At 35.6% G+C, this 121796-nt stretch overlaps 4 protein-coding genes and 1 non-coding gene across 8 annotated transcripts; 3 read left to right on the top strand and 2 right to left on the bottom strand.

Moving 5' to 3' along the window:
- The first annotated feature begins 7465 nt into the window (after window positions 1-7465).
- LOC104908874 (uncharacterized) lies at window positions 7466-13267 on the top strand. The gene is made up of 2 exons (XR_008967778.1): window positions 7466-8131; window positions 10943-13267. It is a non-coding gene; the product is annotated as an uncharacterized LOC104908874 (transcript).
- A 10180-nt stretch (window positions 13268-23447) lies between these two features.
- On the top strand, window positions 23448-111352 carry LOC130590111 (uncharacterized). The gene is made up of 2 exons (XM_057392068.1): window positions 23448-25759; window positions 110791-111352. Exon 1 carries the CDS (start codon window positions 23868-23870, stop codon window positions 25710-25712), a length of 1845 nt encoding a protein of 614 aa, XP_057248051.1. The 5' UTR covers window positions 23448-23867; the 3' UTR covers window positions 25713-25759; window positions 110791-111352.
- Window positions 48090-57303, top strand: LOC104903022 (riboflavin synthase). Its single transcript, XM_010690988.4, has 2 exons — window positions 48090-48706; window positions 56744-57303. The coding sequence occupies exons 1-2, from the start codon at window positions 48197-48199 to the stop codon at window positions 57074-57076; spliced, it is 843 nt and encodes a 280-aa protein (XP_010689290.1). The 5' UTR covers window positions 48090-48196; the 3' UTR covers window positions 57077-57303.
- Window positions 57795-66688, bottom strand: LOC104903023 (GPI-anchored protein LLG1). The gene is made up of 3 exons (XM_010690989.3): window positions 66305-66688; window positions 65968-66024; window positions 57795-58466 (listed from the first exon to the last, which is right to left on the bottom strand). The coding sequence occupies exons 1-3, from the start codon at window positions 66378-66380 to the stop codon at window positions 58099-58101; spliced, it is 501 nt and encodes a 166-aa protein (XP_010689291.1). The 5' UTR covers window positions 66381-66688; the 3' UTR covers window positions 57795-58098.
- Window positions 98467-119730, bottom strand: LOC104903024 (uncharacterized). Of its 4 annotated transcripts, none has more exons than XM_057392069.1 (10): window positions 119240-119722; window positions 118622-118762; window positions 112474-112566; window positions 112248-112374; window positions 107927-108036; window positions 105754-105834; window positions 100096-100178; window positions 99651-99928; window positions 98886-99018; window positions 98467-98791 (listed from the first exon to the last, which is right to left on the bottom strand). In XM_057392069.1, exons 1-8 carry the CDS (start codon window positions 119603-119605, stop codon window positions 99709-99711), a joined length of 1221 nt encoding a protein of 406 aa, XP_057248052.1. In that variant the 5' UTR covers window positions 119606-119722; the 3' UTR covers window positions 98467-98791; window positions 98886-99018; window positions 99651-99708. The 4 variants fall into 4 exon arrangements, with proteins under 4 accessions (XP_057248052.1, XP_057248053.1, XP_010689292.1 ...); XM_057392070.1 differs by having other exon boundaries at window positions 98467-98741; XM_010690990.4 differs by having other exon boundaries at window positions 98467-99018.
- Between the last annotated feature and the right edge of the window lie 2066 nt (window positions 119731-121796).

The following is a 121796-nucleotide window of genomic DNA, read 5'->3' as shown; positions in this document are numbered from 1 at the left end:
ATATAAAAAAGGGATAAATGGTTTGAAAAAGAATCAAACTCTTACAAAGGGAGAGAAGGAACTAAGATGGTGTTTGGTTTGTAGTATTAAGGAAGGATAAGGGCATCAAGTAAGTTGATTCGCTTTATCCCATGGTTACCCTTAAAGTCCTTTACATTTGATTCCCCACCCTACCCCAAGGTTTTACTTACCCTTTCTCTCTTCTACTCCATAATTATCTTAACCACCACCATACATCTACCAGAACCACCGCCTCTCTACTGAAACCATTATCCCTTCACCCAAAACCCTAGTTCACCCATCCAAAACACTAGCCATCCACCTAAGACTGTCGGACGACCACCTTAAATTTAAACCACCGTAAGACCTAGCCAAAACACCACCACCCCATGCGCAATTACCACCCGACCCCCCAACACCAGCACAACCACCCAAACGACCACCTGAAACTATCGCAAGACGCACCGAAAGGACCATGACAACACGTAAAATCACCACCCCACCCCAAAACACCATAGCAACCACCTAAACAACCACCTTAGGACCCAAAAGCACCACCCATCCCACCAAAATCCCAACCCAACCGAAGAAACGACTACCCTTCACCCATAACCACCAGATCTAAAAGAAAAGCGAAAATGGAGGTGCCGACGAAGGAAATGGGAGGGGGCGGGGGCGACGGTGGAGGAGAGGAGTGAGTGGCGCCGCAGGAAATAAAATTCAAGAGAGCATGGGCGGTGGTGCTGGTGGTTAAAGAGTGAATGTTTTGGTGGTGGAATTATAGGGTTTTTATTTGATGTATTCAAACAACAACCTTCAAAATCTAAGGGTAACCCTTTCCCTTATACATGTAATTCTTTCTCAAACCTTTTCAGTTTTATCTTGACTAGCGGTTGCCCCGTGCGCTACTATAATTTCTTGTTATTATAAAAATTGTCGAATATATGTCACGAGAAGCACATTTTTTTCTTCGAATAACTTCTTTTTCTTTATCTATAGTAATATATATTGCTACTTTTAGTTTCATCAAAGAAAATTTCATATCCCACTCACATTTTTCACTCCATATAGCCATATCCCCCCATGTTATTCCTCTATTTTGCTAGTGAATCTTCTTTAGACTATCAAGGTGAAAATTTATTTTATTTAGAATCCCTTTATATATAATAAAAAAATTTAAAAAATTTGCTTTTTTAAATGGGACATGCCAAACAACCCCCACGTAAGTACACATATTATACAAAAATGCTTTGACAAGGCTAAATTTGTATGCTTGAATATTTCAATTTAATACTCAGAAACATTATTTACATAAGAAGACGTGCGCCTTACTACAAAATGTTGTATTGGTTACAATACAAGGTCAAAGTTTACTCTTGCTATTTTTGTGAGATTTATGCGTTCTATAACAGTAAGAATTGTAAGGATTTTTTTTCAGTTTAGCATATCGATTCCTTTTACTTGTGGATTGTTGTTGTATATGTGTACGTTTGCATACAAGTAATTGTAGCTCTACCGTTTGTAATATCCCAAATTTTTATAACTATTTTATAAAATTTATTTTGTTATAATAAGATTTTCTAAATATAAAATTCTTAAAAATAAAGTCAAATCATAATAAATTAGATTTTTATGAAACTGTTTTTATTTATTAAATCAGATTTTTTATCTTTTAAAAAAATAATTTTCGAAATCAGAATTTTTTTTTAAATCAGATTTTTCGTTCAAAAAGAAAGATAGAGAGAAAAAAAAATTCTGAAATTATAACTTGAGTTGGTTTTGGTATAGGATTTTTTTTTTAAAAATACTTATCTTTTGGTGAAAACCATAAGATTTATACGAATATATATACCCTAAACACCCAAAAATCTCCACGTAATACACTTTCTTCATCTTTTAGGTAAGTTCTAAATTTCAGATCTAGAATCACCATTGTTGTATTTCAAACGTTTCAACCAGGAACAAAAAAAAAATTTAAAACCCGACACCGCGACTCCGACGACTTGGCCGGAGTCTGGTGCCGATCTTCTTCTTCTTCTTTTCTTCTTTCTTCTTCTTTCCTTGTTTTCCCTCTGGTTTCTCGCATGCGTTTACAGGAACTTAAAGTTCCTATTCTTCTTCATCGATCAAGTTTGCTAACAAAAGAAAATAATATTTTATTTTAAAAAAAAAACAAAAGGAAAAGGTTGATTTGTCTCGTACAGCAAGTTGGATTGTGATTTTATGAGGTATTTTTAATTTATTTATTTTTTTAAAAAAAGACAATTAAAGGAAAAAAGATTGAAAAGGCTATTCATCATAACTTGTGCCTGCAAGTTTAGTTTTCCTATTTGCTTTAGTTAAAAAAAAAATAAAGAGACATCAAACACATATGCCATGATTTTGATTATTTATGTTAAAGTTTTAAACTTTAGTCTTATTTTTTTGGGATATTATATCAAGTGACTGACTTTAGGCAATATTATTTGTTGTAGACGGAAACTTCGTAGAAGGCAACTTTTAGTTGATATTGCGATACTTGGGAAGTGTTCGAGGTAATTCACAATGTCCATCAACAACTTAGAATCCCGTTAGGAATTGTAAGTGTTATGTGTAATACATGTGGTTTATGTGATTCTTTATTTATGTTAGATGTATATTATGTGACATAAATAGTATTAGTACTTGTTATGACTAAAATTATTATTATTAATAAATTTTGGTACTACTATCTCCGCGTATAATACTTATGTATCTACTAGTATTTTAATACTACATTTGGATTTATAATGTACATATGTAATCACCATATTAAAAATTATATTAATGTTGGTAATGTAACTTAACGGGTACAACTAGTGAGTTATTGATGTTTCGAACAGCTCTATAAGTTGGTATTGTGACTTTATGAGGTTCTAATGATGGACGTATTGGTTGTTATGAACTCTGGACGAGGAGTATTTTAAATTCTATAAGGTGGTTAAGTTGTGGGAAAAAATATTTATTGAACTGTAAACGTACATGTTAATGTTACTGTGATATTTGATGTGTCATAACTATTAAAATATATTAATCACGTAAAGTGGAAATATTATTGAGGGAATTATCTTGCTGTGGACTTGGATCCTCCATAGGTGATGAACAATATTTGATTTTATTCTGTTACAACTCTTTATTGTCTTCCTCCTAATACTATTGGTGCGCATTGCGGATACCCATTAGATTAGTGAGGGGTGTGCACACTAGGGACGTTCTCAAAATGAATTGTACCATTATTCTTAATTTCTCTAGGTGACGACCCATGTTGAAGTAGGTGGTTACTGGATTAGTCCCGGCCTACTGACGTTCAATCCCTTCAATAATTAAATTTGTGTTTGTATGACTCATATAAACTTGAAATAATTGAAATGGTTAATCATATTATATACTTGTCTATATTATGTTATACTTGTCTGTACTCGTTATATTGTCTATATTATGCTATAAAAATTATTTTCAAAATTTAACTATTATTATTATTATTATTTTACGGGATGGAGTTGTAATTACTTATCTTTCGTTAATTTTGTGTATTTGTTTTCCTTTGTTCTCTTCCTATTTATATTGTGCAGGTTGGTAAAGGGACTACGTTGCAGGAATGAGTGAATTTATAGTTTTTAAGTTCACCTAGTTTAATAAACTTATAGTACTGTATTTGAATTGTTTAGTTTTATTGGTTTAAATTAGACAACTTAGTTTGGTTTATTTTGATACTTTGGTTTGTGTAGTTAATTTTATTTTAATAATTAGCCTTGCATTTATTTTAACAATAGATGCGGCGGTAACACCCTAAAGGTTTGGTCAGTATTTTAATGAAAAGTGAATATTTTAAAAGTTTAAACCAAAGTTTTGGGGTGTTACAAATTGGTATCAGAGCTTAGGTTATAATAAATAATATAAATTAGGAGTTAATAAAATGTTTAAATAATTACGAGTCTAAGGTTAAAATAATATAGGTTAATAAATTAATATAAACATTAAAATAAATTGTGAGAGTGGTCGAAAATGGGTTTATGTGCTTAATGTGAAAGCACTTATTTCAGGTGCTTATTAATTGTTTCTTTTCGTTCGTATATGTTTAGATGTTGTAACTACAAGAAATATTGTGCTAGTGGACCGTTTCACCGTAGGATTTAGAAATTTATATTTATAATAAGGTCTATAGACTAAGTTCTTTAGTAGTATTGGAAATTCTCTAAGTTCCTATTTATATGTTTTTATTAGGAATCTTATTACTTGCCTATTTGAGTTGAATAGAGTTTGAGTTCTGGTTATAATTTTTGTTTACTTATCAAATTTGATGGAAGCATGCAAAGATTGTCTTGCAATGTTATGATGAATTATATTTTGTTGAGGCATGTAATTTTCTTATGATGAAAGTTTGTATTGAGTAAATAAAACGATGTGCAAGACCATGTATGGGTGAATAGATGTAGTAATCCAATGCTAATGTGCAGGAATTGTATGCAAACCTATCAAGTATACACTAGATCTCGTAGGAGGACTTTTAACAAATGGCTGAAACCCTGAACAACTGCTTGAAGAATGAGATCTCTTGAACAACTTCCAACGTATGGGTTTAGTGTTTGCAAAACCAATTAGGGAATAATGGTGGAGAGGACCACAAGCTGCTATGGCAAAGAATTAGCAACCCTTAAACCTCCAATTTTGTAGGAAAGGAAGACCCCTTACTCTTAGTGAACTGGCTAAGAAACTTTTGATAAGTTATTCACTGCTACTGGGACACCTGAAGCTCAAAAAGTAGACCAAGCTACCTTTTATTTTGAGGGAGGATGCAGACACTTGGTGGGAGAGTCAAGGACCTATTGTTAGAGCTCAGGAAAACTTTAATTGGAAGCTTTTAAGGTTGCTATTAAGATAGATTTTTCCCTGAACATATTAGGAGGCAGAAATACAATGAGTTCACTAGATTTAACCGGGAGGTACTATGTCTGTGCAAGAGTATGCCCAAAAGTTCAATGAGTTAGCTAGATTTTGCCCTAATGTTGTGCCAGATGAGAGAGCCAAGGCTCAAAAGTTTGAGGATGGGTTAGCATTTAGAATTCAGACCAGACTTGGGGAGCAACTTCTGCAACTTTTCAGGAGGCTTATGCTAAGGCTTCTAATATTGAGAGGATTTTGAGGCGTGAAGAGGAAGTTATGGGGAGGAATAAGAGAAAAGACCCACCTAACAACCAAAATGACCATGGAAATGACAAGAAACCTCGATATGGGGGTAACAATAGTAATGGGGGAATAATCACATAATGGTGGTGATAATTACCAAGGGAATCGTAGCAACTACCAAGGTCAGGGAGATCAAACCAACAGGGAACCCGTACCCAGAACCCTACTTGTAGGAAGTGTAATAAAAGCCACCCAGGATTTACCCGTCAAGGAGACCCAATAACTAGTTATGCTTGTGGAGAGAAAGGACATAAGGCTAATCAGTGTCCCAATCGTCAGAATAATGGACAAAATGGGAACAAAGGGGGGAATAGGAATGGTCATGGGCCTAATCAGAACCAGAACAACAATCGTCCCTATAACAACAACAACTCCCAGGGTCAGACTTCGAATGCTCAAGGAGGGAACACTACTCAGCATAATGGTCAGAATAACAATCGAGCAAATGGAGGAAACAACAATGGCATGGAAATGGCGCTCGAGGCAACAATGGAAGAATCTATGTTATGAACTAGAATGAAGCAGACACCAACGCCAATGTTGTGACGGCTACTTTCCTCGTAAACTCTAACCCTGCTTACTTGCTTTTTGATTCTGGGGCGTTTCATTCTTTCATAGCTAGTTCATTTGTTGAAAAGTTAGGTCTAAAACCCTCAATCTTGTGTCAAACTTTCATAGGAATACCTTCAGGAGAAGTAGTTCCTTATAGTTCCATATACCAAGACATACCCATTACCATATTAGGATCTGATTTGCCTGCTGATCTTATTTAGTTTGACTTACCCGACTTTGATGTAATATTGGGGATGGATTGGCTTGCTAAGTATAAAGCTAGCACTAGTAGAATAAATGCTATTTGCTGCGGTGATATTGCTGCGGTTTTACCCATACGCAGCAATACATCACGGAAAAAAAATAGTTAAATATAAAATAAAGATATTGCTGCGGTTTCGGCCGAAAACCGCAGCAATATGATGTCATCGAGAAAATTTCTAAAAAAATTGACTATTTGACCAAATATGTTGCTGCCGCAGCAATATATTAAAATAAAATTTAAAAAAAATATTTTAATATATTGCTGCGGTTTTTAAAGAAAACCGCAGCAATATTATTAAAAAAATATATAAAAGGGTGAATTAGCTCGCTTAGGGTTTTATTTCTCTTTTCCCTGCAAATCCTACGCCTCTTCTCTCAACTCCTCTCACTCCACGCCTCTCTCAACTCCTTCTCTCACTCCACGCCTCTCTCAACTCCTTCTCTTCCTCTCACCCTTTAGATCTCACGCCTCTTTCCTCTCACTCCTCTCATCATCCCCTCAAAAATCGTCGGCTCGTTCGTTGCTTCTCATCCTCTCACCCTTTCGCCGGCTCGTTCGTTGTTCTTCGAGATCTTCGTTGTTTCTTCGAGATCTTCGTTGTTTCTTCGAGATCTTCGTTGTTTCTTCGAGATCTTTGTTCTTCGCGCACTTTTCGCCGGCTGGAGCGTCGCCTCTCATCAAGACCGCCGGCTCGTTCTATGTTCTTCGCCATTTTCGGTGATTTCATTTCTTCGCGCAAACTCTTCACTCTCTTTGTTCGTTGTCGTAGATCAGATTCTCTCTAAGATAATCGCAAGTCGAAGAAGGCCACAAGTTGAAGCAGCGTCGGTCAGTCCTAGACTCGGCGGCAGTGGCCTTCAACAGATCGCTTTTAGGATTTTTTTAATTTTTTTTTCTTTTTTTCAGATTTGTATGTTTGTAGATTATTTTGTTTTATGATTTTTCATTATTTTTAATATATTTTTTGTTTGTAGATCTGTTAGTAAACTGTTTGTTTTCCTTTTTTTTTTTGTTTGGTGAGATTTGTTCATCTGTTCCTAAATTTTTTATTGTTGGATTTTTTTTATATTATTTTCTTTTTTAGATCTGTTGATTTATTTTTTAATATATTTTTTGTTTTTATAATAATTTTTTTAATTAGTCATTAAGTTGTAATTAGTTTTCTTATGTTTATATATTAATGAGATTTTATGTCATTTTATTTTTAGTTTGTCTTTAGTGGATATGTTAGTTGCATGGTTTTCATTTTTCAAATATATTTGCGAAATGACAAAAAAAAAAAAAAAATTTGTACCAGGTCATATTGCTGCGGTTTTGGCTAAAAATCGCAGCAATATACTGAATCTTTCCTGATAAAAAATTATAATATTGCTGCGGTTTTGCCTAAAAAACCGCAACAATAGTGGTATATATTGCTGTGGTTTAAAACCGCATCAATATAATTAATACCTATTGCTGCACTGATAAGCGCATACATATCTATATTTTTGTCCCCTAAAATTAGTCTTATGGTTGTCTTCTATGTGTTATTTTATAATATTTATTGACTTTTATTAATAAGTGACTTATTTATGTCCATATTATATTTTATTGAATAATTAGCTTAAATAGTGTGCTATTTTATTATAGGTATTTTACAAGTTTACTTTGCTAAAGGAAGACAACAAGACTAAAAGAAAGAAGAGAAGAAAAGAAAAAAAAATAATAATAAAAGTGAGCCCCCAACTCACGTGGGCTTTGTCACATGATGGAAACAACAAAGGCTTCTTCTTATATGTTGACTCAGCAAAACTAAAGAAACAAGAAGTTGTTTCTATAGTCCTCATTCCACGCAAGAGATAACAAAAGGAGATATGTATCTCCTCAAATCTTCACGCTATAATTTGTTTAGCGGATTTTCAGTTTGGAGATTTTATCTTTTTGATTCTATCTTCTACACAACTAGATATAAATTCACCATCTTTTGGAAGGAAAAAAACACGCACACATACAAGAGAGTTCGTGAGAGTGAAGAAAAAAATCGGGTTCGTCCAAGATCGACAAGTTGATAGGAATTGAAGAATTATTGCGTTCGGAGGCGAATTGAGGGTAGCGGCTATATCCATTCGGGTCTACAGTCATGAGTTTTCTCTCTCTTCTATTTTCAATTAGTTGTTCTTGTGATTGAACTGGATTTTATCTGAATTTATTCATATTTTCAGTTTCTTATATTTTATTATTTGAGTCTAATTGGTTAACGCTGAGTTGATTGAATTTAATTACTTAATTTAGTATTTATACAATTCATACTATTGTTGGTTGGTTATGAAATTTGATATCTTTACTTGTAATTGGACGCAATTAGTTGTTTAGATACTCAAATTGTGCTATATGACTATTAGGGCTGCGTTTAATAGTTGGATAGGGAGGACGACTTGAGATTAATAAGAGTGAGCGGCTCATCTTAATATTCTTAAGTGTGTGAATTGTGCTAATAAAACAAGTTTATTAGGGTTGGATTTGTCTTAGCAAGATTCTAGATTTTTAGTGAGTAAGACAAGAATTGATCGCGGCGATAATTACCAATCTAATGCTAAGTTAACTATTAAAGTGGTCTCAATTATAAAGGTTAAGAACTAAATTATGACTAAACATTCTATGATCGAATCGGGAATTAATAGAGTTGTGTGTCGTCATTGTAATTATTAGTTAGTAGTAGTTTTAATTTTAATTATCTAAGTATTGGTTACAACCGAAACCCCCCTAATCGTATATATGTGAATAGTGTAAATAGTGTAAATTCGTATATAATACTATATTTTTGTCACTTAGTTGAATATTTGAGTTTAGGAATTATAATAATCTTCTCGTGGGATCGATCCTTTCTTACCCTTTTACTAATTATAAATATTTTTGAAGGTTTAAGTTAGGTTTTTAATTTTATACGGTAAACGACACGTATCAAATTTTGGCGTCGTTGCCGGGGAGATTATTCTTTTTAGTTCCTAACTTGTTAAAGTTTAACTTGGTGTTATTTGCATTTTTTATTTATAATCTGTACATAACTTGATATTTTTATATGAAGTTTCTTGTGTTTATATTTTGGTTTTACTGTATGACGTGCTCTGCTTTATGTGAATGCTTTAGCTTGTGCATATTGAGAGTACTCTTAATGAGTTGTACGCTTAGTGATATGTTGGTAATAAGTCTTTCAGCTTATACAAGTTTGTTCTTCTTTAATCTGCTTAAATTGATAATAGTGGAATATGTTAAGTTATTTGTTATGATTAATAAGGGTATAGATGAGGATCTAAGGCATTCTCCTGAAGCATGCACATGCCGTGATCTAGAGTAACTTGGTTGACTAGTTTTGTCATATAACCCATATACAAATCTAAAGGTGCATTAATCATTTCATACTTGACAAATGTTATCTAGATTATGCATATAATCCAGTATAAGTCAAAAGTCACATTTATGATACACTTAACTTTTAAACTAATCACTTGTTTGGTGGAGCAGCGCAATTAACCTGATAAGATACTAATAGGCTGGATTTGTCAAAGTTGGGATAAGAGTGTTGTTTATTTGCTTTGCAGCTCTAGCTCTGATATATATGTAATTGCTACTCTTTTTCTTATGGAATTTGAATAAGACTTACATGATTTATTTACCTCGGATATATTTCAATTAAAATTATTACAACTTTGGGAAATTTCATTAGCTAAAATTTAGTCGATTAAGTTTATCTCTTGCCAACTTGCTATCGCTTTAGTTAGAGTAGTATTATAAGTTTATTGCTTGTTTCTTGGCCAAATTTTTGCAAGCTATAGTCTTGTATTATCTCCTCTTACTAATAAGCATAAACACAAGCATATCACATGTTTCGTATGAAATTTTTTGCATGATGTATGCTTGTGGTTTGACATTGTACTTTGAACAAGTTGGTTAATGGAAAAGAAAAGACTAATCTTAACAGCGAATGTGTGTTTCTAGCTTTAATCTCAGTGAGCACAAGAGAATTAATGTCGATTTATAAGTTCAGTTTTGAATGCACAACTATAGGAATGAATTGCTTAATTATTTTGTTAAATGGTTTCCCAGAATTGCTCTGAACTTTTAATTGAATTGCTCTAGAACTTTCTGACTTATGTTGCTCATACTGGATGCACTAAACGTGTACGCTAGGATCATCATTAATACTGCAGAAAAAAAATATATATTCGAACCTTACTGTCATTTTCCAGATTCAATCAAATTTGCTACTTTTAACCTTTGCTATTTGCTTTGCTGTAGTGCCCTGCTTTGCCTTATATTGAGTATATAGTTTGGGTATTTTTTGGTGTTTGTTTTGTCCAGATAATATAGTCATATTCTTTGCCAGCTATAATTTTCAATGATGTATTCTAACTGGTGATCAATATAAGCAACTAATTATATGACATGATTACATAAAGTTTCTACAAGACAGAAACTTGAATTTCTTATGAACTCAATGAAATTTGAATCATAACTTGCTACACTTACTGAGTATTCAAGTATATATAAAAAGATTGGCTTAGTTGGTATAAAAATGAGAATAAGTGATTACCCTTACTTAAATCAATAGTCTAGCGAAAGTTAACTTTTAAGTAATAAAGATAGCTTAAAATTATAATGTTAGTAATATTAGTAGTTAACTTCTAAAAGTAGTTTATTAAAGAAATGTTAAATGTAGTAGTTATAGAGTGCAGATTATGCAATTGTAGTTAAATGATAGGCCAATCTATCTAATAGCAAGCATCTATTCTTTATTTTCCAATTATCACGCTGCACTATGCCTTTTGCTCATACTCGTCGGTAGCGTCACTTGTAGTACACTAGTAGCAATAAAAAAAAATAAAGAGTTCAAGTGCATGTTTATTTCTTTATTTGGTATACTAATTTAGAATACTATTTCAGGTGCATGAGTTTGGATACTACCACAAAACTTCAGCGGATAAACCTGTTTATTGAAACTCTAAACGAAGCTAGCCCAGAGAAATTACTTTACATCTTTCAAGACAGACCACGTGAAGACTCAGAGATGGGTGATGAAAGAACCTTGAAGGAATTAGGAGCTCCTAAGCTAGATGATGAACCTCTCTGCATTGTTTTTCCAACCTTGGAAAGACCTTTGAAGCTGAACTCAGGTTTTCTTAATCTCCTTCCCAAATTTTATGGGAACGCAGGTGAAGATCCTCATAGACATTTAAAAGAATTTATAGTTGTTTGTTCAACCATGAAACCTGAAGGAATTGAACAAAATCAAGTAAGATTGCATGCTTTCCCATTTTCCCTACATGATTTAGCTAAAGATTGGTTATATACTATGTCTTCTGGTTCCATTACGACTTGGGACGCCTTACAAAAAGCTTTTCTGGAAAAATTCTTTCCCGCCAGTCGTATTGGATCCATAAGAAAGGAAATATGTGGAATTAGACAACATAATTCGGAAACACTTTATGAATATTGGGAATGTTTTAAAAAATTATGTGCTTCCTGTCCACAACATCAAATAACTGATCAACTGTTAATTCAATATTTTTATGAAGGATTGTTGCCTAACGATAGGGGTATGATTGATGTTGCTAGTGGTGGCGCATTAGTAGACAAGACACCAACTCAGGCTAGGAATTTAATTGCTAACATGGCCCAAAACACTCAACAACATAGCACTAGAAATGATGTTAAAAGGGTAAATGAAATTGACTTAAGTGGTGTTAAATCTCAATTGCAAGAAAATGCTCAACAAATTGCTACTTTGACCACTTTAGTGTCTAAAATTGTTGTTGGTAATGAGTCTAAAGCTAGAGTATGTGGTATATGTTCTGAGTTTTCTCATGCAACTGATGCTTGTCCTACTTTAAAAACTGAAGATGTTAATGCTTTAGGAGGCTTTTCCAATCAAATAAAATATGATCCTTATTCACAGACTTATAATGAAGGTTGGAAAGATCACCCAAATCTTAGGTATGGAACTAGACCACAGTTTTCACAAACTAATCAACCTAGGCAATTTGGTGTACAAAACCCTTCACCCCAATCTTCAGGCCCATCATTAGAAGACTTAGTGAAGCAATTAACTACTCAAATAGGTCAAGTACACAACCATGGAGTCGAGTATCAAAAGAAAACTGATAATCACCTTCACCACATAGATACTCAAATAGGACAAATTTGTACTTCACTAAGTAACTTAGAAACTCAACTTTCAGGTAAACTACCATCTCAGCCACTACCTAACCCAAAAGAGAATGCCAAAGCCGTGACCCTTAGGAGTGGGAAAGAGTTGAGTGAACCTAAGGCAAAGAGTCGCGAGATTGAAAGAGAGATAGAGGTTAAACCTGACGATGAACTTAATATAGGGGGAAATGGAGAGATTGAGAGTAGAAAAGACAATGAAGGAAAGGGTAAGCTTAATCCAGAAATTGATGTTTCTCATTTTAAAGATGTGCCTCCTTTCCCTTCCAGATTTGCTAAAGCTAAGAAAGCTACTCTTGACAATGAAATTCTTGAGACTTTTAGGAAAGTTGAAGTCAATATTCCTTTACTTGATGCTATTAAACAGGTTCCCCGTTATGCAAAGTTTCTTAAGGAACTTTGTACTAACAAAAGACAATTTCATCCTTCTGAAAAGGTAAGTATGGGAGAGAATATTTCAGCTGTAATTCAAAAGAAGCTTCCCCCTAAATGTAAAGATCCTGGCATGTTTTCTATTCCTTGCAAAATTGGTAATTCTAAATTTGAAAGATGCATGCTAGATTTAGGAGCTTCGATTAATGTGATGCCCAAATCTGTCTATGATACTTTAAATGTGGGATATTTGTCTAAAACTGATGTGGTTATTCAGTTAGCTGATAGGTCAAATGCATTTCCCATTGGAGTGTTAGAAGATGTACTGGTTCAAGTAAATGAATTAGTTTTTCCGGCTGATTTTTATGTTCTTGATATGGGTGATAGAACCGATAATGTTCCTTTATTGTTGGGAAGACCTTTCTTGAAAATTCTAAGACTAAAATTGATGTTCATCAGGGTAATTTGACATGGAATTTGATGGTGAAATAATTAAGTTCAATATATTCGATGCTATGAGATACCCAAATGATGTCAATAATGTTAGTTCTATTGATTCCTTTGATGCTTTTGTTGGATGGCTCAAGAAATTTTTGATCTGTGGTGTGAAAAATTGTTTGAGACTGATAATTTTACTGATAGCAAGGACACTGAAATGCCTGTTTCTTTAGTAGATATGTCTGATGTAGCAAGTCTTGATTCGCAAAATGATAAAAAAGATAATTTTGATCTTTCTATGCCAGTGTCTATACCTAAACTAATCCCTTCTATTGTTCAAGCACCTCAATTAGAATTGAAACCACTACCCTCGCATCTAAAATATGTTTATTTAGGTGAAAATGAAACTCTACCTGTGATTATCTCCAATGCTCTAAATCAATTTCAAGAAGATAAATTGGTAAATGTGCTAAAAGACCACAAGGAGGCTATCGGATGGACCTTAGCTGACATAAAAGGAATTAGTCCCACCTTATGCATGCATAGAATTTTTCTTGAAAAAGATGCTAAACCCACGAGAGAACTCAACGTAGGTTAAACCCCTCCATGATGGAGGTAGTTAAAAAGGAAATCCTTAAGTGGTTAGATGCCGACGTGATTTATCCTATTTCTGATTCTTAGTGGGTGAGTCCTGTTCATGTGGTCCCTAAAAAAATGGAATAACTGTTGTTGAAAATACTAAAGGAGAGCTTGTTCCAACTAGAGTGTCAAATGGATGGAGGGTCTGCATTGACTATAGGAAGCTTAATCAAGCTACTAGAAAAGATCATTTCCCTTTGCCCTTTATTGATCAAATGTTAGAAAAACTTGCTGGTCAATCATTCTTCTGCTTTCTTGATGGTTATTCTGGTTATACTCAAGTACCCATCGCTCCGGAAGATCACGATAAAACCACATTTACCTGCCCTTTTGGTACATTTGCATTCAGGAGAATGCCTTTCGGACTATGCAATGCCCCTGGAACTTTTCAGCGTTGTATGATGAGTATTTTCTCTGATTTGATTGAACAAGATATGGAAGTGTTTATGGACGATTTTACTGTTTTTGGTGATTCCTTTGATAGATGCCTCCAGGGTTTAGCTCGTGTTTTGCAAAGATGTGTTGAAACTCACCTTGTATTGAATTTTGAAAAATGTCATTTTATGGTAGAACAAGGTGTAGTACTTGGACATATTGTAAGTGCTAAAGGTTTAGAAGTTGATAAAGCTAAAATAGATGTTATTAGTTCATTGCCATATCCTACATGTGTTCGTGAAGTTAGATCATTTTTAGGGCATGCTGGCTTCTATAGACGCTTTATTAAGAATTTTTCAAAAATTGCATCTCCCTTGTGTGTTTTGCTTGCTAAAGATGCCACTTTTGATTTTACAAGGAATGTAAAAAGGCTTTTGATGAGTTAAAAGAAAGATTAACTAGTGCACCCGTGCTTCGACCACCTGATTGGACCTTACCCTTTGAAATCATGTGTGACGCTAGTGATAAGACTATCGGTGCCGTTTTAGGTCAAAAGAAAGATAAAGAATCCTATGTGATCCATTATGCTTCTAAATCACTTGATTCTGCTCAATGCAACTATACTGTAACTGAAAAAGAGATGTATGCTGTGATTTTTGCTTTAGGAAGTTTAGACCTTATTTACTAGGCACACATGTTATTGTGTATTTGACCATTCTGCTCTAAAATATCTCTTGAAAAAGAAAGAATCCAAACCTCGCTTACTTAGGTGGATGCTTTTGTTACAAGAATTTGACTTAGAAATTAGAGATAAGAAGGGTGTTGAAAATCTAGTTGCTGACCACCTTAGTAGAATTGTTCCTAGAGATGATTGGCCTTTAATGACTGAATTCTTTCCTGATGAACAACTTCTTTCAATGTATCATGTTGAAACTCCTTGGTATGCTGATATGGTTAACTATTTGGTCACTAGCACATTCCCCCCGACTCTATCTAAAGCTCAAAAAGAAAAGATTAAATCTGAGTCAAAGTATTACTTTTGGGATGACCCTTATTTGTGGAAATCATGCTCTGACCAAGTAATTAGGAGATGTGTAGACCAATCTGAATATGCTTCGATTCTTACATTCTGTCATAGTCTTGAAAGTGGAGGACATTTTGGTCCTCAAAGGACTGCTCATAAGGTTCTGGAATGTGGTTTATATTGGCCTACACTTTATAAAGATGCTTATGTGTTCTGTAAGTCTTGTGAACGTTGCCAAAAGACTGGAAATGTATCTAAAAGGAACGAAATGCCCCAACATGGAATCATAGTATGTGAAATCTTTGATGTGTGGGGAATTGATTTTATGGGTCCCTTCCCCTCATCTTTTGGTAATCTTTATATTATTCTTGCTGTCGATTACGTTTCTAAATGGGTGGAAGCTCAAGCTACCATAACTGATGATGCTAAGACAGTTGTTAAGTTTGTTAAGAGTCACATATTTAACAGATTTGGTATGCCAAAGGCCATAATTAGTGATAGGGGTACCCATTTTTGTAACAAAACATTTGGGACTCTCCTTGAAAGATATCATGTGACACATAGAGTAGCAACAGCCTATCATCCTCAGACGAACGGACAAGCTGAAGTGTCCAATAGGGAAATCAAATCAATTCTAGAAAAGATGGTAAACCCTAACAGGAAGGACTGGAGCCTTAGATTAGATGACGCATTGTGGGCATATAGGACAGCTTATAAGACACCTCTAAGAATGTCCCCTTACAGACTTGTTTACGGAAAAGGATGCCATCTACCTGTCGAAATCGAGCATAAGTCTTACTGGGCTGTAAAGCAATGTAATATGGACTACGAACAAGCTGGACAGAGAGGAAACTTAGTTTGCAAGAACTAGAAGAACTTAGATTAGCAGCTTACGAAAACACTCAGATTTATAAAGATAAGACTAAAGCCTTTCATGACAAGCGGATTATTCAAACTGATTTCTCAGTGGGACAAAAAGTCCTTTTATATAATGCTCGCTTAAAGTTGTTCCCTGGTAAGCTTAGGTCCAGATGGTTAGGTCCTTTTGTTATTACTGATATTTTCCCTCATGGTGCAGTGGAGATTAAAAGCTTGGAATCTGGAAAATTGTTTAAAGTAAATGGCCACAGATTAAAACCATTTTATGAGTTTGAGCATGCAGGTTTAATTGAAGAGATCGAGCTTCATCGAGAATGATGCTTGCATAATGTCGAGCCAACGACATAAACTAAGGGCGCTACTTGGGAGGCAACCCAATCCTGCTACTATCACTTCCTCTTGTTATTTCATTTTATTTTCTTACTGTTCTCTCAGTTTTACACTCATCATTCATGCTTTATGTTTATCATAGCTAGGAAATTTAGTCATATTCTAACTTGTTTTTGCTCCTTGTCCCCCAGCACCATGCCACCTTCACATCTCATGAGTGATACTCTAGAAGTGGGGAAGCAATCAGAGGTTCCAAACTAGCTTTCTATTAGGAAGGCAACACATTACAACAACATATATGAACAAGGCAGCCCGTTATGATCTCCATTATTATTTCTCTTTGTGAAGAAAGGTACACATAACCAGCTAAGTTCTCTCATTCTTTAATTCAATTCTTTTTCATTGAGGACAATGCACATTCTAAGTGTGGGGGGGAGATAAATGGTGAACAGTTTCACTTTGGAGCTGAAAAAAAAAAAACAAAAAAAAGAAAAACAAAATTGGGATATGTCCTGTTTTAAGGGAAGTGCTGCAAAATTTTCTGTAGAATTTTTATTTTATTAAGTACTATAAAAAAAAATAATTGTGCTTTTGCTTGCATTAGTTATAGAACTTTAGTTGCATTTAATTTAGGATTTCCACCTCTTAACTTCCTAAGGAATGGCGATTAGTAAGTTGATAAGAAACTCTAATCTAACTTGTTTTTGAAATAAAATAATTTTTTTGAAATAAAAGATTTTGGGAATGTTATATAATTGGAAACGGATAATCGAACTTGAGAGATTTATAATACAATTGAAAAAAAAATTATCTTGCTTCTCTTAAATAAGCTGGCTAGATAAATAGACCAAACCTTGTGAGCTTCTGAGCCTATTAGACTGACACATCTGCATCAGTCTCATTATTTACTTTCTTGTGTGATAGTTCCTCCATGAAGTGTGGCTCTTGAACTTGACTTGGTACTCTTTGAGACTTTTGTGACAAATGCTATGAAGAAATGATTGAGGCGTTCTTTTCATTTTTTTTTTTTAGCCTCAGAGATTTTATTTCATATAATATTTCCTTTTTTTTAGCCCTTCTGAGCCTTAAAATCTCGTTTTTACTTGCTAACCATACATTACAAACTTGCGGCCTCCTACAGATTATACCCATGCTTGGCTAAGGGGAGTTATTATATATTGAGTTTGTATTGTAAGATTGTGATATATTGTTGAAAAAAAAAGAAAGAGAAAACAAGGGTTATGAAAACTTTATTATTATTGAAAAATGTCAAAGAAAATATATGTTTGAAAGTCATAGAACGATGAAAATGCTATGAAATATCCATATAAGTATTATAATGGCATTACATGTGAAGGATATGGTGAATAATATGAAAAGAAAAAAAAAAGTGGAGTTTGTTGTGAGTGGAACATCATAAGTCATGTATTTTTGCTCCCTTTAGCTCGGCTTATAATTAACTCCACATTCCTAAATATTATTCCTACCCTTTAGCCCTGGCCACGTTACAACCTTATGAAAGACCTTTTGATCTTTATGCATTATGTCACTTCAAAGTGGAGAATTGAGACGATAGTCAAGTTTAAAGAAATATACTTCATTTTGATTGACTCGGTTATAGGTTTGAGTGATATATTTAACCCTAGACACATGAGCGTTGAGTGTTTTATTCTACCTGTGAGGGTCTATTTATTGAACTTGATACGCATACATTTGTGGATTCATGCTGGAAATTTTTGAGTTGCAAAAGATAACAATTAGTTCATGAAGTATTATGAGATTTGATAGTTCGATTGTTTAAACACTAAGAGTATGACATCTCCATTAACATTTTCTAAACGTTTTTCTGACTAACATTGAAATGTTTTAGTTTCTTGTAGTGTGCTTATCTAATATCGTTATTTCCGACAAAGAAAAATGAGGTGGAATATTAGGTCTTGCATTTAGTTTTTGTCATTATAATATCCATGTTTTCTAGTTGGTTGGGAAACTATGTTAATAAGGCTTTGTGGGTATGCCATCTGAAAATCCTCACGAGACCTTACTCGTCCACTAGGGTAGCCTAGGGGTTTAAAGGGCTTGTTGCACATGCTAAGTGCAATCGTGATTCCTACGACAGTGAGTTAGGTTTATTGCTTTCCTAGTCTAGTTTTACTTTTATTTTAGTAGTATTTTGATCGAGGGCGATCAAAAGCTAAGTATGGGGGAATTTGATACGCGCATATATATCTATATTTTTGTCCCCTAAAATTAGTCTTATGGTTGTCTTCTATGTGTTATTTTATAATATTTATTGACTTTTATTAATAAGTGACTTATTTATGTCCATATTATATTTTATTGAATAATTAGCTTAAATAGTGTGCTATTTTATTATAGGTATTTTACAAGTTACTTTGCTAAAGGAAGACAACAAGACTAAAGAAAGAAGAGAAGAAAAGAAAAGAAAAAAAAAATAATAAAAGTGAGCCCCCAACTCACGTGGGCTTTGTCACATGATGGAAACAACAAAGGCTTCTTCTTATATGTAGACTCAGCAAAACTAAAGAAACAAGAAGTTGTTTCTATAGTCCTCATTCCACGCAAGAGATAACAAAAGGAGATATGTATCTCCTCAAATCTTCACGCTATAATTTGTTTAGCGGATTTTCAGTTTGGAGATTTTATCTTTTTGATTCTATCTTCTACACAACTAGATTAAAATTCACCATCTTTTGGAAGGAAAAAAACACGCACACATACAAGAGAGTTCGTGAGAGTGAAGAAAAAAATCGGGTTCGTCCAAGATCGACAAGTTGATAGGAATTGAAGAATTATTGCGTTCGGAGGCGAATTGAGGGTAGCGGCTACATCAATTCGGGTTACAGTCATGAGTTTTCTCTCTCTTCTATTTTCAATTAGTTGTTCTTGTGATTGAACTGGATTTTATCTGATTATTCATATTTTCAGTTTCTTATATTTCTATTATTTGAGTCTAATTGGTTAACGCTGAGTTGATTGAATTTAATTACTTAATTTAGTATTTATACAATTCATACTATTGTTGGTTGGTTATGAAATTTGATATCTTTACTTGTAATTGGACGCAATTAGTTGTTTAGATACTCAAATTGTGCTATATGACTATTAGGTGTTGCGTTTAATAGTTGGATAGGGAGGACGACTTGAGATTAATAAGAGTGAGCGGCTCATCTTAATATTCTTAAGTGTGTGAATTGTGCTAATAAAACAAGTTTATTAGGGTTGGATTTGTCTTAGCAAGATTCTAGATTTTTAGTGAGTAAGACAAGAATTGATCGCGGCGATAATTCACCAATCTAAATGCTAAGTTAACTATTAAAGTGGTCTCAATTATAAAGGTTAAGAATCTAAATTATGACTAAACATTCTATGATCGAATCGGGAATTAATAGAGTTTGTGTGTCGTCATTTGTAATTATTAGTCTAGTAGTAGTTTTAGTTTTAATTAATCTAAGTATTTGGTTACAACCGAAACCCCCCCTAATCGTATATATGTGAATAGTGTAAATAGTGTAAATTCGTATATAAACTATATTTTTGTCACTTAGTTGAATATTTGAGTTTAGGAATTATAATAATCTTCTCGTGGGATCGATCCTTTCTTACCCTTTTACTAATTATAAATATTTTTGAAGGTTTAAGTTAGGTTTTTAATTTTATACGGTAAACGACACGTATCATGCACCCTTAATTGCTGCGCGCCCCAATCCGCAGCAATAGGGCACTTTTTAACCGCAGCAAGTAGCATTTATTCTACTAGTGTAGGATAGAGTGTCATACTCAAAAGGTGTCTCTTAGGGGGCCAAAGGGAAATAGAATATCCTATCAAGGAATTGTTTCTAAACCTGAAGTCAGTATTGTGTCAGCCATGTCATTCAAAACCTATATTAGGAAGGGTTACCCCATATATTTGTGCCATGTGAAAGATGTGAGTGTGGAGGATGAAGAGATATCTCAAATACCTGTGGTGAGTGAGTTCCAAGATGTTTTTCCAGAAGATATTCCAGGGATGCCGCCAGTGAGAGAAATGGATTTTAAAATTGACCTAGTGCCTGGAACTGAAGCTATTTCTAAGGCACCATATAGGATGGCACCTGCAGAGATGCAAGAATTGAAAGTGCAATTGGAGGAATTGTTGGAGAAAGGGTACGTTAGGCCAAGCATTTCACCTTGGGGAGCACCAGTGTTATTTGTTCGAAAGAAGGAAGGAACCTTGAGGTTGTGTATTGATTACAGAGAGTTGAATAATGTCACAATAAAGAATAAGTACCCATTGCCTAGGATTGAGGATTCATTTGATCAACTTAAGGGTGCTGGAATTTTCTCTAAGATTGATTTGAGGTCTGGGTATCACCGATTGAGAATTGCGGAGGAAGATATATACCAGAGACAGCATTTCGTACGAGGTATGGGCATTATGAGTTCACAGTGATGCCATTTGGACTTACTAATGCACCTGCAGCATTTATGTATCTTATGAATAGGACTTTTCAGCCGTATTAAGATAGATTTGTGGTGGTGTTCATAGATGATATATTGGTGTATTTGAAGGACAAAGAAGAGCATGCAAGTCACTTAAGGAAAGTTTTGGAGATACTTCGAGAGAAAAAGTTGTATTCTAAGTTATCAAAATGTGAGTTTTGGCTTGAGAAAGTTGCATATTTAGGTCATGTGATTTCGAAGGAAGGTGTTGTTGTAGATCCCTCAAAGATACAAGCAGTAACAGAATGGGTGAGACCTAGTAATGTGACTGAGATTAGAAATTTCCTAGGACTTGCTGGCTACTATAGGAGGTTTGTGTGAGATTTATCAAAAGTAGCTCAACCTTTGACAAATTTGATGAAGAAAACAACTCGATTCCAGTGGGATGAGAAGTGTGTGAAAGCTTTTTAGGAATTGAAGCAAAGACTTACTTCAGCACAAGTTTTGACGTTACCATCTGGATTAGAAGGTTTTGAGGTGTATAGTGACGCTTCTAAGAATGGGTTAGGATGTGTATTAATGCAACATGGTAAGGTGGTAGCATATGCTTCGAGACAACTTAAGCCTTATGAACAGAATTACCCTACTCATGATTTAGAGTTAGCTGTTGTAGTATTCGCATTGAAGATTTGGAGACATTATTTGTATGGTGTGTCATGTAAGATTTTCTCTAATCATAAAAGTCTGAAGTACATATTTACTCAGAACGAGTTGAACATGAGACAGAGGAGATGGCTTGAACTCATTAAGGATTATGATTTAGAGATATTGTATCATGAGGGTAAAGCGAATAAAGTTGTTGATGCGTTGAGTAGGAAGACTAGTCATACGATGAACATGATGGTATTATCTGAGAGATTGTGTGAAGAATTCAGGAGAATGAGTCTAGAGGTCATGGAGCAAGGGCAAGTGGAAGCTCAATTGAATGCACTATGTGTGCAACCCACCTTATTCGATGAGATTCGAGTGAAGCAAAGTAGTAATGAGTGGATGGTGAAGATTAAGAAAATGAAAGAAGATAGAGTTACCATCGAGTTTGACATCGATGAGAATGGCATTGTGAAGTACAAGGGAAGATGGTGTATTCCTAAGGATGAGGAGTTAAAAAGAAAGATTTTGGAAGAAGCTCATAATACGCCATATTCTATGCATCCTGGAGGACATAAGCTCTATAAAGATTTGAAGCAGCATTTTTGGTGGAAAAACATGAAACGTGAAGTGGCAGAGTTTGTTGCAAAGTGTTTGATATGTCAGAAAGCGAAGATTCAGCATATGAGACCTGGTGGAATGATGCAACCTCTAGAAGTGCCGAGTTGGAAATAGGAGTCTATTTCAATGGATTTTGTGATGGGATTACCACTTACTAAGTCAGCTAAGAATGCCATATGGGTTATGGTGGATCGTTTGACAAAGTCGACCAGGTTTATGGCAATGAAGGATACTTGGAGTATGCAACAGTTAGCTAGTGCATATGTCCGAGAGGTTGTGAGATTGCATGGAGTACCAAAAGATATCGTTTCAGATAGAGACTCGAGATTCTTATCCACGTTCTGGGAGAGGTTACAACAAGCATTTGGGACATTGCTCAAATCTAGTACAGCTTTCCACCCTGCGACAGATGGACAAACAGAGAGAACAATTCAAACTTTGGAGGATATGTTGAGAGCATGCGTGATAGACTTTGGAGGATCTTGGGATGATTATTTGCCAACTATAGAGTTTTCGTATAACAACAGTTATCACTCAAGCATAAAGATGGCACCGTATGAAGCACTATATGGGGGAAAATGTAGGAATCCTTTGTGTTGGAGTGACATAAGTGAGACGATGACTTTAGGGCCTGAGATGATTGAAGAAACAACGAAACAAGTTAGGCTTATTCAGGAGCACATGAGGGCAGCTCAAGATCGACAAAAAGCCTATGCAGATCAGAATAGAAGAGAGATGGAATTTGAGGTTAAGGAGAAGGCTTTGCTAAAAGTGTCACCAACAAAGGGGTCATGAGATTTGGTAGGAAAGGAAAGTTGAGTCCGCGTTACATTGGACCATATGAGTTCTTGGAGTGAATTGGGGAAGTAGCCTATAGATTAGCCTTACCAATGGAGTTAGCCAATGTCCATAACGTCTTTCATGTGTCTCAACTTCGAAAATATATCCATGATCCTACCCATATCATTCAACCTGAAACCATTGAACTAGATGAGACCTTATCCTTTGAGCAACGCCCAATTAGGATCCTTGATACCAAAACGAGAAGTACCCGGAACAAGGCGGTAAAATTAGTCAAGGTGTTATGGTCAAGTCAAACTTGTGAAGAGGCTACTTGGGAAGCCGGAGATGATATGAAAAACCGATATCCCGAACTTTTTCAGCAGGTACGCTTCAGTTTCGGGGACGAAACTCTTTAAGGGGGTATGATATAATAGAGTAATAATTATATAGAATTCTAGTTCTGTTAGGATTCTATGTAAATTAGGGTTTTATTTTCAGTTTATTTTAATTAAATGTTTAAGTGATAAAGGAATCCTATTATATTTAGGAGTCTAATTCCTTATCATTTGAGTCAAAGTAGGAGTTTTTGTTTTCCTAATTATATTCTGATTAGGCGTGTGAAGTAGTATAGATAAAGATAGGATAATTATTTAGTATAGATAAAGATAGGATAATTATTTATCTTGATCCTTAAGATAAAGATAAATAAGTTTATTTGTTTTACTAATTCAATTAGGTTTAGGAAAACTTGTACTATATATATGAGTTTTCGAGCATAATAATAATAGAGTTGAAGTTTTTGAGTTTAACCTATTCCTTGTGGAATTAAAGTTTTAGGAGTGAATCCAAGTTTAAGCAGTGAATGCAAACCCTAGTTATTATCACCCTTGGTTAGGAGTTGATAATTTCATATCATTGAAATTCTTGTGCGTGAGGCATAGGTTTTTCTAATCAAATTCATTAAAGAAAACATAAAAAAACTAATCTTTCTAATCAAGAACAAAGTATAGCCTTCAATTTCACATCAATTGGTGTGGCTGCTGGGATCTCAAAGGTGCTTCATTGGAATTGGAAGGTTATAGATTGCGCAAGATGACTGAACCTACGATCACTCTTGCGTCCCTAGCTAAGCAGATTGCGGACCTTATGGAGATGAATGTCATGGTGCACGCAGATATGGCTGAGGTAAGGCGTGATGTGGTAGATTTAAGGAGTAATAGAAGGGATACCTCTCCACCTAGTATAGGAAATCGAAGGAGGGAGGATGAGCTCAAACTTTCGGACTTGCCTTCCTTTGATGGTGATGAAGATGCCGAGGCTTATTTGGATTGGGAAAGGAGATTGGAACGTCTCTTCAACCACAAACAATTGGAGGAACACTCTCGTTTCTCATATGCCACGTTAAAGCTTACAAAGTATGCATCACTATGGTTTGATTCACTTCAAGCTAGGCGTGAATCTGAAGGAAAGGAACCACTTGACTCATGGGCCGAATTGAAGAACAAGATGAAGAAAAGGTTTGTGCCACGAAACCACAAACAAGATTTGATCTTAAGGCTAAATTCACTCATACAAGGAGCCATGACTGTCGAAAAATACATCAAAGAATTTGAGCGTCTTTACATAGCTTGTGATTGTAGGGATCAAGAAGAACAAAAAATCGCCAAATTTGTGCTTGGATTGAATAGGAACTTACGCAACTATGTGGAGTTGCAACCACTCACAACGTTTGATGAAGTATGTTCCTTGGCATGTAAGCTTGAGAGACAACATAAAGGCTCGGCCTTTGGGATGTTCAAGCAAGGTAAAGGTGAGATGGAGATGAGTAGTGCAGCTAAGGAGGCCGTGAGTGCCAAGATAACAACACAAGAGGTTGTGGAGGCTATGAAGGGAACTCTTCCTCTTGGTGCATCTAAGGAGTCGGCTGTGAAGAAGATGGTGTGCTTTAAGTGCCAAGGGTTGGGACATGTAGCTAGAAACTGCCCTAATCGAACCATGGTAACAAGGGAGGATTACTATAGTTTCCTTATCCAAAGTAGGATGGAAGAAAGTGAGCCACAACATGAGGAACCACACGACATAGGGGACATGACTAGTGAAGAGTTTTGGACCAAGCAAGCCAAGTGTAGTCCAGAAGAGGCGCATGAAGTGTTGGTAGTAAGGAGATCTTTGTTGGTTGAATTGCAAGATGAACAAGAAGATGAGCAAAGACAAAGTCTTTTCCTTTCGACATGCTTAATAAAGGATCAAGCTTGCTCTTTTATCATTGATAGTGGATCATGTACTAATGCTTGTTCTCTAACTATGGTGGAAAAGCTACAATTACTTACAAGAAAACACCCTAACTCTTATAAACTTAGCTGGTTGAATGATGAAGGTGGTGTGTGGGTAAGAAAACAAGCATTGGTTAGCTTCAAGGTAGGGGAGTATCATGATGAGTTATGGTGTGATGCTATTCCTATGACAGCTTGTTCATTGTTGCTTGGTAGGCCATGGCAAAGTGATAGGTTTGTTCTTCACAATGGCAAAACAAATGAGTATTCGGTTCTTATGGGTAATAGGCGCTTACTACTTGAGCCTTTGCCTCCAAAGAAGCATGCTGCCACGCAAGGAAAGGAGAAAGGGAAGCAAGAGGGAGCTCATATGTGCGTGAGTTTGTGCCATAAAGAAGTCTTGAAAACCGCAAGCAATAAGAAGGAAAAACGGCAACAAGTGCTACAATTACGTCAAGGCTCTAAGTTGGAGTTAGGAGATAAGGTGTGGTTGTCCCTTGCAGCTCAAAGACTCCATATGAATCACAAAAATGACGAGCCTATGGATGAAGGTCCATTTGAAATTGTTGAAAAAGTTGGCTATGAAACTTTCAAGGTGTTGCTAGGAGGTGGCATATGTGCAACATTGCCTTCATGTGACTTGGTACCATGCTTTCCAGATTAAAACTTGAGACAAGTTTTTTTTCTACAGGGGGAGTATGATATAATAGAGTAATAATTATATAGAATTCTAGTTCTGTTAGGATTCTATGTAAATTAGGGTTTTATTTTCAGTTTATTTTAATTAAATGTTTAAGTGATAAAGGAATCCTATTATATTTAGGAGTCTAATTCCTTATCATTTGAGTCAAAGTAGGAGTTTTTGTTTTCCTAATTATATTCTGATTAGGCGTGTGAAGTAGTATAGATAAAGATAGGATAATTATTTAGTATAGATAAAGATAGGATAATTATTTATCTTGATCCTTAAGATAAAGATAAATAAGTTTATTTGTTTTACTAATTCAATTAGGTTTAGGAAAACTTGTACTATATATATGAGTTTTCGAGCATAATAATAATAGAGTTGAAGTTTTTGAGTTTAACCTATTCCTTGTGGAATTAAAGTTTTAGGAGTGAATCCAAGTTTAAGCAGTGAATGCAAACCCTAGTTATTATCACCCTTGGTTAGGAGTTGATAATTTCATATCATTGAAATTCTTGTGCGTGAGGCATAGGTTTTTCTAATCAAATTCATTAAAGAAAACATAAAAAAACTAATCTTTCTAATCAAGAACAAAGTATAGCCTTCAATTTCACATCAGGGTAGAATGTGATACTAACTTTTTGTTTGCATATTAGTAACAAGCGATAACGTTAAAGTTCGAGGACGAACTTTCTTTTAAGGGGGAGTAGATGTAATATCCCAAATTTTTATAACTATTTTATAAAATTTATTTTGTTATAATAAGATTTTATAAATATAAAATTCTTAAAAATAAAGAAAAATCATAATAAATCAGATTTTTATGAAACCATTTTTATTTATTAAATCATATTTTTTATCTTTCAAAAAAATAATTTTCGAAATCAGAATTTTTTTTTTAAAATCAGATTTTTCGTTCAAAAAGAAAGATAGAGAGAAAAGAAAATTCTGAAATTATAACTTGAGTTGGTTTTGGGATAGGATTAATTTTTTTTAAAATACTTATCTTTTGGTGAAAACCATAAGATTTAGGTGTTGTTTGGTTGACATCCAATTATCTAGGAATTGCAAGTTCCTAGGAAGTGCAAATATAAGAAGTTGTTTGTTTAACCAAAGCATAGGAAGTTCTACTTCCCACACAATGAGGGAAGTTGCTTACCTAGTCCCCCCTAGGTAAGTGCCACTTCCCATAGCCTACCAAACAATTTTGCTTACTTCCTAGGAAGTGAAATATCATGGGAAGTAAAATTTCATGGGAAGATCAACTTCCCAAATGCAACCAAACGATACCTTATACATATATATATACCCTAAACACCCAAAAATCTCCACGTAATACACTTTCTTCATCTTTTGGTAAGTTCTAAATTTCAGATCTAGAATCACCATTGTTGTATTTCGAAGGTTTCAACCAGAAAAAATAATATATTTTTTAAAACCCGACACCGCGACTCCGACGACTTGGCCGGAGTCTAGTGTCGATCTTCTTCTTGTTTTCTTCTTTCTTAGCTTCTTCTTTCCTTGTTTTCCCTCTGGTTTCTCGCGTGCGTTTACAGGAACTTAAAGTTCCTATTCTTCTTTATCGATCAAGTTTGCTAACAAAAGAAAATAGTATTCTATTTTTTTAAAAAAAAAACAAAAGGAAAAGGTTGACTTGTCTTGTACGGCAAGTTGGATTGTGACTTGCTATCACAATCAATGAGTATTTTAAATTTATTTATTTTTTTAAAAAAAAACACAATTAAAGGAAAAAAGAATTGAAAAGGTTGTTCATCATAACTTGTGCCTGCAAGTTTAGTTTTCCTATTTTCTTTAGTTAAGAAAAAAATAAAAAGAGACATCAAACACATATGCCGTGATTTTGATTATTTATGTTAAAATTTTAAACTTTAGTCTTATTTTTTTGGGATATTATATCAAGTGACTGACTTTAGGCAATATTATTTGTTGTAGACGGAAACTTCGTAGAAGGCGACTTTTAGTTGATATTGCGATACTTGGGAAGCGTTCGAGGTAATTCACAATGTCCATCAACAACTAGAATCCCGTTAGGAATTGTATGTGCTATGTGTAATACATGTGGTTTATGTGATTCTTTGTTTATGTTAGATGTATATTATGTGACATAAATAGTATTGGTACTTGTTATGACTAAAATTATTATCATTAATAAATTTTGGTACTACTATCTCCGCGTATAATACATATGTATCTACTAGTTTTATTACTACCTTCGGATTTATAATGTACATATGTAACCACCATATTAAAAATTATATTAATGTTGGTAATGTAACTTAACGGATACAACTAGTAGTTATTGATGTTTCGAACGGTTCTATAAGTTGATATTGTGACTTTATGAGATTCTAATGATGGACGTATTGGTTACTATGAATTATGGACGTTGAGTATTTTAAATTCTATAAGGTGGTTAAGTTGTGGGAAAAAATATTTATTGAACTGTAGACGTTCATGTTAATGTTACTGTGATATTTGATGTGTCATAACTATTAAAATATATTAATCACGTAAAGTGGAAATATTATTGAGGGAATTATCCTGTGGACTTGGATCCTCCATAGGTGATGAACATTATTTGATTTTATTCAGTTACAACTCTTTATTGTTTCCCTCCTAATACTATTTGTGCGCATTGCGGATACCCATTAGATTAGTGAGGGGTGTGCACACTAGGGACGTTATGCAAAACGATATTGGCCATTATTCTTAATTTATCTGGGTTACGACCCATGTTGAAGTAGGTGGTTAGTGGGATTAGTCCCGGCCTACTGACGTTCAATTCCATTCAAATAATTAAATTTGTTGTTGTATGACTCATATAAACTTGAAATAATTGAAATGGTTAATCATATTATATACTTGTCTGTATTATGTTATACTTGTCTGTACTATATTATCATTATTATTATTTTACGGGATGGAGTTGTAACTACTTAGCTTTCGCTAATTTTTGTGTTTTTGCTTTTCTTTGTTCTTTTCCCTATTTATATTGTGCAGGTTGGTGAAAAGGGACTACGTTGCAGGAATGAATGAATTTATAGTTTTTAAGTTCACCTAGTTTAATAAACATTATAGTACTGTTATTTGAAATTGTTTAGTTTTTAATTGGTTTAAATTAGACAACTTAGTTTGGTTTATTTTGATACTTTGGTTTGTGAGTTAAATTTTATTTATAATAATTAGCCTTGCATTTATTTTTAACAATAGATGCGGCGGTAACACCCTAAAGGTTTTGTCAGATATTTTTGTTATTTCCCTAGGAACACTACAAAAGGGGGGGTGAATTGTATGTGTAGAAATAAACGTAACTTTTTCCGAAAATTTAAACTTAAACAAATAAACAAGCTAGAGGAACACAAGGGATTTTTACGAGGAAAAACTTCTTGGGCCCAACAAGAAGAAACAATCTCGAGCACGAGGGATTTTAAACTTAACTCTTTCACTAATTAGGCCAAACAACTTTGTTACAACCTAATTCTATTCTCGAGCTACAACTAGAGTTCCTAAACTCAAGTTCATGAGCCACTGTTCCCTTAACAGCAGTTCCTCTCAACTTCACTCGAAGTTTTCTCACTCTTACTAGCTTTAGTCAAAGCTTCTCTCTTACAGAACTTCACTCAAAGTCCCCTTACCCCAAAAACCAAAATACAATTGATCGAAATAAGCTTAGTGAAATTAGAGTAAGTAAGCAAAGAACAAAAGGCTATTACGAGAGAATGAAGGCACTGACACTTAATTAGTTAAACTTACTAAATCACTTAGTCAGACACACTTTGGAACTTACATAGACTTCAATATTTATAGTGACAGTAATTTAGAATGTGGGAATTAAAATCGTGTTCATGATAAAAACCATTATCCCATGATGTTCCTTCCCTTAAGGAACACGTTCCTTAACACATCCCATGATCCCATGATCTCTGCTTGGACGTGGACATGTTTTAGTTACTGCTCCTAGTTTATAGGATTTACTTGAGCATTATCCGAAAATCAGTTTTAATTTAAAACAGATTTAATATTAAAACTGAAATTAAATCCTTAAGAAAATATTATCTTTTAAATAAAAATCCTTTAAAAACCTAATAATATTTTCCTTATCTTTTTCGAAAAACAAAATCTTTTCCTTAAAAAGATTTTTCCATAAAAATGGATTTTTCTCTTGGATTAAAAAACGGTTACCTATTATTTAGGCATGATTTACTCAACTTCAATTAGTGAACCATTATAATGCTTCGAGCCTAAGTCTAGTTCCTTTTAATTGATAAGTTCCCTCAACTGAGTTGTTTAGTGTCAATTCGTCTGTTCCTTATAAAGGAACAAACTATCATTCTCAAATAAAACTGCCAATGTTTCTTACCAACATTACTTGTTCCTTTACAATGGAACTAGAAAACAAAAACGCCTTGCTTTATTCTTCTTGCTCCAATGTTGCTCCAGTATCAGACAAAGAAACATCTTCACTTAGTCTTCAAAATCCTCACTTGATTTCTCTCTGACTTAGTATTCTCTTTGTTCCTTTCAATGATACCTTAAAAATCATACACTTAAATAACTCATTAGTTTACTACTTAGTTTGCATCTTTGTTCTTTTGTCATCATCAAAACTAGGGTTCAACAATTTCCCTCTTTCTGATGATGACAACGAAGGCACAAACTAAGAAAATAACAAATAATATAAGTAAATGAAAAAGATAAAACAATAAAGCAGAAAATGAAAAATGCAACAAAATTAAGTAACCCACTTAATGTTTGATTTTGATTTTTCATTTACCTTTACCTATTTTTGATTTTTCATTTACCTTACCTATTTTTGATTTTTCATTTACCTTTTTTTTATTATTTTTTTTATGTACAGTTTGTTCCTTAAATCTTTTCCCCCTTTGTCATCTTCAGAAAGAGCAAACTCTGCGTGATTTCAAGATTTGATTTCAAGACCTTGAGACCATAATCAAGCACCAATCATGGTTAAGTTAGAATAGTCAAATGTTATACTAGCTCAAACAGCAATCACAGATAACTAGCCATTCCAAGGAATAAATTATGCACACAAATCACAAACAAAGATAAAGTAGCAAAAGTTAGAATTATATAGCACTTGTTTCTTTAACTACAAAAAGAGACAAAGAAAGAAAAAGAAAAAAGAAAATGAAATAAAGCTAACAGTCTTGTTCCTCGAAAGACAACCAGGAACAAAGAACTAAGAAAGGGAATGGGAATGGTGTTCCTCAACAACTTCTTTTTCTACCACATCCTCCAGTTTCTTCATCACTTCACCATGATTTTCACCAACCTTCTTCTTCAAACTCTTAAGGGTCAGGGCCATTGTCTCCATCTTCTTCTGTTGCTCAATCACCGTATCACTTAGAACTTTCATGAGACCCAGTATTTTGTCAGTTTTATCATCTAAGGTCCAGTGAAGATGATTATAGAATTTTATCATATGTTGTGTAGGAAGACAAACATCATTTACCCAGCCACAATCATCCGAAGGAACTTATTCCTCACCCTTAGAACCAGAGGCAGTAGGAGGTTTTGGTGGAGGAACTAGGGTAGGGTTGTTTGAAGGACCGTCAGTTCCTGGAGTAGAAACAGATGGGGAGGTGGTGGTATATATGTGAGGAAGAAAAGGTGGTGGTGGTGAAAGATTTGTAGAGGTGGTGGAGAAGGGATTAGGGTCAGTCAACTCATCCTTAATCTGTTCAAAGCTGGAAGGAACAGAAAAAGAATAAGGGAGATATGGAAGAGAGGTTAGGGAGAGGAACATAGAGGTTAGGGAGAGGAACATGGAGTTTTGGTGAGGATGGAGGAGTTGGTTCCTTAAGAGAGTGTTATTCCTGTTCCTCCACATCAGAAAGGACCAATGGAGAGTCCTTGTTATAAGGAACAGGGGTAGAGAGAGCAATTTTCAATCTAGAGCTCTGCCTAACTCTTGTAGGAACAGGAGGGTAGGCTTTTGGGCAACTTGTTTGCGCCTCTTTGGTTTAGGTTCCTTAGGTTCCATGGGTACAGGAACTGGTTCCTCCAAAATCACATCTGCCAGTTACTCTTCAACTACCCTGGGCAGTTTCCTCATGTTTGAGGAATTGGGAGTTGTTCTCCCTTGAGTTAGTACTCCCTCTTGCACAGAGAGATCCAAACCACTTAGAGTTTTCTCATTTAAAATATTTCCCTGCTTAATTCCTAGAGTGGGCCAACCAGTTATCTTGACCTTAAAGTGATGAAGGAGATATGTAATATAAGCGTCATAACCAACGACACAATTATTTTCTATACAGTGAGTAAGATGTTGGATGAAAAGAGAAGGAAAGTTGATTTGTATGTGATGATCTAGGCAGAACATATAACACATGTCCAAGAGACCCACTTCATTCCTCTTTTCAGTGCGAGGAATGAGTGCTCTCTAAACAAAATTAAACAAGACTTTGTGGACTGGAGAGAGTAGGTTATTATTTATTTTGTTCTGACCAGCAGTTCCCCCAAAGGTTTCAACAATCTTGTCTTGGGGAAAGTTAGGGAAGGAAACAGTTCCTTTCCTTTTAAAATACAAATATCACTAGGGGAAAAAAAAGGAAGGGCTGCGCAGGAAGGGCTGCGCTTTTTCTAAACGAACAGCCCTACCACTGAAGGGCTGCGCTTTTCATCAAAAGCGCGGCCCTACAAAACAGAAGGGCTGCGCTTTTTAAAAAAAGCGCAGCCCTTCACTTAGTAGGGCTGCGCTTTTAGAAAAAGCGCAGCCCTTCTGAATGTGAGAAGGGCTGTGTTTTTTCAAAAAGCGCAGCCCTACTAAGTGAAGGGCTGCGCTTTTAAAAAAAGCGCAGCCCTTTAATTATGTAGGGCTGCGCTTTTTTAAAAAAAACGCAGCCCTTTTATTATGTAATTGAAACGCGGTATAATGCTGGGCTTAAAATCTGGGCTTAAAATCTCATATTCTTTCAACCGCTAGGGTACGCGGTATTCTCGCAACCTCCCTCATTCTCTCATTCTCTCATTCTCTCTCTTCTCTCACAATCTCATTCTCTCTCTCCTCTCTCATTCTCTCACAATCTTAAAAATATACTCAGCACCGAATATAATCTTATATGTATGACTTGTTCCATACTTCTATACTCCACCACTTCAAGAACTTCGAAATTGTCACTGAAATTCGTTGTTTCAGTTTGTAATGCGCAACGAATATAACGGCGTTCATATTTGTGTCACTGAAATTCGTTGTCACTGAAATTCGAAGAAACGGCGTTCGAGTCTGAGCCGTTTGAAGAATATGATAAAAGGGAGTTGCCGTTCGAGTCTAAGGCGTATTGTTCGTCGTCATTATTTCGTCGCCTCCGACGAGTTTAGCTTTTGTTAGTGTTTTGATTTCAACTTCAGATCTAAAATTTTAGGGGGTTTTTTTCGTTTTCGTTTATTTTTTTCATTTTTTGTTCATTTTCAGATTAGTTTATTTTTGTAGGGTTATTTTTTTCATTTTTTCGTCATTATTTCGTATTTTTCATTTTTGTATTTTTCAGATCTATAATTTTAGGGTTTTGTTCATTCGTATTATCCTATGTTCTGTGTAGATATCTTTTATTTTCTGAGTCTTAAACCAAATTATGGTATTGTCTGATCACTTGAAGCATGACTACCAACTTTTGTTCACCTGCAATTTACCCAATTATCATATTGTTTTTAAGAGTGCCACAAATATGATTTTTATCTTCTACCACAGTAGATTCCTTCTTTTTTTCATTTTGATTTTTGACCACTGCTAATAACAGTCCTTCGAATAATGCATATATTCTAGGATGCAAAGTTTTGATACATTAATTGAACATTACACATACAGTAGTGCATGAAGAATATGGTATAATTTCATTACAAGTTTAAGTCCAATTTCCAGTCTTTTTTTCTATTAAAAAAAATGTAAAAAAAAAAAATTATTTTTTTTGTTAGGAAGGGTTGCGCTTTTACCTAAAAAGCGCAGCCCTTTAAACTTAGAAGGGCTGCGCTTTTACCTAAAAAGCGCAGCCCTTCTAAGCTTAAAGGGTTGCGCTTTTTAGGTAAAAGCGCAACCCTTCTTAAAAAGTGAAGGGCTGCTATTAAAAGGGCTGTTGTCAAAAAGCGCAGCCCTAAGGGCGTTTTTTAGTGCAGCCCTTCCTTATTTTTCCACTAGTGTATGTTCCTTTGTAAGGAACTTCCCAAATCTTGGCCAACGTTTCTTGAGTAAATTTTATTTTCTTCCCCCTTACTTCAGTTGTGCAAATACCATCAGTGTTAGTGAAATTTGCACAGAATTCATCCATTGCTAAAGGAACTAGCGCATTGTTAAATGCATATTCAAATAGGTATTCCATACCTTGTTCCTTTAGAATATCGGTCAATTCATTAAATTGAACTTCTTTTTCCCATTCTAAATCAACACAAAAACCTAACACATACCTTGACTCACTTCGTTCAACTCGTTTCTTGGATGAAGAAGGAGCAGTTCCTTTGGAGGAACAGGAGTTACTTCTTCTTCCCCCTGAGTTTGTTCCGGGGATTCTTCTTCATCATCCTCTCCTATCAATTTCCTTCTTCTAACACTTCTTCTTGGAGATTCTAATTTTTGTTCTTCAATGGGTGTTTCTTGAATTTGTTCGGTTTCTAGGGTTTTGGTAGGAGAAGGGGTGTTTTCCATTTTAGAGGTTTTGGGAGATTTTGAGATTCGAAAAGGTGAATTGCGTGAGGTTTTTGCCATTTTGTGAAGTAAGATTGGGGTTCTATGGTTTGTGAAGAGGTGTGAGGAGGTTTTTCAATGGCGAAGATGAAGAGTCTAAGGAACACAGCTTAGAAAGATGAAATAAAGAGGGAGATGAGATGCATGTAACAATAGTTGAATTGTTACACGCGTAAAGAAAAAATTAAAAATGAAAATAAGAAAAATGCGAAAAGCAGATAAATGAGAATCAAGATTTAATTAAATCTGATTCCTATATGTTTGGGATTTTTCGAATTTTTTGATTTTTATGAATTTTTAATTTTTGAAAAGAAAATAAAAGCTAAGGAACTTGTGCTATAGGAACAACTAATGCTACATATCAACATTCTTCATATTATGCATATTTCTTTACCTTAGGAACAGTAAGGGGAGTATTATGTGACATTTGTGAGTTGTTTTATCCCTTTGAATTCACGTTTATGTTTTTAACATTCTATTTTGCAATGGTCTTAGGCAATCAAACACAAACACTACATATCACATAGAGTCACTCAAATTAATTCAAACATGGGGGGAATGGAATATGAACACTTACTTATGTTTTATTAAATCTAACTCAAGCCTTAACTTTTCATATCTATCTCTTTTTAGAGGCTTAGTTAGTATATCAGCAATCTGATTTTCAGTTTGACAAAAGTCAAGTTTAATCAAACCTTTTTCAACATTTTCTTTTAGAAAGTGATGTCTGATGTGTATGTGCTTAACTCTTGAATGATGTACTGTATCCTTTGAAATACTAATGGCACTAGTATTATCACAATAAATAGGAACACAATTAAAGTTTATTCCATAGTCACAAAGCTGTTGCTTTATCCAAAGCATTTGAGAGCAACATGCAGCAACAGCTACATATTCTACTTCAGCAGTGGATAAAGCGATTGTGTTTTGTTTCTTTGTACTCCAAGAAACTAAACTATGACTAAGAAAACCATACCTGAGGTGCTTTTCCTATTTACAAGATCTCCTGCATAATCTGCATCTGCATATCCTCTTAGCTCAAATGTGTCACTTCTTGGATAGTAGAGTCCAAGTCATCTGTTCCTTTAAGATATCTAAGAATTCTCTTCACACAGTTAGATGAGACTCTTTGGATTTGCTTGAAATCTAGCACACAAACCAACACTGAAAGCTATGTCTGGACGACTAGCAGTTAGATACAAAAGTGAACCAATCATTCCTCTATATTTTGTTTGATCAACACTTGTTCCTATGGAGTCTTCATCTAATCTAGTTGAAGTTCCCATAGGAGTGTGATTTATCTTTGAATTTTCGAGGCCATATTTCTTAATAGTTCCTTTATGTATTTTTGTTGGTGAACAATTATTCCTTTTCAGTTTGTTTGATTTGTACCAAGAAAGAAATTTAACTCACCCATCATACTCATTTCAAATTCATTCTCATGAGACTTGAGAATTCTTTGCAAATGTTTCATTAGTAGCTCTGAATATGATGTCATCAACATATATTTGAACAAGAAAATGTCAGTTCCTTTAGATTTTAGGAACAAGGTTTTATCAACCTTTCCTCTTTTAAAATTGTTTTCTAAAAGGAACTTTGATAATCTCTCATACCATGATCTAGGTGCTTGTTTTAACCCATAAAGAGCTTTATCAAGCTTGTAGACATGATTTGGGAGATTATTATTTTCAAAGCCATACATCTTCGTTTAGATAGCCATTTAAAAATGCACACTTAACATCCATTTGATATAATTTAAATCCCATGTAAGCAGCAAATGCAATTAAATTCTAATGGCTTCTAATCTAGCTACAGGAGCAAAGGTTTCTTCTATACTATTCCTTCTTGTTGATTATAACCTTTTACTACAAGTCTATCTTTGTTTCTTCAATGGTTCCATATTCATCTAGTTTGTTTCTAAACACCCATTTTAAGCCAATTACTTTTTGTTGTTTAGAAGAGGGAACTAGATGCCATACCTTGTTTCTTTCAAACTCATTTAATTCAGCTTGCATTGCAGTAATCCAATCAGAGTCAGTTAAGGCTTCTTCATGATTTCTTGGTTCCATCATTGATAGGAACGCATGAAATGCACAAAAGTTCCTTAACTGAGATCTAGTTTGCGTACCTTTGGATATGTCGCTGATTATGAGTTCCAATGGATGTGACTTTTGTTTCTCCAAGGTTTTGGTTGAAACTCTCTTATAGGAACATGTTGTTCCTCATGAGTTCCTTGAGTAGATGAGGAACTCTGATCAGTTGTTCCTCTATTAGCCTCGGTGGACTCAGTTCCTTCATCTTTGAGGAACAGGAACATCTTCTCCTCCTTGAGGAACAGGAAATCATTGTTGTATTATTTCATTTCGTTCCTTCTTCCTCTTTCACTTCTTCTTCTTCTGTGAATCTGCTTTTTCTACTTGGTTGTTAACCAACCTCATCATAGTCATCAACCTGTATGCTTGGATTATGTTTGTCAGATTCATCAAAGATTACTGTGAATACTTTCTTCAACACACATAGTTCTCTTTGTTATATACTCTATAAGCTTTACTATGTGAGAGTATCCTAAATGATATTGCTTCATCACTCCTTGCATCAAATTTTCCAAGATTATCTTTTCCATTATTATGCACATAACATTTGCACCAAATGTTCTAAAATAGGTGAATTGTGGTTTCTTTCCAAAGTAAAGTTCATAAGGAGTTTTTTAATGATAGGTCTCATCATGGCACGATTAATTATGTGACAAGCAGTATTAACAGCTTCAGCCCAAAAGTTCCTTGGAAGTTCACTAGCAATTAACATGGTTCTAGACATTTCCTCCAAAGTTCTATTTTTCCTTTCTACACACCATTTTGTTGTGGTGTTCTAGGGGCAGAAAAATTATGATCTAGGCCATTATCTCTGCTTAATCATCAAATTTATAATTTTCGAATTCTTTGCCATGATCTGATCTAATGTGCATTATTTTATGACCACTTAAGTTTTGAACTCTTTTAGCAAAGACAAGGAACTCATCATAAGTTTCATCTTTACTAGAGAGAAAAATAACCCAAGTGTATCTAGAGTAGTCATCTACAATACAAGTACATACCTCTTTCCACTTCTGCTTTGAATTCTCATGGTCCACATAAGTCCATATGAATTAATTCTAATGGTTTAGTGGTACTTACAATCGTTTTAGATTTGAAAGAGGATCTTACTTGCTTACCTCGTGCACATGCATCACAAACTTGATCAATATGAAATTTTATGGATGGTAATCCTAAAACAAGATCTTTTGATCTAAGTTTCTCAAGTAATGAAAAGCTAGCATGTCCTAGACGCTTGTGCCAAAAGTGAATCATCTTCAATAACACTAAGACAAGTTAAATTGATTTGAGGAACAAGGTCTAGATCCACAATGTATGTGTTCCCTTTCCTTGTTCCTTCCAAGATAACCTTCTTAGTTTTAATGTTGATGATCAAGCATTTTTCTTATCAAATTTTACAGTATTTCCTTTGTCACAGAATTGAGAAATCTTAATAGATTATGTTTTAGACCTTCAACTAAAAATACATTTTCAATGGAGTGTAGTGGTGACTTACCACCTTACCCATGCAACTATGTTACCTTTCTTATTATCACCAAATGTTACACTTCCACCTTCATAGGTTGTGAGTGAGAGAAACTTCGTTTTGTCTCCTGTCATGTGCTTGGAACAACCACTATCGAGATACCATGTGTTGTTCCCCCTCACTCCAACCTGCAAAAATCAACTAGTTGTTAGTTGTAGGAACCCCATCTTTCGTGGGTTCCTGTTCTTGACTAGGATTGTTTTGACAACCCATTTTTTTTACTTATTTCACATTTTTCCAATCATCTGATTTTATTGACATTGATTTATGTAATGACCTACCTTGCCACAATACATACAGAATTTATCACTAGGTAGATCAACATATTTCTTTTTGCTTTTCCTTTTCTTGTAGTTTTCAAAACCAAGACCTTCCTTTCTTTTGGTCTGTGGTTTCTCAATCCACTTAGGAACTTCATGATTTTGCCTCTGTTCCTTGCGACAACCAGTTCCTTTTTAAGATTCAGATCTGTTCCTTTAAAAATTTTTCTTTATTCATTTTTTCAATCTCAGATCTGTATCCTTTCAAAGGGGTTGATCTTATATCAAAGGAACTCAGAACAGGGACAAACTCCTTCAAGTGTGAAATCTCTAAATTAATTAGATAATTTTCATTTTTCAAACTTTCATAATATTCTTTGATTTTTAAGTTTTTTCAAACAAATCAAAGAATCTAGTTTCAACATCTGTTCTCATTTTCTTAAGCCATTCTATGTGTTCCTTGCAAACCTTTAAGGCTTGTTCCGTTTGTTCACGTTTTTCACGTTCATCTCTACATTCAAGAATTGCATCATAAAGAAGATCATATATTTCAGGCCTAGTTTTACATCTAAGTTGACTCAAGCCATGTTGACTTACCTCAACTTTTTCTTCATCTTCTTTTTCGTCATGTTTGCCATGAGGCAAAGGTTTGCTGTTTCTTCAGTTTGTTGTTCCTCTTCTTCTTCCGTCTCTGAATCTCCCCAAGCAGCTATCATAGCTTTGCGCAATTTGCCTTAGAGAAAGGTGCTTTGATTCTTTGTTCCTTTCAGCAAAGCGTTCCTTGTTCCTTTCTTTGGTTTTCATTTTCCCAAAGAGGACATTCCTTGATGAAGTGATCTGTACTTCCACATTTATGACAAGCAGCTTTGTTAGAAAATTTCTTAGTTTTACCTTTGAAGTTTCCATTCTTCATGTTCCTGTACATCTTTCGAAATTTTGAACCATGAGGGTGCTTCTTCTTCTTCTGAGTCCGAATCATCTTCATCATCTGCTTTGAGAGCAATTGATTTTGATTTGGAGCTTTCACCATATTCAGTATCAAGGTGAAGCTCATGAGTCATAAGTGACCCTGCCAGCTGTTCTAAGTTGAACTTAGTGAAGTCTTTTGTTTCTTGAAGAGCAGTGACTTTAGCCATCCATCTGTCCTTAGGAAGACTCCTAAGAACCTTTCGAACCTGTTCCTCAGATGAAATAAACTTTCCAAGAGAAGCCAACTCATTAATAATGTTAGTAAAACGAGTAAACATGTCTCGGATGCTTTCTTAGTTTCATGCAGAACAGTTCATATTGATTCATAAGTAAATCAATTTTGATCTTTTAACTTCATTAGTTCCTTCGTGGGTTACTTCTAGTAAATCCCATATTTGCTTTGCGGATTTGCATCCCATGATCCTATTATGTTCATGGGGTCCAAGTCCACAATGCAACAGTTTAATAGCCATGGCATTTACTTCCATTTTTTCAAAATCAGATTTGTCATAATCAGAGAGGGGTTTTAGAGTTACCTCATTTTTGTCATTTGTAGTTGTGACTTCGAAATCACCAACTTCAATGACTCTCCATACCTGATAGTTTTCAGCTTTGATGAATATCTCCATGCGGTTCTTCCAATAGTTGTAGTACTTCCCATTGAACATAGGAGGCCTTTGAGTGGAATAACCTTCCAAGTTTCTCGGTGGTATTCATTGTTCCTTGGATCTTTTTCTCAATAGGGTTTCCTATCTTACGTGAGTTCTGCTCTGATACCAATTGTTATTTCCCTAGGAACACTACAAGAGGGGGGTGAATTGTAGGTGTAGAAATAAACGTAACTTTTTGCGGAAATTAAAACTTAAACAATAAACAAGCTAGAGGAACACAAGGGATTTTTACGAGGAAACAATTCTTGGGCCCAACAAGAAGAAACAACCTCGACCACTAGGGATTTTAAACTCAACTCTTTCACTAATTAGGCCAAACAACTTTGTTACAACCTAATTCTAACTCGAGCCACACCTTGAGTTCCTAAACTCAAGTTCCTGAGCCATGTTCCCTTAACAGCAGTTCCTCTCAACTTCACTCGAAGTTTTCTCACTCTACAAGCTTTACTCAAAGCTTCTCTCTTACAGAACTTCACTCAAAGTTCCCTTACCCCAAAAACCAAAATACAATTGATCGAAATAAGCTTAGTGGAATTAGAGTAAGAAGCAAAGAACAAATGGCTATTATGAGAGAATGAAGGCACTGACACTTAATTAGTTAAACTCACTTAATTACTTAGTCAGACACACTTTGGAACTTACTAGACTTCAATATTTATAGTGACATAATTAGAACGTGGGAATTAAAATCGTGTTCATGATAAACCATTACCCATGATGTTCCTTCCCTAAGGAACACGTTCTTACACATCCCATGATCCCATGATCTCTGCTTGACGTGGAACATGTTTTAGTTACTGCTCCTAGTTATAGATTTCTTGAGCATTTATTCGAAAATCAGTTTTAATTTAAAACAGATTTAATATTAAAACTGAATTTTAATCTTTAAGAAAATATTATCTTTTAAATAAAATCTTTAAAAACCTAATAATATTTTCTTATCTTTTCGAAAAAAAAATCTTTTCCTTAAAAAGATTTTTCCATTAAAAACGATTTTTCTTTGATTAAAAAAGGTTACCTATTATTTAGGCATGATTTACTCAACTTCCATTAGTGAACCGTTATAATGCTTCGAGCCTAAGTCTAGTTCCTTTTAATTGATAAATTCCTTCAACTGAGTTGTTTAGTGCCAATTCGTATGTTCCTTATAAAGGAACAAACTATCATTCTCAAATAAAACTGCCAATGTTCCTTACCAACATTACTTGTTCCTTTACAATGGAACTAGAAAACAAAAACGCCTTGCTTTATTCTTCTTGCTCCAATGTTGCTCCAGTATCAGACAAAGAAACATCTTCACTTTAGTCTTCAAAATCCTCACTTGATTTCTTTCTAGACTTAGTATTCTCTTTGTTCCTTTCAATGATATCTTAAAAATCATACACTTAAATAACTCATTAGTTTACTACTTAGTTTGCATCTTTGTTCTTTTGTCATCATCTAAACTAGGGTTCAACGATTTTAATGAAAAGTGAATATTTTATAAAGTTTTAAACCAAGGTTTTGGGGTGTTACACCTTTTCTTCATTGTCTGTGCCTTCCGTTTCTCCAACTTTTGGAAGTTGAAAGTTTGGGTACCGACTTTGGTGCAGTATAGAATTTAGGTTAATCTTCATAATTCTATGATTGAAAAAGGTGTGTGCAGAAAAATTATTATCATCATTTAGCTCTAAGTACTGACAACCTTCAATACACACTTGTAATAGAAACGGAAAAGGTTTTTATATCATCGCTTTTTGTATTTTGGATAGAAACATATTGCTCATAACATCTAAAAAAACATGACAACTTACAAATGTTAAGGAGATGGATTTCGAATCTATATGATTACTTAATAACTCCATTAATATACAAGAGTAAGTCAAAAAGAATGTGCGAAATGTTGACTTAATAAGCTTAGTTGTCTATCTCCTTCATTGGCTTTACATGCACCAAGTCTCTCAAATGACTTCTTTTGCTTGGTACCTCTAGCAGAGAATGCTCCCTCGCTCAATTATGACTTCCATGTTTTCGTGATGCCTCAACAATTTTCTAGCTGAAAAGAAGGTCATCAAAAGGACACTGCTGATACATGAATTCCACAATAACTGTGAGTTTGCAAGCTCGAGTAGAACCAACACTATTAAGAACAAACATGTATAAGAATCTAGTCAGTTGCATCATTTTCAGCAAGCAAAGGGTGATAAACTGACACATTTCAAGGAAGTTTATAACAAATGATATTCTCCAACACTTATAAGGAAATCACCAATATACTCTCTATAAATAAAATTGTGTCATCCTCATTTATCCTGCACATATATTAAGAATTGACAAGCATAAAAGACCAGAGTTTTCCTTAAAGCTCCCATTCCTTATATTAGAATTGACTCATAGTTTGATATTATAACACAATTTTGAAAAGTAGTGTTACAACAAAATAAAGTAACTCATAGTTAGAATTTGATATTATACTTTCATCTCATCACTAATGTATCTCGTTAACTTATAAGTCAAATCAAAATAAACCCAAAAACCTATACGCTTTAATTACAAGTTTATAGACATTGTCCTAATTTCCAGAGAACAATATACAAGGGGGAAAATAGCCATTAAGAAAGACATAATTTGCACGGCCTGAGCAAGAAAACAAGGTGATCGTCTTCTCCCATGAGCATCTCTCTCTAACGCAAAACAACAAAAATCCAAAAACTAAAATAAACAGGTGTGTGTGTGTGTGTGTGTGTGTGTGTGTGTGTGTGTGTGTGTGTGTGTGTGTGTGTGTGTGTGTGTGTGTGTGTGTGCGTGTGTGTGTGTGTGTGTGTGTGTGTGTGTGTGTGTGTGTGTGTGTGTGTGTGTGTGCGTGTGTGTGTGTGTGTGTGTGTGTGTGTGTGTGTGGTGTGTGTGTGTGTGTGTGTGTGTGTGTGTGTGTGTGTGTGTGTGTGTGTGTGTGTGTTTGTGTGTGTGAAGAGAGACCAATGGAAGTCAAAGGGAGTGTGAAAGATGAAAACTAAAAGAGACATAAATGAACACAAGTGTGGTTATGAGGGAAGGAATTGACCTGCTTATTCCTATTCCGACCGGGGAGCAAAGGCCATTCAACAGGGAGATTCTAAAATTGCGGAGGCTTGGTTCAATCAAGCCATTGAGTATTGGAAATGGGCTACAACGCTTACTCTTGGGAATTAATGATAAAACATAAGCTGGTATTCATTAATAGACTGCATCACAATTGTATCGTTAGCAAGCACTTACTTTATGCTGCCAACAAGGGGGCAGTGACTGGTACTCAGAGGCCAACGACAAGGAAGTAACAACTTGAAGAGCAGAGTAAATTAGAGAGATGAGCATCATAGGTAAAACATATGACTTAGGTTATATCTACTTTCATTTATCTCATAATATGTAAGTTTGTGAAAAAATAAATATATAATCTGACAAAATTCGCACATATTAAACAAAGCAGCAAGCCTACTAGAACATGCTGAACTCCGACTTAAGATCCTGTTTTCATTTCTTTACAAATTACAATATGTTAGATATATTTAATTAAACTAAACTCTTACATTATTTTGTTCATGATTATGTAAGGAAAAACATACTTCCTTCGTTTTTTTTAGATGTTACACTTTCTATTTTGAAAGTTTAAAATTAGATGTTACACTTTTATTTTGGGTAATAACTTCTCTATATCTCTCTCCTATCACATGTTCAGGGCACACTTTCGATGGCCCCGCTGGATCCCCGCGGGCATTGGTACGAGGGAAAGGTGGTTCTCCCTCCGACTTGCCATGGGACCCTTTTGTTTTTCATTCTCTCTATCTCTCTCCTCTCCAAAAATTACCTAGGAGTCCGTGATTTGAAAAGTGTAACATCTAAAAAAACGGAGGAAGTATTTGAGTTTATTAAACTGAACTTTACATTATTTTGTTCATTTCTTACTTCACCAAATTACCTAGATACAATATAATTGGCAGATAATTAAAGCTTGCCAAACTCATTTTTCCAAGAAAGAGATCTTTGTAATGTCTATTGCATTTGAAGGATAGAGAATATCACTATATGCCATTTTCTAAGGAATAATTAAAGATTGGACAAACTAAAATAGTGAAACCCATGCTTGTAATTAGTCACCTGAAAATGCTGAACAAATCGATGTGGAAAGAAATTAAAGAAAAATATTTTATCATATTTAAGGCGTAATAATCATGACTGACAAGTACAATTCCATTAAACAATTACAAAAATTTAACTTATGAATGCCAAAGAAATCAAGTTGCCAACCGACGACTTAAGTTCTGTATTAGATTTATTTGAGATTATTTCTTTAAGAAAACCATCAACAAATATAACCCATATATTTTTTTTGACGGCAACATAACCCATATATTTTTTTGACGGCAACATAACCCATATCTTTGATCGCAACTAAAATAAAAGAGAAAAAAGGGGACAATTTTTATCATAAAAGACCGTCAAAAAATGCAAGAATATCAATCTCAACTAAGAATAGTAGACTAATACCCACACATAAACATAATCTGAAAATATTTGATCTCCAAAATACTTAATCTTTCTAATGTAGATTAAATCCTAATCGTCGATGGACCAAAGGTACTTAAATCCACACCATGTTGATTTATCTCTTAATCTTTAAAATCACTATGATGAGTCAATGGAAAAATTTGATCTCCAAAATGTGCAAGTGATATTATGCAACTACCAACTTGTTATCAAGCAACATACATTGGTTGTAGTGATTTTTTTTAAGATTTTTACTATCACCAACGTCTCTTAGTATCTTATTGTAAGCAGCATTTAGAGCAGCTCAAACAAACAAGCAATACACGATTTTATAGAAAATGCCGCATCATTATGAGCTCTCTTATCCTGAAAATTTACGGATCCTCCATACTTGCTTTTTAATCTCCAAAAACTAACCCTACAAACAGTAAAATAGATTTTAAAAACCACGAATTGGAAAAAATAAATCAAAGAGAAATTAACGAAATAAAACCTAGAAATCAATTAGAGGAAAGAAAAGGGATTTTACCAACTTCTTACTTGCTAAAAACTTCTTGTAAATTTTTTTGTACCATTCAAGATTTGGAAATTCCATTTGGTACCCAAAAAAAGTTTTCTTCCACATAGTACCACTAAACATTTGTCAAGGTCCACACTATGACACTTTGTTAACTTAAAACGTTAAGGGATTTGATGATTCGGTTTAATGTTGATTTTAACCTTAATTCATACCTAACTAAGCAACATTTTAGATTTCCTGCCTTTTTTATATAGCTTTCCCTCCTTTCTTATTTACTACAACATCCACATCATTCCCTAAATACTAAGGTGTTGTTTGGTTGGAAGCTATTTCCCTTGGAAATACAAATTCCTAGGAAATACATTATGGGTGTTGTGTTTGGTTGGAGGGAAATGAGAGAAGCATAGGGAATACAAATTCCAAGGGAAATAGAATTTCCCATGAAACATGGGAAATCACTCACCAAGCCCCCCTTGGTGAGTAATTTCCTAGGAAATGCAATTTCCTATGGTGTCAACCAAACAATTTTGTCTAATTCCTAGGAAATTAACAAGGGAAAGAATTTCCCATGTAATATAAATTCCAATGGGAAATTACTTCCCATGTGAACCAAACGAGGCCTAAAATCGTAAAGTCCTTTGATCATCATCACCCATATTCTGCAACAATGCATTTAAAAATAAACTGAGCAAATCCTAATTCAGTTATATGCATTCCCAAATAAATTGTGAAATTCAGGAAGAATAAATCTTTCACATTTCAACAACAACTAAGTAATGTACAATTCACAGACATTTAGATGCGTGTAACTTTTCGACACAACTAACTATATTCAAATGCAATTACACACACAATTTTCAACCCTAATCTAATGAAAATTAGTAGAAATAAATGGCTAATTAAGAGTGAAACCCAAAGCTAAACATGAATTCAGTTCGAATTATTGCAGTAAATAACATCAAAGCAAGGAAAAAAGAAGCTCACCTCAACCAACAAAGTGATGCGACCTGAAGAAGAGATTACAGCTCCAGAATGACACAATTTGCGGAAGTGATTATCGCTTAAAAATTCCAGAAGAATTACGGCAGAAAAATGAGTGAATAAGGTATAAAAAGCAAAAAGGAGGAAGTTTGATCGTTTTTCGTAGTTTCTGTGAAAGTATGATGAACACTTGGTGGGTGGAGAAGCTTTCTTTCAATTCTCCTCTGCTTTGGACTTTTCTAAGCTAAAAGTTAGGAAAGCTAAAACTACTTAATTTGATTTAATGTTTTCAGTGGTACTGTTTGGAAAGAACTTTTTTTGGGTAACAAATGGAATTTTCAAATCTTGGATGGTATCAAATCGAATTTTCCTAGAAAAAAACCTAGCCATCTCCTCTAGTTGCTAGCAACTTGCTGTAAAAAAATTACATTAGATTATACCACTTAGATCTCAGCTTGCTTCACAAGCTCAAACACACAAAAAAAGGAAATCAAGACCCTAACCCATAAATCGCGTTGTTTAGAAGAAGAACCCTAACCCAAAAATCAAAAAAACTTACTTCCTCCATTTTTTTTTATACATGCTACATAGAGAAAGTGGGGGGTTTTTAAGAAAGGTAGAGAGAGAAAGTAGGGGACCACCACTTTTTCAATAAAAAAACATTTATTAAGGAAAAAGTACTGAGTATTTTAAAAGAGAAGGTGGGGGACCACCAACTTTTTAATAGTATTTTAAGATTTTTGTGGTGAAAAGAAATTCATTTATGATATGTAGCATCTATTATGACATTTCCATTTAAGGAAAATGTAGCATCTATAAAAAAAACGGAGGAAGTATATAAAAAACAGAAATCTATCAAAACCGTGGTCTATTCCTTCGATTTAAATATATTAAAGACTCCAAAGTGTAATAATACAACAATCAGAAATGATAATCAAGAACCCTTGCTGAAAATATGAAATATATTAATGCAAGAACCGAATTAGACATTACCTTTAGCGATGGCATTAATGTTTCTAATGCATGATTTCAATTCCCTATCAATGGCACAAAAAAAAAACACAGAAAGAGGAGAGAGATATCAAAAGAGGCGAGGAAGAGAGAGAGAGGAGAGACGTGAAGAGGAGAAAAAGGAAAGAATATATGACTGAGATGAAAGAAGATGAAGGATTGTGATTCGGTTAGCCTTATCTACAATACTAGTGGATTATGCCCGTGCATACTGCACGAGGTCATTATGTGTGGTGTTATTTGTGAACATAATGTTGTAAGTATATGAAAATAGAAAATGTTGGGAAGTAAAGTTATGTGTAGGCGAACATACAACTTAGCCATGTCATTTCAGTGTCTATATATCATCAAATAGGAATATACTTTTATTTTATTCTCTTTCTCTCCTATATTCCCTCATAATATCCTGAAAATCATCCACGCAACAAAGAAGATGAGCAACTATAATAGTGATTATAGTTCATATTACTCCACAATTGATGAAGAATATTACTATAACAACTCAACTTTTAGAAACTCAAAAATCATGTAAACCTTCTTCTAATAAAACAGGGAGACCATGAGACGGATATCAGACAGAACTAAAATAATAACTTTTAGGAACTTCATTAATATGCAGCAACAAAAAAGTGGGCATATTTGCTTAGATCGAAGTTTTACTGGAGGTTCTAGGCAAGCCATAAGTGGGAATTTGAGTAGGCAAAATTTCTTCTACTGCAGCATCAAGGAAGCTTTTGGTCTAATTATGACATATCTCTACTTGTCCCACTCAGACACATTTTTTGTGCAAAGTTGCCACAATCAGCAAATTTCAAACTCTCAATTTAAGCATCCAATGTTCCAAAAATAAGCAAGCTATGTGGATGACTTTTGGTTTGGAAGTAAAGCAAGCAAAAGAACCAAGTATTTGGGCCTAACCAAACAAAACAAGCTCTCTCACAAAGCAGAGAGTTTTGTTTGGTTAGGAAAACTCTCTCTTTTATTATTGTTAGGATATTGCGAGTGTTTTTAAATTCAGATCACTGTTCCTTTGAACAGTACGACACTTTGAATTTTTAAAAGGTTATTAAGGACTACGGATAAACCAAACCCCCCTACATGTTCTTGCAAGAATTGGACCGTCCTTTTGAGTCCAAAATAGTCGGCCATATTACGAAGCACCCGAACTGCCAAATATACATATTTTTCAATCCCGATTTCTTCATCAAAACATGGCAATTGAAGTGGCGCTTTCCTTGTTTTCTCCCAAAATCTCCCAACCAAAGCTTTCAATCCACAACTTCTACAATCTCCCCTCAAATGGGCGACTCAAATTAAATTCAGAGTTCAACAACCCACTTCCTAAAATCTTCCTTACAACCCGAAAAACCCACCAAACCCTTAAATTTCAACCCCACAAAAACCAAATCAACTGCCTCTTTACTGGCATAGTTGAAGAGATGGGCAAAGTTAAGCACCTGGGTTACGCCGAAAATGGCGGATTTGACCTGAAAATTGGGGCAAAAACCGTTCTTGAAGATGTTAAACTTGGTGATAGCATTGCTGTTAATGGGACTTGCCTTACTGTGACTGAATTCAATACTGAATTGTCGGAATTCACAGTTGGGTTAGCTCCAGAGACACTTAGGAAGACGTCGTTGATCGAGCTCGAACCTGGGTCTGCTGTGAATTTGGAGAGAGCCCTTCAACCTTCTACCCGTATGGGTGGCCATTTTGTTCAAGTGAGTTCTTTCACCTTTTTTTCTTTACGTTTATTCTGGTTAATTGTCCTATAAATTTGAGTTATATATGTGACATTTTTTAGTAGATATGCTTGGGATTTGGTTCTGTTTTGGGGAAATCTTATGCTAACTTTCATGCTGATAATAGGCTGGATTTAGACAAGATTACATGAATTTTGGATAATTTTTTGTCAATGGTGGTAACTTGTGAGGCAACTGTTTAGTTAATCTTTCCGCATTGTCATGTCAAAATGAGTTAAGTGATAAATGACTTAATAAGAGAATGTTGGAGATCAGCCAGCCAAAGTGTTGCTGTAACAAACTGCCAATTAAAGAACTAGCGCAAGAACTTAATTCTGCCCAATAAGGAAGAGTCGTACAGCGTAAATCTTATACCACCCAGAGGCTTAATGAAGAAGCTTGAAATAAATTGATTACCCTGATTTGCATCTACAACATCCTCCCCTTTTAAGGAGAAGATTCAACCTCTAACCTGGAACCAATTCATACCAAGAGCAGCACCTTGAACCTACTTGCCTCACCATCTAAGTCAAGGAAACTTCAAGGTTCTTTGCATTATCATTTATCACCGCTCTCATTAAGAAAGAACCCGTCTTGATGCCTTTTACCCTCACGAAAAGCTAGAATTTCATATCTGGTCTCGTATTGTTTACACCCAAATGCTCAATTCTATGTTTGGGCGAAGTTGGCTGCTGTGATGCAGACAAAAATCTCCCTTCAAAGCCCTTGTCTTTGAGAGGTTGCCACCATTTCTTCCACGATCCTTCTAGGCTACTCAAGAAATCCCTTTCTTCTAGGCTTCTTGCCATTGTGCTTCAAAAACCTCTGTCCAAAGGCTACAATGTCGCCACATTGTCTTGATGCTGCAAGCTATTGGTATATCTCCACAATGCATGACCCTACGGTCAAACTTCCATTGCTTACCAATTAGTGCCATAGGGGTGCATTATAAAGCACCGCGTCCTCAACTCCTCATAAGGTTCCACACCAAGATCAACTAAAGCTTGCCTACTCACCTCGACCTCACTTTCTCCATCTAGACATTAAAGCTTGTAAGGTCTAGGAATAGGCATTGTTGTCAAATTCGAGCTATCCACCAAGGTTTTTGAAATTACTCCTTGTATCCCTAAATAGAGTGCCCTTTTATTTTGGGCACAAGTATTGAAAAGAAATCATGTGTAGGACTTTAGTGTATTAAATTATAATTAAATATAGAAGTTGGTACACTTTTTAGGAATTGTTTATTAAGGAAAGAGAATGTGGGCCATATGAGAAAGTGGGTGATATTATAAAAGTTGAAATATTTTAATTGGTGGACCCATACGAATAAGGAAACGGGAACCCTATTTGGGAAAAAACATAAATGGAAAAATGGGCACTCTATTTAGGGACGGAGGGAGTACAACTTTACAGCTCCTAGTGTCTGACATGGTTATTTATCTTCCTTCTAGATTACGCTTTAAATGGAAAAGATGCTTTCTTTGGTTATCTAAAGAATAAAGTTTGTTAGCTTGTAAAAGACGTCTAAGAATTAGATTTATTGCACTAGGACAGAGTGATATACTTCTTCACTAATGTCACTCTTCTTCCTATTTGGTTCTTTTAGCTCTCATTCCTAGTTTAATAAATCATCCTTCATCATGGGTCTCTTGTTAAGAGTATGTACAATGGGTCTCTCCAACTAGTTCTCTCCAACTAGCTCTCCAACTAGCTCTCCAAGGAGAGAGAAAATAGAGAGCCACCTCTTACCCAACAATGGGGCTCTTGGTAGTGTCTTGGGTGTCTCTCCATGGAGACACTTTGCAAAGTGGCTCTTGAGGGAGATACCTTTGGGGTTGAAGGAGATATAGCTCTCGAATGTTTGGGGCCCACATGCTATTGCAATTACTTAAGTTTTCTTTTCTTCTTACAACCATTTAATGATCTTTTTTATAAAAATAAAAAAAAAACATGGTAACAATTACTATCCCAACAACTATAATTTTTCTTTATTTATAAAATGAGCCTAATATTGGATATATTTCATACACAAAATCTACTATCCTTATTTAATTTATGTAATTAAATATTAGCATTCAAAATTAATATTTTTTTTAAAAAAATCCACATTGCATAAATTATGAAAAAGATAATTTTTTTTGTAATTATATTTAATTTACATGAATAACATTATTTATAAAACTTTAATCATAATATAAAATGAGGTTCATTTATTGATATGGGGGCCACAAAACAATGAAAAGTTGAATGGAGAGCTTTTTAAAGAGTTTTATTGTTGTTGGGTGTTTTTAGACATAGTTCTTGAGAGTAGCTTGAAGAGAGAGAATAGATGAGAGAGAGTGGAGAGCTAGTTGGAGAGCCATGTACCATTGTACATGCTCTAAGGTAGTTATTTTGAATATGATGGCACTATCACTCAACGATACTCTTGGGATCTCCATTGGTTCTAGCTTGAATTTTGAATTTTGTTGCTCTTGCTTCCTTTACTTTGACCCGCTTGGCTCTTTAAAGAACAAGCAACATCTTTACTTTACTCGACCTCAAAAAACATATTGTCTTGGCTTCGTTTGGATCAACATTTGCTAAGACCTGGTGGTCGACTCGTGGTGAGATTTAAATGAGTTAGCAACATTCAAATTCAAACGCTGAAGAAACCATAACACCTTTTCATCTTCCTTCAATTCAAACAAAGTAGTCAATTTCTCCAATTCAATCGCATAATCCCATATACTTATAACCAAGGAATCGGTATATTTGTAACTTCTCATTTGCATTATGCATCTTCCTTTAAAAACGTTTGTTGCCTCGTGAATTCCATCATTATGCATCTATATACAAGATAACTATGAAATAACAAATTATTATACACGTGGAACAAGCTCCAACTTGGGCACCAAGTAATACGCCTACCATTACCTAATCATAATGTGCTTAAAGTAAGAAAAACCTTTTCTAAGTAAAATAGTAAAAACTTACAAGCAAAAAACTCATATTACTACTATAATTCTACTCCAATCAGGAAACTTACAAGCAAAATAGTAACTAGGTTTTAGATTTCTAATTCAACTAGAATTAGGAAAAATAAAATTTTATACTCCTAATAGAACTAGAAGTTCTAATCCTAATAGAATTAGGATTTCAAGACTCTTATTTCCTATGTTACTCCGACACTCTCTTCTACCTCGACTATCGCGTATCGACTCGACACGACATGCGGCACGACGCGCGACACGCCTGGAAATGGGTGTCGATATGCATATCGGAAAAGTGTCCCCTTTCGGACACCCATTTAGCAAAAGTGAGAAAGAAACGAAGGGAGAAAAGGGGGAACAATTACCTAATTCATTGCACTTCCATTCAAAATTTGAAATTTAGGGTTTATATGTAAACCCTAGATCTGCTAATTGATGTACAAAATCTCTTGATACTATGTTGGGGTTTTTGCTTTGGAGATTGAGCCGTACCAAATGTTGTGAGCCGCACCCAATGATGTGAGCCGCACCCAATGATGTGATTTCCTCCATTAGACACAGGCACACAGCCATGGATTACCTTCAGTTTCTTCACCGGCAATGGTGGAGAGATGAAAACTCTTTGTAGCTTTGTCAACTACTACGTACACTACTATGTTTAATGATGTCAAATTATTTGGTATAGCTGTACAACTGTCAAATAAAATCATTTAATAATGTTCTAAAGGTGTGAGGTTAATGTGTTGTGGTGTACAGCTAAGAAGAGTCATGTGACTGTTGGGAAGAATCCCAAGAGTTGTACTTTTTGTATAACTTAACTTTTTTGATTTCTTCTAAAATATAATACTGAATATAATATAATACTTAACTTTTTGTACAACTAATAGTACTATTATTAATTTTATCTTCTTTTTTTTTACTAACTTATTATTATTTTTTAGTTTTTTTCCAACACTTTCAATGATAGACGTGTCTAGAAAATTGGTCAAGACACCGTGTTGATCGTGTCGGAGTATCGGCTAAATTTTTGGAGTAGGGTGTCGGATCCTTCGATCCCTACTTGGATATGACACCCATATCCGTGTCGGAGTAACATAGCTTATTTCTACTAGAATTAGGATTACAACACAAATCGTACAAGAATTAGGATTTGTAGGAAATGAGCCATTTCTCATATGGATAAGTCCTAAAGGGTAGTCATATAGATGAGGTTTGATCAGTGATACAAGGAACGCGGGACGAAGCCACGTTTTTCGATCTGGGTAGTTCATTCCCCATCGCGGAACAAACGTGACCCAAAGTGAGAAGAGAAAGAAGAACGAAGGGTGGAAGTGGAAGAAGAGATTGAAAATTGAAATAAAATACTCACATCTACTCTACTTTCCCTTTTCTCAAAACATGGTGAGAGACTAAAGAGTAATGGGCAAATTTAACACCACGTGGATTGTTGTTGCCTACAACTATACCACTCTTTCTTTTTCTTTTTCTTTTTTTTTTTCTTTTTTGCTGCCTTTACTAACTCACATGGATAGACACTATTGCTTTTTGACTTTTCAACTTCTAATATATTTTTTTCTTTTTTCAAATCAAAGACGAAGTAAGCACAGTATAATACCGTTGTTCTTTTCTTTTTTATAATAAATTTTATGTATATATTTTGTTTCCATCGTACCCGATTCACTCAACGTAGCGTTCCGCGTAGCCGTTTCCGTACCACGTTTCGCATCGACTCTCGTTCCTTGTATCATTGGGTTTGATTCCCGATCTTGGTGACCACCCTCAAGATTCAACCAAGCTATTGTAGTGGTAGTGTAGTATAGGCTTAGGTACTTATTGGGGGAATGGGTGTTTTCGACATTATCTTGAGAAGTTAGTTATAGGTAGCTTGTTAGGAGAAAATCAATATATATATATATATATATATATATATATATATATATATATATATATATATATATATATATATATATATATATATATATATATAGTGATAGTTAGAGAAAGAGAGAGAGAGATAAAGCATGATGAAAAATGATGAGAGTATTGGTCAGCTTTTAAGAGTTCATTGGGAGAGTAAAAGCCTCTCAAAAGCTTGTAGTTATCATCATGGAATAACAACTCACGCATTTTGTAACTTCACGCCTGTTCTCTAACCTCTTTTGAACTTGTCATACGAAATGCCGCTATGTAACGCCACAATGAAATTTAGAGCCTTCTCGCTGCGATGTCCGTTATGTGACGCTGACTCACTGTGTTAGAATGTTTATCTCCTCCTGTTACATTCATTACTTGTTAGAATTGGCCAAAAAAGAGAAATCAAAAACATGCATTACAAACAAAGAAGGGAAAAGAACATGACATGGGATTTTAAGTTGGGTAATGTATAAGAATTAGCATTTGTTTAAATGTATAATAGGATAAAGCACTCATTTTTTAATTAACTATTCATTCACCATATATATAATCCTAAAATACGATAGTTTTGGTCAGATTATGTTGAAGTGCTATAAATCTCTAGTATATGAACGAAGGGGAGCTATGGTGTCTCCCCTATGAAAAGACTTATATACCCTTAATGTCACAAAAAATAATAAAGAAAAGATCTTAATTATTTCCTTATTTACAAATACAGGTACTAAGGAAAGTTCTACATTACTAAAAAGAAATACTTAAAATGTGTAAAAAGAGAAACCTCGCAATTGATAATGTGAACGGATGAGTAAATCAATTTTCAAACAATTATAAAAGTAAAGATTTATAGAGATTCTTATTATCTAAACTCTCAGTTGCATTAACAATTTTAAATAACATGCATTAACCAACCATAAAAAAATTAAGAAACTTAGAGAATATTCATTTTTTGATTTTTTGGGACTCACAATCATATGGGATAATAGATAATTAAAGAGATAAACATATATTATCAGATAATATCAATTTATAATATATTTTTTTGTTAAAGCATTTGTCACCATAGTATGCCTAAATTATCTAGTGAAATTAAATTGAACTACAATTCATAAAATACGCCTATAACAAATATGTGTTTTTGAATAAATAAAAAACATAACCTTGATCATTGTTTAAAAGGAGAGTTGTTACAAGATAACATATCATACCTTGACATAATCTTTTATGGAAAACATTACTCTTTACACTTGAGCAATACAAATAAAAAATCATAACGCTCATCAATATTCACCATAAATATTACACTCTTAAATTTCTTTAATACTTTTTGAGGTATATAGTGCTAGTTAACATAGCTTGGACACCATTAATGGCAGAGATTGAGGAAGAAAGAAAAGATTTGATACATAAACTGAAATTACAGCAATACTAAGGATTATTACAAGCTTTCGAGAGGCTTGTTCTCTCCCATTCAACTCTTAAAAGCTTACCCAATATTCTTGTATATATTTCAACATCTTTTCTTCTTTCTCCTCACCTCTATACATAGACTTTTTCCCTTATTAACTACCTAATATACCCTTCCCCTAAAATATCGGTGCATAGCATTACCAGGCCCCCAAACTTCAACCTTGTCCTCAAGGTGGGTAGTACTTGGCACTTGCTTCTTGACCTTGATAAAGCTTGTCAATGTCATCTTCATAGCAGTGCTGCAATAGACGTTTAATCTCTGCTTTACTAAGTCTTGCAAGCAAACTGATGTGGCTGTGATAGGAAAGTAGAAGGCTATCATCTGGTGAGATGATGGCTGATTATATGGTTTTAAGGTGGGGATACCAGAAACGAAATGGAGTTTTAAAATAAAGGGTTGGGTCAGTTTAATGAAAGTTAGGTTGGGTAAGAAACAGCGCACAGTGAAGGAGAAGGAGAAACATGCCTGCATATTGTGGGCGGAGTGAAGAAATAATTGCGAGCACAGTAAGAAGACTGCGGGCGCAGTTGAGGCGGAGGAAAATCTTAAACCACTGTTGTATGGTAGACTGCGCGCACAGTCTATGCGAGCACAGTAAACCATGGAAAGTTCCTGTCTAGGTTTGCTACGGGCTGCTCAAAAAGCTGTGGGCGGCTCCATCTTCATGCGGGCGCAGTGTGTTAGGGCCTCTTCCTGGATTCCTTGCCTCCTTGGCTCTTCAAACAATGAATCGAGTTCCTGAGACCTACACAACGAAGGAAAGATTGAAAAAGCATTAGATTAATCAAAACAAAAGGAAGAACAATTAAAACTACCTAAACAACTGGAGACTCAATACTAGAGTACAAAAGGTGCACAATGACAAAAAAATAAACTAAAACCAACCGAAACAAACAGAAAACTGAATACACGCTACCATTAATCCTAGCCTAAGAGAACTATCAATGACACTCATCATATGTCAGTTCATTGCATTAAACTAGCTATAATGGTTTTTAATTCTGTTTGAATGGTTGTGGAGGTGCAAAATACTGTAGCTTTTTCAGAACCACCTGTATTTCTAATGACGGAATATCCTATAAAAGGACAAATTGTCCATCTCTTGAAAATTTAAAGTCAATTATGTGCATGCAACAAAAATTTAGGTTTCAAATACTTCGTCTCTCCCATATCATATGTACATTTTTCTTTTTTTTCTATTATCTTTTATGTCTTTGTGCCTGTGCCTCCTTTGGTCCTTCCCTACTCTTCCCACATAATTGAAAAAAGGTGGTGACTAAGCTTATTTTGGCTAATAGAGCACATAGATTTTTTGTATTATGCAAGACATAATGTGTAATGAGCATAATTTGGACTTAGGAAGTAGTTTGGACTTTGGAGTAATGCCAATCAACATGTGTTATGTTCTTGCTTGAAGCTGCCAGTCCCAGATTTTGTTGATGAAATGCAGTTTCTTGTGGAATGCAATGCCTTTTTCTGTTTATGTGTTTCGATTTTTAATCTGGTATTTCTTGCTGATCATGTAGACAATAATAAAAAAAATATTAATTATGATTTTTGTTGGAAAACTGGGCTGTGGAGTTGCACTAATTTGACCATAAAGTGGTATGTTGAACTGCTCTGTTATTGTTGAACTGACTCCGACTTTGCTTTCAAATTAAGGGACACGTTGACGGGACAGGAGAAATTGTATCACTTGATCCAGAGGGTGATTCTTTATGGGTGAAGGTAAAGACTAGCCGGGAGTTACTGAAGTATATTGTTCCAAAAGGGTTTATAGCTATTGATGGCACGAGTTTGACTGTGGTGGACGTGTTTGATGATGAACTATGCTTCAACTTCATGTTGATTGCTTACAGTCAGCAGAATGTAGTGATACCATTGAAAAAGGTTGGTCAGAAGTTAAATTTGGAGGTGGATATTCTGGGGAAGTATGTGGAGAGACTCCTTAGTAGTGGGTTTCTTGATTCTGTCAAATCGCCTAAAGATGTATAATCCTATAGTCGGTAACACATCACTCAATCCATCGTTGCAAGTTTTCCCTTGGGAGTGATTGAAGTGTTTAGATGCTGTAGTAGTTATATTGCTTGTTAAGTGACTGGTGTTGAGAAATGCCTTCGTTTTGCGAATGTGGTTGTAATGCAAGAGGCATATGGTGGTGGTGGCTAAACTACATTTCACCTGTCGGATGCAATTCAACGACTTGCGCCGAGATTACTTTACATTTTGAAGTCGCTTATAGTGATGACAATTTTCACTTATCGTGAGAGATCACAAGTTATTCGAGAAAATTGGGGTACGGGTTAGAATAACAAAGCCTTGTGAGTCTTACAATAAATTATTGAAAATCCACTTCGTACAAAATTAACATTATTTCACAGCGATGTTCAACGAGTGCCTACTAGCTAATGGCTTGCTAAAATAAATTCACTTATTCGCTTAAACATCAATAACTAAGTGGAAAATGTGGCATTTTCTCCTACCATTCCCAACTTTTATTTTTTAAAATTAACTTAAAAGAAAACCTCTTTTCCATCTAAGAGTGATTATATGATTTATATCTTCACCTCCCTTCTCCTAAGTTCCAACTCCGTCTTTTCAAAGTCACATATCATTCCCCAGATCTCCTGTTCAAACCATAAATGGCTAGCCCACCCTCTACATAAACCTTCCCGAACCATGATTTTATTTTGATGTTCGAGAACAAAATGTATTGACAAGAAAAAGGACAGCACTTACACAGCTCATTCCAGTAAATTCCGTAATGCAGTCTTATACAATATGATGATTCAGTTAGAACGAACCAAACAATTTGCAGTATACAGAAAATTGTACATCTAAGCCATATATTTGTCCAAGCAGCTGTCTCAATCAAATAAAACTTCTCTAGCACAAATTGGCAGAGAAACCAACAAATCCAAGCGCTTGAACCATAAAAGAGGACGTGTGTTCTCAGGAAGGTTATCAGAAAGAATGAACAAAATATAAGACGAACAGTGGAGCCAGCATCTTGACCTTCAGAGCAAGCAGAACAAGGAAAAGAATGAAGTAGCCAGTATCACCACCATGGCTGTCATATCATTTGCTCTGTGACCGCTGCTTTTGGAATTTTTTGAGACTGCATGTGCTTGGCTGTCATCGCATTCAAGGCCGTGTTTACCCTCTTTGCACTCATTAGCAAAAATGCCTGGTGGGTATTTACCATAAAGATTTATGTAGCTAAACATGGTGCTTGCACAGTTATTGGACATGTCATTGAGTTCATCTGCGAAAGGGCAAGCAAATTCCTTGAAAGCCTTACAACAGGTATCCGCTGAATACTTTGGTCCTTTGCATTGGCTTGTTATGATGGTGTAGTTTTGATTTTCAAAATTTATCGGGCAATCTGCAGGTCACATGAAACGGATTAAGAAAAGCTGCAACCAACAACTCATGCAAGTAGTCCATTCTCGAACAACATAGCATTTTCATACACTCCTACATGTTTCATTTTGCCATCACTTCACAAGTAGTGCACTCCGACCTCAAAGGGGGGAAACTAAAAGATTGCAAACTTGAGCACATCCAAATGACTTGAGATGAGAGGACTTCACAAAAAACACCCTAGGATATGACAATTTCTGGAGATATGGTTATTATTATGGTCTCTTTAATCCAAAAAAGCTTCTCAAAGAGGATCAAACGCAGAGTTTAAGTAAAAGCATTCATCAAGATCACAAAAATAAGTATGTCGATAGCATAGAACAGTTTTATCAATTTTCTCTACATCATACATGACAAAAATGAAGTATAATATCATAATTATCGGGAAAAAAAGCTCCATAGCCATATATCACTTGTGTTAGGACATTATAAAAGTCACATCCAAAAACCAAGCGGAGTACCCTATAAGCATACCTTTGCGTTCTCTCGTTTGAATTCTCTAAAGTCAAACCTCAAATACCTCTCACAAATACTCAATAAGATCAGTCGAATCGTCCCCCCCCCCCCCACCCAATGGGAAGAAGAGCTAGCTCAGATGCCAGTTAGCTTCGGCTTATCAATGCCTATCCCAAAAGCTAAACACAAGAATGCATAATCAAAAGCTAGCAATTTTTAGTCAAGGACTAAGCATGGTTTTACGCAACAAAATTTTGAAAATGAATTGTTGATGACATAATGCGCTTGTCTAACAATTTTCAGTCAGCATTATCAATGAATCCCCTTACCCCAATCACATGTGATATCTAACATATAAATTTGCAACGATTTACAAGTTGCTTTATCATCTCAAATTACTAGCTGAATTCACTAAACATAATTATTTTCCTTCGAAACACCTTCTACATGGCCACCAGTGGGATGCCTTGAATATGATGCTTTGAACTACCCAGCATGAGGATTTTTGCCTCTATGGTATATATAGAGTCTACCTTTTCCAATCTGTTTTGGGCCAGTCCGTTATTGTTTTTTGGGAGTACTATCTAAACTTCCTTCTCCAAGATTATGTCTCTCAACTCAAAATCCGTACTCTCTCCTCAAAAACCTAGTAATGTCTTTTTACCCCACCTCTGGACTAGCGAATAGATTACTGGTGAATTATGTGAATCTGCAAGTCGATTTATCATTACAACCACAAGAGCACTAAAATGCTAGCAGTTGATGTTAGCTTATGGATCTTTTAATCTGTATTACATATTTCCCTCCATATGAGAAAGAAAAAGTTCCCTTCTAAGATAAGTCCACTTAATAATCTGTCAATCTTTCTAGTCTATTTTTTTTTCTATTGATGTAACTATTATCTATATAGTAAGATCGAGTGCTTGAATCTGGTGAAAGAGCGGCGAAAACGGAGGAGATGAGTGCTTGCCCGGTCAACTGGGCAAGTCTCGCCCAACCGGGTGGGGTTGTCCGCCCATGCGGCATAAAGATCGTCAAATATGCTTGCACGCCCGACCGGGAAGCTTGGCCCGGGCGAGTGTGTTTTCGACGCGGGTTCGGCAATTTTGTATCAGTAGTTGTCCGCTCCCGGGTTGGGCATTAAGGGTCGGAGAAGGGCAATCACTCATTCTTAAAATCTTAAAACCAGCATTCTTAAGACCAAGGAGTCGGGCGGAAAAGGGGGGAAAGCTCCGTGTTCCTAGTTCTCCTGTAGCTGGATCTTACGGAAATATATACTTAACGTAATTCGTTTAAAAGTCGTCATTAGTGTTTTTACAAGTCTGTAATATGGAATTCTTCAAAAAGCAATTAAACTTTTCTCTCTCTTTCCGTGGACATAGTCAACACTCCGTTGGTGAACCAGGTTAGATCTGTGTGTTGTTTATTGTTTTCTTTGTTTATTATTTGTTATTTCTCACATCCGTTATAACAAATTGATATTAGAGTTTTTGGTTTTCGATCTGAGTGAGAAAGATGTCTGGGATGAATGTGAAAATTGATAAATTCGCTGTGAGAAACAGTTTCAGTCTATGGTAAATCAAGATGCGGGCTTTACTGAAGCAACAAGGGTTATGGGCACTGTTGGAAAAGAAGTCAACGGATTCAGTTACCGCTGAGCTGACCGTTCTGGAGGAGAAGACACATTCAACGATTATGTTGTGTCTTGCCGACGACTTAATAACTAAAGTCGCGAAGGAGGAAACTGCATCTAGTATGTGGTTGAAATTGGAGAGATTGTTCAGCAAGTTGCTTTTGAAGGTATACCTCTTAGAGGTCACCTAGATCAATTAAATACGATTTTGTTAGAATTGCGTAATATTAATGTTAAGATGGAGGATGATAATGCTGCTTTAATTCTGCTTGTTTCTTTACATTATTATATGAAAATTTTGTGCAATCTTTCGTTGTTGGTAAAGATTTTGTACCCCTAGAAGAGGTTAGATCATCTTTGCATACTAGGAAATTGCACTATAAGGCATCTAGTAATACAAGTATAGATAATCAGGCCTATGGATTAGTGGCCACTAGTAGTAAAGGACGTGGGAATTCTGGGAAAATAATTTTCAAGAAATTCGAAAATTCAACACGGACTCCTAAACCTAATGATATATGTAATTACTCTAAGGAAAAGGGGCATTGGAAAAAGAAATGTCCTAAAAAGAAGAGTCAGGAAAATAAATTTGGGTCTGGTAGAAATTCGAATTTTGAGGATGATCTTGCTTTAGTTGCTAATGAACAAAAATATTGCAATGATGTGTGGGTTCTTGATTCTGGAGCGTCATATCATATGAGCCTTCATAGGGAGTGGTTCACTACTTATGAGCAGGTAGATGGAGGTAATATTTCAATGGCTACCAGTGCAATCTGCAAGTCACTTGAGGTTCTATCGACATCCGGATACATGATGGTACATTCTGCACTTTGAATAATGTCATGCATGTTTCATAGATGACCAAGAATCTGATTTTACTTAGTGTGTTAGACAATAAGGGGTTCGATTTCAGAGATTGGGGGTGGAGTTGTGTATGTCTGCAAGGGTTCAAAGGATGTGTTGAAAGGGGTTAAGTGCGGTACCTTGTATGTTTTGCAAGGTTCTACTCTCAGGCTGATGAAATTCAGGAGTATATGACTAAACTATGGCACATGAGACTTGGGCTTATGAGTGAGAGAGGAATGCAAATCCTATCCAATGCAGATTTTCTGTGTGACCATAAGGTTACAAATCTTGAGTTTTGTAAGCACCGTGTATTTTGGAAACTACATCGTAGCAAGTTTCTTAAGGGCATTTGTTGAACAAAAGATATTCTGGATTATATCCACTGTCCTTCACGTGTAGAATATTTTGGAGGTCACATGCATTTTGTATCCTTCATAGATGATTTGTCAAGAATAACGTGGTTGATTGTTATGAAGCCAAAAGGTGAAGCTTTCAAAATTTTCAAGCAGTGGAAGCCATTGGTGGAAACTGGGAAGAAGATCAAAAGGCTACGTATTGATAATGGCCAGGAATTCTATTTCTCTAAATTCGGTGCAAGAATGAAGGGATTGCTAGGCTAACGAATGAATAAGACACTTTTAGAGAGAGCATAGGAAAAAGAACACGGTTGCATTCGCGGTAATGGTCGCGTTTTCGCGGGAACGTCCCGTAACGGCCAAATAGAACGTTTCGCGGTCGTTGCGGCGTGAATTTTTTTGGAAAGATTCACATAAGTGGCAATTTAATTTTGTTTTATGTTTTTTTTTTTAAAATTGTGTCTAATAGTATTATAAATGCACTGTTTGGAATATTTATAAATATATTTTAAATTTATTTATTTATACAGTTTGAAGTTTAAAGGTTTAGTATTAATAAAAAGTAAAAAGAAAAAAAAACCAATGGTTTACAATTTACTGTATATAGTTGTTCACTGTTTGAGAGAGAAAGGAGAAGAGAAGAGGTGTACTACTCTTAATTGTATTGTGGTACAACTGCTACCTTTTAAATGTAAAAAAAGACAGTTGTACTGCCACATTTTAAATAAAGCATTGCTTCAGTTTTTGGTTCACGTGGTACCATGTAAAAAATCAGCTAAGTCTTAGATGAGAGAAAAGCCCCATGTCACATCTCCGATTGTCGTCCCCGGAGAAGACAACCGGCAGAAGATTCAACGTCATTCGGCTCGCCTCTATCCCACAAGTAAAAGCCCCATCAATTAATTTCTTTTTGTGATGGATCTTGTCGTCAATTTCTAGATCTAGGGTTTCTCCTTCTCCCTCTTTCGCTTCTTCTTCTTCCTTTAACTTTTTTCAGAAATAACGGGCATTCTTATATAAAACCCGCTACAGAACGGCGTTCCACCGTTACGAAACCGTGTTGCAACGAGTTTGGTGTGAATTTCAACTCCCAGCGTTATAACGGCGTTTCTCGGAACGGTGGGTCTAAATGGACGAGTTTTTTATCCATGAGAGAGAGCTTGATGCATGCTCTCTAATGTTGGGATGACTAGAAGGTTTTGGGAGAGAAGCCGTTAGTACAACATGTTATGTGATCAACCATGGACCTCACTCTGGAATCAATCTCAAAACACCATATGAGATGTGATATGCGAGTTTTTGGTTGTAATGTTTACTATCATGTATTGAGGGTAAGTTGAAGCCAAGAACCAAAAAGAAAGTGTTGGTAAGATATGACGATGGGATGAAAGCTTATAAAATCTGGTCCGCGTTTGAGGGTAGGGTTATACTGAGTAGAATTGTTGTCTTTAATAAAGTTATATGTTTAATCCTACTATGAAGTCCATTGTTATATTAGATAGTGGTAGTGTTTGATAAACAGGTGGAGCAGCAAGTCATTCATGATGAGAGTGATAATCAATACATTAATTCTGAAGCATCAGAGTCTTCAATACCAAGTGAAGAGAAGCCTAGCCTTGCTCGAGAGTATCCTATGAGGATGAATTTTGCGAAACCCCAAACAAGTATGGTTTTGAAGATATGGTGGCTTATGCACCTGGAGGAGGTGGATGTCTATGTGCCATCTAGGAGGCAGTTACATGTACGGAGTCTACCCATTGACTTACTACAATGGAAGATGATATGAGGGGGAGTCACTTCATAAGAACGAAACTTGGGAGGTTGTGCTTAAGCCTCCGAGGAGAAAAATTGTTACTTGTAAATGAGTCTTTAAGAAAAAGGAGGGGATGACATCTGTAGAAGAGGTCAAATATAAGGCTCGACTGGTTGCACGAGGGTTCACATAAAGGGAAGGAGTAGACTACAATGAAATTTTTCCACCATACAAAAGGAGAGACTAACAACAATTGCACATCAGGATTTTGAGCTTGAGCTCGAGCAACTAGAAGTTAAAATAACTTTTCTACATGGAAAGTATACACCGTTCAGCCACATGGCTTCCTAGGGAAAGAGAATTCAGTTAGCTAAGTTAAAAAAGTCCTTATATGGGCTAAAGCAATCTCCGAGGCAATGGTACAAGAATTTTGATAGCTACATGATGGAGCTAGGCTACAACACGAGTTCATATGATTATTGTGTGTATCACAACAAGCTGGCAAATGGATCTTTCATCTACTGAGTGGTGTATGTAGATGATATGTTGATAGCAGCTGGGAACAAGTCGGATGTTCAGGATTTAGAGCAACTTCTCAGTGCTAAATTTGAAATAAGGCAGTTCGGAGAACTTTGGTTATGGAGATTCATCGAGGAGAGGGGTCAAAAGAAGTTTTTCTTGTCACAGAAAGGCTACATTGAGAAGATTTTGTCGAGGTTTGACATGTCAACACCTAAGCCTATACATACTCCAAGTGCGTCCAATAGTAATTTGTCTGTCGCTTTTGCGCCTAAGTCTGCTGAGGAGAAGGAGCATATGAGTCGGGTTCCTTATGCTAGTGCAGTAGGGAGCTTGATATATGCTATGATTTGCACTAGGCCGGATCTTGCACATGCATTCAGTGTTGTTAATAGGTTCATGCGTGAACTTGGTAAGGAGCATTGTCAAGAGGATTTTTTGGTATCTTAGGGGTACGTCAAATGTTGGTATTATTTATGGAGGTGATATGATATGTTTATTATTATGCTGAGGATATGGACATAGGAGATCTATGACTGGTTATGGTTATGTGTTTTCTCTTGGTGGTTTTGTTGTCAGTTGGAAAGCTATTTTGCAGCCTACAATGACTTTATCTACTAATTAGGTAGAGTACATGGCCTTGACAGAAGCAACCAAGGAAGGAATTTGGTTAAAGGGGCTTGTCGGTGATTTGGGTCTACATCACGATCAAGTGTATTGTGACAGCTTGAGTGCGCGATATGTTTGCCAAGGATCAAGTTTATCATGAGAGAACTAAACACATTGGTGTCATGTATCATTCTCTGAGAAGTGAGAAAATAATTAAGGTGAAGAAAGTAGATATAGTTGATAATCTTGCTTATATGTCACCAAGCCGGTTCTTAATTTTCCTTTGGAAGCAAGTCTAGGGTCCTTAGGGGCTAATCTAGTGTCCTTGAGGGACAAATCTGGTTCTGGTTGTCTTTAGAGGCAAATCTGGTTGCAGGGAGGATTCAAGTCAAGGTGGATATGTGTAAGATCGAATGCCTTGAATCTGGTGAAAGAGCGGCGAAAACGGAGGAGACGAGTGCTCGTCCGATCAACTGGGCGGGGTCCCCCGTCCAGGCAGATTGGCTCATAGACCGGGTGAGTGACCAGGCATAAAGATCGTCAAATATGCTTGCGCGACCAACCGGGCAGCTTGACCCGAGCGAGCTCCACTTGACCAAGCGGTTTGGCCCGGGCAACTGGGTTTTCGACGCGAGTTCGGCAATTTTGTATCAGGTTTATATATATACTTAACCTAATTCGTTTTAAAGTTGTCATTAGTGTTTTTACACATATGTAATCTGGAATTACTCAACGAGCAATAAAACTTTTCTCTTTCTTTGCTCGTGGACGTAACTAACACTACGTTGGTAAACTAGGTTAAATCTGTATGTTCTTATTGTTTTCTTTGTTCATTATTTGTATTTCTCACATCCGTTATAACATATATCTATTAGGAGTCAAACATAGAAATATTGAGATTCAAATGCTATCTAATCTTGAGCATAATTCAGCTGGTACCGCCAAATATATCTAGTAATAACCAGCAAGAAAGTTTGGTCTTTAATTCTTTCAAAAGTTTTAAAGTGACAACTTCATGAAACTACCCAAACCCTTACCCAAAGCGGAATCCCAAAAGTTTATCAAGCTGATATGCTTATTTCGAAATCTCATTACCAATCCAACAAACTTGAAACACAAATTATATTTCCCTATCCTTGAAAATCTAATTGGTGCATCAAAATCTTGTCGCTTATACAGGCAATGCAAACATATCATATAAATAGCTAAAAATCCAAAAAATTGGAAATTATACAATCAAAACACAGATAATGTGCGAACATATGAGCTAAAAAAAGAGAAAAAATATTACTTTTTTGGGTCTGAAGCAAAGAACGGCCGGTAGATCTGTGAGATTCAAAAATGGCTTCTGCAAACAAAAAAAATATAATTAGAAAAAACTGTCTAAATTAATTTCACAAAACAAACCATTGAATACCCTCTTGGGAATGTTGTATCAAACAGCGATATGAAAGTCGATTTGCATAAGTGTTCGATATCATCAAAGATCATAATTTTGCCATAGTAGAATCATTATGATACCAATATGTTGTATTACTTCAAATTAATGAACTAATATTACTTAAGAAAAAAACCATTGATACCACACCAGGGGAAAAAAAAAATTAAAACCCAGAAATGAAACGTACCAGAAATGAAACTGGAAGATGCAAAATTGAGAAGGAGCAAGAAAACTATGAAACCCAGATACCGATCAATCGACATTTTTTTCAAAAGAATTCCAGAAATTGAGCTGGGTTTTTCAAATGATACACCGATCAATCAGAAATAATTGATCGGCAATAAATTATTCTGGCAATTCCTTCACTAAATTAATGGCTGCTCCTTTTTTTCTTTTTTCTTTTGAAATTTTAGTTTTTTCGGAAGAAATTTTGGTTTGGTAGCTCCCTATAATTGGACGAGAGAGGAAAGAGAAAGCGCGTATATATTTGTGTAATAAAGGATACATCAAGCTGTCAGCGGTGTCAACTGTCAACCTTATATTTTTGCTGTCTTCGTCAGCTCCATGCTCCTTCTTTGTCTCTCCTAGTACTTTTTTTTTTCCCTCCACAGCAATGATCAACAACATATCAGGATTTTATTGTACATATCAATTTCCGCCTAATTTATACTCCCTACGGTCTCACACTGAATTTCAGGTATTGTCAAGGGTTCGAATCCTCATCCAATAATATGTTGGGGTATTTACTTTTGGGTTGTTTATCCTTGTACCTAGCCTGTGAGCGGGTGTGTCCTGCAGGCTAGTAGCTTAACAAAAGTTGGTCTTCGGATCAATTATCCTTCTTAATTAAAAAAAAATACTATTCACTCTGTCTCAAAAATATTGCTATGTTTGCTTGTTCACGGTTGAGGAGATGCAACTTCAAACACTAATATCTTGAGTTACATATATGAAAAAAAAATAAAATAAAATAAAAATTTAGAAAATACAAATTGGGACGAATCAACTAAGATGCAATAGATTATGTTTTTTTTTTCTTATGTATATCAACTAAAAGACAGTCAAAGTTACCAAGTGAATAGTGTCAACGGTAAAAATGTAGCAACATTTTTGGGACAAAGGGAATAATGATTTGGACTAAGCTAGCTTTACCTATTGGTAAGGAAATAACTTTTCAACCTCAAGGTTGGGGGTTGGATCCCCATTAGGCACATTTTGGGAGAGGATTCCCTTTAAAGTTATAATACTTTGGGAATTTGATTTATACATACAAGTTCATTACTAACATTAGTATCCCATTTATATTTTCATAACAAAATGAGGAAAATATTTGCTTACAATACCATTTTAATAGTCAAAAATAACCTTAATCAGTGGGAAGGGTCTCGTGATGAAACAACACACATACTCACTAACTCCTTCAAACAAAGATTCACATCGTCTTTCAATCATGATCGTACTTTAAATTTGTCCTTCATACCCCTTAATTTCTAAAGTTGATAAAATTTTCCTACTAGATCCAATAACAAACAAAGAAATTAAACAAGCGACCTTCAATATTAATCCAGATAAAGCACCAGGATCAGATGGATTACGGGGGGAAATTCTTCAAGACTTATTGGCATATAGTTGAGACTGAGGTTACTTAAACAATTTAAAGTTTTTTTCATCATGGCAAACTTCCTCCGTTGCTCAATCATATACTCATTTCAAAGACTGATGATCCTAAAAATCTCACTCATTTTAGACCAATTAGTTTAATATCACTACAAGAGAAAATGAATATGGCAACGACAAGAAATTGTTGTTTCATTCCCTGTAACTGTTGCAATAGCCCTTTGGCAACGCTTTTTAAGCCGTTTTCAATGGGTGGCGCTGCTAAAAATCTATTGCACCAATTCGTTTCTTTATGGCAACACTAGTTTAAAAAGTGCTGCTAAAAATATTTATGGCAACGATTTTCTTAAGCAACATTTTTACATTTATTGCTATACTAATGTCTTGACTCAAGGCAACAATATAGATTTAAGGTAGCAGATTTATAGAAATTTAAAGAAACACTTTTTTCATCTTTTGGTAACAATCGTCTTTTCTTTTAAGGCAACGGTTTAAATTTTTGGCAACACATTATTATGAATTTAAGGCAAGACTTTTACCATTTTTCAATTAGCAACAATTATATATTAGTTTACAGCAATGATATGTACTTTATGCAACAATCTATACCAACTAATGGCAACAATTCGTACTTTAAGCAACAATTTATACCAACTAATATGGCAACAATTATATTCTACTTTGAGGTGATGATGTATACTTATAGCAATACTTTTTTGCATATTACAGCCGCATTGCGTTTCAAATGGAACATTGGGTGAAATGACACTATTCGTTGATTAATTGTGACTCCAATTTATTCCATTATATAAAGAAAAACATAGTAAAGAGGGATCTTACTATAGTATCGATGCATACTATCACATTATAACTTTGTTATATTTTTTACGTGTGCACAACTAAAGATATTAATGATTAAATAATCGTGTTGGGTTGCGTGAAAAAGCAAACGTTTCATTTAAAACAGAATGGAGGTAGTATGCTATCAATTGATTCCTCGATATCGAGAAGAAACAAATTTATATATAGACAGAAATCATCAGTGAAGATTATAAATGTGTTACGTAATAGCATCCATAAAACCACAACACCCTATTCTATTAGTAAAAATCGTGCTTCTAACTTATGTCCACAACAAAAAGAACCTAAAAACATATTCAAAATAAAATCTATTTGACAAAATGTTTTCGTGGTTGTTATGATAGCGTTGGGTTTGAGGCAAGTTGGGATTATATGATGGAAAAGTATGGCCTAGTAGGAGACAAGTGGTTTGCTCGTTTGTATGAGTTGAAAGATAAGTGGTCCACATCATTGAGCAAGGACTTTTTCTCAACTAGAATTTTGTCTTCACAGCATAGTAAAAGTAATAATAATGCTACAGGCATTCTAGCTTCCAATACAACAAGCTTGTATGATTTTTTTGGTATGTTCTAGAGCACTATTTTACGATGGAGACAAACTGAAATCATTGATGAATTTGTGGATTCTAAATCTGTCTCTAAGTCCTATTTACCTATGGTAGGTATGTTGAGATATGCTAGTAAAATTTACACAACTAAAATGTTTAAGGATTTTGAGTAAGAATTTGGGTATTCTTTGGGTACTATTTGTTAGTTATTGACTATGGATGACATGATATTAGTTTACAAAGTGTGGCCTGAGAAACATCCACAATGGACACACCAAGTCACTTTTGATTGTGTCAACAACTTTGTCAGTTGTTCTTGTAGGTTTTTTGAGAAGGCAGGAATGTTATGTTATCATTGCTTTAGGGTACTTCATATGCACTCGGTTAGTGAGATACCTTCATCTTATATTTTAAGGTGGTGGACAAAGTTTGCCAAAACAGAAGTTTGGGACTATTTGAAGCAGCATCGAGTGAGCATGTCATCATTAAAGAAAGATTGCATTCCTTGGCAATTCCAAATGTGTAGGGTGTATTACAATCTGATCATAAGAAATCATGACAATGAAGAGGCAAGGAAGATAATGGAGAAGGGTTATATGCGTGATCTTGCTGATGTACTGGCTGTTTTTGCTAATATTAACTTAGCTGATTCAGAATCAGGTGTTGGAGAATCAACTGCATCAGATTCCTCTAACATTACTGTTTTTTATCCTCCTTAGGTTAAAACGAAATGAAGAAGTGTGAGGCCGAAAAGTGTAATTGAGAAGAGCAAGAGCGGCAAAGGTCGTGGAAAATCTGTTGGTACTGTTTTCATTGCTGCAAAGAAGTTTGGTTCTTACACACCTCCTGCAATATTTTTTGACTTGCTTACAAGGAATTAAAAGGGTGACTAATAGGCTTTAAGTGGTCACTAATAGGGTCAAAGTAGTGACCAATAGGATTATAATGGTTATTCAATAATATGTTTTTGTTTTGACTCATTTCAAGTGGTCATTAATTCGAAGTTTTTCTTCATTACAATTGAAGAATATTTTTTGTTTTGACCCACTTTTGATCTTCACTCACTTATGATTTTCAAAGAGTTCCACATTTGGTAACTAAATAAAAAAAATTGGTGACTATATGGCTTATATGGTCACAATTAAAAATATTGAATAGTGAGTATATGGCTTATAGTGGTCACAATTAAAAATACTTATGCATACTAGGTCACTAATTAAGATAAACTACTGACTAGTAGGCTTATAGTGGTCACAATTAAGAATATTGGTTTTAGGCTTATGGCCAATATCTTAATTAAAAATACCCACAATACAATACTGAATAGTGAATAAGACTTGAAATGTTCTATTATCAAAGTCTTGAAATGCATCATAAGAAAATATTAGTTTCCCAAAAATTTAAAATTACTTATGTATACTAGGTCAATAGTTAAGATAAACCGGTGACTAATTGGATTATAATGGTCACAATTAAGAATATTGCTTTTCTTTTAATTATTTAAAAATATCCACAATACATTATTGAATAGTGAATAAGACTTCAAATGTTACTAATTAACATAAACTAGTGAGCCAAACAAACAAAATATTTCGAAACACTTCTTCATACATTGTTACTAATTAACATAAACTGGTGACTAATAGACTTACAATAGTCACAAATAGAATAGTCAGAATACTGCTTAATTAGACTTGAAATGATAAGTTTTCAAAGTCTTGAAATGTTTCCAAAATATTTTAAAAGTATCTATAATACTTCTTAATACTTACATAATACTTCTGCTTAATATTTACAAATAGTTTTGCATACTAGGTCTCTCATTAATATAAACTGGTGACTAAAAGGCTTATAGTGGTCACACAATAAAACATTTCTAAAGGTGATCATGGGTCAGGCCGGGCCGGGTTTTGGCCAAAAAAATTGGCTCATTTCAGGCCAAAGCCGCGGGTATTTAGGGCTAGACCTAGTGGGCTTTTCGGGCCATTTTCGGACCGGGCCGAAATTTTGCCTATTTTTCCAAATCTAGGTTGCCCGTAGGCCGAATTTTTTGCCCAATAAATCGGTTCCGACCCGGTCCGAAAAAATGTGCCCAAAACCCGCCAAAATCGGGTCGGGATCGCGGGCCAGGCTAATCTTGATCACCTCTAAACTTTGCCAACTATGCCCATAGTTTGCATATTTACATTTTAAAACATAACCTAATATATCCTATCAAAGTTGTTGACATTTTAAAATATAACCTAATAGATTGGAAAATGTTGCATCAACATTTGTGCAACAAACCATATGATCAGAATGCATAATATAGCTTTCTAGGAGACATTCTTTAGTTTTATAGGAGACATTCTTCTGGTGGGAGAGATTTTTTGTGGTACTTCAATTGTTGCTTCATGTGCTTCTTGGTGTCTCTTTGATCGTCTGGTAAAGACTTGGTGAACAAGTTTGCTTTGATCTTCTTATTTGTTTTGGTTTTTTTAGTTGCTTTTGTTGCAAAAATTCGGGTATACCCAAGTCAAATGATGGCATGTCTTCAAATACATGCTTTGTTGTTATTAGGAGCTTCTTAATGTCATCAATCTGTTTTGGAACTTCAGGGTTCTGTAACAGTTGAGTCATTGTGGGTGATCCATCTGATCTCGTGGAACATCTTCTCTTTCCTTTGTTTAAGCTCCTCCAACCTTTGTGTGTGCATGCTATAGCAAACCTCTAGGTCGTGTATCAATTTTAGGTGACCTTGATCAATAGGCTGTGAAATTTCCATGTATAATCATTGTAAATAATTCAAATAATAATATATTAATGCAATCAACCTAGTAGAAGTAATGTATACTCACAACAATATCATGACAATACTTTGTAATTAACCTAGTGACAAAAGTAATTAAACTGGTAACTAAAATACTTAAACTGGTAACTAAATTAGTTAAAATGGTAACAAAAATAATTTAAATTTGGCTTCCTAAATTTTAGTTCAAAAACAGTACCAACACTAGTACAATTCAAAAACAGTCACAAAGTTGGATTCTGGTTCAAAAAGGTTTGTAGGGAACATGCATGAACTAGTCACTACATTATGATTGTGATGGGACCTATGTGGGTGTCTATATTCTTTTTAGGTCTTTTGTTCCTTGGATGTGGTTTAAATTAGCAGCCTACAGGTTTTGTAGCGAATTTCTCCCAGTAGGCATGAATAATTATTAATAGTACGCAAGTTATTTATTTCTTGCCTGTATAGAATCATACATTTAAGTTTCTGACATCGGCAGCGTGAGAGCTTGAAAAAAGGATCCAGTGGATCTATATGGAGAGCTTGTTAAATCTCTTCCATCAATTGCTGGGTTCTGCAGCTAGCTGAGGTAGTGCGTTTGGTTTAAATACTCTTTTATTTATTGTATTGAAGTATGAAGTTTAGTTATATGTTTTTCGCTGCAAAATTTTGAATAAGGCGATACGTTACCACACGGGCAATAATGCTTGGGTAATTCTCTATGTTTTATATTGAAAAGGTAATTCTGAAAAGGGAGAATTATCGGGGTGTTACATGCACGGGAACTAAAAGCACGTTTGTTATATCCATGTATATGTTTTTGTGTGGTGTAGGAGTGAGAAATGTCTAGAGTGCATACATAGCATAATAGCTTTGGAATCTGCGACCTCTATTTGGTAGTTTCATAATCTCTTCAACCAGTTTGAATGCTTTTATTTCTGCATTGCCTATATATCATAATTCTTCACGCCAATGATTTTGCGCCCAAACATCTAGATTGTCTCTTTTGGCCAGAGAGTTTTGGATAATAGGATCTCCTTCTTTTGGTAGAACAAAAATGTCATAAATATCATCTTCAGTTACATTGCATCCCCTAGTTGCATCAACGGTAAATAAGTGGTTGCTCCCATTATACTGCTCTACAAGCCAGTCCACCATCCCTTTATAATATGCATTCAATTTCAGCATAAGCAATCCTCCAAATCCTATAAATTCCACATGTAGTATTTCTCCTATAGTGAGTTACTCATTCAACTTAAACAATCCACTAGGGGAACAATATGTTGAAATCAGAACTTTTTTAGCCCTATAAAAGAATTTAGAACAAAAACAAAAATCACAACCATAGTGATAATCAAACATTAAACTGGTCATTAATTGAAATAAAATAGATACAAAATGACCAATATTCATAACATAATGACTTAATATAGTGATAATCATGTTTCTGTTTTGTAACTGATTTTTTCTAATACGTTGATGTTTTAGAATTGAATAATGAACTGATAAGTCATAATTATATATAGTTTTTAGGTTTATTTAGGTTGCATTTTAGAGCATTTAGTTTCATATTTAGGTTCATTATTGCATCATATTCTTAAGTTATGTTATTCTACTCCTATACGGTATGTTTTCTTATTTTTAATGAATTTCAGGTAATGAGAACCTATTTGGAATACGATTAGCTAAACTTGAGGATTAAGAGCACTTGGAAGGAAGCTGTAATTCATAAGGATCGTCATGGATATTTCATAGTACGATTTTGAGCGAAAACGAAGCGGAAAATCATTAGAAGAAATGTGAAAAAGAGTTATGTCTACTCTGATCATAACTTTTGACGTGATTTTTATAATCAACTTTCCAATGATAGGTGACACCCCCCGAGGAGACTTCTAATAAATAAGTTATGCCTTTTCAAAGTTGGGACTGTTTCTACTGGAATCTATTTTTGTACGCGCGGATCACTAATTTCGCCCATTTAATAATATTTCGACTTTCCTTATCTTTATAACTTACTTTTCTAGTCATATGAGGTTACCTAGTATTGATTATATTAGGTTTTCACTCTTTCGTTTCTCTCCCCCCTCTCACGTTACTATTGTATTCTAGGTTTTAGTTTAGTTTTCTTCTTCCTTTTCCTCTCTAGTTTTTTAGTAGACCTTAGTTGTTATTCTTCATCATTAATTCATGAGTTTATTATTTTCATCTCTTTTCTTTCGTTGATTTCTTTGGTTATGTTTTCCTTGATAGATGTAGTTTTTATTCTTTATTTCATGATTGAGTTGTCTTATTTTCTAGGGTTTGGGAATCCATGTTTATATGACATGATCATTGATTGATATTTATTGATGGTTTAATTAGTTACTTATATCTCTAATTGATTAGTGCTTTATTATTAATCTTGTAATTTGATCAATTGTCTGATTAAATATTGCTAATATCGAGTCATAAGAGATAATATTCTTTAGAGGCTTACCTACAATTTGCAAATCTGATTATGTTGAGCGAACGTGCTAGCATATGTTGATTTGAGAACGTTAAGACCCGACCGTAGGATTAACCTGTGCTTTAGATATCTGATTAATTGAACTATTGATGATATTTTGATAGATTATAGTTATAAACATGGTAACCATTACCCCAAATCCTTTTTAGTTTGATTTTCGTAGTTTGATTAGTTTAGAACTTAAATTGAAATATTTGTGATCTTGTTTAGCTTCTCTATACCTTAGAAGCTAGATTAAAACGACTAACTCTCTGCGGATTCGACCCTACTTAACCTACTACGTTGTTAGAAGGTTTTGCAGGAATTATTTTTGACAGGTGTATGACATGCTATCAAATTTTGACGTCGTTATCGGGGAGATGGTATAGTTTTATTTAGTTTTTATTGTTGGTGAGACTAAATTGTACTATATTTATTTCCCCTTTTGTGAATATTTATATTATTTTAACTTTTTTTTTGTATCATGGAGTCATGCTATTTTGATGATGGAGATAATTCTCACTTTTACAGTTTTGATGCAACATATCAAAATCCTCTTAATTTTTGCATGAGTTTTTCTGAATTACCTCATATATTTTGTGAACCCCATGTACATGTTAGTAATTCTAGAACAATTTTTTCGTTTTCTCAGTATGTGATGTGAATCTTAATGAAAATTCACTAAGTTAGGCTCTTTTAAGTAGTTTAGTGGATTGATCGAAAACAAGTTTGTATTTTTTTGTTGTTTTTGTTTAATTAGTAACAAGATATGGAGAACTCAGGCGTATTTCGACTCACAGTTCAACTAGGGTTTTAGATGCACTTGTAAACACAAGGATTTTGGATTCTCTCCTGAAACTCAAATAACTCAAAACTCTTCTCTCTTATTATTGATGGTAGAAAACTCATATATATAGTACAAGTTTTCCTAAACCTAATTGAATTAGTAAAACAAATAAACTTATTTATCTTTATCTTAAGGATCAAGATAAATAATTATCCTAAATTAAACCTATCACACGCCTAATATAACTCCTAATAAGACTTTGATAAGGAATTAGACTCCTAAATATAATATGATTCCTTTATCGACTTAAACACTTAATTAAAATAAACTGAAATTAAATTCCTAATTTACATAGAATCCTAACAGAACTAGAATTCCATATAATTATTACTATTTCCATATCAAACTCCCCCTCTATAAAAAAAACTTGTCCCAAGTTTTTGTCGTAGCCAAGCAATCATCCATGCGCGAAATCCATGATCCATTAAAATTAGGGCACGACAGGCAGCAAACAACCGTAGAAGGCATGATACTCTTTGAGATGCGTGGCCAAGACGAACCGGAGGATAACAAAAATCAGTGGAAGTAGTGGCATATGGTGGTACCCAACGTTTCCTTGGCGCTTTAGTCTTACACGGGGAAGCAAAGATCGTACCTTTGATGGTGGGACAAGGCAAAGATGCAAGCATGCAATCAATGGGACCGTCATGGGGAGTGGAGCAAGGCAAAGGTTCTTGCTGGATGGGCGTGGTCTCGGACGAAGGAACAATAGTAGCCTTACCATCCGAATGTACCTTCTCATCGGCAATCAATTGGTTGAAGAACAAGAGATATTCTTCCTTAGTCACATATTCTTCGTTGGGGCAGTGATATTCTTCATGACCTAGTCCTTGGCACTTCAAACAACGTACCTTTGTAGCACGTCGCAAGGTATCTAAGAGTCGTGATCGTGCTTCCAAGGTAGTTAAGATGAGTCGGCATTGTGCTTGGATATCCTGAAAAGGGTCGAGCATGGCGTGGTGATCGTAAGACATGGTGTGCGTTAATAGAACATAGCACGGCGCACGAACTAGGGCAGCAGCACGGCTGGACGTTTAACGCTGCACAGAACTAAATACTTGTTAGAATAGTCTGAAATTTTGGCACAACAAACTTCAATATGTTACGAGTCCAACGAGCCAAAAATCATCGAAGTCCGATAAGGGACGCTCGGTCACGCGCCGTCGCAAGACAGGCGTGTCAATCTGGGCGACAGAAAGTTGACGCAGATGTATTCGATTGCTGCGACTTCGTTACTGATCCAAATATGCTCAAATTTTAACACGAGATAGATCTCTTTGTCAGCTTTCCAACGAACCAAGAAAATCTAAATTCCGACTTGTAACGAGTGCATACGAACAGTTTTACCGAACTGGTCACAGAACAGAACGCAGCGCCGGGTGTGCGAGGCAGTAGACGATGGATATGGTGGTGAAGTAGCAGCAGCCAAGGGTGACGAGTGGGGGGTTTTGGGCAGCAGCCACACCAATTTGATGTGAATCTTAATGAAAATTCACTAAGTTAGGCTCTTTTAAGTAGTTTAGTGGATTGATCGAAAGCAAGTTTGTATTTTTTTGTTGTTTTTGTTTAATTAGTAACAAGATATGGAGAACTCAGGCGTATTTCGACTCACAGTTCAACTAGGGTTTTAGATGCACTTGTAAACACAAGGATTTTGGATTCTCTCCTGAAACCCAAATAACTCAAAACTCTTCTCTCTTATTATTGATGGTAGAAAACTCTATATATAGTACAAGTTTTCCTAAACCTAATTGAATTAGTAAAACAAATAAACTTATTTATCTTTATCTTAAGGATCAAGATAAATAATTATCCTAGATTAAACCTATCACACGCCTAATAAACTCCTAATAAGACTTTGATAAGGAATTAGACTCCTAAATATAATAGGATTCCTTTATCGACTTAAACACTTAATTAAAATAAACTGAAATTAAATTCCTAATTTACATAGAATCCTAACAGAACTAGAATTCCATATAATTATTACAATTTTTTCGTTTTCTCAGTATGAGAATGAAGCATTTTGAAAATACTATCATAGGCTTGGTGATTTTGTTGGTCCTAATCATGGAATTGAATTGTGGATATGTGCTTAGTGGTTTATGAAGGGTTAAATGAAGAGATTAGGATGATGGTAGATACAATGTCTAATGGGGGATTTCTATTCCAATCACCTGATTATTGTTGGGATATAATTGTATGGTTGGTTACGCATACTTATGAGTGGGAGATGTCTTCATATGCTCTTTGAACCCAAACATACATGACACCACCCCCTTATTGTTCTAATTGTCAGTCTACTTCTCATGATTTTTCTTCGTGTGATGTGACATTAGTAAATGGTTTTGACTCCTCTTCCCAATTTGAATTTCAATCTGCTCAAAATTCTAGCCCCAACTCGTTTATTTATGATGATAATGAGAGGCGGATAATAAATGAGAGCTATTGGGATGATGAAAAGATTGAAATAATGACTAATGTGATGGATGTTTTGCAGGAGGAAGAAGCCATAGTTGAAATTTCCTCTTTGGAGGAAAGTCAAATTGAGCGTGAGGTGATTTATGAGTCTTTATAGGTACCACATACTGTTTTTGAGTCTCATGTTCCATTCTTTCAAAAACTTGATCTTATTCCTTTTTCCCTATATTATATCCTCCATCTTTCCTTTTTTCTCCCCCTTTGAATGACACTTATGATCATGTAACTAATTAACGTAAACTTAATTTCTTTTACTCCTTTTGAGTTATGTAAAAATACTAACATTTTCTCTTATTTCTCTTATAATATAATTTTTCATTTGATTTTTCTTTTTGTAGTTTTAGTAATTTTTTAGGACTAATTTTTTCCATGTTTCCTTTCCATTCTTATATAATATGCTCTGAAATATTTGTAGGAACATATGATAAGCTTCTTAGAGCGTTGAACTATTATGAGTAGTCTACTAATCTTAAACAATCATGCAAAACCATAAATTTGTGCTTCTTGGGAGCCAACCCGAACATTAACTTCTTTTCTCTCATCTTTTCTTTACTTTTTATCTAATTTTTATCTTGTTTCTTCCTTTTTGAGTGATTTTACTTTGGTGTTTTTTTTTTGTGTTTGTTGTAGGTGGAATGCGTTCAAAAACAGGGAAAAAAGAGAAAAAGATCGTCGAAGTGTTGGTCGCCCGGTCGATCGGGCAACATTGTCCTACCGGGCGCGCAAGCAGATTTTTGAATTTTGCAGTATTTTTCAAAATTTTGGCCAAGTGCTACTTGCCCGGTCAACCGGGTGAGTCTTCCTGATCGGGTGAAATTTTAGTCAGACCTGACTGTTTTGCAGTAGATCGGGCGAGCCAAATTTCTGAAGAATTTCGCTCCAGCACTCCGTGACCTTCTATTTCCTTCGTTCCCATGTCCTATTATTCGCTCACCACCAGATCACAGCCACCTTCGCTGGCGCACCTCACCACCATCGCCGGCGCTTTCGGAATCCAACTGCACTCCACGCCTTCAGCGTTTCTCTCACAGCTCTCCCTCCGACGCACCATCACCAAACCAGACCGGTCAATCGGGTGAGTCTGCCTGATCGGGTGAAATTTTAGTCAAACCTAACTGTTTTGCAGTAGATCGAGCGAGCCAAATTTCTGAAGAATTTCGCTCCAGCACTCCGTTACCTTCTCTTTCCTTTGTTCCCTTGTCCTATTATTCGCTCACCACAAGATCACAGCCACCTTAGCTGGCGTATCTCACCACCATCGCCGGCGCTTTCGGAATCCAGCCGCACTCCACGCCTTCAACGTTTCACTCACAGCTCTCCCTCCGATGCACCATCACCAAACCAGAAAATGCCAGACACACCCCATCCTACAATACCTGCATACTAGCGGCGCGACACAACCGCCCCTCCTCCTATTCTTCGCGTTTGCTACTTCTTTCACAACTCACCTCACGTGCCACCACTGGCGCCACCGTATCCTTCCATCACCATCCTGCCACACCAACCAGCCGCCGTCCTTTGCATCCAGCCTTTCTCGGGTCATTGCACCGCCATTACCCACTAGCCACGCCTCTTTCTCTGTCTTTAGTTCTATCTTTGTTTTTCCTCTTTCTTCCTCGTTTTTCTTCTTTTACTTTTCTTTCTACTTTGTATGATTTACTTCTCTACTTTTTGTTTTCTTTTACTTTTCTCTTCTTACTACTTTTTCACAATTGGCACCTAATTTTTTAAGTTGTCTTTTTAATTCGTGGTTGTTACAAGATATCTCAAGTAGGCTTCCAATTGGTCCAAGTTGGTCTTCAAAGAGCGGTGCAATAATGTTTTAAGCTTATTCAACACTTTAATCGGCTAGTAAGCTTTTATATATTACATTATATATACTCTTGATAAGATCTTCTAATTTTTGCTTAGATTTTTGTTCGAATGTCTTATTTGTTTCCTTGTGACTACATTGGTGGGATTTATGTGTGGTTTAAGTGGTGTGTTTTGGCTCTTGGTGGGAGACTTTGGTGTTGGATGATTGTTGGGGTTCAATTTTGTTCCTTCTCTAAACGTGTTTGTTGTAGTGAGGACACTGTAGATTCTAGTTTGGGGGAGGAATATTCTATCTTTTTATGCTTTCTAGTGTAGATTTTATTACTTTCATAGGATGTTGCACATTTTGCACCGCTCACTAGGAGTGGGAGTTTACGTGTAAGCAAAAAAAGAAGAAGAATTGTACTACTTTCTTAGTTGCATTAGCATTTTTCAGCTCATATTAGACTTCATCTCATTTTAGTTGCATCCATGGGACTATTGCTAGCACTCTTTGAAAACTTTGTTTATTATTTTACTAACATTTGTTAAGTGTCACTCATCTTGTTCATGATAATTCATGGCACGATTGTTTCGCAACTGATTGTTTGTGGTAAGATTGGTTGATCACTCTCTGGCTCGATTTAACGTTACTATGCAGACACCTTAACCTAAGTGAGTTTTTGTGCCTAATAACTGACGTATCTGTGTCAATTCTGTTCTTTCATGTGTGATTAGTTCCTCAGTTGTTACATTGATCTTGACTTTGATTTGGTACTCCTTGATATTCGATAATGCATACATTTTGATATGATTGAGGCGTTTCATTTCATCATCTAAGCTCTAGAGTTATTCTTGTTTCCATAATATCTTTCATCTAGCCCTGTTGAGCCTTTCTGACTATGTTTGATTGCTACCTACATTACAAGCCATTGGTCTGATTTGATTCTCGTCCTAAGCCTAGCTTGGAGGAGCGAGTATTAGTTTTGGTTTGGTTTGTATTGAATTGAAGTGAACTATTTGTCGTTTAGAAGTGTGGAAAAGTATGTTTAGTGAGCTTTGAAATTGAATTGAAAGTTCGAAAAAGAAAAGACAAAAAGAAACTTGTGAATAAATTGAAATAAAAAGGGTTATGATTGAATTTATTAAGCGAAAAAGGTAGTTGATTATATTTGGAAATTGTTGGTTGTTGCACGGAGTTGTTGTGACCTTTCTTGGTCATGTTTTCAGTTATATGATGCTCCCCCTTCTCGGTTTTTCCACCAAATTTCCCAAATTATTTTCCATACCTTTAACCTCGGCCCCATTACAACCCTTAAAAGTCCTCTTGATGATTGTGTATATTGTATTGTTGAGTATAAAGTGAGTCAAAAAGTCAAAGTTAAAAAGTATATGCTTCATTTGAATCGACTTGTTTAGGTTGTTGAGTTTGGTTATTTATCCTTTATACACAGGAATAATTTGAGTGCACATAACTATAGTGAGGTCTGTTAGGTTTTGTTAAATCCAGCTTGGGGAGATGGTATATGGTATGATTGGAAAGTCGATCGATAGGATACATGGCATGCTATGCATCTTTGTTCAAGGTTGTTTTGATGCTTGGTTTGTGTAGTGATTATATATCTCATATTTTCAATTGAGTGTTTAGCCCTGTTTTAGTCCCATATTGTAGATTGTCTAACTTTTCCGATGTTTATGTCTTATTGCTTGAGACAAGCAATGGTTTAGCTTGGGGGATTTTGATAAGTCATATATATATATATTTTTAAGGTGCATTTAGGTTGCATTTTAGAGCATTTAGTTTCATATTTAGGTTCATCATTGCATCATATTCTTAATTTATGTTATTCTACTCTTATACGGTATCTTTTCTTATTTTTGATAAATTTCAGGTAATGAGAACGTATTTGGAGCATGATTAACTGAGCTTCAGGATTAGGAGCACTTGGACGGAAGCTGCAATGCATAAGGATTGTCATAGATATTTCATATTACGAGTTTGAGCGAAAACGAAGCGGGAAATCATTAGAAGAAATATGAAAAAGAGATGTCTACTCTTCTAATCTTAACTTTTGATGTGATTCTTAGAATCGACTTTCCAACAATAGGTAGCACCCTCCGAGGAGACTTCTAATCAAGGAGTTATGTCTTTTCAAAGTTGGGACTGTTTCTACTGGAATCTGTTTTGTACGCGCAGATCACTAATTCCGCCCATTTAGTGATATTTAGACTTTTTTTTATCTTTGTAACTTACTTTCCTAGTCATATGAGGTTATATAGTATTAATTATATTAGGTTTTCACTCTTTCCTCTCTCTCCCCCCTCTCACATTATTTTTGTATTCTAGGTTTTAGTTTAGTTTTCTTCTTCCTTTTCCTCTGTAGTTTTTTTAGTAAACCTTAGTTGTTATTCTTCATCCTTAATTCATGAGTTTATTATTTTCATCTATTTTCTTTCATTGATTTCTTTGGTTATGTTTTCCTTGGTAGATGTAGTTTTTATTCTTTGTTTCATGATTGAGTTGTTTTATTTTCTAGGGTTTGGGAATCCATGTTTATATGATATGATTATGGATTGATATTTATTGATGGTCTGATTAGTTACTTATATCTCTAATTGATTAGTGTTTTATTGTTAACCTTGCAATCTGATCAATTGTTTGATTCAATATTGCTAATATCGAGTCATAGATCGAGGGATAGTACTCTTTAGAGGCTTGCCTATAATTAGTAAATCTGATTATGTTGAGCGACCGTACTAGCATATGTTGATTTGAGATGGTTAAGACCCGGCCGTAGGATTAACCTGTGCTCTAGATATCTGATTAATTGATATATTGATGATATTGTGATAGATTATAGTTATAAACATGGTAACCATTACTCTGATCCTTTTTAGTTTGATTTTTGTAGTTTAATCAGTTTATTTAGAACTTTAATTGAAATATTTGTGATCTTGTTTAGTTTCTCTATATCTTAGAAACCAGATTGAAACGACCATCTTTTTGTGGATTCGACCCTACTTATCATACTACATTGTTAGAAGGTTTTGCATGAATTATTTTTGACAGGTGTACGACAGCCTATCATGGACACAAAAACATAATTTAAAGATAAAAGTTGAATGACCCATAAGTACGATAGAACACTAGTAGAATAATTGATTATTGCTGCAGTGGTATTGCTGCGGTTTTACCCATGCGCAGCAATATATCATGTAAAAAGAAAATCTAAAATATAAAATAAAGATATTGCTGCGATTTTGGTCCAAAACCGCAGCAATATGGTTTCAGCGAATTTTCAGAAAAATAGTCACTACTACTACAAAATACGATTATTGCAATGTTTGAAAAATGTTGCTTTAAGCCATAAAGATGTTGCATAAGGCCAACTGCAGCACTTTATGTAGTGCTGCTTTACGTCTCATTGCATTAGCCAAATGCAACGCTTTAGTTATACTAATGTAACGCTTATAGAAACTGGTGCATAATTTTAATTGTGACGCTTATTGATTGCAACGTTTTATCAATCATTAGGCGTTTTTAAGCTACTTAATTGAAAGCAATAGCAACATTTATACTATCAAATGTAAAACTTTTATGCACTTTTTTCATTACAAATACGCAACAATTTTTAATCAAATGCAAAACTTGTTGTTCAAATTTGGCGCCACTTTTATGTTAAATGATAGTTACATTTCTGCAACATTTAATGCTCATATGTAACCCTTTCTTTTGAAAAAGAAAAAAATTGAAAAAAGTCAATTGTTGCATTATTATAATAATTATTAATAGAACCAAAAGTAATCATCAATTAATCTCAAAGTAGTCATCAATTAATCCAAAAGTGAACCAAATTACAAAAAAATGTGTGATTCATAAGTTTTTGACCATCTTTATTGATGTATCTTCATATGGATCAACGTAAGATCTATTTTCGTCTCTCTTACGAGTGCGCTCAAATACCTCAGCATTTGAAGGTAGCTGTTTATCAGGATGTTCATTTTTCTATAGAAGTACCAATTATAACCATAATGAGATGAAATACCAAAGACTAAATATATCACAAGGAAAAACATTCTAAATTGAAGACTTTCTACTTACCATCTCTTCTCGTATCCTAGCAAAACTCTTTGGACCAACCGTGTGCATGTTTTTTTGATACTTACGTCGATCGCGGTTAGAAGAACAACGATCCTAGAATTCAGTAATAACAAAGCTTTACTTGCAAACCTAAAGTATGAAGAATCATCTAAAATTGAAAAACTTAGCATAACAAAACTACCTGTTCGTTTTTCTTGTTCCATAACTGCAATAATTTTTTAAAATCGTCATCTGGAATATGCTTTGGTCGATTTCTCCATCTTGTCTTATTATCTTTATGTTGATAGTAATTTTTTTTTCAAAGGACACTTGTATACCCGCCATGACGCACCAATGATTTTTAACGTCCATTCTTTGCCTTGTTCAGGAACAATGTATTTTGCCTAAAAAAAATATTTGAGATGTTACTTATAATATAACTGCAAGTTTTTTGTGTAATTGAATTGAGTATTTGAAGATGTAGTTAACATACCAGAACATACTCCCAAATTTTGTCTTTGTTAGGCACATAATGCCAAGATTTATGCACCAATGGGGCATGGACATAATCACGAGCAATTGTACCCAAAGCATGAGTATTCACCAACCGTGTCTTTTTCTGGTGTATGAGGTCCAATAGGTTGTCCAAATTAAACTCATTCAAAATTATGGCTTCACGTTGTTCAAAAGGGTGCATATGGACTTTATGCATCATTGTAGGTCCTCTTCTGATCTCCTCTAAAACATTAATATACACAATCAAGCATGTAACAAAGATAAACCAAAATATCTTGATAATATCACATTGATAATTATACCTCTTATCTCTTGCTCTTCCTTTCAGATTCATTAGACACACTTTCGTTTGTTTCCTCTGCATTTTCTTCAAACTCATCCAAACAATCATCATCACCATTGACACCTTCACTTTCACCATTGCTCCGGCCTTCCTCCATTTCAATACCATCTGTAAATTCATACCCATTTACATCTTTAAGATAATATTTACACTTCTATTAGCATCATTCCTTCCATTTAATTCTAGACACAAAGGATGAAGGTCGAAGTTAACTTTCTAAAGTTGTAAAGCCGAACATATCTTAAATAATTCCCATACTTCCTCCAATTGAAGTTTACTATCTAATGGATAAATATTACCTGAAAGTGCTGCATGACTTGCTTCATTTCATATATGTAAATTAAAACCTACGGGAGTCGAGCTCTCTTTTGGTGCCTTCTTATGCAATTCTTTATGCGATAACATATTCTTCAAAACCAACTCAGCCACTGTAGATGCTTTCTTTCTTCCTTGTTCATCACTTCTACCTTGCCCTTTTTTCTTAGACAAAGTTGCATATTTTTTCAACATCATTGGCTGCACATATTGATGGGATTTCGCTTTATCATGAGCAACCTGCAAAAATTTGTTGATCATATATAATAATAAACAATGTAGGTACTGAGTATAATGTCAAATAATCAAATAATAAACAAGTACAATTTCTATAAAAGCTTACCATCTTTCTAGATTCACTTGCACAAGGTACACTATCTTCCTCATGATCACCCTCATCAATTTCCAAATCAAGGTCGTAATCTGGATCTTCCTCACTAATAGTAGCCTTAATGGTCTCCTTTCTCTTTTTTTTTCTTCTGACTTTCCACTAAACTAGTCAAAGACTTACGAATTCCTAAAACTCCAGTCTGCAACAATCTTTCTCTGTTTTGCTGAACCCTTATCATTCTCATTTTCTCATATGGATTTATAATTGTCTTCCCTGACTGCTCCTCCTCATTTCTTCTATTTCCCATTTGTCAACAATATAATGAAAAAAAAAATTCAGACTCATTGTTATAATTAAGACATGATATAGGACGATAAACCTTAATTAAACGCAAAATACAAAGACTTATTCAATCATCATAAAATTAGTAAAATCAACTCTTACTAGTTCAAACTGATCCATAAACATGACACTAAAAAATAACAATAAAAACATGAACATAAATAAGGCTATCTATCATAGTTCATTAGCATCTTGAAATTCTTCTTCTGCTTCCATCCAATCCCACAAAGTGTCATCATGATCCGAGTCTTCTCGAATCTGCTCGTTGAATTCATGAAGTAGAGTTGCATTTGCATCCAATACTGTAGGTTCTATGTCCTCTCTCGACAGGGCATTGTCTTCATCTCCAACTCTTACAGAGGAACTTAGGTCATGATTATTTAGTTCATACCCGTATGAGTTTCCAACTTCTCCACCATATTCTTCCCCCCCCCCCCATCATAAAATTCCTTTGGAATTGCATTCCTAACATAATTCAAACCGGAGATAATAGGATCTGGAGCATACCAAACCTGATGCACTTGAGAAGGTAAGACAAAAGGATCATTAACTGAGCAAAACCTATTCATATTAACACAAGGGAGGCCGTAATCATCTTTTTCTACTTGGTACCACTCGCATCGAAACAAAACAACACTGAACTTAGACCAATAGTTTAGTTCAATTATTTCAAGTACTGAACAATAATAAGTGACATTTCCTAAAATGGGATTTTTGTCCTTTGAGCTCGCGAAGCTAGGAGTTAATGCGGTCAAAGTAACACCGCTATTTTAAGTCTTGCATCTAGCATCACGTGATTTAGTATAAAATCTATAGCCATTAACATAGTAGCCTGCATATCTCCTTCCTATGGCACTAGGACACTTCACTAACCAGAATATATGATCTGGAACATTGTTCGCGATAGCTTTGTCTTTTAACCAATTAGCAAATTCATGGCTATGGTCTTATGCTTGAGCCCATCTACTTTTTCTTGGTAAGCAATTAATATAGAGTTTATGTTCTCTGCATCATTACGTCACCAAAAAAAATCAAATATCTAAAATATGTAAGTAGTAGGGAAAATCTCAAACTTAATCTTTGAGGGTATCATCTTACTTGATAAACTCGTTAACTTCTTTGTTGTCAGTATTAAATAAGGCGTAGCGATGTGCTTGCTAAATTGATAAAGTATCCAAGGTGAACAACTTGCCTTTTCTGCGTTTCTTCCCTCCTAATGGATGACCAGTAACAATAAAAATGACTGCACCCAAATTACCTACACTAGAATCAGCTTCAGCATCATTCGAACGCGCAAATGGTCTTCTCTTTACTCCTCCTAACATATAAAGAGAGCAGAAGTTTGCACACTCATCTAACCAGTATCCCTATGCAATGGGCCGGGACCCCTCTGGACGACTTCGATTCCTCACATATGACTTCAGTTACACGTGTATCTTTCTATACTCCACATTGTTCGCTTATGAACAAGACCTCCCAGCCACACCTCATCCACTAGATGAATAGGTAAATGCACCATAATGTCAAAAACTGATGGCATAAAAATCTTCTCGAATTCACAAAGTACTTCAGCTATCTCTGTTTGCAGTTTCTCAAGATCCTTACGTGCAATAACTTTGCTGCATAGCTTTCTAAAAAAGGCACCTAACCTTATTAGTGGAATAGCTACATGCTTAGGCAATGATTTTCTAACAGCAACCTGAAGTAAATAATGTAATATGATGTGAGCGTCATGACTTTTATAACCAGTAACTTTTCTTTCAGAAGAGCGCACAAATCTAGATATGTTAGATGCACAACCATATGGCAATTTAGCTTGTTTTAGGCCTCGACAAAATATGTCTTTTTCCTCAGAAGACATTGAAAAACATGTTTTTTTTATAGAAAACATGTTTACCATCAGTATAAAGTTGAGGATGCAACTCCTTCTTGAAGCCCAACTGTAAAAGGGCTAATCTACCTTGTGCATGATCTTTTGATTTTCCTTTGATATCCAACAAAGTTCCAAGCACATTATCACAAATGGTTTTTTCAATGTGCATCACATCAAGATTGTGTCGACATGAATTATGTTGCCAATATGGCAAATCAAATAAAATTGACAACTTCTTCCAATGACAATCAGGGTCATTTCTACGCTTTACTGTTTTCCCAAATGAATTCACAAAATCTGACAACTCAGCATACACTTGGACCCCTGATAACGACTTTGGTGCATGTCTCTTCTTGACTTTTCCATTGCAATCCTTCTTATTGTTTCTCCAAGGATGATTTGCAGCTAACCATCTTCGAAAGTCCATATAACATAACTTCATACTGTTCTTCAAGGACAAATGAGTAGTTTCATGATTACAATCTGGACATGCAAACCTGCCCTTTGTTTTCCACCCTAACAACATCGAGTATCCAGGAAAGTCGCTAATAGTCCATATTAATGCAGCATGCAATTGAAATCTTTCATTTTTATATTTATCATGTTCAAGCCCAACATTCCACAAATCTTTCAACTCCTCAATTAAAGGCTGCATGTAAACATCAATATTATTTCCGGGAGACTCTGGACCAGGAATCAACAAGGACAAAATTAAAAATTCTTGCTTCATGAACATCCAAGGTGGCAGATTGTAATTGATTAAAATCACCGGTCATGTGCTATGTGCAATACTCATTGTCCGAAAAGGATTAAAACCATCACTAGCCAATCCCAACCTTACATTCCTTGATTCATTTTTAAAATCAGGATACGATAAATCAAACTCCTTCCACGCCAATCCGTCGGCAGGATGATGTAAATACTCATCTTCGATACGACCATCATCATGCCATGTCATGAATTTGGCAGTCTCAGAACACATAAATAGTCTCTGGAGCCTAGGTCTCAATGGAAAATGCCATAACACCTTAGCGGGAATTCTTGAATTTTTCTTAAAAGCTTTATTACTTCCGCTTTCTTCTTTTTCATCTTGTTGTTTCCACTTACTGGTGTGACAAACATGACATTCTTCAGCATTTCAAACTCCTTCCAATACTACATGCAATCATTTGGGCATGCATATAGTTTCTTATAATCAAGCCCCAAATCCCTCATAATACTTTTAGCTCTATTATTAAAGTCAATAGCTATCTTAGACTCAGGAAGTAACTCCCTCAATATAATTTGAGGAGATCATCAAATGCCACATTAGAGAGTTCGTGAAGCATCTTAAGGAGAAAAAGCCTAATAATGAAAGATAGCACAAAGAAGTTCTTACAACCAGGAAACAACTCCTGCTTTCCCTCTTCCAGAAGCTTATAAAACTTTTGAGCTTCCTCATTTGGTCCCTCTAAATTTCATGTCCCTGCTAGTGTATCCCTAAATCGATCATGCAATAATTCATCAACATTATCATGCATGTTAAGGTCTTCTTCATTATTGGCTACATCATTGTAGTTCATGTGTAGTGGTTCCTCTCCATGGAAAGTCCAAACATAATAGTTATCAACAAAACCATCTACTTTTAAATGATCAAATACTTCACTTCTACAATACCAATAACGATTTTTACACCGCCTACATGGACACCTAATTTGACTCCCACGAGCTGCTTTAGCAAATGATGCATTGAGAAAATTAATGACGCCATTTTCAAACTCATCCAATCGTCTAGGTAAATACATCCAATGCCTATCTTCCCCCATTATTGAAATTATTTAACAATAGGCTACCATAAGTTTTTTTTTTGAAACACAAGATGGAAAATAAAAACATTATGTTTAACAAGAATTTAAAAATGTTAAACCCACAATATACAATAGTAATAACAGTACAGAAAACTTGACATCAGTATTAAAAATTAAAAGCGTAAATTCTAGTAGAATAAAATATGAAGTAGCAGCATATACTATTATTCCAATTTAATGTAACCATGATAGCAGGAAAGTAAACAATAAAATACAAGAAAATTAAAGGTCAAACTTTTCAAAAGATAGAAGACTTTGAACGCCATGGTTGAAGTATTAAATCAATATTCACCCAAAATAAAACACCCATCACAAATTTACTGCATTCGATTATTAGTAAGAGGAAATTGAGGCCAAAGAGAAGAGGTAAATTAAACCCACAACAATCTCTAAATACCCACAAATAGAATACCAACAAATTAGAATCGTATTCCTCGTCTCTTATTAGCCAAATTCCAGAATTTCACCTTTAAATCACAATAATAAGATTGAATGTATATCCATATATATTTCATAAGAAAAAACACAATGATGAGAAATTCGAAGCAAAAATCGCATTAAGGATAACTTAGAACTGCATCTTACCTTCAAGCTTCTCGATTATGAACCAAGATCTAAGCTTTTGCAAACAATTTAGTAGATTTAGCAAGCAAAGTTCCTGATCATGCGAATTTTTTTTTTTAATTTGAGAAGAATTAAAGAAAATGAAGTAGTAGATAACGGCGACTCAGAGTGCTAGAGAAGAGGGACAGGGACGGTTCATCTTACTTTCTCTCTCTGTTGTTTCATATGAGTTTTTAGTTTTATTTATTTTCTTTTTTTTATTAACTAGTTGGCGCTAGACGCTAGTATTGAGAGCCTAAAAATGAAATAAAACCCGCCCAAGTTTTTAGCCAAAGAAATCCCGCTTTCTTTAACTCGTGTTTGGAGTATCCATAACAATATATAAATGTTGCATATAATATAACTATAGGCAACACTTTTTGGAAAAGTGTTACGTATGGGAAATTTGGAATGCAACGCTTCTTAAGATGTGTTGCTCTACGTAATAATAAGCAACGCTTTGATTGAAAGTGTTGTAATTGATATTATGCTTAGTTCAATTGCAACATATAAGAAAAGTGTTGCACCAAAGTTGTTGCATTAGACATGTTTTGTAGTAGTGAGTTGACTTTTTGACCAGACATATTGCTGCGGTTTTTTGTAAAAATCGCACCAATATATTAAAATATAATATTTTAATATCCTCATGTATTTCGTAAGAATATTGCTGCAGTTTCTTTGAACACCCGCAACAATATACTATTACTGTTTATAAAAGAGGAGCGCGCGACCCGGCCAATTTTAGGGTTTCTTTAAAATTCATTAATATAAAAAGAGAGTGCGACCATTCGAAACACGAAAGTTCCTTTGAACCACAACCATTTTCATCCTCTTCCTCACTCTCCTCTTCCTCTCTCATCCTAACTTCTCATCCTTCCTCCATTTTAGGGTTTCTTTTGGACCACTGGAAACACGAAAGCTCCTCTGATTTCCAAACACGAAAGATGGTGAGTGATGAATGACGAACGAAACCACCATTTTAGGGTTTCTTTTGAACCGTTCGTCGGTTGTGATTCGCTCGAGACCTTGTTCGACGGCTGTGATTCGCTCGAGTTCTTGTTCGTCAGCTGTGACTTGCTCGAATCCTTGTTCGTTCGCCGTGCTTCACAGTGGGTGTGGTGACGACGGTTGAATGGTGCTTCTCCATCAACGACCGTTCGAAGTTTCACTGCGAGGAGTGTGATGGCGAAACAACCATGGCGAAATGCGCGACACTAACCACCGTGGTACGACAATGACAACAAAACCACCATGAGGCGACAGCGAAAGATGGTGAGTGATGAATGACGAACGGAGATCTGTAAATTTCCGGCGACAACCACCGTGTTTTTTTTTCCTTTTTTTCGTTTATTTTTTCGTTTTTTTAGATCTGTAAAATTTTTGTTTTTCGATTTCTTATTCTTTTAATATATTTTTTATTTTTATTATATTTTTTGTAATTAATCATTTAGTTATAATTATTGTTTTTTATTTTTGCTTTTTCATTTGGGGGTTGGAAATTAGTGATCCACTAGCTGTAAGGAAATTTGGGGGCTAGTTAAAGTATTATTTGCTTTCTCATTTGTGATCCATTTTACAGGATTTTTTTTATTCACTCACAGTGTTTTTTATTTTTATATATTAATGAGATTTACATGTCATTTCATTTTCGATTTGTCTGCGAATTTGTTGGATAGTGAATGAGTTAGTTGCATGGTTTTAATCTTTCAAATTTAATTACGAAATGCGGAAAAAAAAATTTACTTGTACCAAGACCTATTGCTGCGGTTTTGGCTCAAAACCGTAGCAATACTTTGTACTTTGTTAATATAAAATACTTATATTGCTGCGGTTTTACCCAGAAACCGCAGTAATATGTTCCAATATTGCTGTGGTTAAAAATCGCAACAATATATTAATTACCTATTGATGCACCCTTATTTGTTGCGCGGTCAAAACCGCCGCAATAGGCCACTTAATGACCGCATCAATAAGCATTTATTCTACTAGTGGAAATACAATTTAGTGCCATAAGTGGTGACTAATAGAATTAAACTAATTACGAAATCACATAAAATGTCAACTAATACTACATTATAAAACATGAATGAAATATTTGTGGAAAGGGACAATAAATTTAAACCTGGGATTACAGATTTTTTTTTTTTTCCGAAGAACCATCTATATCAATCTCTTTCACAGGCTGTTTTCCTTTTTCCGTTGTTTTTGCACGAGGTGATTTTTGTGGATCAACTTTTTCAGCATTGTTAGTAGGTTGTTTCTTTCTTTTGCCTCCCTTTCCTTCATGTGACTGTTGAATCCTTTGGAGAAGCATTTATCTCAATCTCTGGAGGAGTTTGCTCTCGAGTTTCCCATTGAGGTGAATGTTTTGAATTCTTTAGAGAGGTGTCCATCTCATTCTCTAGAGGAGTCTACATTCGCCTTGTTATTATTTTTCTTTGAGGTGATGGTGGTGAATCATTTTGAGTACGTACTTTGTTTTCCCCGTTTCATTCTTTTTTCTTGATTAACTCTTTTGGAGAGTGATCCTTTTCTTCCTTTATAGGAGGTTGTTTGCATCTTTTCCCTCCCTTTCCTTGAGGTTGTTCTGTTGGATTTCCTTTATCTATCCCCTTATTTGGCTCACCTTCAGCTGTTTCTTCTTCAGTTAGGGGAAAAGATGTTCTTGCCTCACTTTTCTTTAGTATACTAGGTGGTTGCCGCCTTTTTCCTTCGATATAACTTTCCTATCCATAGCCTTCTTTTTCTTCATCTCAGCTAGTTTTTCTGCCACAGTCTTGTATGGTTTTGCTTTTTTTTGTGTCTTGATTTTGTGTATCTGTAAAAAGTGGTGATAATTAAAATTAGTCACTAAATGACATAAACTGGTTACCAATACAAATTTAATGGTTACTAAATGAAACAAAGTATAATTTACAAGATACATTAGACATCAATGTACCAAACTAAGAACCATTCAAGTTCAGAAAATTGATATGTCCACTCTTGCAGGCTTAGTATAATTTACAAGATACCTTTTGCACTGAGCATCATATATGAAGTATGGTGTATCTCGATATTGCATAACAATTTGACGAGAATCAGTTACATAACCACAAATGACCTCACACAACAAGTATAGCAATTCAACAATCAAGCAATAAAATAAATGGTGGATAATCAACAATAATGGTCATTACATATTAAAAGAACAAGCACCATCAATACAATACAATACAACACAACAAGATAAATGAATGTTGAAAAACAAAAAATGCATCAACAAATAGTCCTTACTCAGGGAAACTAACGATCAAAAGCTCGATCGAATCATCAAAAGGCACTAAATGACATAAACTGGTTACTTATACAAGTGTATTGGTCACTAAATTCAATGATATAGAAAATGAATGTTTTTAAAACATTCAAACCAAAATTACATATTTATGTAATTAGTTCAATTGTAGGACCTAAACATTCATTTTCTACAAACAACAACAGATACAAAATCATCTCAAACATTCAAAACCTACATCGATTTCATATACACCAAATTCAAAACCTAATATTGAAATTTATATTGAAATTCAAGAGATGTATTCTAAATTATTGTTTTGAGTGCTCTAAATAACACATGCATAACCAAAATTTGAAAGTATAAGCCAAATTCAAAACCTAATACTAAATTTTATACTCAAATTTAGTAGAAGCATTCTAAATACTTTCATCTGTTAGCGATTTTTGCTTATGTCTTGCCATATTTCGCTATTGAACACCAAATTTGTTGAAAGTGTGAGGACAAATTTCTAATAATCAAGGAGTTATGCCTTTTCAAAGTTGGGATTGTTTCTACTGGACTCTGTTTTGTAAGCGCGGATCACTAATTTCGCCCATTTAATGATATTTAGACTTTCCTTATCTTTATAAATTACTTTCCTAGTCATATGAGGTTATATAGTATTAATTATATTAGGTTTTCACTCTTTCCTCTCTCTCCCCCCTCTCTTCCTTTTCCTCTCTAGTTCTTTTTTAGTAAACCTTAGTCGTTATTCTTCATCCTTAATTCATGAGTTTATTATTTTCATCTCTTTTCTTTCATTGATTTCTTTGGTTATGTTTTCCTTGGTAGATGTAGTTTTTATTCTTTGTTTCATGATTAAGTTGTTTTATTTTATAGGGTTTGGGAATCCATGTTTATATGATATGATTATTGAGTGATACTTATTGATGGTCTGATTAGTTACTTATATATCTAATTGATTAGTGTTTTATTGTTAATCTTGCAATCTGATCAATTGTTTGATTCAATATTGCTAATATCGAGTCATAGATTGAGAGATAGTACTCTTTAGATGCTTACCTATAATTAGTAAATCTGATTATGTTGAACGACCGTACTAGCATATGTTGATTTGAGATTGTTAAGACCCGACCGTAGGATTAATATGTGCTCTAGATATATGATTAATTGAACTATTGATGATATTGTGATAGATTATACTACCTCTGTTTTTATTCAGTTGCAACAATTTCTACTTTTAGGTGTTTTTTATTAGTTGCAACATTTCCCTTTTTAGGAAAGCTTTTGGGATAATTTGACTATATTACCCTTACTTCACCTACTCTCCCCATTTAATTACAGTACTAATAGCAGGGGCAAGTGGGTCAATTATACTCTCTTTTCTCATTTCTTAAAGTTTGTGCAAAAAGGTGAATGTTGTAACTAAATAAAAACATAGGTAGTAGTTATAAACATGGTAACCATTATCCTAGATCCTTTTTAGTTTGATTTTCGTAGTTTGATTAGCTTAGAACTGTAATTGAATATTTGTGATCTTGTTTAGTTTCTCTATACCTTAGAAACTAGATTAAAACGACCATTTCTCTGTGGATTCGACCCTACTTATCCTACTATATTGTTAGAAGGTTTTGCATGAATCATTTTTGCCAGGTGTACGACAACCTATCATGGACACAAAAACATAATTTAAAGATAAAAGTTGAATGACCCATAAGTACGATAGAACACTAGTAGAATAATTGATTATTGTTGCGGTGGTATTGATGCGGTTATACCCATGCGTAGCAATATATCATTTAAAAAGAAAATGTAAAATATAAAATAAAGATATTGTTGCGGTTTTGGCCCAAAACTGCAGCAATATGGTTTCAGCGATTTCTTTTTTTGAAAAAAAGCTGACTTTTTGACCAGACATATTTTTGTGGTTTTTACATAAAAACCGCAGCAATATATTAAAATACATTAATAATATTTTAATATCCTCATGTATTTCGTAAGAATATTGCTGCGATTTCTTTGAACACCCGCAACAGTATACTATTACTGTTTATAAAAGAGGAGTGCGCGACCCGACCCCTATTCAATTTAGGTTGATAAGTAGAGTCAGAATAGAAAAAAGAAACCTAAAAGATGGATTTAAGAAAAAAAGATAAACAAATCTAGCGAGAATCTAATTAATTTCTACGATTATTGCACTAAGATTGGTAAAAAATATAAATTATACCATAATATATGATTCTAGAAGCTAAAAGTTTTATCAAACATATCATTGCTGGCGTGAGTTCTTTTCTTTTGAGGGGGGGCGTGAGTTGTTTAGCTGCGCCGGAATTTTATTTTCTTTCTTGCTTTTTTTTTTTTACTTTTTTTGAATTTTTCTTTAACACATTTTAGATTTTGTTTTAACAAAGTATTTGGATTTAAAAATTAGTAAACCTAGGTTCAAAGATCAATTGGACTTAGAATTTTATTTTTAATTTTCATAATCTTTTATAAAAATCTTTTAAATATATACAAGTATTTTTATTAATTAAAACCTTTCTAAAATTATGAATAATAACTTAATAAAAATACAGAGTATATCCAATTCCTTCCTTCACTCAAATAAAACTATCTGTTCAATTCCAACACTCAATTCCGACAATATATCCAATTCCTTCCTCAAATTCAAGTTCTACACACCTGGTAAATGCGTAACATGATATAGAAACATATTGGCTAGTAAATTTTAATGTCCAAACTTACAACTTCAACATCTCTATCAACATTCACTTCATTTGCACAGAGCACATCCACTCCATTTGCACAGAGCACATTCACTTCCTTCTTCGCTGGGCAACTCTTCTTTCAAAAGTATGTATTCGACTTTCAAGAAGTTCAACAATTTTTTTGTTCACGTCAAATTTGATCTCCGACTTCGCTCACTAATTTCATTCTTCATACAACAAATTTTTTCTGATAATGCATGGAGTCTTGAATTTCGTCACTTCTTCTGACTTCCTAAAACCCTTGCTAAGTTCCAACGGAAATATAACTGCTTAAGCCTTGTTTGGTTGTATATAAGAAGTCATACTTTTTAGGAAATTATTTTTTCCATGTATTTGAAATTCCTAGGAAGTGTAAAATTGTGTTTGGTTGATAATGGGAAGTAGAACTTCCTATGGGAAGCTCTACTTACCTGGGGGGACCTAGGTAAGTAACTTCCTCCATTTTGGACGAAGTAGAACTTCTTAAGAAGTGCAAATTCTCATTGTTTTACCAACTAAACAACTTCATATACTTCTACTTTCTAGGAATTTGCACTTCCCATAATTTGTTTTGTCAACCAAACAAGGCCTTAGTTTATTTCAATTTGCAAAATTACAAAAATACCCTGGCATGGACAATCATTGTCCAATAATAAGTTGCGACAACACCCTCTCTCTCTCTATGCAGTTGTTCGTGTTGGCACAAAAATACTTCCTCTCGGGAGAGCACATCTATGCCAATGTGAAGTTGTGATTATGCAGTTATTATTGTCCAATAATAACTGGCACGCAACACGAATTATTGTCCAACAGTTATTATTGGCGCTCAAAGCTGCATAATACTCTCGGGAGAGCACCAAGAACTAAATACTTCTTCTCACATTTATTTACACATTTAACTGTGCACATTATACATTTTGCTCATATGAGCAAAATATGTGACGAATGTGTAAAAAGAATTTACTTGAGAGCATATAATTCTAAATGATCCTGAGAATACCTAACAATTTGTAACTGGAGTTGATAAGATAGATAACAGAGTAGTAATTTGGTAAGGCATTGGCAATCAAATTGGATGTTATAAGCAATGGACTGATATTTACGAACCAATTATGTAGAATACAGATAACCAAATTTTAGCCTAAGTAGCTAGTATTTTGACCCGAGCGATGCCCCGGGTAAGTTACAATTATCAAATTTAGTATTATAAATAAATTTCATAATTGATTTTATTAGCTTTTCATAATTTTTTGTCTAGTGCCAAATTGAAAAATGAACATTATGATATGGTGAGTTGTTTAGAAAAACTTCTAAGGAGTTGGGGATAAAAATAACAATTTCAATGGAACTAGGATAAAAGAATATATTACTAATTGATAAAAATATTAGAGATTAAAAAGTTCGTTTATATCTTTATAACTACATATAATTATAAGACTTTATTATATTTTGTATTGAAACATTAAACAATAAAATTATAGTGGATTAGTGGTTAAACACTTGCTATTCATTTCAAAGGTCTTGTGTTCAAATCCTAATAACTACACATTGTTAATATTTTTTAAATGAGATTATAAACATGTGAATTAGAAGTTTGAGAAGAAGGTACTTATTGTGGCTTAGTGGTAACGTATCGCATAGATATTTGCTTTTGTCCGTTGGTGTGTTGGGTTCGAACCCCAGCATGTGCAAGAATTAAGGATATGTTTTTGTTTGTTTCTTTTTGGATTTGTTTTTATTTTCTGTTTATAATTATTTTGGATTTTTGGGTTTTGTGGGTGCAAAAGCTAGTACAATTTTTTTTGGGGTTTTTTGTGAAAAGAAAGTAGCAGTAGTATGGTTCATAATTCCTTGCTTATCAAAGTCAAGGAAATTAGTACATGCAAAAGCTACATTTATAATGCAAAATTACCTTCTTCTAGATAAAAAATGTAAGTAGTTTTCCTTTTAATAGACTAATCTCATATACTTCTAATCATAATTTTTTTCCTATGCTTTTATGTAACATGTATAAATCATTTTTCTTATTACTCTTTCTTCAAATCATTTATATTTTCCCTATGCTTTTGCGTAACATGTATAAATCATAATTCTTATTTATTAATTTCACTAGAATTGTTTAATTTGAATTATCGTGGTTATAATAACAAGTTCTTTTTTTTTTTTTTGATTGGGAAATTAAGTCAGTCCAAGGGCTAACCCCTACTAGGCTACTAGCCTTGTAGGAACTACCAACACATTGGCTAGTAATGCATGCAAAGCATGCTAAGGAAATATACTCCAGCATTATGCTGGGGGTAAGGATCGAACCCCTGACCTCAGAGAGGAGTGCTCTACCACATGAGCTAGCTCCTCATCCTTTGTAATAACAAGTTCTTGTTTGCCTATGTCCATTGTTAATTGAAAGATGAGAATAAGAGAATATATTGATTGTTAAAAGTAAAAAGCATTACTTTTATTTTTTATTTTTTGAATGAACTTATCTGTCTCTCTCCCTTTTTTTCCTTTTTTCAAGAGACTTCTCTTTTTTATTGGTTCAGTGATAAATTGTGAATTTTGTTCTTTTGTAATTACTAACATAATAACTTATACAATATGTATTTTTTTCCACAATATTTATAATTCTTTAATAAATTAGGGCCTAATTTTAAAATTAGCACAAGGCCTCCAAATTGTTTGAGACGGCCCTTTTGATGGGAACGCCTTTTAATATATTTGTATAGATGAGACTATGCATAAGAATAAAAACCTAAAATTTCTGCCTTTTCAACAACCTAAAAGTTACAGTAATCATCAACGACGGATACGAGCGTATACAATGTTCAGATCCGCTCAGGTGGGTATATCGGTACATAGCAAAAGGGTCTACCATAAATTTTGTACCTTCAAATAAGCTCCTTGAAGATGGCGTTTTCTGCATCATGCACTCCAACAAGTTTAGTTGCGCCTGCAAGTATTTACTGAAGTTTCAGCCTTGTGCACGGGATATTGGGATCTCTAACGGCACTCAGCAGGTCTCAATGTGTTAGAAATTAGAATAGATGCAACCTCAACAGGAGGAAAATAAGCTGAGTTAGAGATGGAAGTTCACCAACAAAATGTGGAGCATGTCATTATGTTCACTGTGAGATCGAAATCAAAACCCAATCAGATGAGAAATGCTTCACGAAATCTTGATATCACCACTTGTGTGCTTGAAAAGGATGGTGGATGGATTTCCAGACCTGCACCACATTTAAGAAAGGGAAGTCAAATGGTGCATATTGTACAGTACGTGATGTGGAGACTTAGCATATGATTAATATGAATCAAAATCTCGAGCATCCTGTGGTTCATATCTACATGAACGAGTCTGCTTAGAGTAATAGTAGTGATAGGAGGAGCTAAAAACCCAACATGTATGTATGCATTTTGTTGGCAAATCAAATCAGCTCCCAACTACACGAGCTACCATGATACAAGACAATTGCCAGTTACATAGATTAACGGACAAATGAAAATTTGGTCATAGAATGAAGAGTAAGAGAAAAACCAATCAGGCACCAGTAGCTGGGAAGCTATTAATTGTTCCAAACATGATAGACCAATACCAAAGGCCAAGTATTTAAGAGTAACCAGAAAAATTTGTTGTCAAATGCAGCACTTCCTCACTTTATCATGTCTCATCAGCAATTCAGCATCAGTGCAAAATGTCCCAAAAAAGATGAGAATTTTTTATAGTGGGACTGATGATAATACAAGAATATGACTAGAACTGGATTGTTGTACTCCCCTTCCATAGGGAAGCACCAAATTGTTTAGGTTAGCCATCATTTAAGGGTGAACACAAGTCCGGGAACTTCTAATATGTTGATACCTGACAAACGAAATTATGTCCAATGTTCTGGGGAATGCTGTAAACAGCATGGACACTTCTAACAGACGTAGCTGTTCTTTTTAACTTTACGTGCAATAGACCTGCCCATACGAAGACGCCGAACAGTAAGACCCTCTAGCAAGGCATCCAACGCATCTTCTATAGCTTCAGCCTGTTTATCCAGACAATATGAACAAAATTGAGGAACAAGTTGCAATTCAGAAAGAAGGCCAGCAGCCGCTGCTGCTGTGCAGGTGCGATCCCATGATGGTTGAGGCCTGCACTAAAAGCAAAATGAACAGTACGCAAAAAGAAAAAAAAGGAAACAAAACTAGCTACTCTTAAGGTAGTGAGATAAAGGAAAGAAATAAAATAATGAAATTGGAAAAGAATCAGAAGGCAACAAAGAGGGGAAAAAAGATAAAACTAATTATTCCCAGCTCACCTAAGTTTGTGCATTGCTGAAGCACCTGTTGCAACCGAAATGCAAGCAATGTTATCCTCCCCCCACACTAGTTTTGCTCGATCCTGGACAATCATAGTTCTTAGAGATAGTTCCAAACATTAGTAAAGAGCCATAGAGTATAGGCAAATTGGAAACCCTAGGAACAGAAACCACTGAAAGAAATAATAATCTATTGCAGCAGTAAATGACTGTCAGATACACAAAATACAAGTATTTCAGAGTCAGAACCAGCCCACATAACGAGTGTCCCATATATTACAGAACAATTAATAAAAATATCAATCCACAAGCAGAAAAAGGAATTCCATATAAAATCTAAGCTAGATTGCAAACACAAATAGCAACACTTTCAGGCTTGGGCAGCAGGTAGTGTAGCCACGAATAAATATCATTCCTGGTTTTGGTAACAGTTGCTGATTCATTGACCAAATCTCCCAAGTCGTACACGGACTATAATTTTTATCATACACCTAAGTATACCGTGAGCATCGTACACTAAGGCTTTCTTGCTCATTGCTCATTTGAAGAACTACAAATGAGCAAAAAATTTGCAGAATGGTAAAAGCTACAAATGAGCAAAGAGTAGTCTTGTAGTGAATGCATTCTTGATGAAATGCAGCAACGACCTTATAATTTTAATCCAATATCGATATATTACATCAGCTTCACTTGAAATCTAACTTTATTACTTCCCTAATAAGGTAAACAAAAAATACAATCCATTTCCATTGAAGTTGAAGGAGACACTATTCTGTAGCTCTCAGATATACTCCCTTCGGGTTTTTTCTTATACCCTTCCTTTTTGGCATGTTTTTTTGTTCCACTCCTTTCTTTACCCTTGCAAAGCATACCCATGTAACGACCTGACTTAGATATAGCCGATTAAGTGAGATGATTAGGAAATGAAATGGACTCTATGATCATTGGAAAATTGCAGAAAATAAAAGGGTTAATACTCCCTCTTCCCATAATACTCTTTACACTTTCCCTTTTTTATCAGTTCCAAAATACTCTTTACACTTCTATTTTGGGATATGACTCGCTATTATTTTATCATTCTACCTTTTAATTATTGGCCCACATTCTCTCTCCTCCATATAAAATAATACTACTCTTATTACCTACCAACTCTAATCATGACCCACATTCTCTCTCTTTAAAATAAAATAATACTACTTTTACTAACTACTAACTCGTATCACATCTACTTTTCAATAAAATAGCAATGGATAACCAAACAACAATTTATCATCTAAAACTACATGCCTTGATAAATGACAAAAGTAATATGAGACGGAGGGAGTACAAGCTATCGAGAGGCTTGCTCTCTCCAATGAACTCTTAAGAGTTCCCCTTAAAACTTATAGATATTCAACATATCTTTTTCTTTCTAATCGCCCCTATATATAGATAGTTTCCCTTACTAACCTCCCTAGCTTATTCCACAAGCTACTAATAGAGACAATACCTAAATTACCCTCCCCCCTATAATAAAAGCTACTTCAATTTACAAAAAGCATATTCGTAAAAATATTTGGAAAAAAAAGGGTATTGGGAGGCGTTAAAAGCCTTTTCGCTAGCAAAATCCCTTTCGAACGGGAATTCAAAAAGTTCTTTTGTAGGTAATCAAACCTTCGAATAATTGAAATCGACCTGACTCAAAAAAAAAAAATGGTAGAAACTCTAGATATTTTGCATTTAGGATCAAACTATATAAAATAAACGATTCAAATTGGGTTGAGGTATGCATGGGATAAAAGAGTATTCGACTAAATCAAAGTAGCGTGTTAAACATTCTACTTTAAGTTATTAGAAAATAATACGGAGAACTACCTTTTACTATCACTTTCTACAAGCAACTACCTTTTAAAGTTATTTAAATAACTACCATATCAGATAACTTGTTGAATTAACCCAGGACAATTTTAATGAGTTTCAAAAATAAGTATGACCCACAAAACCAGGCCAAGGAAGGGGGAGGAACATGTTTTATAAGTCAATTATTTAGCAAAATTCAAAAAGACCTGCCACTATTTAGCTACACAAGTTATCGCATGAGTAGTTGATCTTAATTAAAACATTAGAAGGGTAGTAGTTCGTAGTAACTAGTAAGAAATATAAAAAAAGTGTGAGAATGAGATGAGATGGAGAGAGTATATCATGAGTCGAAGTGGCTATTAGGGTACTCCAGTCCACCCCGCCTATGAGTCTACGAACATTTCATAAGATGTATACACGACACATGCCACCCACCCTTCCTATTCTGGTTTTTTACGGGTACTTTTTGTTTTTAAAGTAAGGACTTCTTTAGAAGAAACAAAAGAAAAACATATATATGGGCTCTGCCGGAAAAAAGAATAACAATAAAAAAAGTAAATAAATAAAAGGAAAAATTGATAAGAATAATCCCATCTTTGGCCGGTCTACTCAAAATAGTCCTACCTTTGGACATTCTGGCAATGATCCCAACTTTGGAGTATGTTGGCACAAAATGAGTCATTTTAACTTGTGACTTGTTTGACACGTAAAAAAAAACTTGTTGACTTCTTTTACCCTCCCAAAAAATTTATTATTTCAATTTAAAAAACTAAAACATTCCTAACCCCCCCCCCCCTTTCCCAGCCTCCCTTGCACAACCCCCACACACCCTTCCACACCCTCCACACACCCCTTACCCTTACTGCCCCCACCACTCATCACCTGAACGGTTGAACCCTCTAATAATCAGCTGAACTATCTAATGATGAACCATCGTTTTTCCCCACTATATCCCTCACTCTCATTCCCTCTTCTATCTCTCCTCCCTCCCTCACCACCTCCACCGACATTGTCATTTTCCCATGTAATCGGTCACCTCCGTAGGACAACTTGGACGTTGGACGTTGGACTAAGTGAGTTTCTGAGCAAGTCAAAGGGTGGCAAAAGCTAGTTTTGGGTTGGATTACAAGACTTGTTTCGATAGTTCGGGGCTTCTAATTAACGGGTTGGCGCCTTGACAGTCGTGATGACGATGCCAAGGGACATGACACAGAAACGACTAATGGGGAAGGAGAGAGAGTTGGGGAAAAGAATGAGGATGAGGAGGGAGAGGGGGTTTCGAGGGTGGCAAGGGAGGGGCGGAGGAGGGGAAGCAGGGAGAAGGAGGGGATGGTGATTTCAAAGGGTGGGGGGCTGATAAGTGGACTTTAGGTTCACTTATTTGCATTTAGTTTAGGTCATTTAGATTCATTTTAGGCCGTATAGTTTCCTTTTCTTCCCCTTTTTCATCATTTCTCATATTCTAATACTTAGCATTTAGTTTTAGTTCGTTTTCATATTGTTAGGTTGCATATAGGTCATTTCATTTGCATGTGCATCCCCCCCTCCCCCATCTAATATTTTCTTGGAGTGTTTTAAAGCTAAGGGGCTCCAAACAAGAAAGCGGGCGCTCCATATGTGAAGAAACAAAGGCAAAATGGCTTGGAGCGGCCCTTATTTCTACGGGGTATAAAACCAATTTTGGAATAATCCTAATACTAAGCTTTTAATTTCGGAATTAATTAGTTCTAATTAGAGAGAGTTTTTAGAGAGAGAAGTAGAACTTAGAGAGAGAAACTAAATCTAAGCTTTTGAATGTGGATTATTGAAGCTATTTCAATGGAGTTTTGCATTTGATTTTCATCCATCTTTGAGTATTTCTTTTATCTCTTCTCTTTATTTACTTTTATACTTGCTTTACCTTGCTTTAGTATTGATTAGTAGTAATTAGTTGATGATTAGCTTATTAGATATGATTTTCACCATTGTTGCTTCACCATTGTTGCTTCAAGCTTTTTTTATTTATTCCTTTCCATGGGTAGTTTAGTATTGATTAGTAGTAATTAGTTGACGATTAGCTTATTAGATATGATTTTCACCATTGTTGCTTCAAGCTTTTTATTTATTCCTTTCCATGGCTAGTGAGTAGATTAGTAGCTAGGGGAAGGGGATGACCTTGCTAATCATGTGTTGAACTTGAAAGTCAAGCTTGGGGGTGTGATTTGGGTGAGATTGTGTTGTCTAACTATTTTGATTGCCTTGTTTATTTGATTGATCCCCATTTGAGCTTGTTGTGGAAATCTAAGGTGAAGGATTGAGAAATGAAACCTTAGATAGTCCTTTAGCTAGATTTTAGGTTGGCTTCACCATGAGAATAGGTGAATGACTCCCTAGGACCTTATTTGGATCACTATGAGTTGTAAAAATGCTTGATTAATTGATTTTACCATGAGAATAGGTAAAATCGGTCGATTAAGTCCTCCTAATTAGCTCGAGAGAGCAATTAGGAAACATTTGAGTGACTTAGTCCCCTAATCGACCCTAATGAATCCCCTTGGCTTGACAATTTGGTTAATTATCTGTTAGCTCGTGAATCCCCTATCCCTAGTGTCCTCTTAATATAGTTTAATTCGAATTATTTAGTCTATTTGTTAGTTTCTTAGTTCCTAATTTCTTAGTTGTTCACTAATCTCAAAAAACCCCAAACATAGGCTTAGCTCGCTAAATCGCATTCAACCCTTGATTAATCCTTGCTTCCTCGTGGATTCGACCCTTTCTTACCCTATATTAGGCTAAGCTAGGTATTTAATTTGGCACGTGCAACGACCGTGTCAGGGGCTAGTGGAAGCGGAGGGGTGGTGGTTTAGGCTTTTTAATTGAGAATTTAGTTTTTAAATATACTACCTGTGTTCTTTTTCTATTACAACAATGAGTTTGGGCACGGTTTTTAAGAAAATGGAAAAAGTGGGTAGTTTAGCATAAAAGGACCCCTTTAATTAACTAGAGTAAAAGAGAAATCAATTTTGAATAAAGTAAAAGCAACTTTATGAGGGAAAGTGAGTAAATGGTTTTAGTCAAATAAAGTAAGGGCAATATTGTCAACTAAAGTCCAAAAGTGAAATTGTGTTAATAGATGTGAAACTACCCAAAGTGGGTAATTGTTGCAATATAAAAAACACGGAGATAGTATTATATTAGTTCTTAATTACACAATGAGGGTATTAAATCTTCATTCGGAGGTTACCAACAGGTAATGACCCATTTTGAGCCAACATACCCCAAAATTAGGATTATTGCCAGAATTTTAAAAGGTGGGTTTATTTTAAATAGACCGGCCAAAAGTGGGATTATTCCCATTAGTTTTTCCTAGATAAAATTAAAAAAGAAATAATAATGTCCGGAAGTGCACACCTTGTGCCTAGGATCCATAGATCCTTTGAGCCTCTGTGCGCCTATCAAACCTTTTAATACTAAGGGAGGGTGGGAATGCAGCGGTAGGGAAGGTCCCCTAAAGTGGAGGTAAAAGAAGAGAAGGTGGTGTGGAGCAATATTGGGCGTTGATATCAGATCTGCCATGTCGAAGTCTTCTACAACCCTATTGGGTCCAAACCCTACCAGTATCTATAGAGAACATTCATTTCAAATTCCCAAGAAAGAGGCCTTCTTGACCACTAAAGAATTTCTTTTAAACAAACTAAGGTCAATGGCCAAAAAGAAATTATACAAAACAAAAAGGCTCAGCAGAGCTGGCCAAGTTTATCCTCTCGGATGAGTGGACATTCAACAATTTGGTTATCCTGTAATGAATGATGACGATGACAAGCTGTGAAGCAGAGGTACCTTTAAGCGTTTGAACATTGCTCCAGAATTGTTCCATGTACCATCTATTAGAATAAAATTCAAGACATTGTCTCCACTTGTCTGTGAAGCAGCAAAGACATGGACAATAAATTTAGTCTGGTGGACTGAAAAGAGTAGATCATGAGATACATCAAAATATGAATCACAAAAACAAATAACACTTTGCTGTGCTTAGAGATGAAAGACGAGAATAAATCAGAAATTATTGTGCAAGAATAAAAGTAAAAATTAGTGTTCCAGACTTCCAGTTTACTTTTATTCTTTTTAACAAAAAATAAATAAAGACATGTAGGTTCTCTCCCTCTCCTATATATTTTGGTTAAAAGAATGTGTGGTTATGCAGAGGTTTGACTTGTATGAAACATTACTCAGTTCTTACAAGAGCGTAAAACCATATAAACTTGCTCAATTTTCATAAAATGCAGACTATGAAGTTCCAGCACAGTATTTTATTGAAGCATGACAAGCCAGTGTTTTTACACTACGGCAGGAACTTATACTTCGAATACATATAATCAGAAATACCTCCTTATTCCATAAGAACTCGAGGGTATAATTATGTTGACCAACAATATGGAGGAGAAGAAGCACAAATGAAGGTTCAAAGCTCATTAAGGCAATAACCCTAGATTCAATATTTCTTTCTTCTTAGTTTCTTTGTAGAAGGGGATTTAAGATATATTTCTTTAAAGAAGAATTAAAGCAAACTAAAGCAGGAGACGACTTGGATTCCTTGAAAAAACTAGTGAAAGAAAACGATGTGCCAACCAGGTTAAATATCAGTAAAAAGCATCCCTGCACTAAATGTTTTTGGAAGCTGGAATAGCACGAAAGGGAGGCTAATAAGACACCATGTCCGAGAAAGCTGAATGACCCTTGATCTATGCCTCAAACCGTCAATGATTTCCACCACTAAAACCAACATGACAGCCAAGGACATAGACCTAAACATAAACCTCCTCCAATTATTTCTCATAAAGTAAGCACAAACCCCAAACACTTCAATATTGACAGTGAAGAACCCATTGGATTCTAGACCTCTTTTACAGAGCTGGACACTTTAGAAAGCAAAAGAAGATGGCTACCAGTTTTACAGTAAAGCATATGAGGTTAAATGAGGGAAAAGCACCTGGTTGGCCAATGAATCAGTAGATTTGACTATTTTTTTTAACAAAGTAAAAGGATTGTGGCTGGGCCGGCCCTATCTCAGGAATTGAGGCCCAAGCCACCACCCCTCCACCGCCCACTGCCCACTGCCCCTTCCCTTAACTGCTGGACCCCACGAGAATCAATCCCTTCCCACAAGTTACAGAACCAATACTGTTTGCTCCTATTATCCTCTCCATCTCCTTCGCTACCTCTAATTCTTCCTCCTTTGTTTGAATAACCTCTTCTTAGTCTTACTACCTTCTAACATCAAGTTTGGTTTTACAGCAATTCAATCCCTTTGTTTGAATAACCTCCTCTTAGTCTTACTACCTTCTAACATCAAGTTTGGTTTTACAGCAATTCAATCCCTTGCACTGCTGCTAACTGACACTCAACCCCAAATCAACCATGCCAATCCTTAGTGAAAAAACTCCAACTTGACACTATCTGCAGCAATATCTGTGGACTTACACTAGTGAATCATACAGCTTTGCTTCAGATTCTGAGTTGGATCCCTCAGTTCCGCTTCCCTATGTCTGCTCCTCCCTCCTTTCTTCACTCTCCACTACCCAACATAGAAATTGTTTTAAGTACCAAAACAGCAATCAATCATCTGTAGCCAAGGCCTCCAATACATTTCAATTAAGCAAGGTGCGGCAAAAGGCACGGCAATACGGGGAATGAAGAGTACATTCTGTATAAAAGTATGATGAGGTGGACAAATTGTTATTAAGTCAGAAAGTGCAATGGGATTGTATATAATAAGGGAAGGAGAGTAGAGAAGGTGTATTCAGACAAGTATTGTGTGAGTTTGTTCTCTTGGGAGTGACACTGACACCAGACACTAGAATGTCTGGAGAGTTATAAGCTTTCTTAGCACGTTAGTAAATATCTCTCTTCTTCTCTATTCCTCTGTTATTTTCTTCTACTACTCTTCCGTTATCTTAGTAAAACTTTTCAGTTTATAAAATATAAAAGCATGCGTAATGATATAAAAAAATACCTTGCTCAAAGCACAATCTTCATCACTTGGCATATCACTTAGAAAATAGTCCTTTGCAGACTTAGGAACTCCAGACTTATTAGGATATAGACACCATACCTTGTTTTTTCCTGGATATGTGAAAGAAAAGGTCAAGATTGAAAAATTTAGAGTGGCCTCGTGACAAGCAAAGGACGTAATATGAAATCCATGGACTACCATTTAAAGAATACAGAGAAATTGCCTATGTAAACTACTGGAGACCTTTCGCTTTGAATGTAGCTAGGTTCACACTAGGGGTGCTAATCGAGCGAGTCGATCGCGAGCAACGGCCTGTGACTCGACTCGAAAACCTTTCAACCCTGCTCGACTTGTGCTCGTTAATCTCGTCAAACCCCTGCTCTCCTCGTACTCGTTAAGATTTGTTGTAGCTCAACTTGACCTCAAGTCCAGTTTGCTCGAACACCTCAACTCGACCTCAAGGACTTGAATAAATTGCTTGGGTAAGAGCACTGTTTTATAGACCTTGCTAGCTCTCATCTCATGATAATTCATCGATGTGGGACTAATACTTCCCCTGCTTTGTACTTTTCCAACGGTTTGGCTGCCTCTTTCATCTCTCTTTGTTTTTTCCTTTTTTCCAATTTGTTGCTTCTTTTGTTAATGAGTCACCTATTTTCATTCTAATTTGGATTAAAAAAAAGACTTATTTGATTCATATTTTCGACATCATAGGTATGGAAGGACTTCATATTTCTACTTGTAATATTTAGCTAATACGGATATAAGTTTACATTAAATAAAATAAATTCCTAGAAATAATATATAAAGAAATTTATCGAGTCAGAGTCATGCTTAACTCATGCTCCTTAAGCTCTCAAAACGAGTTTTGACCAAGAATTGACCGAGTCAAATTCGAGTTGCTCGCAAGCTGCTTAACTCGATTACAACCCTTAGTTCACACAAATTTAAACGGCATTCGACCTTTTAATACACCAACACCTTAATACTACAAATACCTTTGTCTAGATGTAGCCATCATGTTACCTAATCAAATTGCATAGCCATAGTGACCAATATAGAGGGAACCAAGAGTACATAAATTACTTTTCTAGGAGACACTCCTTTACCAATCAATATTTCATAAATCATTTCTAAACTTTTGCTTGGACGAAGATAAAATGCATATGCAAAAAATAATCGAGCATTGCAATTGATGAAATGATAATACATAGTAAAGATGAAAACTTATCATCAATATATGAATCTCACTTACCATATGTCTTCAATATCCCAACAAAGGTAAAACCTAAAAAACCTAGACCTATACTCATACACCAACATTAATACTTAAAACGCAGAGGAAGGAATATTATGGGTGTAAGTGGATTGTGAAAAGTCCATAGTCTAATCCAGTCTAAACATGTCGGACTGAAAAAATTATGGAATGAACAAAGACTCAAATTTTCGTGTCCAAATATCTTCGAGCTGGAATTGGACTCATCGAGTCCAAAAAGTCCTAACTAGTCCAAAAATATTATATCATATGATATATAAAATTTTCTTTGGTCTTATTTTTAAAGTTTTGGACTTTTGAACAATTGCCGCCGTAAATTTTGTTAGTTGGCGCCTCAATACCTTCAATGTGAAAAGTCCAAACTTACCTTACCCTTTTGGCCTTTTGTTAAATAATATCATAAATGATAAATCTCTAACCCAGTCCCTAGTAGTCGACTTAGGCCATCTTCCTCACTAGTCACTCCTCCGTTCTCCTCAGCACTTGCATTCTCTTTCATAACTCATGTCATTATATAAATTTCCTTTTCCCAATTTCTTGTATATTGAGGTTGTTGTTATCTTGGTGGTTGTTAAGAACTTAAGATTTAAATAAGGTTTTTTCATTATTAATTTAAGTTGGGTCTTGTACTTTACAATTTGCATCTTGTTATACACTTTAAAGATGGATGTAACTTACTTTAAATAATGGTTGTAATCAGTTCCATTTTTTAAATTTCAATCATGAAAAACATTGTGAACCTAATAAATTGGGAAAAAATAGTTACTACAATATTCGAACTGTACTAGATTCAGACTTAAGAAAAAAGTTTATGTGTTCGAACTCGTCTAGACTAAAGATAAAGTTTGGATCGAACTTAGACCCGGTTTGTCAAGTCCAAAAAAATTTGGGCTTGGACTTTGCCAAAGTCCTATACAGTCCAACACCCTTAGCAAGGATGAAGGATACTCTACTTGTTCTATAATATCTGTCACTTCAATATACCAATGCATTATCATTTATTACTTGTCAATTAAAGTATCAACAAAATATTTATAAACATTTTTTAATACCAATGCAAATAGTAACAAATCCTTGATCTATGTACAAATCCTCAAATGAAGTACATAATCTATACTAATATATTAAAAGGCGTGCCTAAGCCAGAAACGGTGCCACGTGGCGCTCTTCCTGAGGGAGTTTTACTCCATGTAATCCACAACAATAAAAAAAATTAGAAATTGCATAGTGTAAGGTTTGATCCCGGAACCTCAAGAACATACACTAAAGTCTTAACCACAAGACCAAATAATATTTATTGTTATCATCTTAAATTATAATATTAATAAATGAAAATTTTCCTTACCCGGAGCGTACCCCGGGCCTAATAACTAGTTTAAGTTCAAAACGAGTTGATCGCAAGTCATAACTTCTAATTTCTAATAGTTTCATAAGTTTGTAGCAGATCTTCTACACAATATTTTTTCTTTCGACAATGGGTTAGCTTCTACACAATTAGGTCTTTTCTCTTTTAAAGTACAGGAAGCCTAACCGAAATTTTCAAGAACGGATACTATGGATCGTCACAGGTTGAGTTCTGATATGATAGATAATAATATTATGTAGTATTCTAGTTCTGTTAGAATTCTATGTAATTTAGGGTTTTATTTAAGTAAATGTTTAAATGATAAAGGAATCCTATTATGAGTAGGAGTCTAATTCCTTATCATTGAGTCTTAATACTTAGTCTTTATTTTGCATTAGGCGTGTGATTAAGTAGTAATTATCTTAGGTTTAGGCGTGTGCTTAAGTTATCTTTATTAGGAAGATATCTTTTATCTTTAAGCTTTCCTAGTTCTAGTAGGTTTAGGAAAATCTTGTATTATAAAAGGGATTTTCGGCCATTTGAATAAAGTAGAGAAGTTTTTGAGTTTAACCTATTCCTTGTGGAATTAACGTTTTAGGAGTGAATCCAAGTTTAAGCAGTGAATGCAAACCCTAGTTATTATCACCCTTGGTTAGGAGTTGATAATTTCATATCATTGAAATTCTTGTGCGTGAGGCATAGGTTTTTCGAACATACTTCTTGAATTAAAATTCAAGATTCATTAAAGAAAACATAAAAAAAACTAATCTTTCTAATCAAGAACTAAGTATAGCCTTCAATTTCACATCAAGTTCCTAACTAATTTCAGCTAAATCATATGATGGACAGAACAAAAAAGTTCTCTTTATGCAGGGACCAATCAACAGATTAAAAAAAAAAAAAAAAAAAAAAAAAAAAAAAAAAAAAAAAAAAAAACTAAGCTAACCAAAAAGGTGAATATTTAAAAGTTAGACAAAGGCAAATGGTCTACCTTCAAGTTTCAACATAGCCTGTAATAGTTAACAGTGCTATAAGAAAAAAAAAAAACCACGCAAAATAAGGAAGAAGAAAATAGTTGGTTCCACATAAATATGAATTCCTTGGTACCAAATTCAAGTGCAGAGAGAAGCGGCATAGCACACAGGAAGCAATTCAAGAGCAACAACATGGTTCACTGGAATGAACTAACCTAGAAAAGTTAGGAAAAGAGAAATAACAGACAGAATTAGGACGCAATAAGATAGATTGTATATAGATCAGGGAAATCTAATACAATTCTCACATTCGAGAGGTGAGATCTCTCCCAAGGGGGGGGGGGGGGGGTCACTTTTCTCTTCTATATTCTCAATACCTCTCCTACTGACCTCAGCTCCTTATTTATGACGAAGCTCTACCACTCACTACTATCCAGCTGACACATAGTGGATTTGACGAACCTACTGACAGAATAAAATAACAAACTGATAACAGAATGTCAGGGCTACAAAATAAAAGACTCTCATGCCCTCATCTTGGCTGCTCATTCCCCTTACCCTTGCATTCGCTCACTATAAAATCTAGACACTTGATCTAGTGTAAGCACCAAAGCACACATCTTTGCCTAGATCAAAAGGTAATCACTAAGATTCATTATGAACAATTTACCTATGAAAAAACCATCAAACAAGCTAGTAGATTTAAATAAAATGCACAAAACAAACCTGCTTTCTCTAATTCATTCCACATAATGTCTTCCTGTTCAACAATACCAAAGAGGCATAATGTTGCAGCCTGCACACCAAACACTTGCCATAACAACTTTCCTGTGTTGTTTTGTCGCAGAAAATCCTATAATATAAATGAAAAGAGACCATTAGTCATAGAGAGAATGCTATCAGCAGTTGTGAAGTTCCCAAGAGTGTTTATTAAAGCAACATGAGCGTATACCTTAGGATGCATGTACAACCAAAACCGTATACCACGCCAAAGCGGGCAAGGTTTGACTTTCAAGCACATACAATCTTCAAGAGGAAGCCAACACTGAAAACAGAGATAGCCATTAATAACTAGGTAAAATGATTGGTAATGCCAAAAATGATTAACCTATACCAGTTATATCATACTCTCTAGTAATACTGTAATAGTGTCACTGCATGCAAACTTGTACAAGAAAAGGGAGCCAAAGGCACATAAAGAATGTAATCTAATGTGATGAACTCCGTTCACCACCACCTGCGTTACAGTCAACACACCAACAAAAGTACACCAGAACAAGCAACAAGCAACAATGGAAATATGGAAAACAGAAAATAAGAGAAGAAAGATGAGAGGAAGGTGATGATGAAAATTGATAAACAAGTCACAACAAAGTTGGTGAGCTTTCGAGAGGCTCCCACTCTCCCAATCCCAATTTTCATACAATGATTAGCTAACTTACATTCTACCTCCACTCCCCTTTTATTCTAAAGTTTCCTCCTGTACACACACTCAGCCATAACAAACTTCTGCCACCTAAGCCACGTGATATTCCTTTTTGTCCCCCCAGCTCACAGATTTACGGATTTGCCCCTCCAGTGCTCCTCCTCTTGTAAGTGAGTAAATTAGGACTCCTTAACTGGTGCATCACAATACCTTCCCCCCAAAGATTTACCTTGTCCTCAAGGTGGAAGGAAGGAAAACGAAGGTGAAGTGGATGCATGTCTTCCCACGTTGCCTCAAAGGATGGTAGCCCCTTCAACTTGATCAAAACCTCAGTGTGCAAGTGAGTGCCTTGGCGAATTTACCTGACATCCAACAATTCCTCCAGTTCCACCACAAGCTCCAGCATCAATATGAGGGATAGTAGGGAGCACTGGATCATTACCCACCATTTTTTTCAGCTGTCAAACATGGAAAACAGGATGGATTTTGCTCGAAGGCAGCAATTGTAACCTGTAAGCAGCAGCCCCAACTTGCTGAAGCACTGTAAAAGGGCCACAAAAACACGGTGCCAACTTCTCAAAAGGGCGCTTGGCTAGTGATTTCTGCCAGTAAGGTTGTAGCTTCAGGAAAACAGAATCCCCCACATTAAATTCAACATCAGTCCTGCCAGCATCTGCAAAATGTTTCATACGTTGTTGGGGAACGCATGAGGTTGACATGAAGGTCGTCAGGGATGGCATCTCTGTCCTGCAGCAAAGCCTCCAAACTGCCTACCTCAGAGCCTCCAAATTGCCTACCTGGGTCTGACCCTTAGGAGCTCTCTGCACATGAGGTAGATCACGCCCATACACGATTCAAAGGGAGTCATCTTGGTACATGAGTGAGGTGAAGTGTTGTAAGAAAATTCAGCCCATGGAATGCACTTGGCCCAACCTTTAAGGTCAACCCCCCCCCCCCCCCCCCACACCCACACACACACACACAAAACTACGAAGGTAAGTTTCGAGGCCTCGATTGACTATCTCCGTTTGTCCATCCGTTTGTGGATGATAAGTGGTACTCTTCTTCAGAGTTGTGCCATGAAGGCGAAAAAGCTCCTTCCAAAAAGTATACGTAAGAAGTTACAATGTTTATCCGAGACTAGAGAGGCGAGAAAACCATGCAAACGCACAATCTCTTTGAGAAACAACTCCGCTACATTGAGTGTTGTGAGCGGATGATGGAGAGTGAGGATATGTGCATACATGGACAATCGGTCCACTACCACCAAAATTGTATCCACCCCTTTAGACGCCGGTAACCCATCAATGAAATCCATCGAAAGATCTTCCCACACTAATGAAGGAAGTGGCAATGGTTGAAGTAATCAGTGGCAGTGTCCATTTGTCTTTCTTGAGTTGCTGTGTCATGGGCCTTGCTATGTGAGCATAATTTGCTACAAATTTTCGGTAATATCCGGTGAGGCCTAAAAACCGTCTTAATTCCCTGAGATTTTTGGGAATTTTCCATTCAAGTATCGCCCGAATATTTTCACCATCTTTGGGTATCACGTGTCCCAAATATGCTACCTCACCCTTTCCAAACTGGCATTCCTTCTTGTTCACAAACAGATCTCCAGAATTCCCATAACCATTTCAAAATGTTGCACATGTTCTTCCTTACTACGACTACAGATAAGAATATCATTGAAAAAACCAACACAAAACGTCGTAAATAAGGACGAAATACCTCGTTTATCAAGGACTGGAATGTTGCCGGAGCATTTGCAAGCCCAAACGGCATGACGAAGAATTTATAGTGTCCCTCATGAGTGCGAAAAGTTGTCTTGTGCGTGTTTTCTGGCCTCACCAAGATTTGGTGGCACCCTGCCCTCTAGTCGAGCTTGGAAAAAGCTGTCACCCCATGTAATTCATCCAACAACTCGTCGATGACCGGAATGGGATACTTATCCGGCACCATTTCCTTATTCAATGCACGATAATCCACACAAAAAAGCCACAACCCGTCCTTCTTTTTCACCTAAATTACCAGGATCGAGAATGGACTAGTAGAGGGTTGTATAATACCGATAGCTAGCATTTCTTTGATCAATCTCTCAATCGATAGGGTCCAACCCCACTGGATTGCAACCCTCCTTCAACACTATGGCGTGTTCATGGCCCGGGCCCCTCTTAGGAGGGGGCCCCACTGGTGCTTCGGATACCCTGCAAAGACCCCATAACCTCCTGCTCAAACTTGCTGGTCTCCCCACTAGCCTTATCTTCAACCTCCACTTGGTTGAACTCCAACCATAGTCCTCCACCCTCTTTGCGCAACGTCCTCAACATGCTCTCAACATGCTTTGAAGGATACTTTGGAACGAGCTAAGGAAGGATCTCCCTTCAATGTGTATTGAGTGCCACCCACCTCAAAACTCATTTTATGTGTCTTCGATTGCTCACTATGGTTCCCAATATTTCCGACCATTGAACACCCAAAATCACATCCAAATTCCAAAAACAAAAGGGAAGAAAGTCGTCTTCCACCGCCAATCCTCCATCTAATTGCAACTCAATCTCCTTACATACTCCCGCACCACGGACAGCCAAAGAAACTCCAGATTAAGATGACTCGAAAGCTTCTCAATAGTAGTAAGAGAGAGAAAATTGTGCGTGGCACCGGGGTTAACCATGACCTTTTACCCATCATTGCGCCCAATTTGATTTCATGTTCTTGGGGTTTGAAATCCCGATGATCGAGTTCAATGAAACCTCTGGTGGTATCTCCTCGGTGGGTGAAGGTGGCACTTCACTTCCAGCTAAGGGTGTAAGCGGACTACGAAAAGTCCAGAGTCCAATCCAGTCCAGTCCAAACTTGTCTGACTGGACTGGACTGAAAATTTTTCGGATTGGACTCGGACTCAAATTTTCTAGTCCAAATATTTTTGGACTGGATTTGGACTCATCCCTTTGGAGTCCAATAAGTCCAGTCTAGTCCAAAAATATATTTATATATAATATATATTTAATACATATATATATGTATATATTAAAAAAATTGATAATATTTTTAAAATTTTGGAGTTTTCAACCTTCCCTCTCTAAATATTTCAACTGGCGCCAGACAATTTTACTTGGCGCCAGACTATTGCACTTAGCTCCAATTGTTAGATAAGTAAATTATACCAATAATACTGCAGTAGTAGGCTAGTAGCCGACTAATTCTATCTCACTTCACTCCTCAGTCCTTACTACACAATTCCTCTTACTCTTCATTTTCTTTCTACCTCGTTGTCTCGACTCTCGCATTCTCTATTTCTCCCTCACATTAATTCTCAGTCTCTCTCCTTCCTCTCAACTTAGATCAAGGTAAGCATCGAATTCAACTTTTTATTCATAGTATTTTACTTTAATTTAAGCTTTCAATCTAATTTGTGGATATTGAAATTGAATCAGATGTCAAATGCTCAAGCATCTCAAAAAACGTTGTGAATCATTGAATCTAAATCGGGAAAAAAGATATAATAACCAGAGTGAACCGGATTCGAACGCAAGAAAAAATCATCGGACTGGATTGGACTGGACTCCAAAAATATTTGGATCGGACTTGGACTCAATTTCTCGAGTCCAAAAAACTTTGGACTGGATTTGGATTTGGCAAAGTCCAATTCTGTCCAATCCACTTACACCCCTAATTCCAGGTCCTTCCAGAGCTTCATCATCTAAATCTTCCATCAATAACACGCTCTAACTCTTTCCTGTGGCACCTATGGCCCACCCCCCATTTTTCATCACACTTAAAACACAAACCCTTCGCCCTTTTTTTCTAGAACTCCTTCTCAGTTAATCGTCTCATCTCACCAAGCTCACGATTAGAGGGAGAAATAGGCTTCACATTATTAACCGAAGGTTGTGAGGCGTTGGAATTTGTGGCCCAACTTTTGGAATTAACAATAGACCCCCCTCTTTTGACCCATAATAAGAAAGAAGAGTCTGACATCGGCCCTCTATTGTAAATAGAAAACGAACCTGAACAAAGCCCTGCCCGCTTGGTTCCATTGACCCTGTTCCTTTCCTCCGGTTTCATCGCCAATTCCATGGCCTGATCCATATTATATGGGTTAAGAACCCGGATCTCAGTTTGTAAGTCAGCATTAAGCCCATGAATAAACTTGCCCATAAGGATTTCTTATGGTACTCCATCCAACGCTGCTGCCATCTTGATGAATTTCCTCCCATAATCCCACGCGGTGGTGCTTTGAGTGGTGGCGAGCCACTGCTCATGCAGCGAACCGGCGTTAAGTGGCCGGAATTGGGTCAACACGAAGCTTTTCAAGTTTTCCCATGAACGAAAAGGCCAGCATTTTTTCTCCCATTGATACCACCACAAGGCGTCCCCCTCCATGGCAACCACCGCCGCCTCCATTTTCTCGGTCATAAAAAGCAAAAAACCTCTCTCCTCGCAAGACCCATCCATCCGGATCTGAACCATCGAAACACTGGCATATCAAGCTTGCAGTAATGTCCACTTGACCCAGTTCCTCCTCCTCTGCCTCAAGACCCTCCTCGACCTCCGCCGATTCGGCCACCATCAAACACGTCATTCTCCCCTCTACGATTCAACTCTCCCTCCAATTCTTCTGCCGTGTTCCCTAAGCCGAGTTCTCCTCCAGTCTGAATATCATGACCACCACCTTCGCGGAGGTCCCCTTTCCTGGCCGGTTCAGTTCGAAGTTGCTCGAGAGCCGACGTCACCTCGGATTGAAATTTAGTTTGATCCGCCCGAGCCACCATTAGCATCCCTTCGAGAATCTCCTGAGTTCGGTCGATCCACCTTCGCGGAGGTCCCCTTTTCTGGCCGGTTCAGTTCGAAGTTGCTCGAGAGCCGACGTCACCTCGGATTGAAATTTAGTTTGATCCGCCCGAGCCACCATTAGCATCCCTTCGAGAATCCCTGAGTTCGGTCGATCCGCCCTTCCAGTCTAAGGTTGGCCACCTCCAGATCCTCCGTGCTCTTCCGCATCGCCTCCTCCATTCTTTGAGAAATTTGTTCGGCAATGGTCAGTTTAGCAGCTTCCATAGCTGCTCCCATAGAGGAATCAACATGGAGTTCTGTAGAGTAGCCATCTGCGTTTCTAAGAGATCCAACCTCTGGGTTGAAGTTGGTGGTGTCATTCCCACTTCTTGGCGCGACCGCTTTGATACCAATTGTGATGAACTCCGTTCACCACCACCTGCGTTACAGTCAACACACCAACAACATACACCAAAACAACCAACAAGCAACAATGGAAATATGGAAAACAAAAAATTAAGAGAAGAAAGATGAGAGAAAGGTGATGATGAAAATTGATAAACAAGTCACTAGAAGTTGGTGAGCTTTTGAGAGGCTCCCACTCTCCCAATCTCAATTTCCATACAATGATTAGCTAACTGACATTCTACCTCCACTCCCCTATTATTCTAAAGTTTCCTCCTGTACACACACTCAGCCATAACAAACTTCTGCCACCTAAGCCACGTGATATTCCTTTTGCCCCCCAGCTCACAGATTTACGGATTTACCCCTCTAGTGCTCCTCTGCTTGTAAGTGAGTAAATTAGGACTCCTTAATTGGTGCATCACATCTAATAACTCACTGCTAAACCAGCATGCAAAAGCCACAGAAAATTATGATAAGAAGTGAAATTAAGTACCCTTTGACAGAGGTATCCTCGACTTCCAAGCAAACGACAAGCTATTTGTCGGGCCGAAAAAAATTGAAGCTTCATTTCTGAATCACTGAGTGCCCGATAGGCTGCTCTATGTTTCTTGTCCTCCTCGATTCTAAATTCACCCTGAAACTTATATTACATAATCAACAACAGACTAACCTCGAGATCAAATGTGGAACAAGTAATAACATTACAACTTCACCATAATTGGATTTTATAATGGAAACATCAACTATTATTAGAGAGCATAATAATAATTCTGATTTCTGACAATGAAAGAGCAAAGTGCATGACACAAGGTACTGGATTAGGAATCGTCTCAGAAGACAGAGAAAGCAATATTACAAGAAAATGTTATTTACCAAACAGTTCACCAAAAAAAAAGAAGTACATTGACATGTTTACCTTTGGTTACACTACTTATTAAGTGACCCATCTAGTTCAAATACTTAAGATAACACCGTGTTTTTACAGTCCAACAAAACAAGCAATCACATACACACACACACACACACACACACACACACAAAAAAAAAAAAAAAAAAAAAAAAAAGAACTCAGAACTGAAAAAAAATGAGGAGTGAGAATGAATGAATTAACCGTGAGTCTACCACCATTGCCCCCGAAATTCATCTGAACATCAGTTTCAGTCTCCAAATTCTTCAAATAAGCAATAGCGTCACTAATTGTAGCAGGGACAGGAGAAGTTGTACCCCACCCCTGCCATTCTTGCAAAGTGAGGGTCCCATCAACTGGCCCATTTCTGGGAGGAGAGAGAGAGGAAGATCTTGCTCTGGAAGTGATGAGATGGAAGGGAAAGGGACGACAACAACTTCTGCTTCGACTGCAACGGCTAGTTGTGGGGTCCATGTGAAAGAGGGTTTTGATTTTGAAGGTGGATGATGCGGAGGAACAACAACATTTGTTCTTCAAGGAGAAGGGCCCCACCTGTGAGAACAACAACATTTGAGTTTTAGGTTCCTGTTTTCGCCTATGCCTTCCTTTTCGACTCGATGACTCGGTATTACTCTCTATGGTTTGTTGTTGTTGTGCCTCTCTTGCTAATGGAACTGTGACAAAAGCAAGCCCATATTTGATACTCCATACCACTTGTTCGGTGATAAGTGCGTTCTTAACGCACTTTATGGCTTCCTTTTGGCTTGTTTTGGTTCCCTTTTTCCCCTTTTCTTCCCTCTTTCTCCTCACTTTTCCCTTTTATTTCATTCACTTGATCATACTTGATCATAGTGACATTTTGCTAGATTTTCGATCTATTTTGATCGAATTTCTAGCACATATGCTTTACCATGTTTGCTCGTGTTTCTATTGCAGGTATGACCCTTTTCGGGGCCAAGAAATGCAAGACATGGCACAAGGGAACGAGCTAGAGGCTGAGAGTTAGCCTGAGGTGCGCTTGGTATTCCCCGCACACCAAGGTGCGCCCGCACACCAAGGTGCGCCCGCACACGCTACTGGTGCGCCCGCACCATCGACCATTTTTGGAGCACAAAACAGACGACATTGGTGCGCCCGCACCTGCGTCTGGTGCGCCCGCACCTGCGTCTGGTGCGCCCGCACCAACTACATGCGCCCGCACATTTTGACGAGGAATTGAGACTGAGGCAGAAGACATAGGTGCGCCCGCACCTGACATGTGGTGCGCCCGCACCTATATCTGGTGCGCCCGCACCTGTTCATTGTGCGCCCGCACCTGTTCATTGTGCGCCCGCACCATCTATGGAGCACTTTTACAAAAAGACAGAAGACTCAGGTGCGCCCGCACCTGAGGTATGGTGCTCCCGCACCTGAGCATGGTGCGCGCGCACCTCCTTTTGGTGCGCCCGCAGATGCGTTCCGGAATAGAAAATCGTTCATTAAACCCTTTTTCTCTTTTAGTTTTAGACTTACGCTTTCATTCTAGTTTTCAGAGAATATTTTAGGGTTTGGTATTAGAGAGAAAACACTTTAGTCTTCATTGATAATTGAGATTAGTGATCATAGTTCGTGATTCCATTGACATTGAAGGTACTTTTCGTTGATCTTAATTCAAAGTTTCAGTTTTTAATTCATTCTCTTGGTGTTTGTTTATGTTCTTAGATTATTTTAGATCTTCATTCTCTTAGTTTAATAATTGCGATTTCTATTAGTTTAATAATTTCTTAATCATGTTTAACCTTAGATTAGTCATAGATTTTATGTTTAGTTGCTTAAACTCCAGATTAGTGAGTAGTTTTCATATCTAGGGTTAGGGTGAAAGTATGAATTAGGGTTTTAAATATGTTGTTGATGTGATTGTGATGTATGGAGAAGTTTATGCATTGATCTTGGTGTTTTGAGACCTTAGGATAGATATTGATCACATTTATCTTTGGTATTTTGATTTCAAATGTTCTAAATCGATTTTGAACTCTTTTATCATCCCCAAGAATCAACTTAATTTCTATCCAAGATATTGGATGGAAATTAAGGGGATCCTTCATTAGGGGTTTTCCAAACTTATTGAATCTCTTAATCAATTAACTAAAGACCATTCGAGAGAGGATTTAGTTGATTGATTAAGTGATTACTCTTGAGGACCATTCGAGAGAGGACTCGAGTATTTTAGAGGAAACTAAACCTTGCATAATCGTCTTGTTGCTTCCACAATCGCATTAACAATCATTATCCTTCTTATTCATACTAGTAACCTTAACTCTAGTGTCTTTTATTGATATTTAAACTTGTGTATTTGCTTGTTCGTGTATTAGTTAGTTTAATTGATACCAAAACTCTTTCAAACCCCCAAATACCTTTCAATTAGGTAGTCTAGACTATGATAGACTTTAACAATCCCTTTTCCCTGTGGATCGACCCTTGACTTGCCCTTACTATTCCTTAGTAATTGCTTGTTAGGACTTATAAATATTGTTTGGAAAGCGGTTCTTAGTGCCTTAACGACACACTAAAAACCTCTTATCAAAATGGCGCCGTTGCCGGGGAAATTGTGCTATTGATTGAAGTATATTTTAGTTTAGTTTGCTTAGTTGATTTTTCTTTTATTTTCTTTTTGACTGTGGTTGTTATTTGCTAATCCTCTGCTTAGCTTTGTTGTGTTACATGAGAAGAAGAACTCACGGTTCACCCACATTGCCTCTAGATCTGAAATCGACCGTACTTG

This window comes from Beta vulgaris, chromosome 9, assembly GCF_026745355.1.
Source record: "Beta vulgaris subsp. vulgaris cultivar EL10 chromosome 9, EL10.2, whole genome shotgun sequence".
Lineage (NCBI taxonomy): Eukaryota > Viridiplantae > Streptophyta > Magnoliopsida > Caryophyllales > Amaranthaceae > Beta > Beta vulgaris.
This window is presented reverse-complemented; position numbering and strand designations above follow the sequence as displayed.

What these genes read in the sequence shown, in the direction of transcription:
- LOC130590111 (XM_057392068.1), top strand. Translation starts at nt 23,868, where the DNA reads ATGACTGAACCTACGATCACTCTTGCGTCCCTAGCTAAGCAGATTGCG.
- LOC104903022 (XM_010690988.4), top strand. Translation starts at nt 48,197, where the DNA reads ATGGCAATTGAAGTGGCGCTTTCCTTGTTTTCTCCCAAAATCTCCCAA. An exon ending in TGGGTGGCCATTTTGTTCAA is followed by an intron (nt 48,707 to 56,743) that starts GTGAGTTCTTTC and finishes TTTCAAATTAAG; the next exon opens with GGACACGTTGACGGGACAGG.
- LOC104903023 (XM_010690989.3), bottom strand. Translation starts at nt 66,380, where the DNA reads ATGTCGATTGATCGGTATCTGGGTTTCATAGTTTTCTTGCTCCTTCTC. An exon ending in ATCTTCCAGTTTCATTTCTG is followed by an intron (nt 66,025 to 66,304) that starts GTACGTTTCATT and finishes TTTTGTTTGCAG; the next exon opens with AAGCCATTTTTGAATCTCAC. An exon ending in TTTGCTTCAGACCCAAAAAA is followed by an intron (nt 58,467 to 65,967) that starts GTAATATTTTTT and finishes TGTGACCTGCAG; the next exon opens with ATTGCCCGATAAATTTTGAA.
- LOC104903024 (XM_010690990.4), bottom strand. Translation starts at nt 119,605, where the DNA reads ATGTTGTTGTTCTCACAGGTGGGGCCCTTCTCCTTGAAGAACAAATGT. An exon ending in CAATGTTCAAACGCTTAAAG is followed by an intron (nt 100,179 to 105,753) that starts GTACCTCTGCTT and finishes ATGATTGTCCAG; the next exon opens with GATCGAGCAAAACTAGTGTG. An exon ending in TCAGCAATGCACAAACTTAG is followed by an intron (nt 99,929 to 100,095) that starts GTGAGCTGGGAA and finishes CTTTTAGTGCAG; the next exon opens with GCCTCAACCATCATGGGATC.